This window comes from Sorghum bicolor, chromosome 7, assembly GCF_000003195.3.
Source record: "Sorghum bicolor cultivar BTx623 chromosome 7, Sorghum_bicolor_NCBIv3, whole genome shotgun sequence".
NCBI lineage: Eukaryota > Viridiplantae > Streptophyta > Magnoliopsida > Poales > Poaceae > Sorghum > Sorghum bicolor.
The window spans coordinates 218,540-350,603 of record NC_012876.2 but is presented as its reverse complement, the minus strand read 5'-3'; the positions used below and the strand labels follow the sequence as shown (position 1 = coordinate 350,603).

General features: G+C 41.4%; 12 protein-coding genes, 1 non-coding gene and 2 pseudogenes across 26 annotated transcripts; 7 read left to right on the top strand and 8 right to left on the bottom strand.

Annotated features, from left to right (window-relative positions):
- LOC8064327 (indole-2-monooxygenase) lies at positions 5,324 to 7,724 on the bottom strand. The gene is made up of 3 exons (XM_002443651.2): positions 7,096 to 7,724; positions 6,208 to 6,636; positions 5,324 to 6,103 (listed from the first exon to the last, which is right to left on the bottom strand). The coding sequence occupies exons 1-3, from the start codon at positions 7,648 to 7,650 to the stop codon at positions 5,477 to 5,479; spliced, it is 1,611 nt and encodes a 536-aa protein (XP_002443696.1). The 5' UTR covers positions 7,651 to 7,724; the 3' UTR covers positions 5,324 to 5,476.
- LOC8064325 (indole-2-monooxygenase) lies at positions 27,451 to 35,259 on the bottom strand. 3 transcript variants are annotated; one of them, XM_021465160.1, is made up of 3 exons: positions 34,255 to 35,259; positions 28,596 to 28,712; positions 27,451 to 28,418 (listed from the first exon to the last, which is right to left on the bottom strand). In XM_021465160.1, the coding sequence occupies exons 1-3, from the start codon at positions 35,125 to 35,127 to the stop codon at positions 27,720 to 27,722; spliced, it is 1,689 nt and encodes a 562-aa protein (XP_021320835.1). In that variant the 5' UTR covers positions 35,128 to 35,259; the 3' UTR covers positions 27,451 to 27,719. The 3 variants fall into 3 exon arrangements, with proteins under 3 accessions (XP_021320835.1, XP_002443694.1, XP_002443693.1); XM_002443649.2 differs by lacking the exon at positions 34,255 to 35,259 and adding an exon at positions 29,141 to 29,855 and having other exon boundaries at positions 28,596 to 29,030; XM_002443648.2 differs by lacking the exons at positions 27,451 to 28,418; positions 28,596 to 28,712 and adding an exon at positions 33,133 to 34,043 and having other exon boundaries at positions 34,117 to 35,259.
- LOC110436974 lies at positions 45,349 to 48,436 on the bottom strand (annotated as a pseudogene).
- LOC8068509 lies at positions 54,628 to 56,563 on the bottom strand (annotated as a pseudogene).
- LOC8068508 (transmembrane protein 18) lies at positions 62,375 to 65,320 on the top strand. Its single transcript, XM_002444820.2, has 4 exons — positions 62,375 to 62,652; positions 63,994 to 64,099; positions 64,591 to 64,739; positions 64,820 to 65,320. The coding sequence occupies exons 1-4, from the start codon at positions 62,464 to 62,466 to the stop codon at positions 64,913 to 64,915; spliced, it is 540 nt and encodes a 179-aa protein (XP_002444865.1). The 5' UTR covers positions 62,375 to 62,463; the 3' UTR covers positions 64,916 to 65,320.
- LOC8067923 (NAC domain-containing protein 76) lies at positions 71,342 to 73,206 on the top strand. Its single transcript, XM_002444819.2, has 2 exons — positions 71,342 to 71,978; positions 72,096 to 73,206. The coding sequence occupies exons 1-2, from the start codon at positions 71,798 to 71,800 to the stop codon at positions 72,920 to 72,922; spliced, it is 1,008 nt and encodes a 335-aa protein (XP_002444864.1). The 5' UTR covers positions 71,342 to 71,797; the 3' UTR covers positions 72,923 to 73,206.
- LOC8067063 (BTB/POZ domain-containing protein At1g21780) lies at positions 75,460 to 78,033 on the top strand. Its single transcript, XM_002444818.2, has 4 exons — positions 75,460 to 75,704; positions 75,800 to 75,945; positions 76,860 to 76,975; positions 77,173 to 78,033. The coding sequence occupies exons 1-4, from the start codon at positions 75,562 to 75,564 to the stop codon at positions 77,776 to 77,778; spliced, it is 1,011 nt and encodes a 336-aa protein (XP_002444863.1). The 5' UTR covers positions 75,460 to 75,561; the 3' UTR covers positions 77,779 to 78,033.
- LOC8064321 (PI-PLC X domain-containing protein At5g67130) lies at positions 78,967 to 83,856 on the top strand. Its single transcript, XM_002444817.2, has 6 exons — positions 78,967 to 79,632; positions 82,300 to 82,398; positions 82,505 to 82,805; positions 82,901 to 83,124; positions 83,234 to 83,320; positions 83,418 to 83,856. The coding sequence occupies exons 1-6, from the start codon at positions 79,246 to 79,248 to the stop codon at positions 83,610 to 83,612; spliced, it is 1,293 nt and encodes a 430-aa protein (XP_002444862.1). The 5' UTR covers positions 78,967 to 79,245; the 3' UTR covers positions 83,613 to 83,856.
- Positions 92,976 to 96,680, bottom strand: LOC8067062 (wall-associated receptor kinase 2). Its single transcript, XM_021464666.1, has 4 exons — positions 95,714 to 96,680; positions 94,994 to 95,518; positions 94,733 to 94,834; positions 92,976 to 94,662 (listed from the first exon to the last, which is right to left on the bottom strand). Exons 1-4 carry the CDS (start codon positions 96,624 to 96,626, stop codon positions 93,425 to 93,427), a joined length of 2,778 nt encoding a protein of 925 aa, XP_021320341.1. The 5' UTR covers positions 96,627 to 96,680; the 3' UTR covers positions 92,976 to 93,424.
- On the top strand, positions 100,355 to 104,792 carry LOC8067061 (protein S-acyltransferase 8). Of its 2 annotated transcripts, none has more exons than XM_021464642.1 (6): positions 100,355 to 100,607; positions 100,719 to 101,111; positions 102,082 to 102,267; positions 102,839 to 103,120; positions 103,431 to 103,664; positions 103,925 to 104,792. In XM_021464642.1, the coding sequence occupies exons 2-6, from the start codon at positions 101,055 to 101,057 to the stop codon at positions 104,393 to 104,395; spliced, it is 1,230 nt and encodes a 409-aa protein (XP_021320317.1). In that variant the 5' UTR covers positions 100,355 to 100,607; positions 100,719 to 101,054; the 3' UTR covers positions 104,396 to 104,792. The 2 variants fall into 2 exon arrangements, with proteins under 2 accessions (XP_021320317.1, XP_002444861.1); XM_002444816.2 differs by having other exon boundaries at positions 100,355 to 100,641.
- LOC110436924 (tubby-like F-box protein 12) lies at positions 104,820 to 109,514 on the bottom strand. Of its 3 annotated transcripts, none has more exons than XM_021464640.1 (5): positions 109,087 to 109,514; positions 107,836 to 108,267; positions 106,680 to 106,767; positions 105,984 to 106,116; positions 104,820 to 105,883 (listed from the first exon to the last, which is right to left on the bottom strand). In XM_021464640.1, exons 2-5 carry the CDS (start codon positions 108,190 to 108,192, stop codon positions 105,115 to 105,117), a joined length of 1,347 nt encoding a protein of 448 aa, XP_021320315.1. In that variant the 5' UTR covers positions 108,193 to 108,267; positions 109,087 to 109,514; the 3' UTR covers positions 104,820 to 105,114. The 3 variants fall into 3 exon arrangements, with proteins under 3 accessions (XP_021320315.1, XP_021320314.1, XP_021320316.1); XM_021464639.1 differs by having other exon boundaries at positions 107,836 to 108,264; XM_021464641.1 differs by lacking the exons at positions 107,836 to 108,267; positions 109,087 to 109,514 and adding an exon at positions 107,128 to 107,826.
- Positions 118,492 to 124,799, top strand: LOC8064320 (serine/threonine-protein kinase STY8). 4 transcript variants are annotated; one of them, XM_021464674.1, is made up of 14 exons: positions 118,497 to 119,064; positions 119,248 to 119,393; positions 119,660 to 119,678; positions 119,760 to 119,870; positions 120,104 to 120,154; positions 120,348 to 120,484; positions 120,809 to 120,916; positions 120,995 to 121,068; positions 121,969 to 122,144; positions 122,678 to 122,773; positions 123,367 to 123,447; positions 123,538 to 123,588; positions 123,838 to 123,978; positions 124,121 to 124,799. In XM_021464674.1, the coding sequence occupies exons 1-14, from the start codon at positions 118,723 to 118,725 to the stop codon at positions 124,178 to 124,180; spliced, it is 1,593 nt and encodes a 530-aa protein (XP_021320349.1). In that variant the 5' UTR covers positions 118,497 to 118,722; the 3' UTR covers positions 124,181 to 124,799. The 4 variants fall into 4 exon arrangements, with proteins under 4 accessions (XP_021320351.1, XP_021320350.1, XP_021320349.1 ...); XM_021464673.1 differs by having other exon boundaries at positions 118,501 to 119,064; positions 119,606 to 119,678; XM_021464675.1 differs by lacking the exons at positions 123,838 to 123,978; positions 124,121 to 124,799 and having other exon boundaries at positions 118,493 to 119,064; positions 119,606 to 119,678; positions 123,526 to 123,588.
- Positions 124,473 to 124,558, top strand: TRNAY-GUA. Its single transcript is given in 2 exon segments — positions 124,473 to 124,509; positions 124,523 to 124,558. It is a non-coding gene; the product is annotated as a tRNA-Tyr (tRNA).
- On the bottom strand, positions 125,402 to 127,865 carry LOC110436932 (glycine-rich RNA-binding protein RZ1A-like). Of its 6 annotated transcripts, none has more exons than XR_002454867.1 (5): positions 127,634 to 127,865; positions 127,236 to 127,411; positions 126,383 to 126,951; positions 125,943 to 126,213; positions 125,402 to 125,857 (listed from the first exon to the last, which is right to left on the bottom strand). XR_002454867.1 is itself a non-coding variant. In XM_021464677.1 (3 exons), the coding sequence occupies exons 2-3, from the start codon at positions 127,344 to 127,346 to the stop codon at positions 126,406 to 126,408; spliced, it is 657 nt and encodes a 218-aa protein (XP_021320352.1). In that variant the 5' UTR covers positions 127,347 to 127,411; positions 127,634 to 127,863; the 3' UTR covers positions 125,402 to 126,405. The 6 variants fall into 6 exon arrangements, 1 of the variants encoding a protein (XP_021320352.1); XR_002454865.1 differs by having other exon boundaries at positions 125,943 to 126,222; positions 127,634 to 127,864; XR_002454866.1 differs by having other exon boundaries at positions 125,943 to 126,951; positions 127,236 to 127,424.
- On the bottom strand, positions 130,410 to 131,985 carry LOC8067060 (nuclear speckle RNA-binding protein B). Its single transcript, XM_002443643.2, has one exon. It carries the CDS (start codon positions 131,751 to 131,753, stop codon positions 130,806 to 130,808), a length of 948 nt encoding a protein of 315 aa, XP_002443688.1. The 5' UTR covers positions 131,754 to 131,985; the 3' UTR covers positions 130,410 to 130,805.

Here is a 132,064-nt window from a genome sequence, read left to right as displayed (position 1 = left end):
ATACCCTGTTAATGGTGGAGCTCGTCGATTTTGACGCCTAGAGCCACCGTCTAAGTGCCTTATGTTCCGCACTGGGTTAAAATACTAACCATACTGGTCCTAAAAAGACAGATAACAAACTAGCTTGTAAATACAAATATTTAGATGGTACATATATCTTAATTCCATGCTTGAATACACAAGAAAATTTTTTAGATTTGAGAACTTAGATTAAAAAATTAGAATAGAACTTAGATTCGAGAACGGGGAAGAATTACCAAGGGTTATTCAACTGATCCTCTTGTAATCGGTGAGTCATAGTCCAACAGAACACATAGCAGTACTCTAGCAGATATGTGGGCTGTGGCCTGCGCCTGCCTGTTGCGTGTTGCTGGTGCTAACGGCTTGCACCAAGATGCTGGCCGCAGGGCACCATCTAGTGTACGTGGTCGTGGGGCGGCCGCGCCCAGGCGGACACCGCCGTGCCGAGCTACACGAGCAGTGGCGCCGAGGCCGAGAGGATTGGCATGTGGAGGACCTATGCCCGGCGACGGGACTGCGGGAGGACGACAGCCGAAGGACGGCCGCTGGCGCTTGGGTTAGCAGCGACTCAGAACATGGAGTCGGCCTCTCATCTCTCGACTGGTTGGGGTGTATACATTTGGGCCAATGTCTAGTATCAGGCCAGAAAATTACATACAACTATATATATAAGGGTTTTTTGGGCCAGGGCCATGGCCCTAGTTGCCCTAGGCCCAAATCCGCCCCTGTACCCCGTGTTCATACAAGTTAGAATAACTTGCGTCTAAATCAATACAGAGTAAGAGTCCTAAATCACAAGTTAGAGAAAGATTTTGTTTTTTTTTTGGTATTCGGTTCTCCCTCAGTTCCAAATTATAAGTCGCTTTCAATTTTTTTGCACGTCTATTTCTGTTATTCATCTAGATAAATAATATGTCTGAATACATAATAAAATCTATGAACCAAAAAGTCAAAGCAACTTATAATTTGGAAAACCATGTATCAAAAAGTTAGTTTTCAAACTGATCATGCAACTTAAATTTTGGTTACACCTTTCTGTTGGCTATGACGAGAGCTTGAAAATAAGACCTGAAGCATGTTTGGATAACTTTTCTCAAAAGATAATTTTATTTAATAACCTAAAACATTTCCTTATCAACATAGACCGGCCTCTTTTCATTGATATAGCATTGTTTGAACATTTTTTCTAATTAAGCTGGAATTATTTTTGATTAAGCAATTTTCGTTATAACCTGGATCATTTTTATTAATTGTAAAAGGGTGATGATGAGATTGTTCCAACTTAAACAAATACCTAGAACATTGAAAGTCTATAATACCTAGAAAAATATTTTTGTATCTAGGACAATTTCTAATAGTAGGAACAACAAAGTTAACGGAACAAATTTAAAACATTCATAGGGAAGTATGAAAATATAAGAGAGATTAAACTACCACAAAAATAAACTGATTTGTGCGAGTATAGTCACTCGAGTGCTCAGCAGCGATTTTTTTTTTCCAAAAAAAGGAAAGTCATTAGTGCGAGCACAAACCAAGAAAAATGAAGGAAAAAAACTGCGTTTGTCAGCCTACTACTCAATCCATTCCAAATTGTAAGTCATTTGACTTTTTAATATTAAGTTTGACCACTCGTCTTATTCAAAGTTTTATACAAAATATCACTTTTTTTGTTTAGTATTGATTTATTAATAAAAGTTCTTCAAGAATGACTTAAATTTGATTATATTTGCACAAATTTTTTAAATAAGACGAGTGGTCAAACTTAGGGTAAAAAAAGTTAAACGACTTACAATTTGGGATAGAGGAAGTACAAACGAAGCCGGGCCTGGCTAGTTTAGTCTCCGACCTGAAAGCACGTCATAGGTGAGGGAATCTCGACAACAGCAACAGAGAAACTCTTCAGAACACCGTTCTATTCCATTTTTGTATTTGGGGATCCTAATTTCCTTAATTTCGAAGGCGATTAGAGATGATGGGAGACAACATGATGCATATGACCCATAGAATATATAGACACATTTATCGTCTTCCATCGCTTTACTCCCATCGCCTCTCATCACTTCCAATGTTCTGACTCATTGACCATAGACACACCAATCACTTCTCATCACATCTTCAACCATTATAAAAATACTTCCTCCGTCTAAAAAAATCAATTTCTATGTCAAAGTTTTTAAACTTTGACCAAATTTCTAGGAAAATATGCTACGATTTATGGTATCAAATTAGTATCATTAGATTTATCATAAAATATATTTTTATAAGGTGTGCATTTTATATCATAGATGTTATTACTTTTTCTATAAAGTTAGTCAAACTTAAAAAGGTTTGACTGACACGGATTCTAGGAATTGATTCTTTCGTGGACGAAGAGAGTATTCAATATTTTAATGGTTTCTAAAAAAATATATTGTAATCATATTGCTCCTATTTATTCTTATACATTCTCTATCAAATAGCCACATCACGGTATACAAAAATTTATTTATAGTTAATCTTAACCACATACAAAAAATATTACATGGTTAAGAAATAGAGTTCCGTCTGTGGGTTGTATGACCTATCAACAAATATCCACATTCATTTGCTATCCAAATGTTGATATTTCGATCGGACTAACTAGGCTCAAAAGATTCGTCTCACAAATAACAAGTAAACTATATAATTAGTTTTTATTTTTGTCTATATTTAGTGCTCCATGCATGTATCGAAGATTCGATGTGACAAAAAATCTAAAAAAATTTGCAAATTTTTTGGAACTAAACAAGACCTTGATCCATCCTGATGCCATCACACAACATAAGACCTCACCATTCAGCGCCTAGCCTACCGTACGTGGTTTTATTGATCTCCACCAGCAGCCATGGAGCGACGACTGACCTTCATTGCTGCTTGCTCTATACTCCATTCGTCTCAAAAAACCGATATTTTTCACTTTAATTAATCATATTTAACTGTTTATCTTATTTAAAAAAGTTTATAAATTCTAAAATAGATAAATCATCATTAAAATATTTTTAATGATTAAATAAGTTATATAAAAATAGATGATATTTATATAAAAAACTGTAATAAGATAGATGGTCGTCATTTTTGAGACGGAAGGAGTATGCCTCTATCGCAGGCCTGCGACCACCATGCGTACGTGTGTCCATCCAAATTAAAAGCCTTGCGCCTCAGGCCTTCTTCAATGGCTTAACCGACCCCCCTCCAACCGTCGCAGTGCGCGGTCAATCTATCTGGGTGCACGCGTCTTGGACGTCTCTGCGTTTTCCCCTCGCTGGCTGAATAGTCTATCTCTTCGCCTTAGTCGACGCTGCTGTCTTTATTTCTGGTCAGAGGTCCTCGTTGTATCAAAGTCTCCCTTTGGGAACCTTCTTGTACTATGACTGCTTTAATATATATGATATGTTATTGTTAAAAAAAAATCCTCAAACCTCAGAATAAGGCAATTAATGGAGCAGACAGACCAACAAGGCCCGGGGAAGACGTGTGTGTTGCTCCATTCCTTCGCGTCTACCAGTCAACTGGGGTGCCAAATAGCATTATATTTGCTACCAAGGCCTTAGCGTCGATCGGGCTATCTTCACAAACATTCTCCTAATATCTTTAATATCTTTAAGTAGCTACGAACTGCTAGAAAGGTGTATATGGAGAGCTTTCTCCTATAGAGAGCAATATGGATACTACAAGTTAATTCGATTTATTTCGTTGAATACGGAATCGACCGTGCTACTGGAATCTGGCTCTTTGCCAAGTGTTAGAAGGTTTGTCGAGTATTTTTTTTCCATCACTCGGTAATGAAGCTCTTTGTCAAGTGCCAAAAAAAACATTCGGCAAAAAAAACTTGGTAAAGAGGCTTCTTTGCCGAGTGTCAAAAAAAAACACTTGGCAAAGACCTTTCCGAGTGTTTTTACCCTCGGCAAAGAAATTTCAAATAAAATTTTGAAGCCAAACGAATTCAAATCAAAAGATTTTCAACTACAAAGTTGTATAACCTCTCAAGATTTGTAACCTTTATTTTGCTCATTTCTTCATTTGACAAAGTGAAAATAGATTTGTTCACAAATGACACTCGGCAAAGATAGCTTTGTCGACAGCTTCTTTGCCGAGTGCCACAGGCACTCGGCAAATCCAGGGAATCAGTAGTGCCGGCTGGGATGGTAGGTTTTATAGCAAGAAGCAATGGTGGTAGGTGGAATCAACAATAGAGAATCAATGATAGTTAGGTAGATCCAAAGAAGAACAAAAATAGATAGTGATATTCTAACTACCACTCTCAGCTCATAGCCTTTGCCGAGTGCAATATGGGTTTTTCCGAGTGCCACAGGCACTCGACAAAGCCAAGGAATCGGCCGGTAGTGTTGAGTCGTTAGTGTTATATCATTGTGGGGGCGTGGTTTTACCCAGCAGTGATAGGTACTATCATTACAGGGTTATTAGCTTCCCGCTAATTTTCTAGATGCTCATCTTACAATCCGGCCATGATTAGTAGTCATTATCGTCTCAAGCACCGGTAGTGATTGCACGTTCTAGCGTAGTGTGTATATGTATGTACCAGCCATGGCTGAAGTCGTATCACCTGATTTGGAGGTCCTTTGATTGTATTTTTACTTATCGTACCAAATCTTTTAAGTTGTTTCTCTGTGCTGATTTTGAAAGTTTTTGAAAGAAGTCCTGATGTTTTGATCTCTCCAAGATAGAGAAACTTAGTCCTAAATGCTTTCAAAGGTTCAGGCCAAATCTTTTAAGTTGTTTCTTTGTGCTCATTTTGAAAGTTTTTGAAAGAAGTCCTGATGTTTTGATCTCTCCAAGATAGAGAAACTTAGTCCTAAATGCTTTCAAAGGTTCAGGCCAAATCTTTTAAGTTGTTTCTCTGTGCTCATTTTGAAAGTTTTTGAAAGAAGTCCTGATGTTTTGATCTCTCCAAGATAGAGAAACTTAGTCCTAAATGCTTTCAAAGGTTCAGGCCAGAGGTTCCACGTTTACATAGGAAAAATGGCTGAACTTAGTCCGGTAGTGATGATATGGTCTTTAATTAATTTGGTGCTTTTGATTGTTCTCTCGCGTTTTGCTTTCATGCCTGTTTTTTATTTAGTTTCTTTCCTAGGTTAGTTAAGACTACTTGTAACTATGTGATCTTGGTTATTGTGTTAAAATAGAGGCCCCTGGGTCACTTGGGACAAATGCCTTACTTCTTCCGTGTGAAGAATTTTTGGTTCCCATATTCACCGCTCTGACTATTCTAGAACTAATTTGTTGGTTAATTGTGCGTCACAAATATGATAACCGTTTGATGCATGGTGAAAGGTTGCAATGCATTCTTTCTTTATTTAGTATATATGCGTGCTTGACAAGAAGTCCAAAGCCCACAAGTATGATGCATAATAATAGGTAGTGCACATGTGATGAGTCCTTGATCTATTGCGTACATAAATAACTCTATAGACATCCATTAATCTTGTGCAGCTATAGGGACAAGAAGGAGTTTCTCCGTACGATGCACCGTCACCCCAAATGATTCAGTCATATCGATGCCAGTCTCTGCTAACTCCATAGGTAACTCCCAATTAAAGTGGTAGATAAGATTTGCCAGCATGACTTCGATAGAAGAACTTGCAAAATTTATACCCGGGCATATCCTTCGCCCTGCCCCAAATGGCAAGTATTGAAAATCGTTTCCCTTATTGTCCATAGCTGCGGCGCTACCACCTTCCATGAACCGCTCAGGCATGAACTCATCTGCTTTCTCCCAATAGCTAGGATCTCTTGCAAGAGCCCAGCTATTAACAATGGCACGTGTTCCTGAAGGTATCGTGTATCCTTCTATGTTGCAATCAGCCATGGAGAGATGGGGCACCATGAGTGGTGCCGGCATATGGAGTCGGAGTGTCTCTTTGATGACTGCCTTTAGGTAGGCTAAACTGTTAAGCTCGTCTTCGGTAACTATCTCTTTTCCCTTGGCTATAGTGCTTCTCACCTCGGCTTGTAGCTTGTTCATGAGGCGGGGGTTTCGCATGAGCTGAGCCATCGCGTATTCCAGCACTATGAATGATGTATCTGTGCCAGCTTCAAACATGACCTACAAACATAAATATAACAGAATCAGTAGCATAAATGTTGTACATATATAACATATATATGTAGGTGGTAGTTGTGGGTGAGGTCAGGTCCCTCATTACATACCACCAGCTGTGCCTTAATATGATCTCTGGTGAGGTTATATTCTTGTTGAAGGGAGAGCAAGACATCGATGAAGTCACTCTCCTCCCCATCACGTTCTGACGCTGGCCTGCTTGCATGGTCATCGATGAGCGTATTGAGCAAATCGTCCCACATCTTGTTCACTTTTTGTGCCTTTGCACAAACCATCCTCTTGATGATGTCCAGCTTCACCAGCACCGGGAAGTAGTCCTCTACGTTGAAACCCCCTATGAGTGACGAGTTCGCCTCGACGAGCTCCCGGAAAAGTTTGTTCCGGCCTTCCTCTCTGAAGAACTTGCCAGACACAGCGTGACACACGATGTCGTTTGCGAAGGCGTTGAGCAGTTCGCTCAGGTCGATAGCAGTGCCTGCGGTGGCGGCCTCACGGATCTTAGCGACCACCAACCTCACCTGTTGTGAATTATTTAATTTCAGGCAATCATGCATCATCATCGTCCTGAACAATATATAAGGTAATATATATATATATATATATATATATCTCAGTGATTGCTGAAGTTGACGCATGGTTATTAAGGGCCTGTTTGGTACAGCTCACAACAGCTTCATGAGCTATTGTGAGCTGTTTTTTTTGCCAAACACTTATTTCCAAAACAGCTTCATGGGTGAAGCTGTTTTTCTCCTCCTCTCACAAAGACATAAGTTGGATGAAGCTAGAAAAAAGTAGCTTATTGTAGCTCCTCCCTCATTTCTCTCTCTCAACTATGCATGAAGTAGTTGGTGAAGCTATTTTGCCAAACACTTTTTCCAAAACAGCTCAGCTCCGTCTAGAAAGTCACTCATGAAGCTATTTTCTAAAAAAACAGCTTTACTAGTGAAGTTGAGCCGTGCAAAACAAGCTCTAATTACCTCATGCTCGCGTGCATGGCGGTAGGACCGGACCTTCTTGTTGGTGAGGAGGTGCGTGGTGACGATCTTCTTGACCTGGCGCCAGTGCTCGCCGTAGGGCGAAAAGGCGACGTCCGTGGAGCCGTAGAAGAGGATGTCGGTGACCGGGGAGTAGGCCCTGGACGCGAAGATGTGGTCCTGCGTGCGGAGCACGGCCTGCGCGGCGCTCGGCGAGGAGACGATCAGCGTAGGGACGGCGCCGAGGTGGAGGAGCATGAGGCCATCACGGCCATGCTTGGTAGAGAGGTCGCGGAGAGAGATGTGCGGTAGGGGGCCGACGAGGTGCAGGTGGCCGACGATGGGGAGCCTGCTTGGAGGCGAAGGCAGCTTGCTCAGCAGCTGTTCTCTGGCCGTCGATGGCGTCGTCGTCGTCGTTCCAAAGAGGCGGCGCAGGAGGAGGACGAGCAGAGGACAGACGAGCAGGATAGAGACCACTAGGGCCACCTGTGGAGGAGACTTGGAATTCGCCGGCACCAGCTCCTCAATCTGATCGTAGTGGCCTTGAGCGTCAGCCATATCACAATACGCTTCCCCTGGCTGGCTAGCTAGCTACCTTGCTACTGAATTGAACGATGTCGTAGCTGGGTTTCTTTGCCCCGGTGGTGGCCTTTTATATAGCCAGAAAACCTGGTGGTGATTGCACCAAGAATAAGGCATCTTTTTGGACTGTAGTTTATTCAGAAAAGGTTGCAGATAGACATAGAGGACCACGACCATGAAATGCTACTCCTCTCCGTCTCTAGACAGACTTAGCGCGGTCTTAAAATTATCAGGAACACATGATACAATGAATGGAACCACTTTTATATAGAAGTGTGCTCGTGCATGCATCGCCTGTTTTCAACCTTGAATGATTTATGGACAAGTTCGTGCTGCCTCACAAAAATATGTCCCTTAGAGCATCTCCAAGAGACTGTAAAAAAAACTCCAAACACCAGGTTTTATTTAGAGGCCTCTAAACAATAATTCTCTCTAAAAAACTAGTGCACCGTACCACAGCACAGCATATTTGGATGCATATCTCCGTGTCTGAATAATGGACATAGATTTTCTTTTTTCCTTTGCATCTCTCGTCGGCCATCATTTGTCAGGCTGCCAGGGATGCATGGCCGGCAGCCGGTCAGAGATTGAGGGCTCGGTTTGGCCTGCTGGTACGTGCGATAGGCGGTGGATCGAGGAACAAAGGCGGCATCAGAGATAGGACTTGCGGGAAAGGAAGAGCAGCGCGTGGCAAGGCAAGGGATCGGAAGAACAGCGTGGCAAGGGAGGAGCGACCCGGCCTGGATATGGCAAGTGAGACCTTTGTTTCTTTGGAAAGTGACAAAAGATCGATGATACTAGCTACTAGCAGCTACCCATACGCGCGCAACATCATATCACCGCAACCTTAATTAGCTATATATCCGGTCCAATTATATATGAGACAATTTGTACACGTTATATATATATATATATATATATGAGTTTAGATATTCAAATCCTATACTGTATCTATATCCGAATACTGAAATTACATATTTATGATATTGACATCCAATCGTATCTTTTTTGGCACGGCTGACAATACCTGTATTCGAATCTGAATCCGACAAAAAAATACGAAAACAAATATAATATTAATGATATCCGTCAGTATTTGATCCGTTTTAGCTGTGACCACACCTCAATTCGACCGATTTGTGTGTAAATGGTCACCAAACAGCAAATACGCTGCTTCATCAGCATACATGCACGGCTTTCTTCATTGGATCATCATCTTCTTGGCGCGATGAGTGCAACCTTTGTGCTCAGGCACCCTCCCAAAGTCAAGCTATTCTTCTGGTTGGCATTGCATTGCCATCTGCGGATGGCTAACCGGAGGCGGTGCCATGGACTACATGAGTCCGATGAGTGCAACCTTTGTGCTCAGGCCAGACTTGCGGTCACATGTGTGCTCGCTAGGAAGCTTTTGGCACATGTTGCGCATGCCTCTCGAGCTTCATTCCTTGGCGCTGACGGGGGGTGATTGTGATCTCGCTGACAAAGAGAAACTTTTTTCTGGTAGTGGTACTAGAAGGGCGCGAGCACACCAACATGGCTTTCTCTTGTTTCTCTGGCTTATTGGGTGAAGTAGTTCGCAACAAAACCCTACTAAACAAGGAGAAATGCTATGTTACAAATATAAACAGCATGACGTGGCCTCCTCTGCATATATCATGGTTAACTTGTTATTACTAGTAAATATGCTCATGTTGCCACAGAGCATACAACTTATTATATGTTCACCTAGACGACTTACGGCTTAGAGGTTTATGCGACGATTATTCATCTAATATAATACATCTTGGAATTGAACTTCGTACCGTGGCTAGAAATATATACATTGTTTAAACCATGTTCTTGTACTCTCGTGATGGAATTGGATCGTGATGCCTTTCGATTGGAGGCGTGTGGGGATAGCAAAAGTGAGATGAGGATGGGAGAGAGTGACGTGCGGTGGCAACGGGTTTAGGTCATGAACTAGACAACAAACTAATTACATTAGGATTCTTATCTCTAATTTGTCATGTATTACTATTTTTAATAAAACTGGACATGACTCTTATGCTTGAGTGAGTGGAGGGGATGACAAACTCGGAAGAGAGTGAATGCCGGAAATTTTGAAAAAGAAAATTTTTGCTCTTTGTATTAGAGATCAGATATAAATATGATATAATATCTAGGGACTCTTGTGGCTTCTTTCATAGTGACTTTTGAGCTAGCATTAATAGTATATTTTAATAAAAGAGAGTAAAAAAGCTATCTCTTGGCCAAGAACTATAATCTCATTCTCACACTCTCCAAAATCACGTGAAGTTGTCATGTGGAGCTATTTATATTAATTATGAATTATGTGCTAAAAGTTAATATTATTCCGGTAACTATCTCACACTGTTTAGCATGTCCTAATACTACCTTATAGTAATAAGATAATATAATCGATTAATAAGCAGGCAAGACGATACGATACATATGAAAAAGGGCAGGATACCTAAGAAAAAAAAAACAAGAGCTAGCTAGCGACGAAATCCGAGGTAGATTAGATCCCCATATAATCTGGGAGCTAGGATAACTTCTTCTTGCTACTAGTTTAAAACGACATCAACTAAAAATTAGACAAGCACGCAGTGGTAGGTAGCAAAGAAACAGAGTGAGGCCCCTGAAGAAGATCCTGAATTCAAAATCGAAAGATACCATCTCAGTCGAATCATATTGCTGCCGTGTGTCTATCTAGAGGCGGAGCATATATATATATATATATATATATATATATATATATCATATCATATCATATCATATCATATCATATCATATCATGAATTAACAATGCATATTACGAGGCATCATATCATTCGCTCTGCCAAAACAATGATATTGACATTCACTAAGTAATAGTTAGTGTTACTTTCAAGTTTACCTAAACGCCAGTGTTCTTGACTTATACTAGATAGAAATCATGCATCGGCGGCCGATCGATTGTTTCGCAAATAAAACTAAAAAAAAAAAGAGTACGGTCGACCGATCAATATAAATATATAATGCATATGGACTATATTACGCATCAGCTAGCGCATGATATGGCACACTTGGAAGTTGATGGGGACGAGCCAAGTGACAACGACCACAAAGCAACAACATTGCAATTGCAATCAGACGTGAACGTTGTTGGCAGCCGGTTGTCCGGTTCGATAATGTACACTTAATTATGTACGTTGAAGCAGCCGGGTATCTATATCTATATACGGTGTGTGTGTATATATATATATATATATATATATATATATATATATATATATATATATATATATATATGACACGTTTTATTTACACGTACGAGTAACTACTCCGAGTCTTTATTATACGCATCCGAGGGCTCGAGCCATCCCGCAGACGTAGCTAACGGGTGGCGTCGGGGGTGCGGCCCATTACCGAACTAACGGGTTCGAAGCACGAGTATGAGGATCGCTGGCATGTATCCAACAAGATCTACGCGATGTATACAGGATGTACGCGAATATTATTATTATTTAATAAATGATTAGGGGAGCTCCTAGCCGGATAAGTATTACGAAAAAAAAGTTCAATTGTTCACAAACGTTCTTTTCTGCAAAGTATGAACGCATACTTTAATAAGAAAATTGACTATACTCGAGTATGAACATATACTTTAATAAGAAAAATTGAGTATACTTTAATAGAGTATGGACGCATACTTGTATTTCGAGTATGTCCATATACTCAGAGGATTACTTTAGTGTTTATCTTATAGAGTATGTATTTTCACCGATTTTTTTTCGAGGACAAACATTGGTACATTTGTAGGAAACTTTTTTTAGCAGAGTAAAAAAAGTTCCCCATAAACGTACCAATTTTTGTCTCGAAAAAAATATCAATAAAAATACATACTCTATAAGATAAATACTAAAGTAATTCTCTGAGTATATAGACATACTCTACAAGTATGCGTCCATACTCTATTAAAGTATACTCAATTTTTCTTATTAAATAGTATGCGTTCATACTCGAGTATACTCAATTTTTTTTATTAAAGTATGCGTTCATACTTTACTTGCAGAAAAGAACGTCTGTGAACAATTGAACGTTTTTTTTAATACTTATCTGGCTAGGCGCTCCCCTAATCATTTATTAAATAATAATAATATTCGTGTACATCCTGTACACATGCATGTGCCGGCTAGTTCGCGTAGATCTTGGATACATGCGAGCGATCCGCATACTCGTGCTTCAAACCCGTTAGCTCGGAAATGGGCCGCACGCCCCGACGCCACCCGTTAGCTATGTGCTGCGGGATATACGAGAGGGAAGAATTCACGCGTGTAGCTACGTCGGAGAAGATACTCGTGCGTGTAGAAAGGAATTTTCCTATAGAGGCGCTCCCCTAATCATTTATTAAATAATAATAATATTCGTGTACATCCTGTACACATGCATGTGCCGGCTAGTTCGCGTAGATCTTGGATACATGCGAGCGATCCGCATACTCGTGCTTCAAACCCGTTAGCTCGGAAATGGGCCGCACGCCCCGACGCCACCCGTTAGCTATGTGCTGCGGGATATACACGAGAGGGAAGAATTCACGCGTGTAGCTACGTCGGAGTAGATACTCGTGCGTGTAGAAAGGAATTTTCATATATATATATATATATATATATATATATATATATATATATATATATATATATATATATATATATATATATATATATATATACTAGTTAAGTGCCCGTGAGTTGCAACGGGAATACTAAATACCACAATAACATATATATGAGAGTGTTTTATAATGTTGATACCAACCATATTACATAAATCTTTAAGAAAGATAGATAACTAAAATATAACTCTAAATTTGATTGCGAAACTAAAACATCAATAACACGTGAGTAAGTCATAGCTACTTGTCTCTAATTTCTTTCTGACTTCCTCTATTATTATCTAAAATTCAGATGTATACAATACGTCAATATCTAAGGACATAAATATAAGAATATAACAGCTCTGCAAAACAGAAGACAAATACATTATCATGAAGTGAGAACCTCTTTGTAGAAAATATTTTTCGTGTATTTATCATTTATTTTTGTCTTCCTTTTCGTATTCTTCTTATCAATGGGTGGGATGGCAAGGATCTTAATGTTCGATCTAGCAGTGGCTCTAAATAGCGCAACATACAACTGATCATGTGAGAATACTGGTTCAGGCAAATACACACCAGCATTAGGGATAGTTTGCCCTTGCGCCTTGTTAATTGTCATGGCAAAGGTGAGTCTAATAGAAAACTGCTTCCTCTTAAACTTGTAGGAATTTTCGCTTTGATTATTATTGTATATTATTTTTTTATAATGGAGGTGAGTTTATTTGGCCTAACAGAAAGAGATAATAAAAAGAATTAGAACCGCATTAATTCTGAGGTGAGATAAGACGGCCATGGTCGAAGTAAGGCCATGTTTAGTTTCCCACCCAAAATTCCACACATCCCATCGAATCTTTGGACACATGCATGGAACATTAAATATACATAAAAAAATAAACTAATTACACATTTTGGTTGAAAATCGCGAGACGAATCTTTTAAGCCTAATTACTTCATGATTAGCCTTAAGTGCTACAGTAACCCACATGTGCTAATGACAGATTAATTATGCTTAATAGATTTGTCTTGCAGTTTCCTAACGAGCTATGTAATTTGTTTTTTTATTAGTTTATAAAAACTCCTTCCGACATTCTTCCAACACAATCATGTGACATCAAAAAAATTTTATGTCCAATCTAAACAGGGCCTAAAAAATTCCACCAATCCTGCCTCTCTACAAATCTCATCAAAATCTCCCATCTACTCGAGTGCTCTCCCTGCTATGCTCTCTAGGCGTTGCCGCGTTGGGCTTGCCGCCCCCGTCACTTCCCCAGTGACACTGCTATGCTTCCCTCCCTGCTCCGTGTTGTGCTCCTCGTCCTCTTCCAGCAATGCCATCCATGAGAGACAAGGCCTAGGCCTTGTTTAGGTCTTATTTAGTTCACCCAAAAACTAAATTTTTTTCAAGATTTCCTATCACATTGAATCTACGGCACATATATGGAGCACTAAATATAGATAAAAATAAAAACTAATTGTATGTTTATCTGTAAATCGTGAGTCGAATCTTTTAAACCTTATTATTTCATGATTGGACAATATTTACCCTGAAAACCAAAAACTTTTCAGAAATGCTACATATGTTAACGTGGTATTTTGGTTTTCAGGTAAACGTGTTACAGTATCGAAATCCAAAAACTTTTTGGATCTAAACAAGTTAGTTCACCCTGAAAACCAAAAACTTTTCAAAATTATCCGTCACATCAAATCTAACGCCACATACATCTAGCATTAAATATAGATAAAAGCAAAAACTAATTGCACAGTTTACGTGTAAATCACGAGATGAATCTTTTGAGCGCAGTTAGTCCATGATTAGATAATATTTTCAAATAAAAATGAAAATATTAAAGTAACGAAATAAAAAAAATCAGAACTTAACAAGGCCTTGCACGCTTTTGTATTCTAATCATATTTTTATTGCACTCCCTATATACAGTATCCACTCCACTACCTAGTCCCTAGGCCTAGCCTAGGCACATGCTGACCGGCATGCATAGCCTGCATGACTTGCCGCTGTCCATGGCTGGCATGCGCAGACCTGCCTTGTTTACTTCGTAATAATTTTTAAGATTTTTTGTCGCATCGAATTTTTGGTCCCATACATGGAGTATTTAAATATAGAAGAAAATAAAAACTAATTGTACAGTTAATCTGTAATTTGTGAAATGAAAGAAATAACTAATTACACAATGTACTTGTAATTTATGAGACAAAATTTTTAAATTTACTTAGTTCATGTTTGAACAATATTTTTTAAATACATTTCTCGGTGCTTAGGCTGCTCTTTCAAAGTATTGCAGGCGTGGGCATGTTTGACTGCTCTCCATCTCTCTCCCTATTCTAGTGGTCGCAAGGAGCCTGGCAGCCTTGGAGTGAGAGCCTATGGGAAATACGGCCCAAGAGTTTAAGCGACGCATGGTGCAGCGCAGCGCATGGTGCAGGCGAGCGAATTGACCGGGTCGACGATTTATTTTGAGGCTTTTTAGTAGTAGGATATATATATATATATAGAGAGAGAGAGAGGGGGTAATTCCTTTTTACATCGACGTGTAGCTACTCCGATGGTTAGTACACGCACGCGAAGTTCAGCCAGTCCCATGCGCGTCGTCGTATGTAACGGGCCGATGACGGAGTTGTGAAGTCAGTCCTCATCTCGGAAGCGGGTCAAAACAAACTAACCCGTTAATATCCATCCTATATAAGAGATTTTACCGTCATTTATGGCGTCTAGAGGCAATAGGATATTCGGCGACGGTGGCGGCGGCACGATATTTTGATTCATCTGGTTTGTTGAGACCGTCCCAATCTTTCCTGTTCGTGATCAATATGTTTATCCTAAAATCTAATCTTCTCGTATATAGTAGATCGATCTAGATACTATTGATTCCATTGATCTTGTTGCTAGATCCTCTTATCTTGATACGTTTCTCGATCTCCTTGTGCCTGGTGACCATGGCCGGCCGCCTCCTACCATGCAGATCTGCACACGCATGTTGTCTATCCAAAAGCGCTCACGTCGTCGTGCTGCCCGCCGGGCGTTGGCCGGCGGTCCTCCCGACCAACAAAATATAAGTACAAACCTGATCTCCATCCACTAATCCTTCTTCTTGTTGTCGATTTGTTAATTTCAATTTAATATCTTTGCAGATTGCAGATCAGACAGACTCGCGAGGTGATAGATGCAGATTTCGTTTTTGACCTTGCATGCTGCTGGTACGTGAGTTCATCTTCTAGCGTTCTCACCAATGTCATGGCGTGTAGAGCTGTCACGACAAAGCGTTTCCCGAAGGCAAGTTACCAGAAGAATATACCATACCTCTTCATTTATCAGAACAATATACCGGATCATTTTGGAACGTAGTTTCTTATAAATGAAACTCACTCGTTTATACGTGATTTAGAAGAGAAACTATATATGATTACAAAAAAATATATAGTTTCTTATTTCCGTTTGGAAAAAATATAAACTTTGATCGAATGTTGGATGCACTTTTCAAATTTACAAGTATGTATGCATACTCTTGCTTAACATGTATGTACTCACAATATGATATGTATATATTCATACTCCTCATACTCCTAATAAACACATACGCCACATGAACAGGTTATCACATCAAGTATGTACTCATATCAGTCTTAACATGTATGTACTCATACACACCCATGCCCATAAACAGGGTTGTCATGTTGGTTCTCTACCCACACGTATGTATCCATACTCACAATAAACACTAAAATAATCTCTGAGTATATGGACATACTCCCAAGTATAAGTATACGGATATAATAAACACTAAATTACTCCTTGAGTATATAGATATACTCCTTGAGTATAGGATATACTCCCAAGTACAAGTATACAAATATATATTCATTTTTTATTAAAGTATGCATCCATACTTTAATCACACAAAATAATCTCTGAGTATATGGACATACTCCCAAGTATAAGTATACGGATATAATAAACACTAAATTACTCCTTGAGTATATAGATATACTCCTTGAGTATAGGATATACTCCCAAGTACAAGTATACAAATATATATTCATTTTTTTATTAAAGTATGCATCCATACTTTAATCACACAAGCATATAAGTTTATACAGAATTTAATACCCACTTTTATTTGAAATATGCTAACAAACTCACACCACAAAACATGGACGTGTATGGTAACATTCAAACGGCATTGAAATTAGCGAACAGAGTAGCAGTACTTAACCGATTTTGTATCCAAACCTGTTCTCTCCACTAACGGGCCGCATCCCTAATGTCCTCCGTTAATAAATATATACGGCCAGGTGCACCTCCCATGATTAATAATCATTATCCATCGTATGTACTCTTAAAAAAATACACGTACATAACACACCCGTAACAGGCCATTGAGATGCTATCGATCTGAACCCGTTAGTGTACAGCAAACGCGCCGCACCCCACCCTCCACGTTTTCGTTCCGTTTCCTTCCCCGACGTTTCCCGTGAGTGTCTTTGCATGCGTGTAATTACTCGTACGTGTAAAAAAGATTCAGTATATATATATATACTGAATCTGACGGCCATGTGTCTGGTGTTTGCTGTGTGCAACGCACGACAAAATCCAGGTATACTGTGATTGGCGTTTACTGTGTGTGTGGACTGAGCACACGACAAACCCGGTCTTTGTCGTGTGTTGCTAACAGCAAACAGACGGACACATGGCAAAGGCCGGCTCTCCGATAGTGTGTCCTAGTTTTTAATTCAACGGTCATATATATTTATAAAAATAGTATAGAAGAATTTTATTATTATATGAAACTTTTTCTACTTCTATAAAACTTTTATAATCTCTCTCTTCATAAATACCGTGCTATGTCGGTATAGACTTTTTGTAAATGTTGAGCAAGGCCTTGTTTAGTTCACTCTGAAAACCGAAAAGTTTTCAAGATTTCCCGTCACATCAAATCTTATGGCACATGCATGAAACATTAAATATAAACGAAAACAAAAACTAATTACACAGTTTAGCTGTAAATCACGAGACGAATCTTTTGATCCTAGTTAGTCTATGATAGGATAATATTTGTCACAAACAAACGAAATGGTACAGTACCGAAAACTTTTCACTTTTCGGAACTAAACAAGACCCAAGTCACATCGATTAGTTTCCTAGCCACATTCATTGTCCCCCATCTGTCTTCCTTCACACGCCTCTGCACCCAAGGAAATGGAAATGGCTGCATGCAGCATCCAGCTCTGAACGCGCAACCACCTTGGCGATTACGCATTAGAAGTTGTCATTTTAATGGCATTAATGTCCTTCCAATTCCTCTCCAATATTCCCAAAATATACAACTCGATCGTCCGCAGTTTGGAGTGCCTCACCTGGTCGATCGTTCCCCTGCTGTTGTTGTTGCGATGGTGCTTCCTACTTACTACACCTACTGCTATCAAGCTGCCGCCTTTACAGGTTCTTTGAGAGGGATGCCGCAATGGTATTCAATTGCTAGCTATTTGATTTTAAGAAAAATGTTATTGGCTCTTAATAACAATTTGCAAATAGCTAGCTTAGGAAGTCACTAGCTATTAAGAAGACACTAGCTATTGTGGAGAGTATTGTGAGAGAGTTATTTCTAGAAAATCGTGCTAGATTAGCTATTTATGAGTCGCTAGCTATTTGATCTCTCTCCTCGATAGCCAATGAGAGTGCTTGTAATACCCGATTTTAAGGATAAAATCAGATACGCACCATATGTGAGTTTTAGAAGTCAAATCTCACATATAGCTACAAATAAAGGGTAATATCAAAAGACAATGCATAAATATATAACATACTTAATATAAAAGATATAACCTTTGATAGCAAACAATGGATAGACAGCTCCGAACTTCGGGTATTAACTTCTCTCTACAGGATCCAACTGACTGGTTGATCACAAGCCTAAAACATCTCCTGAAGTGTGGGGGAAATAGCAAGAGTGAGTCCATGTCGAACTCAACAAGTATAGCAACTAGATTGTATAGCTCCCACAATATCATGATCAATATGACATAAATAATGTAGAGCATTAAATAATAAATAATGAAAATATATAACACACAAGAATCATCATCGTCAATGCAAGAATTCCCAAGGCCGCTCTTGACCGTGAGCACGGTTAGTATACCAGTTTTTAACACTCTGCAGAGGTTGCACATCTTTACCCATGAGTCATGATTTACCCTTTCGCCCGAGGTGATCAGCTTCTTGACCCACTTCCAAGGAAGGTCGGCAGGGATCACTATGAAGCCTTTCAAAAGTTCGTCTACCATGTTAGGGCCGCAAGGTTTCCTTTGCCCGTAGATATAGATACCCCCTTCTAAATGGCACAATGACGCGCAGCCTATACACATAAGGACAGGGGCTCGCACTATACGCAAAACGGTTCAGCTCCTCCGCCCTTTCGGGTAACCTCTAACAAGCTAGAAAAGGTCTTCATACTGAGCTAAAGCCAGAGCCATTATAGCCCTCATGGTTGCACTGTTGTCCCGGTTATCACTTACAGATAAATCATCAAGTGGCTAAAAGTCATTTTTATTATTTATTACTTAACATTAATCTAGTCACAGGATCATGGTCACAGAATTAAAATCCAAATGCTATACTTGCCTTGATCCAAATGCTCTTGCTTATCCTTTTGGTCCTGCTGGTCTCACTTGTTGCCAAAACTTTGATCTTGATCACCGAAACTGCTCTCCGTCTAAACTCGATCATCGATCACACAAACAATCGGAGAAAGCATACACGAAGCAAACAAAGCTATAATTAGAACAATACACCAATCATATAAAAACAGTGAGAAAAGTTTATAAAAATGATTCTACGCATCGCTACGATCTCACAGACGAAAAGATCACGAAAATCGAAGCTAAAACGGAGAAGATATGAATTTTCTAGGATTTTATATAGAGAAATAATTAATTAATGAGGGTCACGAAAATAAAAGTTTCAAACTGAGTATATAGTTTTTCTAACACGTAGAGCTCATTACTACGAATCCAACGCAATTTGAATGGGTCAAAACGGAATTAAAATGAATATTTTATGGCCAAAAGAAAACCAGTAAATACTAGAAAGCGTATTTTCTTTTAAGCCGAGAAGAATACGTTTTCCGAATTGAAAAGCGTAAACCAGATAATACGCCAAGGGACGGCGGGTTCTAATCTAAAGTTTTTCGGGGTCTCTTTAGCAAATGTGCGAGGCGAAGGGGTATGTTGAGATCTCGGCCGTTGATCGCGAAACAGATGGCGCAGATTAGATCTGAGAGGGTAAAAAAGGATACCCCGGCCGGAACATTGTTCCCGGCACGGCGGCTCCATGGCCGGAGGGGCTCGAAGCTTGCCGGAGGTAGGGAAAATAGCATAGGGAGCTCGGTTTTCGAAGGGAAGAACACCGGGAGCAAGAGGGAAACGAGACGAACTCACCTGGGGGCTTATTACGCGCAGAGGGAGCTCGTAGCGGACCGGCCACGAGGGATAGCGGATCGAGGTGTCTCTGCATGATTCGGTGAGCATTAGAACATCACAGAGAGGAATAAAAAGGGGATGGGGAGTGCAGGGAGGTTCGCAACCTCAAAACGAAGCTCGTCAACAACTCAATTTTGGCCGAACACCCGCGACTTGCAAGAGCCACGGCGGCGGCGAGCTTGGTTATCTGGTGAGATCCAAGTCGAGAGCTAGGGCTTCCCAGGCGTGTGTCTAAGAAAAAGAGAGGCGCGAGGAAGATTGCGAAGTTATATAGGGTGCTGGTGAACTGATTTGGCAAGCAAATCCCGAAGGAAACGGAATTGATTTGCCCCCGGTAGTGTCCTACGCGTTTACGGCGAGAGGAAGAAGAGAGCGCTGCACGGTGGGTCCCTAGCGTCAGCGAGAGAGGAGGGACGGGGCCCGGTTGTCAACCAAAAGAAAAGAGAGAGAGGAAAGCGCGCGCGTCTGGGCCGTTTGGCCTGGGCTGCGGGGAGGGGAGTGGGCCGCGTGCGCTGGCTTGGGCCGGAGAGGGGATGAGGGGATTTGGGCCATCAGGCAAGGAAGAGGGAGAGGAGGGGTTTTGTCTTTTTATTTTCTATTTCCTTTATTCCAAAGCCATTTTCAAAACCGTTTTAAAAATCATTTTGAATTATGTTTGAATTTTAATAAAACCACTCAGAAAAATAACTAAAAATGCATAAGCATGAGTGCACAAAAATATTGCTACACCCTATGATTAATTTTAATTGACGAAAAATATTATTTTTTTTATATTTTCATGAGCACAAAATTCAAAATTAAACCATTTTTCACCTATTTTAAAATGAACAAGTTTTTGAGTGTTACAATGCTACTTTTTTATTATTTTTATACATCATCTCGCTGCGGATGACCTCACGAGCATGACAATCGCCATCGGGCCTCCTCCTCAATTTCTCATCTTCTCCAACGGCTGGCAAAAAAGTAGCATTGAGCCATCCTAAAAAGTTGTATGCATTCATTTTCTAAAAAGATGTATGCATTCATAGCTACTTTTCTGAAGAGTTATGCCGTGATTTGAAACTGGTCATTGCTCCATCATAGCCAATATTCACTCTCCTTTGTTCAAGAGGTATCTATAATAGAACCAGCTTGGAGTATGAGATTGTATCATATCAAATAATATCTTTGGGCGTTTTTTAAGAAAACCACCTGTAGAAAATTGAATTTTTTAAGCTTTTCAAATGATCTCGTTTGGAAAAACTGCCAAAATAAAAGTTGTAGATCTCGAAAAGTTATGAAACTTTGTAGTTCATAATTTTTTCATTTGAGATCATTTTGTCATCCAAAACTTTGTTTGAATTTCTCAATTTTGAAATTCAAATTTTATAAATGACCTTGGATGGAGAAACTACAAATATAGAAGTTGTAGACCTTGAAAAGTTATCAAATTTTGTAGTTGACAACTTTTCCATTTGAATCCGTTTAGGACCTTAAATAATCAATGTATATGCTCGATTTAGGATAATATTTGGGAGCTAAACTCTAATATAGCAACTAAGTGATGGGTGTAGTGGTAGAGAAGGCTATAGGTGAGGGCAAGGTCTCAAATTCAAATCCCATCGGCCGCGTATTGCATGGTTTTATGCAAAAAATTGCGTGACTTGCGACTAGCCAATGGGTCTTTCCTCGGATTAAAATGTTTTTTTCTATTTTTAAAAGCTGATTTCGTATTTTCTAGAAAAATATTTTCACTGGCTGTTGGCTAAGAGAATTGTCTATGGAAATCTATTTTCTAATGGCAGTTGTCTTAACAAACCGTCTGTAAAAATAGATTTTTACATGCGGATTTCGCATTTTCTATAAAAATATTTCCACTGGCGGTTGGCTAAGAGAATTGTCTGTGGAAATCTATTTTATAATGGCGGTTGTCTTAGTAAACCGTCTGTAACAATATATTTCTACATGCGGTTCTCACTTAACCATTAGTGTGAAGATTTGTTTCTACTGCTAGTGCTTTTCAATCCCTGTTTGTTTGTATATTAGGGTCTTGTTCACCACTGCAGTGACCACTAAGACCAGTCTCAATGGAGGGTTTCATGTCCTAGTTTCCAACTCATCCTATTTTGAAAACAGTGTAGAAGGATTTCATCCCACGAAACTCTCTCCGCTCCAATTAAAATCTTATTATCTCTCTCTTCATTAATATGGTGTCATATCGATCAACATATTTACTGTCCATGAAACTCTGATGAAATCAAATTGAGAGGCTTAATAATGAATATATTTAGCACAAACAAACATAACTCATGACGGCCTTAGTTTACTGAGTCACTCATCACACATATGCATGTTTGCGAAGAACTGTGGTCTTTTCTCTGAATTCTAAATTTCTAATAGACATATATGCATAAATATGTACGGTTGTACGCACTCATCTCTATACCCTTTCCCGTACGCCCACAACTACCAAAGATCTTCAAAGTAAAGTGTTAGTACATCCCGAGAGTCAAGAGATATAAAGTCATATCGCCAACCATAAACACCTATGTTTAGTGAAGAACTGAAACCTAAGTAGATAAGTTCCACTAAAAGGAACCTAACTAGTTGAGGCTCAGTACTATGGGTCTTTTAGAGCTGAGCACTTCATAGAGTTCTGTAACAAAACACACGGAAAACGGAGAAGGAATTACAGATGTGATGCCGTCTGATATGAATCAATAGTTAGGCTAGTGTCAATGGGAGTTTCATTTGCATTAAATAGGTTGCCACATAGGCTGTTTTGATGACATGACAGTGTATTTAAGAAGAGAGAGAAGAAATGAGTTTCATCTAGATGAAACTCTCTTGGCACGATTACCAACTCTCTATGAGACTTGCAATTAAATGGTTATGAAACTATGAAATGAAACTCTCCATTGAGAGTGGGTGTTTCATTCAAGTTTCATTTTATTTCATATGACATGGCAGTCTTGGAAACAACGCCATGAAACTCTCCACTGAGACTGGCCTTAATAGTTTACTGTTTCTTCTTACCGCATGCTGCTGTTAAGCCATAGAGAAATAAAGACACTCATAATGCAAAACTCTATCACAGAGTCCAAGACAATTAATTACATATTATTTATAGTATTTTGCTGATGTGACAGCATATTTATTGAAGAAATATGTTGAAAAAATAAGACTCTAAGTCTCATTTAGACTCTAAGTCAATATTGTTCAAGGTAATAAATAACTTTAGACTCTATTATAGAGTCTGTATTGTGAGTACTCTAGGAGTCACATTAGAAAGGACCGCACGACGCTAAATAGCGCCTCTGACGGCCTATAAATCAGAGGCTTTACTTTGGGGTGCTCGCCCTACCAGCAGAGGACATACCTTTATGGAAATGGAAAACCTTCTATGATAACTAGAAAAGGCTCTTTTTGGTGGCGTGATGTTGAGAAACTCCTGCCTACTTTTAAAGGTATGGCCATGGCCACTGTTGGGAAATGGGTCCTCATATTTTTTCTGGCTTGATAATTGAAATGGTCTCTCTTTTAGTACAAGCTACCAGAGCTCTTCTCCTTTGTAAAAAATAAGGACACAACTGTTCAACAAGTTTGTCAGGCCACCAAGGCCTTGTTTAGTTCCAAAAAATTTCTCCTTTATATTGTTCGTGACTGATGAGCTGAGTGAATAGCTTGGAGACGGAGATGGGCTCGACGCGTGCCACCACCGCCGAGGACCACTGGATCATAATCCAGATCCAATCCGGTCAGTATGTAGGAGACCAGCTCCTCGTCTTCAATCTTTTTGCCTGGCGATGCCATGTCGTCAGCCAAACCCTTCATCTTCACGATGTACTCGCTGATAGAGGTAGATCCCTTGGAGGCAGTCGCCAACGCCATTCTTGTGGCGATGATGCGCACCCTTGATTGGGACGCGAACATGCCTTCTATGGTGGTCCAGACCGCCGATGCTGTTTCATGTGTGGAGACCTGGCTGAGGATCTCTTTGGAGAGCGAGGTCAGCAGGTAGCTCAGAACCTGTTGATCTTTGGCCATGTCATATTTAGGATTTGACACCGGTGGCTCCTTGTCGTCTTTAGTCTTGGGTGCCAGAAACTCTAGTGGGGGTTTTGCCCTCGGCTGGATGAACTTCGCAGCCTAGGTGCCCTTGATTGCCGAGATGACTTGAGACTTCCATGACTAGAAGTTGTTGCGGGTGAGTTTCTTGGTCACTGGGATGAACCCAGGTCGAGAAAGGTAGCAGCGGGCACCGCGGAGGATGATGGGAGCGGCATACTTGAGTTCCCTGACGAAAGAGGCTCTAGATACCATGTAAAATCGATGGGAACGAGATACCTCTTCAGGGGTACTCGACTGCCTGTTATATATGGCAGGGAAGAGCCCCCAGCTTGGCGCACATACAGAGTAAGGTTGTTACAACAAACTCTAGATGAGATGTACTCTATACACGGCATGGTGTACAATACACGTCTAGGTACATTCATGTACCAGATACGTTGATAACTAATACATCATCTAACATTGAGATCTTTCGAAAAAATATCTGCATCTTGATATTTTTCTTGTTGCCCCATGATTTCCTAAAGCTCTCACAATGTAATACCCAATTTTAAGGACAAAACCAGATATGCACCATATGTGAGTTTTAGAAACCAAATCTCACATATAGCTACAAATAAGGGGTAATATCAAAAGACAATGCAAAAATATATATAACGTACTTAGTATAAAAGAGACAACCTTTGATAGCAACAGCGGATAAATAACTCCAACTTCGGGTATTAACTTCACTCTACAGGATCCAACTGACTGGTTGATCACAAGCCTAAACTTCTCCTGGAGGGTGGGGTAAATAGCAAGAGTGAGTCCATGTCGAACTCCACAAGTATATATAGCAACTAGATTGTATAGCTCCCACAATCTCATGATCAATGTGACATAAATAATGTAGAGCATTAAATAATAAATAATGAGCATATCTAACACACAAGAATCATCATCGTCGTAGCAAGAATCCCCAAGGCCGCTCCTGACCGTGAGTTCGGCTAGTATACTAGTTTTTAACCCTCTGCAGAGGTTGCACATCTTTACCCATGAGTCATGATTTACCCTTTCGCCCGAGGTAGCTAATCTCTTAACCCCCTTCCTAGGGAGGTCGGCAGGGATGACTATGAAGTCTTTCAAAGGTTCGTCTAACAAGTTAGGGCCGCTTGGTTTCATTAGTCAGTCCATGTGATTCACCCGCAGGAATCCACGGTCTGCTATTCCCCAATTGCGCCACAACAGGTAACCGCTAACGAGCTAGAAAAGTTACTCATACTTAACTAAAGCCAGAGCCATTATAGCCCTCATGGTTGCACTGTTGTCCCGGTTATCACTTACAGATAAATCATCAAGTGGCTAAAAGTCATTTTTGTCATTTATTACTTAACATTAATCTAGTCACAAGATCATGGTCACAGAAATAAAATCCAAATGCTATACTTGCCTCGATCCAATAGCTCTTGCCGATATTGCTAGTTGTCCAAGGCTCTGATCTTGATCACTGAAGCACTCTTGATCACCACGAATTGCTCAACGACTAATTCCGATCATCGATCACAAACATACGACAACAAACATACACGAAGCAAACAAGGCTACAATTAGAACAGTACACCAATCATATGAAAATACTATGAAAAGTTTATAAAATGATTCTACGCATCGCTACGATTTCATAGACGTAAAGATCACGAAAATCGGAGTTGAAACGGAGAAGTTATGAATTTTCTAAGATTTTATATAGAAAAGTAATTAATTAATTAATTAAAGCCACAAAATTACAAAGTTTCAAACTGGTGAATTAAGTTTACTAACATGTAGAGCTCATTATTACGAATCCAACGCAATTTGAATGGGTCAAAACGGAATTTAAATGAATATTTTATGGCCAAAACAGTTTCAGTGGCAAACTTGTAATTATTGAAAACGTACTTTGAATCAACCCGAGGTGGATTACGCTTTCAAAGTCAGATTGCGTATTTTCTAAAACACGTTATGGAGCGCGGGTTCTAATACAGAAAAAGGCAGGGTCTCTTTAGAAAATTTTACCCCGAAGGGGTATCTTCTATTGTGGACCCTTGATCTCGATCTGGACGGTGCAAAATCGATCAAGGGAGAGAGGAGATGGCTGCTGCCGGCCGGAACAGTGCCCGGGCGGCGGCGCCATGGCCGGAGGGCCTTGCTCCTCGCCGGAGTTCACCGATACGGCGATTTAGGGCACGTTTTGAAGAACTAATTGCACAGGGAGCAAGAGGAGAGCTAGGGGAACTCACCCAGGGGTTTCCTTGCGGCAGAGAGAGCTCGGGGTCGGGTGAACCACGCGGATGGCGGACGGCGGGCCTCCTGCGCAGTTCGGCGAAGGTTAGCCGGGTACGTAGAGCACGAAAAATAGAAAGAGGAGTGTGGGCGACTTCGCAAGTTCGGTACGCGGCCCGGCATCAAGCTTACGGAGGCACAACCGTGGAGGAAACGTTGATCCGCGCTTGGTGTCAAACTGCAGGATGGCGGCGGCGCTTGCAAGTTAGGATAGGGCAGGATGGAGCTCGCGTCCATGCAAACAGGGAGGAAAGGAAGGCGGTGCGATTCCCGATCCCTTTTATAGAACCAAAATCCGCGAAAGATTTGAAGCGGATCTCGGTGTTTTGGGTCGGAGCAGGAGCAGAGTCCTGCTCGCCCCCGACGCCAGGTAGGAGATGAGGATATTGCTGACAGGTGGGGCCATGGTGTCAGCCAAAGAGGGAGCAAGGAAGGGAGGCGCGCCTGCTGCCTGCTCCTAGGCCGCACGCTGGGCCGAAACAAGGGGAGAGGGGAAGAGCCGTGCTGGGCCAAGGGGAGAAACAGGGCTGGGCCGAGAGGGGAAGGAAATGGGCCGGGGGAAAGAGGGGCGCTGGGCTGCGGCCTGGTTTCCAGGGAGTGGCTTCCTCCTTTCTTTTTTTTCTGTTATTTCCAAACCCTTTTCAAATCAGTTTGAAACAATTTTGAACTTTGGTCAAATTACTCATCACAATAAATATGAATTTCCAGCATGAATGCACAACCATATTTCTAATCCTATGATAAATTTTTAATTAAATAAAAATTATTATTTTCCTATGTTTCATGAGCACTAAAAATGTAAAAATTAAATTATTTTAACTCTATTTCCAAAAGAACAAAATTTAGGGTGTTACACACAATCACTGAAACACCCGATGGACGATACAACATTGTATGATCGCTATGCATTAGTAAGGTTGGCCAAAAGCGACAAGCACCCCGATGGATACATGTCTTCTCTCTCTCTCTCACACCTAAAGATACGATGACTGACCTATTTCTCTCCTTACCCATGGGGTCTCGTCTCATGTCTCTATCCAACCGAAGAAACAAAATTATAAACACAAATACGACCACGTTTTCCCTCCATATATATAGTTGCCATCGTGTCATTGTAGTGCACGAAGAGAAAAAAAGGTGAGGAAATAGAGACCAAGAAAAAAACAAATTTATGTGTATAAGAGCATCACCAAGAGATGGGTTCAGGTTGTTGTCGTTGTGTGGATTTGTGGTGTTGTAATATTGTTGTAACCTTATCTTTCGAAAAAAAATATTGTTGTAACCTTCTTCTTTATCAATGAACAATGCTCCGGAAAGCTCTTGCCGGCAGCTCCACAAAAACATTAGATGAAATCTCTACAACAAAGAGATTTTTTTTCCCTTCAAAATACCAGTGTACTTATTTTTATCAGATTCCAGATAGAGTTACCATTACACTACTATTACCATATACAATATACATTGAGTCCAAGCACCAAACCATCCATATATAGATTCTAGCTAGCTAGCTAGTTCACTTCATCTGTGTGCATTGTGCTCGTGCACTACAACGTCTGCAGTTCGATCTTTACTCCAAATCATTTGTGCGCGACGAGCTTGCATGGAGCAGTGACGACTGACGACCAGTTCCAGGTGCATCAGCACAAGGAAGGCTGGGAACAAGCATGAGCCTCTCCTTAAGATGCACCGTGATTCCAAACACCTCTGTCATGTCAACATCCTTCTCCTCCATGCCCATGGGGAGCTGCCAGTCAAAGCAGTACATGAGGTTTGCCAGCATGATCTCAACAGTAGCAATCCCAAAGTTGAGGCCAGGGCAGATCCTTCGTCCAGCTCCAAACGGCAGGAACTGGAAGTGGTTCCCTTTGAAGTCGACGCCGGCAGCAGCGCTGCCACCGTCGACGAACCTCTCCGGCATGAACTCCTCCGGCTTCTCCCATGACTCTGGGTCTCTGCCAAGCGCCCATGCGTTGACAATGACCCGAGTGCCAGAGGGGACATGGTAGCCATTGACGATGCAGTCCGCCATGGAGAGGTGAGGGACGAGCAGCGGGACAGGAGCGCGCAACCTCAGCGTCTCCTTCACGACAGCTCTCAGGTAGGGCATGCTGGCTAGGTCCTCTTCCTCCACCATTTTCTGCCCCTCTGGTGTGTGCTTCCGGACTTCTCCTTGTAGCTTGGCCATCTGCTGTGGGTTGCGCATCAGCTCAGCCATGGCGAACTCCAGGACCAAGGATGACGTGTCTGTGCCTGCAGCAAACATGTCCTGTATATGTATGTATATTTGTTAGTCATCGTATATATCATCAAGATGTATAAATCAAAGGAAACAAATGTACATAGATTGGGCATATATATATATATATATATATATATATATATATATATATATATATATATATATATATATATATATGGGTGGAGAGCTGGGTTAGTCACTCACCATCAGGATGGCTTTGACATGATTTCTAGTCATACCATACTCTTTCTGGACCGAGAGCAACAGATCAGTGAAGTCACCTCCGTCATGGCGACGCAGAGAGGAGTTTCTTCTCTCGTGGTCGCTCAGTATGGTTTCAAGCAGCTCGTCCCATCTCTTGTGCGTCTCCTGTGCCCTGTTGAGCAGAAACCTTCTGCTAAGGAAACCTAACGACCTCGCCAGCACTGGGAAGTAGTCTTCTAGGTTGAACCCTCCAAACAAAGAAGTGTTGGCCTCCACCAGCTCTCGGAAGAGCTTGTTCCGGCCTTCTGCTCGGAAGAACTTGCCCGACACGGCGCGGCTCACGATGTCGTTGGCGAACGTGTTCATCATCGTGCTCATGTCCACGGCCGTGCCCGCGGTCGCTGCCTCTCTTATCTTGTCCATCACCAAGCTCACCTATATATGCATATATATACAAATAGTATTTGTTGCATGGACGATCGATTTAATTTGCTTATGTATGTGTTGCATATATATATATACACATATAGCTAGTAGTCACTGACCTCTTCTTTGCGGGAACGGCAATATGAGTTCACCTTCTTGACGGTCAAGAGGTGCGTGGTGACAAGCTTTCTGGCCTGCCGCCAGTGCTCGCCGTAGGGGGAGAAGGCGATGTCAGAGGACCCGTACAGGAGGTCGTCGCTGACAGTGGACGTGGGCCGCGACGCAAACACGTGGTCGTGCGTGCGCATGATCGCCTCCGCAGCCGGCGGAGATGTCACGACGAGGGTGGGGACAGAGCCAAGGCGGAGGAGCATCAGGCCGCCGCCGGCATGCTTTGTGGCGAGGTCGCGGAGGGAGACGTGAGGGAGTTCTCCGACGAGGTGAAGGTGGCCGATGATTGGCAGCCCGGGAGGCGACGGCGGAAGCAGCTGCTTGTCGTCATCGCTGCCATGACGGCGGCTTGACCGCCGGGAGGTGTAGTAGTGCAGCAGGAGCAGGAGAGGAACGACGAGCAATAGTAGCCATTTTGCTAGAACGACGACTAAGGGAGAAGAGGAGGTCGGGTGCGAGAGTTGGTGTGCCAAATCCAGCAGGTGACACATGGTTGCTATACTAGCCAGGGTTGCTTGCAATGGTGTGTTTCTGCTGCCTTCGTGTTTGGAAAGTTGGCAAACCTTTGGCTTCTATATATAATAAAGAGTTTGTGGTTTTGTGGATCGTGGAAAGTTGGATGGCAAAATAGATACTACAAACAATGTCCGAAACCTCACAGCTATATATTTGCGTTGGTATTTGGAAACATAGCATGGATTGATTCTTGCTAGCTAGCTACTATAGCTCATATGGACTCTTTTGGATTTTCTCTGAGTCATCCATCCTTATCTCTCTCTCTCTCTCTCTCTCTCTCTCTCTCTCTCTCTCTCTCTCTCTCTCTCTTCATTTTTTACACGTAAATTCAAGATATATATGATGACTGACTTACTTCTCATCCAACCGTACAAACAAATTTATAAACGTAACGATAACTGGCTTAGTTTCACGTTCACCACATTTTCCCTCCATATATAGTACGTTGCCGTCGTGTCATTGCATGCAGTGCACGGACAGAGACAAAATTGTGAGGAAATTAGAGAGCCAGCAGGAGAAAACAAAATTTGTGTGTACAACAATTAATGACACACTGGGTATGGTGAAGAATGGGTTGTTGATTTGTTGGATTTGTACTACTAGATAAGTTAAAGATTAGTGGGTCCACTGCGAGATTCAATGTACCCAGAAATCAGCATGAGCTGCCCCTGCCCGTGGCGCAGGTGTAATTCCTAACTCATTGTCTACATTATACACGTGTGTTGGTAAATAAGAAGAGGAGTGAACGTAACAACGAGATAAATAATAATAAGAAAAGAATAATTAAATTAATCTATGTACAGATAACCTGCTAAGCTAGTGTTTGGTACTAGTTTCTCATTTCAACTATTTAATTTGGTCCAATTTACCCCTTACTAAGATTTATTACTTTTGTTTCCCATCTATAAGCAGTTGAGTTTTAACTAAAATTTTATAACTATCATAATTCATTTATAAAAATATATATACCGTAAATTTTACACCACTATTTTTTGATAGTTTATGATACATCTAATAATAAAATAAAACTAGATATATGGAACTGTATGAAGCACGATGATGAAAAATACATAATGAAAAATGTTTATCGTAAAATATGATGTCCACTGTCACCTCACAAATTTTGAAAACATTATTTGTAACAAGAAAAAAAACTTGTTAATGGGTAAGTGTTGGAGGAAATAAATCAAACCAAACATTAGTTTAGATGGTTATCCAGATATATACCAAACTTGGGGGATTAATTTAGACTTTTTCCAATAATAATATAGGTTTATCTGATTGACTTGCCTATGATCCTAACTAGGTATTCCGTTGGTCCCAAATTAAATTAATTTCAAGAGTTGTACTAAGTCAAACTATTTTAAGTTTGACCAAATTTATAGAAAAGAAAAACGACATTTATGATACCAAATTAGTATCATTAAATGTGTCATGAAATATATTTTGATAATGTACTTATATATTTGGTGTCGCAGATGTTATCGTTTCTTAAGTTGGTCAAACTTAAGATAATTTGACTTAGGGTCAGTACACTACAAAAATGATTTTTGCCAATGATATTTTCACCTCCAGTTCATAGTGGAACCATCCGGGGTGAAAAACATGAAGGTTTTCATCACGGGCTCCAACCACAAACCAAGAGTGAAAATATGTACATTTATAAAACATAGCTAAGTTTTCTCTCTCCTTCGATCAACCACACATCTCTCTAAGAACCACCACACACACACCTTTGCTCCATACCTCCACCCCATTTCTATCACTGCCCTCCTCTCCACCCCACTCCTCCGCCTTTGCTCCCCATCCCATCATGATTGATCATGTGCCCTTTGCCCTCCACCCCTCCCCTCCATCAACATGGCCACACTAGGTCTTGGATCGGCTAGTTCTAGAAGATGTCTACCTCCTCTCATCTACTTATAGAGGATCATACCTCGTTCACTGATTCTAGAGATCAAACGGTATAGAACCACTAAGCATCATGTAAGCTTCTAGGGGACTTTCATGATGTAAATTGGCTTCCATTGGATTTCCATTGGATCAACTTCCATTGGATTTCCTTTCAATGCCGCGTCGAAAACAATATATCCAAGTAGCTCTTTGATGGCACCCTAGATATGCACTTCTCCAAGTTGAGTTTTATTTCGACATTCAACAAGGACTCCGCTAGGCCATCGATCAATTAATTGGCAAACCTGCTTCTTATCCAACCCGGTTCGGAGGGTGTCTCTATATACCTTCCTTGCTTCCCACCTGTGTCTATTCTCTTCCCTTGCCCCACCATCGAGCAGTGGCCATGCATGGGGAGTGCATAGCCGAGGCACCCCTCCAAGCTCTAGCAGATGCAATGGCCTATAGCGGTGTTAACCCTCGAAGATCTAGCAGTGGTCGTTCATTGGAGGCGTCGCCCATCCAAGCTCCAAAGAATTTGGCGCATAGTTGCGAATGGTGTTGCATGCATGCATATAGCACTACAAGAAAACTCGGCTTTGCCGACTGCTAGTATCCTTTGCCACCTGCCAAAGGCCGGGCAGTCGGCAAACATACACTTTGCTAACCGCCCCACTGAGCAGTCGGCAAAAGGAGTCTTTGCCGACTGTCCTAATGTCCTGAGCTGTCGGCCACTCTAAGCAGTCGGCAAAGACGTCCTTTGCCGACTGCCTAGCAGGTGGCAAAGAAAAGCTGGTGGTAAAGGTGGTTGTCGTCCCCTTTGCTGACTGCCATGTTGACATGTGGCAAAGGCTTTGCCGACTGCTTTTCACTTGGCAGGCGGCAAAGGGTTCTTTGCCAACGAATTCTTTGCAACGTGTTCTTTACCGACTGCCACGTGGAAAGGAGTCGGCAAAGCCTTTGCTACCTGTTTTAGGGCCTTTGCCGACTGCCAAGCAAGCAGTCGGCAAAGAGGGACATTCTAGTAGTGTAGGGAAAATTGCTGCAGGTTTTATTTTTTGCTTACTTTTGTTCAGATTTGCTTGCTCTTTGTTATACATCACGTAGTTCTTCACACTTAACTAAAACTGAACCGAAAAAGCCAAAATCAAAATCCTTGATTCCGAGATATTTTAATAACTGAATGATATTTTCTAGCTAACTGAATTTACAGAAAACTAATTGAGCGACGTCCACCAAGGTTTGGCCTCTCTAAAGTAGTTTGACCGGTCAACCTCCAACAGGAGGTTCAATTTCTCTGCCATGGCAATATTTGGGGCACATACTATCGATAAAATGATTTGGGAAAAACAAACATGCTTTTGTGAGTTCAATCACTATCCGGATCAGCAGCGATTATTTTCTCCAAAAGAATGTCATGCATTAATGTGCTAGCTACAAACTAAGAAATAAAAGAAAAGAAAACTGCTTTTGTTTGCCAAAGGAAGCGGCCCAGGTTATTGGGCCGAAAGGACGTCAGAGGTGAGAAATCTATACACAACAGAGATTTTATTTCCCTTCAAATACCATTATCCTATTTATTTTTATCAAATTCCAGATTGAATTATTATTAGTACACGATTTATAACCATACAATATACATTGAGTCGAAACTCCAACCATCGTGTGTAGAGTGTGTACGTAGTTTTCTACTCCAAACCACCTGATCGATCTAGTATACAATATGACTCATCAGATACATATACAGTCAGAGGACTGTGTGTGTGTCCTCAGCAGCTTGCATGGAGTAGATGACTAGCTAGTTGCAGGTGCAGCAGCACCAGGAAGCTTGGGAACAAGCATGAGCTTTTCCTTTGGATGCACCGTGAGTCCAAACACTTCTGTCATGTCAACACCCTTCTCCTCCATGGCGCTGGGCAGCTGCCAGTCAAAGCAGTACATGAGGTTTGCTAACATGATCTCAACAGTAGCCATCCCAAAGTTGAGGCCAGGGCAAATCCTTCGTCCAGCTCCAAATGGCAGGAACTGGAAGTGGTTCCCTTTGAAGTCGACGCCGGCAGCGCTACCACCGTCCATGAACCTCTCCGGCATGAACTCCTCTGGCTTCTCCTGCCATGACTCTGGATCTCTGCCAAGAGCCCACGCGTTGACGATGACCCGGGTGCCGGAGGGAACGTAGTAGCCTTGGACGATGCAGTCTGCCATGGAGAGGCGAGGGAGGAGGAGCGGGACAGGCGGATGCAGCCTCAGCGTCTCCTTCACGACGGCTCTCAGGTAGGGCATGTTAGCTATGTCCTCTTCCTCCACCGTTTCTTGTCCCTCTGGTGTGTGCTTCCGAACTTCACCTTGTAGCTTGGCCTTCTGCTGTGGATTGCGCATCAGCTCGGCCATGGCCAGCTCTAGGACCAAGGATGACGTGTCTGTGCCCGCACTGAACATGTCCTGGGGGGATACGGATGAGTTATATATATATATATAGGATCGATTACGGTACGGTATGTACTGTACTACTCACCACCAAGATGGCCTTAACATGGTCTCTGGTCATACCATACCCTTTCTGAACCGAGAGCAACACATCGGTGAAGTCACCTTCTCCGTCGTCATGGTCATCATGGCGATGCCGATGCAGAGAGGAGTTTCTTCTCTCGTGGTCGCTCAGTATGGTTTCAAGCAGCTCGTCCCATCTCTTGTGCGTCTCCTGTGCCCTGTTGTGCAGAAACCTTCTGCTAAGGAAACCTAACGACCTCGCCAGTCCTGGGAAGTAGTCTTCTAGGTTGAACCCTCCAAACAGAGCAGAGTTGGCCTCCACCAGCTCCCGGAAGAGCTTGTTCCGGCCTTCTGCTCGGAAGAACTTGCCCGACACGGCGCGGCTCACGATGTCGTTGGCGAACGTGTTCATCATCGTGCTCATGTCCACGGCCGTGCCCGCCGCCGCCGCCGCCTCGTGTAGCTTGGCCAGCACCAGGCGCACCTCTTCTTTGCGGGCGCTGCGGTACGATTGCACTTTCTTGACGGTGAATAGGTGCGAGGTGACCAGCTTTCTGGCCTGCCGCCAGTGCTCGCCGTAGGGGGAGAAGGCGATGTCGGTGGAGCCGTACATGAGGTCGTCGGTGGCCGTGGACGCAGGACGCGACGCGAACACATGGTCGTGCGTACGCATGATTGCGTTTGCAGCCTGCGGGGTTGACACGATGAGAGTGGGGACGGCGCCGAGGTGGAGGAGCATGAGGCCGTCGCCGCCGGCGGCATGCTTGGCGGCGAGGTCACAGAGGGAGACGTGCGGGAGGTCGCCGATGAGGTGAAGGTGGCCGATGATGGGCAGCAGCCCTGGAGGCGACGGCGGAAGCTGCAGCTGCGGCTGCTTGTCGTCGCTGCAGTTGCTGCCATGACGGCGGCTTGACCGTCGACGGGAGGCGTAGTAGTAGTGCAGCCGGAGCAGGAGAGGAACGAGGAGCAATAAGAGCCATTGTACCTGAACTAATGGTGAAGAGAGTTGGTATGCCACTTCCTCCAGGCGACTCATGGTTGCTAATGCTAGCTACCCAAGTGATCGAGGTTCAGGTGTGGGGTGTGTGTGTGTTCTAGCTTCTGCCTTCCTGCTGTGCTATGAAAGATGTGGCTAGCCCTTTGTCTGCTTTATATAGAACTAGAGAACATGTACGTTTTGGCTACACATTATTCGGGAAAGTACGGTATATATATGTGGCTTGTGGATCGTTGTGGAAAGTTGGATGGCCAAATGAACGCTAAAATGTGTTCAAAACCTCGCACCCTCTGTCCCTAAAAGTTTCAGTTCTTAAAGTTGTTTTAAAAGTTTTAATTCTTAAAGTTGTTTTAACTTAAACTTTTAAAATTTTAACCAAATTTTTTTAAAAAACTAATATTTATAGTACCAAATTAGTATCATTTATCATAAAATATATTTTCATAAGATATATTTGTTTTATGTCCAAAACCTCACACTTTTTGCATGTTGTATCTTTATCTTCCCTCTTATACATGTGTGAGAGTCATCCTTGTCTCTCTCGCATCCCAGTATATATCCCACTTCCTTTTTTACACGTAAAGATGACTGGATTAGTTATCTCCTTGTCCTATTGAGGGTCCCATGTCTCTATCCAAATGTAGAAACTAATTTCCCATTATCTCCACGTTTCCCACACTTGCATGCACGGAGGGAAAAAAAGCGAGAAAACAGAAGAGCCAGGAAACTAAAAAACAAAGTTGTGTGTACGTACTAATAATAACATGGTAACTACATTATATTTGGTGATGAAAAAATATATGTGCATACATTTATTTATGAAAATATGTGGTGATGAATGAATTGTTCCCTGTGTCCCATATGAAAATACGTGGTGATGAATGAATTGTTCCCTGTGTCCCAGTATATAAGACGTAATATAACCACCTCTGGTTCAAAGACCAAGAACACATAATTCTCTTTCTCAGCACTAGTACTACTACATTAATGTTTGTGAGAGAGCACGCCTTATATTATGAGACATGAACAAAAAGTGGTTACGCCTTATATATATATATGACGGAGGGAGTAGAACTTATAAATTGGTGGGTGGACTGCAAGATTCAGCCCACTCGTATTCAGATTCAAATTCAGATTCAGCTATGATGAGCTATATATACCCCTGTAATTTCTAACTCATCTACATTATACTCCCGCAAATTTTAGCGTAGTCTAGATAACTGATAAACTAACGTTTAGTTTGACTTGTGAAATATAAGTCCATCCTCCGTCCTAAAATAATTGAAAAGTCAACTAATTTTGAGTTTAATTAGATTTATAAAACAACACCATCACCATTTTTATCTCTAAATCAATTTACTATGGAAATATATGGCATGAGTAATCTAATACTACTTATTTGATATTGTGAACATTAATATCTTTTTACAAGAGAAAAAGTGCATTCATTGATCACAGTTTCAAGCGCTCACTAATACAAAAAGGAATGTTGTCTCTCCAGATAGCACACAATGTATTGTGTGTCTTGCTAATTGAGCTAATTCGTGAGCTACTCTATTGCACTCTCCCAATTTTACTAAACCGTGCATCTGGAACCACATCCTCCTAGCATGTTTAATCGCCTTCACAATATGAGTATCTTGACCTATCCTCCGTAGATGTTTTAAGAGCCTCCACTAAGCATTGGCAATCTAACTCAACTATAGTTGGTTTTATTATCCATTCCATTGCTAGCTTGATGCCTCCAAAATAGGCTTCAACTTTTGCCTCTTCAAGTGTGGCATAGTTTTTACTTAGGGCTTGTCTCGTAGGGATTCAGCAGCTCCAGATTCACTATTTTCAACTTCATAGTTGCCAAATAGTGCAAATCCACCAAATCTAGGTTCACCAAAATGGTGGAGCTCCTCAGGGTCGGGGTGCTCCATGAATGACGGATCCGACAACCACCAACGCAGATCTGGTGACGAGGAGGCCAGCCGCACGCAGATCTAGTGACGGTGGCGTGCAGCATGACAGATGATGGAGGGGTCAAATCTGACTAGCAGGCTGAGAATAGGATCACCGGTGAGCACGAGAATATGCTTGCCAGTGGGCTCAGGGTTTTTTTTTTGTCGGTTAATTGAGGTGGGCGCTCTAAGTCATCCACCTCGGTTAATGGATTAACCGAGATGGTTGTTGGGTATTCTTAACATCATTACCAAAAGTAGACTAAGTTCTCTAAATCTAGTAACGGTGCCAAAAATGTCAAACCTATCTCTCACACCACTTAAGCCAAGTTGTCATCCCAGCATGACATGAGAGACGCGGTATTGAAATATGCCATTGCTCTTCTAAATAAATAATGAATGAGATCTGCAAGCGCACAGATTAATACCGATGTAGCATTTTAACCGGGAAGTATTCTAGGTATCGTTATTTATATTTTTACCACTGGGAAGGGATTAACAATCATCAATATTGATTACAGAATAGAATATGAGATTAAGTATCTATCATTGCATGTATAATTGAGAACATTTATCTAACTCTTCATACAGGGGTAAGTGTCACATAAAGGATATATGAAATAATGAATAGTGACAAGGATAATTTATCTGATCATAACTTAGCCACATAATAAATATGATAAGCACCTCAATTAGATACTCTAGAAAGTCATTAGCATGGTATTAGAACGAACTACAAGAATATTCCCTAAGTTATTCTTAACTATATAGTCTAGCATTATCATAGTTAGTGCAAGCATACTTAGCAATCATTGCGAGACAAGACTACGCCCATGCATAGTGATATTAGCAAGGTAAATGAGAAACATAGCAACCACTCCCCTGTAATAATATTGCTCTGCCAGCCCGATACACGAGAGGGGGACTATATAAGAATCAATGAAGCTGTCACTATCACGAACTACCCCACGATCTGGCATATTGGGTACAATCGCAGATAAATACGGTATAAGCACCACGCCTACACAATATCTATCATTTATCCATGGATCCGACGGATAAACGCTATACGATCCTAAGCATGTATATAAATCCAATCTAACTAAGCCAAGTACATAACTATGATAAACTAAGAATAATATAATCTTGAATATAAGCAAGTAGAGCAAAGTCATAAGCAATATATTGAAGTAGAACAAAGTCATATTCATAATATTGAAGAACAAAGATAATTAGAAAGTAATTAGAAGCACAATTAGAGAATTACCAAGAATCCTCTTGACAGATCCGGAAACCAATCGAAGATTGACTCCTTCTAGCTCTAATCCTATGTAGCTATGCTAATCTAGATATCTAATTGATGTGGTGGCTCTAATCTTGATCAGAGGCTTCTTCTCCCTTGAGGAATAATGAATTAGGGTTGAGAGGCTCTCTCCTCCAGGGGCCAGGGGGTCTGGTTTTATAGTCCCTTCAAGTGAATATGGGCCGTTGGATCAAACCGACATAGATTGTATGGTTTAGATTCATCCTTTAGGTCGGTGGAGATCTCCCACGAAGCAGAGTCCTGATTGGACTCAGGGAGGGGGCGGGCGCCCTGCCTCTGGCCCCGTTTCGCCTCCGCTTCGGTCTCGTGGCTTCTGGAGTCTTCTAGATGTAAGATAATTGCGCGGTACGTTAATATCTCTATGTAATCCTGACGTGTGGGCCTTTCTTCCGTATTTCCTGATAACCCCCTGCAGAAATAGACAAACACCAAAACTCGTGGAATTCTGTCAGATAAAACCCTAAGTCTAGATGTTGATTTCATTTGGATCCTTTTCTTTATTTATTTGATAATTAAATTTGATACTTAAGGACCGTCAACAATGGTTAGGGCAGCCACCTCGGTTAAGCCACCATAAACCATGACCTTCTCATCGAGACGGTTTCTAAAACCACATCGGTTAACCCAAAACGCCCACCTCGATTAAGTTTCCTATAGTAGTGGGGGGTGCTCCATGAATGGGTGTTTCGTACCTGCTCGTGAAGTTGGGTGGAAATTACCCACCGTTTGATACTAGTTACACACCCCTGGAAGCATAACGGTTTGATTCTATTGGCCTTTCTTGCCCATCCAACTTGGACTGACAGAAAATGCTGCACTCTTCGTCCCCCCATCAACGCCTTGGGAGGCCACGCCGCCCAGCTTCTCTCTATGTTCCTCCTCTCCGGTGAGCCGCCCATGGCCGAAGAAGATAGATCCAGTCCTCCTTGACCTCCTCCACCCCCTTCTTCTCCCATAGCCATGGGGAAAAAGTGCACCAAGGGTTGGCCTATCACATCAACTATTGGCTTCCACCAACGGCACTCCTCATCCCAGCAGCTCTCCTCCTCCCATCCTCGTGGGCCCCTAAGTTGATGGTGTTACCCCTCAGCTCATCGTTGCTCGTGCCCATGGGAGCATGGCCAGCCCCTAGGCAGCCGCGACTGGTGCCTAGGCCATTGTGGCTAGCGCCTAAGAGGGCATGGCCGGCCCCAGGCCGCCACTGGTGCCTAGGCCACCCTCCCTGGCTAGCAGGGTTCCTCGGTCAAAATCATCTTAATGGTGCTATGCTTGCCTCAATATATTATGACATGTACCAAGGTAAAAATTCACCAAGGACTTCATCTACTAGTGGTATGGGTTGGTTGCTAGAGACATTGCACCGTGTGGGGGAATGCCATACACAACGTCGTATATGTGAGCAATGAAATATTCAGTGACCTCCATGGTTTATTGGTGGAGAGGTATGGGCTAAAACCAAGAGTACCCATGAGATGGTTGCCATGTTTTTATTTACATGTGCTGGAAATGAGACAAGTCTCGAAAAGTTCAAAATTGGTTCAAGCATTTGGGTGAGACATGGTCTAGGAAATTTGATGAGGTCCTTAACTCTTTGATGGCCATGGCCATGGCAAAGGATTTCATTAGACCTAAGGACCCCAATTTTCCTACAGCTCATAGGAAGATAAGAGATGATAGATGAGCGTACCCACATTTGGATTGCACTGGTGCTCTAGATGGGACACATATTCTGAGTTTCTCTTCCACCCGATGAACAAGTGAGGTATTATGAGAAGTCATGGATAGCCACTCAAAATGTCTTAGTAGTTTGTGATTTTGACATGTGGTTCACATATGTATCCACGGGTCAACCGAGATGGTAGGATCTATGCACGACATTAGTATGCTATACAATGCAATCAATGTGGACGAAAAATTCATCCCACATCCTCCACAAGGTAATATAAATGAATAATTAGTCGTTTAGTAGCTTTTGTGTGATAGCAATTATTGACTTACATTGTTTTGACCATGTTTTCAGGCAAATACTATGTTGTTGATGTTGGATATCCTATCAGCCTGGCTGCCTAGCTCCTTACAAGAAGAGTGAAAGATATCATATGTTGGAGTGGCATAGAGGTACGGAACCTATAACACCTAAGGAAAATTCAGTCGCATTCACTCATCTATTTGAAATGTTATTGAAAGGTCTTTTGGAGTATTGAAAATGAAGTGGCAAATTCTATACAAGATGCCCAACTACCCGATGTGGAAGCAAAAAAATGGCGGTTGTTGCTTGTATGGTCCTTCACAATTTTATTCGTGAGCATGGTAGTGAAGACTCGGATTTTGCTCATTTCGAACGTGATCCTAATTTTATCCCAACAATACTGGAAACATATAACTGATATGCAGTTTGCAGTTATCAGTTCCACTTCAGATGCCAATGCTGCCACTATTGATGTATTTCGTGATCATGACTTGGCCACGGCTACTTGGAACTAGCATGCACTAGTATAGGAAAGGGCTTTAGCCTCGGGCCGTAAGGGCCTTTAGTCCCGGCTACGGAACTGGGGCTAAGGTTTCGGGACTAAATGTCCCACCTTTAGTCCTGGTTCCGCGGACCGAGATTAAAGGTCCACCTTTAGTCCCGGTTGGTAACAGCAACCGGGACTAAAAGGTGCGCAACGGTGTGCCACCTGGCCTCCACTTTTAGTCCCGGTTGTTGCTACCAACCGGGACTAAAGACTTCTTTCTTTTTTCCTTTTCTTTTCTTTTAGTTTTTCATTTAGGGTTTACAATTATGTTATTATTATTTTCGAATGCGTATTGTTTGCTATTAGTTTATGGAACACACATCTATAATTTATATAATTTAAAGCATTACATATAAATATACTATAAAACACTATATATATATATATATATATATATATTATATGTATCTATAGGCCCATAATATAATATTTACACATATGCATCACAGACAAAGTATTTGCAACACAATTTATCTCCGCCACTCAAGCATCGTACAAATGATCATCATGATTTGGTTTCATCGGCTCCTCAGGGTTGAAGTAGCACTTGCCGCCAGGATTCAGGACTTGGTCGTTAAGAAATCCTGCGATTGTCTCCTGAATTCCTTTTAGGCGGACCGCATCCAACCCCTGCTCCTTCAACCACATCTCCTTTAATAGATATTAAAGAAAAAAAGTTAGAGGTATGAATAGGATTTATTAAATAGCAACAAATAAATGAAAACCTTATTACATATACATGTTACATACTTTTAGGTGCTCAAGATTAGTTCTTTTGGCATAGACCGTCATAAACTTGCACACATAGTAGCCACATAAATTGTTGCCCGGTGTCTGCCGTAGAACCCACTGAAGTAAGATAGGCTTTGAAAGTGCTGCATTCAACTCTGGACGGTGTTTCTGCACGAACCCAGTCCAAACCCTAGCAATAAAACGATCATTATTAATTATGTATTACCGAGTTAAAAGAGCAGAATTTAATATATAGAGATCGGAGTTACCCTTGGATAATATCTACCATTTCTTGGTAATCGTCCTGTGGTTTTCTCAACGAGTCATAGATTACCAATTGACATTGCCAGAGATCAATGACAATTAGTATCCAATGAAAGCTGCATTTGTGTGCATGTAGGCAAAATTAGTATATATCTTCATACTGATCTAATTAATTAGTTAAATAGAATGTACACACGATAACGACACTTACTTAAAGTTGTAGGGAAAGAGTATATATCTTTTGTCTTTTTGGTTGATCAAGAACTCCGTAGATTTCTCTCCGTTTGAGTTCTCCATAAGACATACGGGGTCTTCTGGTCTTTGAATACAACAATTGGATGCACAAATCCAATCTCCTTGTCATTTCTAACTCTGAGGTTACCAACCGGGACTAAAGGCTGAGCTTTAATCCCGGTTGGGGATACCAACCGGGACTAAAGGTTCCTTCTGCCGATCTCTGACACCATAGCCGTTGGGCAGGAGACTTTTAGTCCTGCTTGTTCTCACCAACCGGGAGTAAAGATGTTTTTGTCCCGGACGCTGATTGAGCCGAGATTATTGTTCATTTTGGACAAGTGACCAAAGGCCTGCTCTGTAGTAGTGATGTAATGGAAGACCAGTCTTCATTTAATATTTAGTTATTTTATGTATGGACAATCGTTATTCATCATGGATTTCGTGATTCATGATGAATCCCAGATCTAGATTTACTTTTTGTAATAGTGAATCCCTTCGAAACAGTCCCACTTTAGGCTAATAATAGTTCTTTACCTGAGTGATCCGTTAATGGATCATCCACTAGAATCCTCCCCTGCTGTCGCAAGAAAGATGCATCAATACCTAGTTTTACCCATATATATGGTCGACACGGTGGTGCAGACCATTTCTTACATGCCTCGCTGATAGTTATAAATATAAATGTAGATTCATACTAACATAAAAAATATGATCAAAATTGGTACTCAATCTATCCTAAATTATAAAACGTTTGACTTTTTTGACATCAAATTTTATCACTCGTCTTATTCAAAAATTTATGTAAAATACTTCTTTTTGTTATGGTTTGGTTTATTAATAAAAGTTCTTCGAGAATGACTTAAATTTAATGATATTTGCATAAATTTTTTGAATAAGACGAGTGATCAAACTTGAGGTTGAAAAAGTCAACCGTGTTATAATTTGGAATGGAGAGAGTAGTATGTATATTATTTAATTTGTTGTTTATATGTTAGGAGTATATATATATATATATATATATATATATATATATATATATATATATACACACACGAAAATTTTTCAAAAAAATTAGAATTTTAAATATATTACTAAAATGTCACTACTATATTATATACAATAAGTATAACCATATACTCTACGTATGCATGCATGCTTAACATACATATCACTCTAGATGGTCTAGTATGATCATATACTTTATCTATATACATTTCGTCCGGTCATATACACCTTAAATCTAGAGATATATAGATGAGAGTAACTACACGTGCGTGTAAAAGAAACTTGTCCTACACGTACGTGTAGAAAGGAATTTCTTTTTATATATATATATATATATCGCATCATATCCGATCCGATCTCAATAATTTCCCGGCCGGCCTCAGATCGTACATATAGCTGCGACCACGCTAGTAACCTACTAGTTCATCATTTAGGCCCTGTTTAGTTCCCCACCTAAAATTTTTTCATCCATCCCATCGAATCTTTGGACACGAATATTAAATGTAGATAAAAAAATAAACTAATTACACAGTTTAGTTAAGAATCGCGAGACGAATCTTTTAAGCCTAGTTACTCCATGATTAGCCTTAAGTGCTACAGTAACCCACATATGCTAATGACAGATTAATTATGCTTAATAAATTTGTCTTGCTGTTTCCTGACGAGCTATGTAATTTGTTTTTTTATTAGTTTCTAAAAATCCCTCCCGACATCCTTCCGACACATCCGATGTGACATCTAAAAAATTTTCGTTCCCAATCTAAACAGGCCCTTAGCTGGCCGGCTCTAATTAAATTGACTAGAGAGATGTGTGACGATCGATGTGCATCCAGCATCCGTCTACTCTCGTGTCTCGTCGTTGTCAACACAAGCCCCCATGAGTATATATCTTTTAGTGTATGTGTGTTTAATGTGGTTTTGAGGATTTCGATCGTCATCGTCTACATATATCTAGTGTAAATAATAATAACAACAAAAAACCTGTCTAGATCGATCATTAATTCTCGCAATCTCTCTCGTGCAAGGATGACCACACAAGTACTGTACACCCTCCACCAGATCTTTCTGAGTTGTGCTTGAATGTTGCAAGCGTTACACACACATGCACTCTAAACCAGGGAATAAAGGAATTCGGACGTAAAACAGCAAACAAAAGATCGAAAACCGTCCACTTCATATCTCCTCAAGATCGGACACGTACACCGCCCGGCCTTCTTGTTTGTCTTCATATATAGTCCACTTCAGCATTTGTGATCATCAGCAGAGTTGCCGGTCGCTGCGAAGATAACAACAGCTGAAGAGCAGACTCAAGCAGCAGGTTTGCACCATCCACCACCTTTTCCATGATCCTATCTTTGAAGAGCCCTGCCCAAAAGATAAGAAAAGCATGATGCTTTTATGTAATCACCTCAGTACCTCACAAGGATGTTTACTAGTATTTTTTTATCGAAACAGACTATTTTGGCATTTCTAAATTGACCAACAGTAGCAACAGCTAAGAGAACATGCATCCATTTATAATTTGGCAACCACTTGGTCTTCCATTTCTGAATGGATTTTGGTATCTCATTAGCCCGGTCACATTAGCTATAAAGCATCCCAACCATTTTGCATAGTTTGTTTGGCAAATGAGGGAGTTTGACAAGTCCAAAATTAAATAAATATGACAAAGGTGAAAAGAGAGAATCTTCAATGGTTTGACATTAATCACTTGGCAAAAAAAAATCTGGCGGCGGGAGGAGAAAGTAGTCACGCGACCAGACGTGGGGGCGACGGATTTCGCGCGAGGGATGGGATGCCAAGCGCGGAGGGGCTTGACATATATGCGAGTCTTTCCACTCTATTTGCTAAGTTAACAAAATTGCAAAGCTTAATTGCCAAACCGTTGGTAGTGAGGGGAAAGGATCACTGAATTTTAACTGAATCCTAGCTATTCCCTGATGTCTTCTCTCTGAATCCTCTTCTTCCACTGAATCCTAGCTATTCCCTGATGAGAGAGAAGACATCAGAGAATAGCTAGGATTCAGTTAAAATTCAGTGATCCTTTCCCCTCTCTACCCCAGGCCTGACATTCATACCACGCCATATATACAAAGCCACCAGGCCAAAGCCGCATTCGGCTCAACAGACTCCCAATGCGCCCAGCCGCTCTTCGCCACTTGCATTGCCGGACGAGTAACAGTAGCACGTCTCCTGCTGCTGACACGCATGAACGACTACAGTCTTGGTGCCGTGATCACCCTGGAATTGTAGGGACAAGGAAGAGCTTCTCCTTTCGGCGCAATTGCATCCCGAACACCTCTGACATATCAACCCCTATTCCTACTCCATTCTGAAGCTTCCAATCGAAATGGTAAATCAAATTTGCTAGCATAATCTCAATAGTCGCAATCCCAAAATTTATCCCTGGGCAAATCCTTCTTACAGCTCCAAATGGCAGAAACGCAAAGTCTGTGCCCTTCATATCAGGGGCTACTGCTTCAGAACCAGAACCTTCCCGCTCGAGAAACCTCTCGGGCATGAACTCCTCAGCCTTATCCCATGACACCGGGTCTCTGCCAAGAGCCCAAGCGTTGACGAAGATGCGTGTTCCGGAAGGGATGTAGCAGCCATTGATGATGCAGTCTATGGTGGAGACTGGAGACGCGTGGGATAAGGAGTGGCGCTGGTGGGTGCAGCCAGTGACGAATCTAGGATTTTGTCTTTGGGTATGCTCCGAAAAAAATTTCGTATACAATTTGGTAAATCTATTTTAGCAATTCAGTAATAATTGTAAAATTAACAACATGATTTGGTATATATGCACTAAGTAACACGATAAGGCTCCATTTCATGGGTTATGTTCAAACCATCCACTAAATATAGTCTAAATAATTCAAAAGCCATACCGATAATTGAAATATAAGCATAAATGAGAACCAGAGACTTACAATGCTATTTTTGACTATTTTATTCGACGTTTTTGAAAGAACATAAATGTGCCAATTATATCATCTTCATCAACTTCAAAGAAAACATCCCTCTCAATGAAAGTGATTAGACAACTGCCTTTAGGTATGGCATTTTGATGAGGTCCTCCTCCATCACCACAACCATGTCTTGTTTTTTTCCTGCAGATGGCGTCGCCGTCCTTATCTCTGTTTGTAGTCTAGCCCTACGTGTCGGTTCAGCATGAGTTCAGCCATGGCGTAGTCCAGTACCACATAGGATGATTCTATCCCCGCGCTTGAAATGTTTTCTGTCAACAAGAAAAGAGATCAATCAACAAACGGCTGCCTATCGTTGTAGCCTAGATGAATTACTACTAAATTTAAAACTTTTAATTATTTACAACGTTCTTGTGTCAATCAAGATGTTTTTGCTAGTTTTTGTATAGTAAGTAACTAGTAGATGGCCACGTAGGCAGCAGGCAGGCACGCGTATGTACCATTATTAAGAGCGCCTTGATGTTATACCTGGTGAGACCATATTCCTCCTCTGCAGTGAGCAAAACATGTATCAAGTCTTCAGTAGTGCTCCGAGTCTGATCTTGCTGTGCCTGTTGCCCTGTTGGTGTTCGTGGATGAGCTCGTCGAACAGCTGGTCCCACCTCCTGTGGACCCTCTCGGCCTGTGCACAGATGAGCTCCTGAGCAGCTCCTATCCTCGTCAACCTCGGGAAGTAGTCCTCCAAGTTGAACCCCCCAAGCAGGGAGACGTACGTTCATGTTGGCCAGCTCCATCAGCAGACTAAAGCCTTGTTTAGATTCATTTTTTTTTTATTTTGACATTGTAGCACTTCGTTTGTATTTGACAAACATTATCCGATCATAGACTAAATAAGTTTAAAAGATCCGTCTCGTGATTTATAGGTAAACTGTGTAATTAAAAAAATTTATCTATATTTAATACTTTATGCATATGCCGTAAGATTCGATGTGATAGAGAATCTTATAAATGTTTGAGTTTTTGAGTGCATCTAAACAATGCCTAAGCTAGCTATTTCGCCCTCCCGCACGGTGCGACTCTCCCAGAACCGCGCGGCACATCATATCATTGGCGTATGCGCACACCACCTTGCTTGCCGTGCCACCGTCCGCGCTCGCATAGATCTTGTCTAGGACGACGCACACCTCACACGGATCTTGTCAGCGCCGTAAAACAGGATGTCGGCCACCGGTGACCACGGCCTTGATGAGAGGACGTGGTCGTGCGTGCGCATGATGGCCTCCGCTCGAACCGGCGGTGTCCACCGAGTTCTCGATCTTGGAGCTGGCTTAAAGCCGGTCCGGCTCACTGCCGCGAGCCTGTGCTCAAACAACATATAAGACCTTGGGTCCAACTCAACCGAAAAGAATAGCCTAATAGATGAGGACTCCCCTCACCTTATATGTTGTTCTCTTCCACTATCCATACATGATGTGGGACTAAACCCTAACAATCTCCCCCTTAGTCACACATCAGGGTGGTTCTTGCCACCTCTGACCTTTCTGATATTTATTTATTTTTATCGGGTTTATCATTTTTGAACTCGGCTCCGATACCAATTGTTAGAACCGGTGGTGTCCACCGAGTTCTCGATCTTGGAGCTAGCTTGAAGTCAGCTCGGCTCGCTACCGCGAGCCTGCGCTCCATATATTCCAGGTCCACCGGAGCTGACAACATATAAGACCTTCGGTCCAACTCAAACCAAAAGAATAGCCTAATAGGTGAGGACTCCCCCCACCTTATATGTTGTTCTCCCCCACTAACACTACACGATGTGGGACTAAACCCGAACAAATCTCTCCCTTAGTCACACATCAGGATGGTTCTTGCCAGCTGTGACCTTTTTGAGATTTGTTTATTTTTATTGGGTTTATCCTTTTGTACTCGGCTACAATACCAATTGTTAGAACCGACGGTGTCCACTGAGTTCTCGATCTTGGAGCTGGCTTGAAGCCGGCCCGGCTCGCTACCGCGAGCCTATGCTCCACATATCCCACGTCTACCAAGGGGGACAACATATAAGGCCTTGGGTCCAACTTAACCCAAAATACTAGCCTAATAGGTGAGGACTCTCCCACCTTATATATTGTGCTCCTCCACTATCGCTACACGATGTGGGACTAAACCCCAACAATCTCTCCTTTAGTCACACATCAAGGTGGTTCTTGCCACCTGTGACCTTTCTAATATTTGTTTATTTTTATCGGGTTTACCCTTTTTGACCTCGGCTTCGATACCAGTTGTTAGAACCAGCGGTATCCACCGAGTTCTCGATCTTGGAGCTAGCTTGAGGCTAGCCCGGCTCGCTACCATGAGCCTGCGCTCCACATATCTCAGGTCCACCAGAGCTGACAACATATAAGGCCTTGGATCCAACTCAATCCAAAAGACTAGCTTAATAAGTGAGGACTTCCCCCACTTTATTTTATATGTTGTGCTCCCCCACCATCACTACACAATGTGGGACTAAACTCCAACGGCTCCGCATCGTGCTGAAACGACACCACCAGTGTCGGCGCGGAGCCCAGGCACAGGAGCAGCAGGCCGTCACGGCCGTGCTTGGCGACAAGGTCGTGGAAAAGGAGACATGTGGGAGGGAGCCCACCAGGTAGGAGGCGAACGCAGGAGCTTCTTATTGATGGGTCTTCTCCCAATAGACGACGTTGATTGATGCCACGAGTAAGAGAAGGTAGTGCGCTTCTACTGCTGCTCCACCAACCATTTCACTCTCTAGATCTGGCTGGGTACAGTATTTTTGGCAAGCGGTGATTTCGAGTGATGATCAGCTTTCCATATAGCTGGCGTCGATCATTATTTATGCGCCAACTGAAGAAGTTGTATTACTCCATCTCAAATTATATAAGACAATTCCAACAAGAATCTTGAAAAGTCAAAACATTTTAAATTTGATCAAATTTATATAATAAGATAATAACATTGATGATACTAACTATATATATCATTAGGTCTTGAATTCAAATCTTCACAGTCTAGTTTTGTTGCCAAAACCAGGGCTAAAGCTAACTTCTCTACTAGCTAGTGTCCACCGGTCCACCCTACGCGACGTCATCCATGCCCCCACAGAGAGCTTGCAGCTTGCCTCGCTGGCCACACGACCACGTGCCTGACCCCGGCCACCGTCTCACACTTGGATGTCATGCCCAGTTCGTCTAGTTGCCACACCTATCGGACACATCTGACGTTTCATTTGTCATTGAGGGTGATACGTTCCCTGGTCACTTGTGTGCAGTGAAACTGTGGGATAACGTGTCGCTACAAACTTCAATTGTAACAAGCAGGCTAAGTCTCATGTGGGCTATGTGGCTTTACTAGATATATTTATTGGGCCTCATGTGCTCTTGAAATGCTTTGCTCTTGGGCGTGACCCTCTTATTAGGCCAGAGAGAGACAAGCGACCCCGTACATGTCGGCACAATATTATTGCTGTACCAGCCTAATAAGAGAGAGACAAGCACCCCCCGTGCATGTTGGCATAGTGTTGTTGTACCGGCCTAATAAGAGGTCATCTATGCCCTCCCTATGGCCCATGTAAGTAAGGTAATTAGATTTGTATTTTGTACTAGTGTATATACAGTACATCCAATTTGTTTCACACATTTCCTTTTAGTTTAGCCAGATTTCCTTATATAAATATGCAGTCCTAGTTTTAATTGTGTTTGCACCACTATATTTCTTGTACAGTGACATCTAAGAAATAAGATCTACATTGATATTTTTAGTTTTTTTAGAATTACACAGTACAACGTAGGCGTCCAAACACGTACGCACACTCATCTTTATGAACATAGGTATGCTAACCCTACCCATATGATCACTTCCGAAGGACTAAACTAGCAGATCTCGAGATTCACAAAATAACCACAGCCGTCTCGTTGCCGCCGATAGGTCTTAGAAAAAATATTGAAAAATATGAGTACCCATACCAAGTTAAGGATTTTAACCTGGATGGACAGGTTCTATTACAAGGAACCGAACCAATTGGTCTATAATTAGTTCACTAGTATTCTCTACGCTGGTGGTGGAACAGGCGGTTTCAATTAAAGAACGCCTGTAAAAATAAATTGGCAGGCCCAACTCAAAAACCACCTGTAAAAATCAATTTTCACAAGTGGTTTTCTAACAAAACCGCCTATAGAAATCATGTATTTCTTAGGACAACCGCATGTAAAAATCATATTTCTACAGACGGTTTCTTAAGAAATCCGCCTGTAGAAATAATTTGAAATTAAATTTTTTGAGTTTTTCAAACGACCTCGTTTGAAAAAACATCAAAATAAAAGTTGTGGACCTCGAAAAGTTATGAAACTTTGTAGTTGATAATTTTTTCATTTGAAATCATCTTGTCGTCGAAAACTATGTTTGAATTTCTCAAATTTGAAATTCAAATTTTGTAAATGACCTCGGATGAAGAAACTACCAATATAAAAGTTGTAGATCTTGAAAAGTTATGAAATTTTGTAGTTGACAACTTTTCCATTGGAATCCGTTTAGGGCCTCAAATAATCAGTATATGCTCGGTTTAGGATAATATGTGGGGAACTAAACTCTAATATAAACACAACTGAGTGATAGGTGGAGTGGTAGAGGAGTATACGCACAAGGGCGAGGTCTTAGGTTTGAATCCCATTGGCTGCGAAGCGCGTGATTTTACGTGAGAAAAACGCGACTTTGTAATTAAAATATTTTTTTCTATTTTTAAAAGTTGATTTTGTATTTTCTATAAAAAGATTTCTATAGGCGGGTGGCATAATTGAACCGCCTGTATAAAATCCATTTCTACAGGCGGTTCAGTTATGTGAACTGCATGAGCGCAGGCGGTTCGTCAATCCGCCTGTAGAAAGGGGTTGCGAACCGCCTATATAGTAACTTTGTGTACTAGTGGTTCGCACATTAATATTCTTCAGTCGTGTCTTGATGGGCATGGGGAATCAATCTCATGTGCGCAGCTGGTTGGGGTGAGCAGCGAATCTGCATTGAGATGTATGTTTGTACACTTTTAAATACAAACCTAGTAGTGAAAAGAGTGAGAGCATATGCTCTTAAGGGCACATTTAACTTTATCATGCCAAGGAAAACTTTTTTCTATAAAAAAAATGGGCCGGGGTGGCATGGCCTGGTATAGGCGTGGATGGGGTGGTCTCAGCCCCCAACTATGAGTGCCGCCCGCGCCCGCCACGTCGCTCGCTCGTTGGCAAGAGCCAAGAGGGACGACGTGATTGATCAGGCGGTGATCTCAGCGTGATTGGCGATCGAGGTGGCCGCCGGAGATATAGAGGACGAGGTGCCCCCTGCTGCGCGGCGGACGTTGCCCCGCCGCACGTGTAACTTAACTTAGGTCTTGTTTAGATGCGAAATTTTTTTGGATTTCGCTACTATAGCATTTTCGTTTGTTTGTGGTAAATATTGTCCAATCATAGACTAACTAGGGTCAAAAGATTCGTCTCATGATTTATAGGCAAACTGTGTAATTAGTTTTTGTTTTCGTCTATATTTAGTGCTTCATGCATGTGCCGCAAAATTTGATGTGACGGGGAATCTTGAAAACTTTTTGGATTTCAGTGGAAACTAAACAAGGCCTTATTGATATCTCTATATGCGTCTAGCTAGTCCAGGTTGCCCACGAGGTACGTGCCAAGTTAATTCCTGGTCGTGGTGGTTGTTGTTGGACTTTTAATAAGTAGCACTAGGGATGAAAACGGATCGGATACGGACGGATATCACTGATATTATATTTGTTTTTATATTTTTGGTCGGATTCGGATTCGAATACGGATAATGTCAACCATGTCGGATAAGATATGATTGGATGTCGACATCATAAATATACGATTTAAGTATTCGGATACGGATACGGTATCGGATGTTGAATATTCGGACTCGGATACGGACATATCTGAACCCCTCTAAACGAATTCGGTCTCGAATACGGCCGGAAAATATCCGTACCGTTTTCATCCCTAATTAGCACACAAAATCCTCAACGGCTAGCTGTGGAAACCATTTTGGCTACGTTATTACTCGATCGTGATGGAAAGACCCATTTTCTTAACGTAGTACGTGTTCATATCACGTACGCATATAGAAAAAAGAGTAATGCTACAAAGTTAACGTCGTCATGAATAGATTAATTTAAGAACGAAGGTAGTCTGGATAGGTGCAGTGGTGGAACCAGAATTTTCTTTAGCTGTGCGGTACTACCTAAACCAAAAAGGTGCACACAAAAAAAACATATGGTCATATATACTTCAGAAAGGGTACCAGACAATCAATCATTAATCACCCACAAACATAATGTTGTCACTACTATAGGTAAATGCAATTGTTTAAAATCTAACATCAAATAATGTTAAAACGTGTTATTAGTCTTTACTCTTTAGCACTAGTAGAGGTGAAAACGGTACGGATATTTTTCGACCATATTTGAGATCAAATCTATTTAGAGGGGTTAAATCTATCTCTATCCGAGTCTGGATATTCAACATCTGATACGAATACTCAAATCATATATTTATAATATTGATATCTAATTATATTCTATCCGGCATAGCTGATACTATCCGTATTCAAATTCCAATCTAACCAAAAATATGAAAACAAATACAATATCATTGATCCGTTTAATTTCCATCCATAATTAAGCACACTAGCCCATTTGGTGTTTGCTGTTACTGTTAGCTGGTAGAGTGGCACTGGCACGTCGTTACTGCATCGCCGCATACATTGTAGAGATTACCTCCGTTCTTAAATCTATATGACGGCGTTAACCTTTTTACTTAAACTTTGACTAACAATGCATTTTGGGTTTAGTTTGTAGATTTATTTATTATTCGCATAAATATTTGGGGAAAGACGAATAGTTAATTGAATGGAAAAAATTAATATATAGTAGGGTCATATATATATATTTAAGAACGTAGTAGTATATATATATATATTTGAAATGCACTTTCGCAATATGTGTGTAATGAGAGTTGAGATCCTTCTGATTGCATTTAGATCTGGTGAGTTTTGAATGTGCGATCTGTTGTTGACTTGTGGTTTCCGGGTGGCAGCAGGGTGTACTTACTTGGACTCGAGATTACGCAACGTCTGTTCAAGGTCAAATGAGATGACAATATATTCCTATATCTAGGAAGTTCGTACACTGCACGTATTACTTTTGTCAAGCTGGACCTGCCCAAATAAGAAAGCCCGCGCCATGATTTATTATTATTAGTAAAAAAAGGTCTTGATTGGTCACCACGTACAACAAGTGTACTGTGGCTCTGGTACACATCACGATCCACGGTGCGGAACCAACACATATTTTTCAAATAATGAGCGGATTTGATTGGCCAGCATGCATGGCGCTTCTCGGTGGTGGTTTGGTGTTCGACTTTTTAGCCCATATATACAAATCCTTGACACATGGCCCGTGATGGAAAGAGATGCCGTGCCGCGCGCCATTCTCTCTGTTCATGTCATGCAGAATAATATACTACCGGATTCATGATTATTCTACGCGTTGCTACGAGAATTTAGAAAGTTTTATCTTGTGAAGAATAGCAATGCAAATTCATGATTATTAAAAGTTATTGAAGAATATTTTTGGGTAAGAATGATGAAAGACACTATATAGCCAATAGATATATAGTTGGCAATTTTTATTATTGATATCAGCTCATGCATATACATTTTGTTGTCAAAATTGACTTGGAAATAAGAAATTGTGTACGTGCAGTGCTATTATAATAATTTTCATGATCATCATGTTCTGAAAAAAGTGCTCACGGTAGGAAGGATCAAATGAAACCTCACTAACAACTGAATAGCCTTATGAGATCTTTTGGCTGCATATATATATAAGACTATGCTCCAAGATTTATTCATACCGTAAGTTTTAGAAATCTTGCATTGCAACATAGACATATTAGGGGAAATGCCAACTGAAACTTTCGAACACCATATTGCTATATTTATTTGAAAGTGGATGTTGTTAGAGCCGATATTGTAGATATACGCAAACATCGAAGAGTGAGAGATAAAACAATTATGTATCTAAATAAGTCAAAGCGGCGACTTATAATTTGGAATGGAGGAAGCATATTATTTATCGAAGTGTGTATGACATTAGTATGTATGAAAAGAATACACTTTAAGGAACACTGTAACAATGAATTGTTAGAGAGACATCCATGGGTGTTGCCATATTTAAAGTTTCAGCATCGATACTTGAAGTTGGATAGTATCAATGATCACTCGATGTAGCTACTAGTAACAGTAAATTGTGAGGAAGTGGGAATAGATTTTGCAAATTATTGCATGCATCTTCCACCAGCAGTGTTATCCTAAACACTGGGCCTCCAATCCAAAAAAAGGTCAGCATCATTTTTTTTCTTGGTCATGCAAAAGGTTTGCACATCTTTATATTAAGGTAGAAAATAATTGTTCAATACAATAGGCCTTTACGGCGCCCTAGGTGGTCAATAAGATTTATTTATATGGACGCTTAGACCTTCCCTAGTGTTATTTTGTGCTTGCGGATCTCATGTTTGAACAAATGCAATGGATAATGTACTATTTTGAACAAGCGAACAAGGCACACGCCCTTCACAGACACAAATTCCACCCAAGAAATAAATTGGGAAACGATATAGATAGATTCAGTAGTAACTAGCTAGGATATAGTAGCCACGTAGGGAGGCGAAATTCCTTGGCACGGATTGACTGACGATCTGCACGAACAGCACTGGACGACGTTCCACCAAATTGATGGATCGGATCGGAGGAGGAGCTCCGTCCGATCCGATCCCTACCAGGCATGCATTCATTCATTTTGCAGCAGCAGGAAGAGGAGGGATGCTCTGCTCATTCCTGAAGAAGTCATGAGGATCCACCTTGCTCTTCACGGCCGCCAGTCTCTTGAAATTGCCATTGAAATACTTCTCCCCCCAAACCCTAGCCTTGGCATAGCTGGTGACGTTACTACCCTCCTCAAGCTCGTTGGTCCCTAGGTCGAGGTCCCTGTAGTTGACGTACACAGCTCTCGGGTTCTTGGACACATATGGCGTCAGATCCTCGTACACTCCCCTCACCCAGCTCATCCTCTTCTCCAACTCCGCCGTCCCGTTCTCGTACCAGACCGAGTAGAACTGGAGCTGGTAGAGGTAGTTCCGGTGCGGGAACGGCGTCGCCGACGGCGAGATGCTGCCCATCCGGCCGCCGTAGGGGTCGAGCATGAGCAGCGCCGCCTCGGGCTTCTCCAGCCAGTTGGACCATATGCTCTCCCACGCGTGCCTTGGCATGGCCTCCTGCACGTGGTCCGACTTCACCTTGAGGTAGTAGTACGGATTGCTGCTCCTGTTCAGGAGCACCTCCGCCGGCAGGTCCGCCGTGCCGTAGAAGAAGAAGACGGCGGATTTCACCCAGCTCATCTCCTGGCAGTCCCGTTCCGCCATTCCTAGGTCCGGGAAGTGGCCTCGCATGGTGTCCACGAGGCTGCCGCACCGGCCGAGGAACAGGGCCACGAAGTTGGCTTGCTGGTTCTGCACCAGCACGCGGAGGTAGAGGTCCCTGGGGAGCGCCGGCGCGATCGCTTGCCATTTGGTTATGAGGTCGACGGCGGACTCGTTCCTCAGGCGGCGGATGCTGAACACGGTGACGGTCTCCGTCACGGGCACCAGCCGCACCTTCCAGGACACGACGACGCCGAAGCTCTCGCCGCCGCCGCCTCGGATGGCCCAGAACAGGTCCTTCCCCATGGTGCTCCTGTTCAGCAGCCTGCCCTCGGCGTCCACCACCACGGCGTCAACGACGTTGTCGGCGGAGAGGCCGTACTTGCGCGACAGCGAGCCGAACCCGCCGCCGCTCAGTTGGCCGCCGACGCCCACGGTGGGGCAGTTGCCAGCGGGGAACCCGAACGTGGAGTTGGCGGCGGCGGCGGCGTAGTAGAGCTCGCCGAGCGTGGCGCCTGACTCGACCCACGCCTCGGCTCTCGAGGCGTCGACGTGGATCGCGCGGAGCGCAGCGAGGTCGAGCACAGCGAAATGCCGGCGGTGGGGGTCGACATCGATAGAGGCGTAGGAGAGGCCCTCGTAGTCATGGCCGCCGCTGCGCGTGCGGATGTGGACGCTATGGCGGCGGCCACAGACTACGGTGGTCTGGACATGGGCGGGCTCGGTGGCGGCAACGATCGCGAGCGGCCGGCTGACGATGGTGGTGGTGTCTGGGCCTGGCGTGACGTCGTAGTCGTAGTAGCGGAGGTTCCGGACAGACGACACAAGGACCGAAGAGAAGTTGTTGTTTGCTGGGGTGTAGATGCATGATGGAAGGCGGAACGTCCGCGGAGAGGCAGCTGAGGAATGCATCCACATCAGAACTGGAAGCTGAAGAAGACGATGTTCTTGCGCTGGATATGAGGAAGCAAACAAGGGTTACAAGAAGGTGCACCATTGTTGGTGTTCTTGCTGCCATGATTGACGTGGTAACTGTGTTGGAGGCTCGGAGCCAAGGAGATGTATTTATAGGCAACAGTGTCGTGTTCAACTTCATTTGCGGCCGGCTCTCTTCTCGTTTTCAAATCAAACATATATAAAGCACGTTTTCTTTCTTTTTTTATTAACTTATTATGATGATTAGCGCAAGTCACTTGATTAAATGGCTGTCTACCGAGGATTTGAATTAATAAATGATAGGTTACCTGGATGATTAACGAGATTTGACAGGAAATTAATTCTATGATGATTAGCGCAAGTCACATGATAAATGGCTGTTTACCTATAAGGCCAGTCTCAATGGCCCGTTTCAATGCAATGTTTCCAAAACAAATCTGCTGACAGAGCATCAATGAAACGAACAATGAAACAACCTCCACAATGTATGAGTTTCACCTTGATGTTTCCTAGGCTGAGCAAAGCATTTAATTACTGCAATATGATTGGATCACATGCAAGATGGTGAAACGATTTAGTCCTCAATGGGGATTTCATCATGTTTCACCGCGTGAGAAACAACGCCAGCTGAGTTTCACCATGGTGAAACTACTTCCTTCTCTCTCCTCTTCGTTTCATGCAAAAAGTGCAGTTTTGCTGACATAGCGCTCTAATAAATGTGCATGACATCCTGGTGAAACCCCCACTGAGGCTGGCCTAATTTGGATTAAATGATAGGTTACCTGATGAATAATGAGATTTGATGGGAAATTACTGGTAAAAGCATCTTTATTATGATACTCCCTCTTTGTTTTTATTTACATGTCGATCGTATTAGGTTTATCTCAAGTCAAACTCTCAACTTTGATCAATCAAGTTTATAGAAATAATATATAATAACAATTATACTACCAAATATATATATGTATGCACTATCAAAATATATTCTACCGTGGAGATTCAACGTATGAGATAAACACGATATTCTAGATGATGTTATTTTTTATATAAACTTGGTTAATTTGGACAAATTTGACTTAGGACAACCGAACACGGTATGTCTAGATACATAGCAAAATATCTAGATACATAGCAAAATATGTACGTATTTGGTTTTACGCTATATCTAGATACATAGCAAAATATATGCAGTAGAAAGCCAAAATGACCTGTAGTAATTTGAAACAGAGAAAGTATAAAACTATATAGTTAGAAATACAATCAGCCACTCGAGATATATACTTAGCTTTTACATATCAATGTAAAAGCTATTAAGACTGTTGGCCAATGGCCACTAGAAAAAAAAAACAATCAAGAAAGATATGTCTCGGAGTCGGAATGTCGATATATGGGGATCAAACATTCATCTTTTTCTGCATTCATGCAAAGAGGTTTACGTCTGTTAGGCAAGTTGTAGCTAGATATCGAGAGTTTGAGTTGGACACTATATCTTACATTGAAACGTAATCTCATGAGCTAATTAACGAGCTATCAACAAGAAGAAGTACCCCGGGCTCGGTGCATGACTTTGAATCGGAAACGACTTCTTGGCTATAAACGTAATCGAACGTGCATGTTATTGGTCAATTATGAGTAATTGCTGCTAGCAAGACTAGGCCTTGTTTAATATGCACCCAAAAACCCAAAACTTTACAAAATTCCCCATCACATCAAATATTGCGGCATATGTATGGAATATTAAATATAGATAAAAAGATAACTAATTACACAGTTTACCTATAAATCACGTTACAAATCTTTTAAGTCTAGTTACTCCATGATTGGATAATATTTGTCAAATAAAAACGAAAGTGCTACAATATCAAAATCCAAAAAAAATTTGGATCTAAACAAGCCCTAACAATTTCTTTGGGCACACGTACGGAATGAGCTCATGGCACACACGGAAATTAAAGACCATGTGGACCCATTCCAGGTCCTAGGGTTCTCATACTGTATATAGTTAGTCAAGAATATCCTTTGTTGCACCATGTGCTGTGCCCATACCTTCTCTAAAGATTTATATATGCTTGTAAGTTGAAAAAGGCCATCGCAAGGAGTTAACGATCGACTAGAGGATCGGATAAGCTTTGCACTCAAGCAAGTTGATTGTACAATAGTACTATATGCAACAAGATACTCGTGGCGATTGTTCTAACTTTCAGCACACGGAGGGAGCTTAAAAGTCAACCTGCCGTTTTGTACAAGAAAATTTAACCTGGCGACTGTTCATTGAGACAAGATTTTGTGACTGTAATTACGTGGCCTCATTCCAGCTGTTGGCGTTCCCCAGTATATATAAAAAAGAAAAAACCCTCGTATTGAAAGCCATGTTTTTGTCTCGATTATTCTGGTACCGTATGTACCATCTCTCATACTTTTCCATGACATCTCGTGTGGAGGCCATACGGATTGATAAGCCAAAAGTCAAATAATTTAAACCAACACAAGGTCTCATCCAAGACTTGTAAGGGATATTAACACTTTAGGATCAATCGAAAGGATTAGACTTGATTTTTTTCTTTAAAAAAACAGTTAGAATTGATAATTATATACTAGAACATTATATATATTCTTATTATATAGGGCAAGAATCTGGGTCCTATATATATGGCCGGTGTAGTTCAGTTGTGAGATACTCATATTGTGTTTGGAGCTGTTCTTAAACAACTTTTCTCAACGCCATCATGTAAGATTGTTTTGTGTGAGGTACATCTGCATTGTTCTTATACAAGGGCGGGCCCAGGCCTAGGGCCAGTAGGGCCATGGCCCTAGTCGCAGCCCATAATTTTTAGGAGTGAGTTTCAAGTTTTTGCCCAACAATGAAGCCCAACAAAAAGAACTAGGGCAGATTACGGTTGCCAGTGAAGGACGCTTCGTGAGTCATGCTGGTTGCCTCATGTTTCGACTTCCCAACGGAGCCAGTGAAGGACGCCGCCGCTCCTGCTTCCCGGCTCCTGCAGTCCCACCCTCCCATTCCAAACGACGTCGGCGCTCCTGCTCCCGTCCCAGTGGCGCCGTCACTTTAGCCTCCTGCCTCGGTGCTTCCTGCTCCACTCCATGGAGGCAGCGGCGCGGCCCTGCGGCTTGCCGATGCCCCGCGGCCGCCGTTGCCGTCGCCCTCGCAGGCAGGCAGTCAGGCGGATCAGCAACAGGTCAAGCCTCACCTCTCGCCCCTTGGCTGCTGCGCCGGCCAGAGCTCCTGTGTCTGTGTGGCCGTGTGATTTGTGAAGGTATTTCTTCAATTCTATATACCTCTTCGCTGCTTCTTCTATTTATTTCTTTGATTTCAATTGCTAATTTTTAACTTTTGATTCTAATTAGATGAAGAGGACAAGGACTATCGCATCATATTTCTCTCGAGTTGTTGAACAAGAACAACAAACCATGTATCCTCCGGTGCCATCTCAAGGTACAAAACGAGAGTCACTATTTCTGTTCTTATTAAGTCTTATATCTTGTCCAAACTAGGAGTTGTTATTAAAGACATGGAAGTGGAAGATGCAAATGCAATAAATCATCACTAGACAATAGGTATTTATTTTTCAATGTACTATTAATTATCGTATTATATTAATTATATAGTTCAAGAATTTCTTTGGATTTGTAAACTTTATTTGAGAATATTTGTTTTCTATGACATACGTGTGTGTATGTATATATAGTTCTATAGAATATATTATAGGTTGTAGCTTTTGGATTTGGGCTGCTAGGATTTGGCCCTAGTCTTGGCCAAATCCTGGGTCCGCCACTGTTCTTATATATATGGCACAAGCTCCTATCGTCGTTGCTCGTAATATCATTTCTAAATCTTTTTTTTTGAACACCGGAGGATGAAAGATCCCCATCAGAATCATTTACCATTGATTCTGGCTAGGCCGGTGATGGTGGGTGCTGGGCACCTTAGCATGCCTAAGGGGCCTAAAGGAAAATAGGGTGCAATAGAGGGGGTTGAGCTAATAATTTTTTAATCCTAGCTAGAGTTACACATAATAGGGGTATTAGATTCTAACATAGATTCTCAACTCTTTGTATGATCATCGATCCAACTCCCTCTGTTGTAATAAAATATATCTAATTGCCTTCATCCCTAATCTAAACAATTAATAATAATATAGACAATTAACCCCATACTAACTAACTTAAACATGCTAACTAAAATTTCTGACTAACTTACGAACCAAACATAGAGTCATCACAGTTGTTACCTAGCCTCCTTGTGGGGCCCGAGCTCAAGAGCTCCTGGCCCTGCTTGCCCATCTGCTACACCTTCTACGGTGAGAGTATCTTTATGCAGGACACCGTACTCACGAATTCCCTTCAGGTTTGCAATGGGTAGGCAACAATGCAAGGAGGAGTGTGGATGGAAAACCTCATGAAATTGATCAGCATGTATCACCAAGATAGATAGTCATGAGAACATACTTCCAAGGGTCATCGCTCATGGGAAGGACATCCTCCACAGGTGGACGAATATAAGCTGCCAACCTGATCTCAAAGGGTCTTCCAACTAGCCCTCAAGGCCAAATAGGCACCCTAGTTTCCTACAGAGCTCATGATAGCTACTAAACCTAGTGATATCAAGCGACCTTCCATAGGTTCCAGATTTGTAAACTTGTTATTCAAGTGGAAGAAAATGTGTAGATTAGTGCCAGTGGTTGTAATAATAAATAAGAGAGAGGGAGAGAGGACTTTTGAGGGACTAGATTCTTATATCAAATGTTTATAGGTAAACTATTATTTCTAATAAAATGCTCTAAAATGTTAATTACGTGATTATCCATTATATTCTATCAATATAATGATTAATACTAGTACGCATTAGTAGTGCATAATTTTTCATACTTGTGAGTAAATAATCAAATATTTTGGCAATCACATGTGTTGTTCATAAATAAAGCTTGATTTATAGAGGAAACATGGTTTAATTCCCAATAAAAAATTACTCACCTTCACAAAGGTCACTAGTGGTCTGTTCACTTGGTTAGAATTATATGAACCACCAACTCAAGAAGGCAACCACCAACTTGCTCTAGAGGCCAATTTGGCTAGGGGGAGGCCGATGGCGTCGGTTCCAGCATTAGGGTTGCCCAATCGAGTGAGAGAGAGGAAGAACGAAGTAAGGGAGAGAGCGAGGAAGGGAGCTAAGCATGTCTGTGCATCTTGCCCTTGTCCCACTCGGTGGGCAGGCATGGCGCTGTCGCTCGGAGTCAATTGTGCGATAAATGCTTCCACATTAATAGTCAACGCACTACTGACTAGCCACGGTGGCAGCCCTGCTATGCTAAGCTGGGTGCCACACTTGCCATGTCATGGAATTAGGCGCGGTCAAATCGGTTAGATTGCAAAATAAAAAGGCAATGGTGTTTATGTTTAAACTTAGTCATTTTTTATGCTAAATAAGGAAACCATGTTATTTTCCGATGCTAAATAGAGATTTAGGCCTTGTTCAGATGTTGTAGTATTAATAAACTATACTTTTAGAACCACTGATGTGTAAAACCTGGTTCGGAATAAATAGGTTTGGAGTGAAGTTTCTAAAACTGCAAAAAGACTGCAACTTTAAAATATTATGGTATTCAAAATCATAAAGTTTGTTGCACCTAAACACTTCATGATACTTTAAAACAAAAGTATTTTAAAAAATTAGTATTTTTCTGAACTTTAAAAACACTTTGTATCCAAACATGTAGATCTTTTTTTTTTTGCAAATTACATTACATGGTATAAAAGAGACAGCAAAGGTCAAAGGTGAGAGAGGACATTTTTGCGAGGGAAAATGCCGGGCCCGCCCATGTTTAAACGGGCCTCAGTTGTGGAAGCCCATTTCCATAAAGCCCAATGAAGAAAGGAGATCCGTCCGATTGCAATGACCTGCGGGCCCCAGAAAAGCAGGTCAGTCTCTTTCTGAGCAGATCGATCCCGAGATCTAGAGCGAGCGAGCGAGCGAGGGAGATGGGCGACGACGCTGCGGCGGCTGGGTCGTCGGTGCTCGGCCGCGCGGTGGAGGAGGTGCGCTCGGCTCTCAACGAACACGCCGACGTGGTTGCCGACCTCTTCGGTCGCGTCTCCTCCGAACTGCGCACCGGCTTCGCCCCCGCCGTCGACTCTTTCATCGGCTTCTTCCACGCCGTCGACTGGAAGGTATACACACGCACGCTCGGGCTCGGCGCTGGACATCCATCCAATCAACCCTGCATGCCATGCTCCTCCTCCTCCTCCCCACATCCGTCATGATTGGTGGAATGGAATCGAATGGAATCTCTGTATTGTGCTTATGCGTGCGTGGTCAATAGGTCATTAGATGCCGTCACACTGTTGGATTTGACTCCATGTCTGAAACTTGTTTGCTTGAGGTGAACTGGTTAAGGGAGTTCGCGAAGGAAAAAATTTCGCGACACTGTAGGACTGGCTCAAAAGATTTGTCTCGTCAATTTCGACCAAACTGTGCAATTAGTTTTTATTTTCGTCTATATTTAATACTCCATGCATGTGTCTAAAGATTTGATGTGATTGAGAATCTTGAAAAATTTTGGGTTTTTGGGTGGAAGTAAACAAGGCCTAAGTGACGATGAATCAAATCAGCAAAGCGAATTATGGACCATGCCATTCCTTCCTTGTCTTAAAAGTAGCAATCCATAAAGGAGTAATCCTATCCTATGTCCTTTGTTTGGCTTCCTTCTCATAGAATAATTCTGTATGCACCAACACTAATTTTGGGGAGCACATCCCTCTTTCAATTCTTGGATTATTAAGGTAGCATGTTTGCTACTGATCCTTCAACCTACCCTCGGGGCTGCCATAAACTTTGATGCACTGATAATCACATGAAGAGTAGCCCTTCTCCTTGAAATTGTCGTATAGTGGAGGCTATATCTTGTTGATGGTACTTATTGTTATTGTTATATATAACATATGTGTAAAGTTGTAAGGTTGCTGCAGAGAGGTGTGCTCACTTGCCTGAAATCTCAGCGTGACCAGAGCTAGGAAAATATATCATGCAGTTCTGCCTAGAATTTCAGCGTGAATCCACAACAGAGCCTTGAGCTTGGCTTCCTAATTTTACCTATCCACTGAACTGAACAAGTGTCTGTGTTAGTGGTTATGTCTTGGAGTTGAATCAAGCAAGTGTCGTGGAGGTGTCGACCGTGTATCGGCTGTTTATTTTTAGTGCATTAATATTCAACATTCCAGCAATATGTCTCAGTATTGCACACACTGTTGGACACCAACACAACAACTGGCTGACATGTTAGTGTATCATAGGCCATACGCCTCAATTCCTAAGATAATGGGGGAAAAAACAAAAACAAAAGGTTCATCCAGTGGTGAGCAAGCCATAAAAGACACCAAATGTAGTGTGACACAGTCTATGTTTGTCAGCTTGTGAAAATTCAATACTAGTACTTTGGTATTGCCATTGTTGTTTTCTTAAACAAATTTCTTTGTCTTACCAACTTCACCTATTGGCTTTTGTGTTTACAGGAGCCTTGGCTAATCAGCATACTAACTTTCCATGCCATTCTGCTACTGGTTACCATCATCTCGAGGAGGAATGTCAATTTCCAGCTCATCTTGTCAGCTCTAACATGTGGGTATCATTTTTTATTATTGCCTTCTCCTTTTGACACTTAAGAATCCTCGTACCATTTATAATTTACAGAATGTGGAAGTCATTTATCACATATGGTTATCCTTTACTCTTCTTGTACTTTTACGACAAACCAGTTTGGAACATCATGATATAGCAACATTGAGTACTTTTCTTTCTGTAATGGCTAGTAAATTGGAATTTCGTACACATGATGCATTGCAGCTTTTCTTAAAATTGGCAAAGTAAGCTTAAACCTGTCAAAATTGAACATTTTCTTTGGATGCGTTAATCTTGTAGAGTTAACCTTCCTTGCCATACAGTGGAACTTCCTTCGCACTTGAAGGAATGATTATCATGGTTCATTTAACTAATGGAATGTGTGTGGAAGACCTGTGTTGGCTTTCCTCCATTCACATTTATGCACTACTTCACTTTTAATATGATCATGTGTACCTTTTATAACCTATATTCTGCTTGATTTGGTGCAGTCTCTGGTGTATTCCTTGCTGAGAGATTAAATACATTCTTGGGGCAAAACTGGAAGAGCTTCTCCACCCAAAATTATTTTGATCCCCAAGGCCTCTTCATTTCAGTCATCTGGTCTGGCCCCCTCCTATTGATAACAATCCTTATTTTGGTAATCACATTTCTCTGATCCTTTTTCTTTCTGTCTCCATCAGTTTCGTTACCACTAACTGTTTATTTTAATGTCCGTAGGTGAACACTCTTGTGACACTCTGCATGCTAATTGTAAGGTGGAAAAGGGCAGAGCTCAGGCATCGTGCTCGGCAGGCTCGTAACAAGCAGGACTGATCTTGACCTGCATCTATGTAATTTGGTGGCTAGTAGGAAAGTCGGCTTTCTTGTGGCAATTGGTCTAACCGAGAATCATGTTCCTGGAACGCGGTGTTCATTTAGGTAGCAGAATATAACAATCAGAGTTGGTCAGATTTTGCTCTTGTGGACCTTTTGGTGCACAGATGACCATTCATTACCCTATAATATGTAATATTATCACGTCACATGATTTCTTTGAGCGAGGACACTAGGCCTGTGATATTGATGTTGCTCATTTGTTCGATGCTAAGCCTTGGAACTGCTTGATAATTATTTTTTTTCTAGTTGTGTCGGGTTGGTTACAGCAACTTTTGATTGTTGATTACCTGAAGAATACTTCAGAACTGCTGAATTTTATCCATCTTTACACCCGTTGTAATCTGAAATCGTCCCTCAAATTTCTCTGCATCTGGTGTTGATATAAGCTATTTTCTGATGTTTCTGGCCATTTCAAAGTTCATTCTGGTTGTACTATGAACTGAATGATGCATGCCATTCGCTTCAATTAGGAAAGGGATGCTTCATTGCTTCTTGTTTGTCAGCCAATAAATGATTTAGCAGCTTGTGCGACGAACCTGAAGCTGACAAGCCCAGGCCCATTCGACCTGTTTCAAGGTTGACGGCAGCACGCAACAAATATGATACCCAAGATGCTAAGGTCAAGTTTTATTTCTCCTTGCTTGCATGCCGGTTTTATATTGAAATTACTTGCTGCCAAGATTTGTATATGGACTTGGAGCTTGCACTGTTGTTGATCACAATGTTTCTTACACTTCTTACAAGTTTATATTCTGAACTTCATTATATTGTAGTTACAGTTCAGGTTTATTGGCATGTATATAGAGGTTGCGCCATTGCTTTTTACACATGACAAGTGATGTACAATTTCTTTTACACCACTTACAAGAGTTGGAGGTACGTATATACACACTTGCAATGCAACTGCTTGTGGTGCTTGCTAGTGGATCAATTGCACTTGAAAACTGTTCCACGCATATTGTTGTTCGTAGGTTTCTTTCCTTGAGCTTTATTTTTACTTACTATTGCATACTGTATCTTTCTTTTTCTTGTAATTCCGTGCAAAGCTTTTTGCTGGTTTTTATTAGAGAAGAAATTTAAAACGCACGTTGTTATTCAGTAGTGGACATCTGGGTTCTATAACGCGTGGTTGTAGCAGAATTCTTTTCCACTGACGATATAATAAAAAAAAGTCAGTCTTTTTAAAAAAAGGATTATATCCGAGAGTGAGGGGATGAACCGGGCACATCAGTGTGTATATGCATGCAGCAACAAACTAAACCTTGGAACAGAAGCAAAACTGAAACAACCGGAGCTGATTGGTTAGACAGTGTTAGTGGGTCTATCCTGTCTGATGATGATTAATGATTAAGATTAGTATCTCTTTGACAACGAACACTTTGTTTAATTAGTAGTAGTTGTTAATTATTGGCTGGTAGGACCAAAAGCTCTTTCCAAATCCGGATGAACTTGATACATCACGGACTCTCTGGGACTAGAGCTACGTCATATAATTCCTTGTCAAGCTAGCTTTTCTGTGAACTGCTACGGCTTGCCACATTTTTCTTGAAACTAATGCCTTATTTAGTTCGCAAAAATTTTTGGGTTTTGGCTACTGTAGCACTTTCGTTTTTATTTGACAAACATTGTCCAATCATGGAGTAACTAGGCTCAAAAGAATCATCTCACAAATTACAGGTAAACTGTGCAATTAGTTTTTATTTTTGTCTATATTTAATGCTCCATGCATGCGACCAAAGATTCGATGTGACGGGGAATCTTAAAATTTTTTGCGAACTGACCACCGGGCACCTAAAATCAAGGGTTTGGATTATTCTCTGGCTGGACAAGGTTGCCTGAAGAACCAACCAAACTACCTCTAAATGTGGTGCTTTCTTATGGCAGATAACCTAATTAGGCTAATAACATACTCCCTCCGACTGAAAAAAAGATACAATTTTAATCATAGTACCAACTCAAAGCATCTTTAGTTTGACTAAGTTTATATATATAGAAAAATATCAATGTTTATGATACCACAAAGTATCATTAGATTCTTCATCCAATATGTTTCAATAATAAGCTTATTTGGTGTCATAAATATTTATATTTTTTTATAAATTTAGTCAAACTTTATATGGTTTGATTAAGCAGAGAGGAAGAATTACATCTTTTTTCAGACAGGATATGCAGACCCTTCAATTGCATTGGTTTACCTTATCCTGGTGGATGGATCAATTGAGTAGAAGCATTGCATTCACCAGTCTGGACAGTGACAGCCACAACCATAAACTGACCACCAAAAAGAACATATATTATACTGCCGTCCGAAACGAACATACTCCCTCCTTCGTCCAGAAAACATGCAATTCTAGCACAGTGTCATGGTTTATTATCTCAAATTTGATTAGTTATAGATAAAAAATATCAATATTTATGATATCAAATAAATATCATAAAATTAACTATGGAATGTATTTTCTTATAGATATGAATAGTATTCACTAGAAATTTGGTCAAACGTAAATTACTTTTGTTGGTACACAACCTATAGTTGCATATTTTCTTGGACAGAGGGAGCACGAGAATATCAACACGGGACAATGATGGATATAAGGATATCTAGTCAACTATGCTTCCCAAGGATGATCCTCCTCGATTCTGATCATCATCATGAGTGTTGCTCTCATCTTAAAAAGAAGGTAATTCTAGGTATAGATTAGGCTAAACTTTCTTAAGTTTAATAAATTCACAGTAACTATTATTAACATTTATGACTTCAAATATGCATGTATATGATGCAAATCTATAACTCTTATAAAACTAAACCTCACTAGATGAATTCTCTCTTCATGCAAGGTGTCCACATCATTCTCCACTACGTGACCCACTAAATATTCTATCTCTTCATGCAAGGTGTCCACATCATTCCTCACTAAGTCCATGTCATTCCATATTAATTACAAAAAATGACCAATCAGGTGAAATACTTTAAATCTTTAATCTATTAACATACAAGTCATGTACTACACTATTTGTTTCATCACTAATTAATTTCTCTATAATGTAACCAAATATTTGTTTTTGTTCTATTATCTTTTACTAGATCTAATACAATAAAATACATGCAAGTCAAATTCATATGTATACATACATAATAGACTGAATACCATATAGTAATGCTATGTATATAATGATTTATTTTTAAGAAAATTCCGCAGCAACGCGCGGGGAATTCATATTTCATAACAATGAATCTAATTATAATTATATAGTATCATAAATAATATTAACATTAATTTTGTATATGCTCAAAATTGAGATAGAAAAGTACCTTTTTTTAGACGAAGGGAGTGTACATGTTGCTCAATATACAGTACTTATATCTACAGGTAGTGGTGGTCCCACTACTGACAATTGATTGAAATGCATGCATGGCATCATCCGGCCATTTGCTAACAAGGTGCCTGATTGGTGCAGTGAAGTGTGGGGTCCACACGCATAAACATCATACGCTTTTCCCTGTCAGACAGAGAGTTGGAAATCTAACAAACAGGATCATGTCGATGAGGAGATCCCAGGAATTGTGTGAAGAAGGTGACATAACGTCTGTTCCAAGCATTCACAGCCTTGCATCACAATATAACGGCGCAATTTGTCTATTTTACATATGTGTGCACGCGTGTAACAACTTGAGTGTCCATGAGCAATGTACTTCCTCCATCGTGAAATAAAGTGCATTGGACTTCTAAAATTTATATTAAAACACAATGCATTCTATATAATAACTATGTTTTGATTTGACAAAATTTATTAAAAAAGAAGTCATGATTTGAGAAGAAATTCTATAATTAGAATAATCTATAGATAGATACGTCATTTGAGTATTTCCTAAAGTTGTTTAAAAATTTTTAGAACACACACAGAAGAGGGAGTATGCGGCAAGGATTAATTCTGCACACAAAATTATTAAATTAAACCCCATTTCCTATACCAACATCTACAAATAAGCTATTGCACAACAACTTCTTTCATAATAATATAATAATCATGAACCCTTCATGCATGAATAATGTGCCCGTCCTAATAGTTTATGTATTTAGTTTTTTATTGTGCGTGTGTGATTGTGTCAAGAGTACCGACTTATTGTAACTTGAAGTTTCTTATAAAACACAAAAAACTTAATTATTATTTGATGTTTCTAACAGAACATACATGCTTTCAGTGGTAGGCGACGTCCCCGTTGACAGCGAAATACTTATGATGACTTTATGAATCTCGAGATTTGCCGACTCAAACAATTGAACTTCACCATTGTGTGTAGCTCTCATCCACACTATCAACATTCATATTTGGAACACCTATTCTAGAGTCCATATGAGGGAAATACGACTCTGGAAAGATCCACACTCGTTGAAATTGGTCAAACCAATTTTCAAAACCCACCATGATAGTTTTGAAAGTTTAAACTGAGTTACGAGTTGTATTTTACACGGGATTTGTAAGAGAACTTCTAACGAGCCACACGCTATAAATACAAAAACTCACCATGGAGTTGTTCGATTCGATTACTTACTCTCTCTATCCGAAATATATATGGTTCAAGTTTAGTTTTATATAAATCAAACTTATTTAATTTTTCCCACAAAAAAGATAATCTAATTTTAACTTATACCATCATTAATTTGCACCATCAAGTTTTTTTGACAATAACATTTGCATCGAATTAGTATATGTATTTGGACTTATATATGTTATGTATTTGTAGAAAAAGAACCTCTAAGATTTTGACTTAGATAAAACTAAAGAAGTGAACTACGATTTATAACGGAGTAATGCAACAATTAAGGGATGATCAGCAACAGGCCAATAATAAAACTCAGTACTTTTGCAGCTGGTCATATCAGGTGAGGTCCCTTTTTATTTGGCATGAATATAGTTAGTGGGGTGGTGGTGGTCGCTTCAGGACTACTTAATTAGTTAGTATTAACCGACCAAAAATATTAAAATAAGCTACCTTTTCGATCTCTCTTGGTATCGCTCTCAAATTTCTGTCTCCCTACTTTAATGTATCTCTCTCTAGAATCTTACATACGCGCATGCATATGCACTTTCCGTGGCTTAATTGTAGCTTACACATCTATATGTATCTCTGTCTTAATTAAAATCACCAGGCACTCAAAACAAAGAAGTAGCTTTTCACCCATCTATAAATAGCCCCCTATATACCATCTTCTTACTACATGTGTTCTATATCTCATCTGCATATCATCAGAAGCCACACACTAGTTGTAGCTCTGATCCTTATTGGCCCCGGCCCTTCTCTAGTTACTACCTCTTGAATCGGCTGGTGAGTACATACCCATAATCAAAACATCATTGATCATCATGCACATATAAATTTATCGTATGTTTGTGTGTTTGAGTATGGTGCTAGTTGTTTGAATAGAGTCTCTCTCTCATTAGAAAATTATTGCAGCATATATATCATGCTTTAAAGTAAAATCAAGTGTATAAATTTCCACTCATACTTAATTGACTGAGTCATTGAAAAAAAAATATTGTTGCAAAGCTTTTTCCATCCTTTTACAAAAGGAAATTTGGCAGGTCACTGAATGTTGACATATACGTAGGGCATATACTCCTGTCTTTGAGGGCAAATTCAAATTTACTTGCTAGTTGTAGTCAATAACATTGCCGAAAGTGTCATATCCTGTTTCTCCTCTTCTTCTTTGTTGCAATAACACCTAGCTAGCTAGTACCTCAGCCGACACAGGTCTCCCCACAACTCCTTTCTTCCTGTTCTTTGAATATAGATTGTGTTCTTTTTTTTTTTAGAAATCATAGATTGTGTTCTTCGTATGTATTATAGAGAAGAAGTCTCTCATAATGATACATCTTATCGAGTATACGCAGCATATACTATATATGTATTATAAAGAAGCGCCTCTCATAATATATATGAAATGTATATATGTGACCAACGGTACGTAGCTAGGTAGCTGCATGCAAGTAGGTGTGTGTGAGATCGAGAAGGTAGCTATAGAAAGGTATTATTGAACGAGCTAGCTAGGAGGGTATATGTGTAGTGTGCTAGCTAGTACCGGTGTGCATGATGTACAATAGCTGGTGGAGGGAGGGAAGATGTGTGTGAGAGAGAAAGAGAAAGAGATGTATGAGAGGAGGAAGGGCAGGCCGGCAGGCAGCAGAGGCCTGAAGTGCACTCCAAGCTAAGGAATATATATCCGATGGATCGATCGGAGCCAGCAGCGTACACTCTACCTTCCAGTCCCAAAAAGTTCCATTTTCACACACGCACCACTACCATACTATATGGCAGCATGCATGTATTTAGTTTATAACTCCCAGATTATTATATATGTAGCTAGAGAAATTAAATGATAGATATTACGTACCAAATGCAATGCAACATTGTACGTATATATACATGACGATCCATCCCTACATATTATGCATGGTATGCAAGTAATAAGTACCCACATGTACAGTACGGGTACAAGTATGGTGCAACTACTGATTTGTTAGGTCCACCATAAGCAACAAGCTTAGCTTGCTGCTGGTTCCACTTCCACTTCCACCATATATGCATGCATGCATTCATGTTTCATTCCCCTGCTGGTAGCAACCTGCTTGCTATTTGTAGGACCGGCCTGCTCGATCCACTCTTATTAGCTTGTATATGTTTCTCTCTCTCTCTCTCTCTCTCTCTCTCTCTCTCTGCTCCAGCTGCATGCCTCTATCGATCTGAAAGTGAGACCACCGATCCATCCGTGGAGTGATATATCGAGCAATTGCAGGAAGCTAGCTATAGAGATCGAAATGGATGATCATCATCATCAGCAGCAGCAGGCACCATGCGTGCCTCCAGGTTTCAGGTTCCACCCGACGGAGGAGGAGCTTGTGGGGTACTACCTCGCCAGGAAGGTGGCCTCCCAGAAGATCGACCTCGACATCATCCGGGAGGTCGATCTCTACAGGATCGAGCCATGGGATCTCCAAGGTATATATATATGGATGCTCATGCTCTGATCATCATGCATGCATGCTAGCTCTTTGATTTATTAATAGCTACCAATGGCAATGGATGGATGCATGATACCCATCGTCGTTGACGCAGAGAGGTGCGGCTACTACGGCGGCTCCTACGGCCAGGACCAGGAGGAGCCGACGGAGTACTACTTCTTCAGCTACAAGGACCGCAAGTACCCGAGCGGCACGCGCACCAACCGCGCCACCGCCGCTGGCTTCTGGAAGGCCACCGGCAGGGACAAGCCGGTGCTCTCCTCCACCACCACCTCCCGGTCCTCCGCCGCCGCCGGAGGCATCAGCGTCGTCATCGGCATGCGGAAGACGCTCGTCTTCTACCGCGGCCGCGCGCCCAACGGCCGCAAGACGGACTGGATCATCCACGAGTACCGGCTGCAGAGCAACGAGCACGCGCCCGCGCAGGAGGAAGGATGGGTCGTCTGCCGCGCCTTCCAGAAGCCCATGCCCAACCAGCAGCACATCAGGCACGCCGCCTGCTACTACCCTTCGCCGCCGGGCAGCTACCTCGGCGCCGCCATGCCCGCTGCCACCTACTACTACGACGGACCCGTCCCTGCGCCGCGGCTACTGATGAACAGCGGCGGCGGCGCTGTGGCTGCGGCTGCACCTCCGGCGGCAGCGCATGACCACGGCGGCGGCTTGGCGGCTGAGTCCAAGCTGCAGGTGCAGCTCCTCGCCGACATGCCGCCGCTCCACAGCCCCTCCTCCGTCGACGGCGGCGTCGTGCAGCATCATAGCTACAACGATCAGATCGCCGCCGCCGCCGTCGCTGCAGAGTCGACGACGGTGGATTGGAACCTGCTGAGCAGCCTGCTGCCGCCCGCGCAGCTCAATTTCCATCACACACCGCCGCCGGAATCTCCGTCTTCTTGCTCCAAGAACAACAATGATGCATGACAAGACAACATCTGATATCATCTATCCCTCGTCAGCACGACTGATCGATGATGTACTACTGTATTATTATTAACCACTATACACACACTAGCTAGTAATAGCGTATATTTGTAGGGGTGTATTAATTCACGTACAGCTGAGATCTGGAACTGATTGCTTATTTGATCAAAGCTAGCTAGCACTTAATTAGTTTTGCTATGCATTATTCTGATGATCGATTTTTATTTCTAAAATTTGTACTCACAATACACAAATATGAACTATATATTTGATTGATGGTTTAATTCCCCTCTTGTTATTATTGATTGACTTGTTCTATCTGCACAAGAAAGTAATCATTTTCGGCCTGTACAGGTACACGTGTGGGGAAATCATGTCATTTAATAATTCCTTTTCGTGCATGAGCTTTTCATAAGTTTTTTTTTTCACCCATACATGCATGCATATACGATTAACTTAAAACAATGCGGCATTTATTTATTAAAAAAACATACTACCTGTGGAAAATTTGGTACAGGATGATATGGTTGCTACAAATTGCGAGACGATCCATGACACAAAGTTTGCTTCGCAGCTACAAATTAAATCTAGTCGATCCAAGTCTTCACTATTAATCAACAAATTGAAGCCGATAGCAACTTCCACCTTGCACTGCAATGATAACGCGGTTGTTCATGTAATGATCGACTTCGATCTTCTGTGATCCACGTACATACTTGTTTCATTAAGTAACTCAATTTATCCATTTTTTTGCATAATATTATTTAGTGATGTCTCAATCAGAAAAGGGCTGGCGGTGCACTAAATTTTGATGGAACATCTCTATTCCTTTGCATCTTCTCTTAATCAAATATATGTGGGCGATTGATCATGCGATGTAGATTAGTTAGTTAGATTCCTTATGAAACCATTCTAGCTACCTATATTAACCTTTGTAGGGATACTCATATTTTATGGATTTATTGAAAAGAAGGGAATAGTACATGTACACTACACGCAGGTTTATTAAAATGTCATTGATGCTGGGAAAATAGAACCGTAGGACAAATATATGTGTTCAATTAATTGTTGTAGTTATTAATTTTCTATAATATATAGTTAAAGTTTTATTTAACGTACTCTAATTCTTTTTTGATAGGTTACAATATGGCAATACTTAGTATTGCCCATGAATATAATCAAAGTTGACAGGCCAAAAGAAAAGGAAAGAAGAAAAGTAAGGGTATGTTTGGTAGAGCTCCTTCTAATTCTGATTCTCTATGGAAGCTAATTTTCGGAGAGAAAAGTGATTTTATAGCTGAAAGTGATTTTCTTTGATTCTTTAGTATAAATTCTTAAAATCATGATGGCGAATAACATCACATAATTAGAAGAAGCTACTTTTTTCAGCTCTCAGCCGCTTAGTTCATTTGAAGAATCACTTCACGAAATCAAATCACATATCTCTAAGAAATTATTAGGCAGAGCTTCTGCTAGATCCAATAGAGAATCAGCTCTGGAAGCTCTGCCAAACAAGGTCTAAGAACACCAATGTTATGAATGTAGAACAGGTGTAAAGTTAGCAACTATTTGTAGTATGTATTGAGTTACAACTTGTAGGATTTTACAGATATTATATCATTATGAGTTTATTATAACTTTGTATGTTATATGTTAACGTCAGAACGGTAAAAATACACCAGATTACACCTGAATGAATGATTAATTTACAGAGTAGCCTTTTCAGTTCCAAAGCATGCTAGTCCCAAGACTATGGGCCGCTAGGAGAGCTGCTGCTACATTACCTATCTCAGGCTTGGTTTCATGGGCCCTGCTGGGCTGGCAGTAAATGGAAAATTTTCGTTTCTCTGCTAGGAAAAATATTTTAGACACATGACTGTTTAAATGTGTTAAAATTTAATAGGGCCTTGTTTAGTTCCAAAATATTTTGCAAAATCGATATTGTAGCTTTTTCGTTTGTATTTGACAAATATTGTCCAATCATGGACTAACTAGGCTCAAAAGATTCGTCTTGTCAATTCCGACTAAACTGTGCAATTAATTTTTATTTTTGTCTATATTTAATACTTCATGCATGTGTTTAAAGATTCGATGTGACGGAGAATCTGAAAAGTTTTGCAAAATATTTTGGGAACTAAACAAGGCCTGGGTAGTATAACTCTTCTATTTTATTTAAAAATTAGTATTTAATTATAGATTAATTAGACTTAAAAAATTTATTTTATAAATTATTTTTTAGCTATATTTTTAATTTTTATGATATGATAGAGGTTGAAGTTTATCGATACAAACCGAACCGTGACTTACCGAGGCCCTTGATTCGCCATAAAGCCTTCTATGGAGTGAAAAAAAATTGGTGGAAACAGCATCTATTACCTCGGCGTGCATACATATCGTCATTGTTTGCTACGTGTATGACAAGTTAAAAATGATTTAGGTGAACAAACTTAGAGCACCGTAATATAATAATTTTGCACAAATCATGTGACGTGGAGGGGCGAGGATAAGGGGGTAGGCGACAAAAAGAAAGGTTTTTCATTTGTGAAGGGAATACTCTTCGCCTCGGTCGTCAATCCCCTTCCTCTGCAGAGTCCCCCACTCCCCTTGGGTTGTGGGGCTGCTGTTGCTCGGCGTCGGCGATGAACGGCGGCGGGTCCGGAGGGGCGAGCGGGCCGGACTCCCGCGTGGAGACCATCTCCCGCCTGGCGCAGTGGCGCATCGACACCTTCGGCCCCTGCTCCTACCGCCGCTCCGACCCCTTCAAGCTCGGCATCTGGAACTGGTCTGCTCTGCTTCCTGTTCCTCCCAATCCCTCCTTCCCTCCCCACCATCCCAATTCCTGCTGCTCCTGCAACTCCATCAATCCCCTGTTGCTAGGTACCTGTCGGTGGAGAAGAGCCGCTCCATCTTCGTGCGCCTCTTCCCGGAGCCCGGCCGGGTGGCCAAGGAGCAGCCCCCTCTCGCGCGCTTCCTGCTCCGCGTCTCCTGGGCCGGCCCGCCGCGACGCACCTGCGTCTCCCCTGGTACTGGGTACCTACTTCTAAGCATTCCATCCAGATTCTTAAAGATTCAACCTTTCTTTGCACTGCACTGCACCAATAATTTGCCTGGTGCTTCTTGACTGTCACTAGTAGATTATATGACATACTACATGTCTTTGTGATACATAGTGAGTACTGTAGTGCCCAATTTTTAGGCTGATTAGATGGCCATTCCCATGATGCTTGTGAGTTGTTTCTGTATTTTTTTGGGGGGGATATTATTTTCCCCCTGTACGAGGTTAGTTATAGTACTATCATTCAGCTATGAGCCTATGACTAGTTATAAACTGTCCTTATTCCAATTCTTTTCATAGTATTCCTCACAGAAAGGCTTGGGGAAAGTTTCTTGATCCACCATCTGCCGACTGAATCTCAATTGATGATATAATCTGTAAAAAACCACAAGAAACACAAGAATTAGGAATAGCGGAAAATGCAGTCTGATGCAGCTGCTGATTTTAGTTTTACTTTACAGGAAAGCATTCCAAACCCCAACACAGTTGCTTGCCAGTCAGGAAAGTAATTTCAAGCTCTCTAATTCAGTAAACAGCATTGTTTGCTGCTGCTTTATGAAGGGTACAAAATGTGTAATGCAAATGTGAAGTGGTTAACGACTGGACATGAGGCAGCTGTTTATCTTACTCAGGAAAGATCATGGCAGTAGTTTCTCTATGTTTGTTGCTATTTCATTCTTGATAAATACAAATGGAGTTCAAATAGGATCATAATTCATAGGTCATACATACCTGGATACCAAATCCGACATTAGGAGCTTGATGGATTTTACTGTACTTTGTCTGTCATTCTCTTTATTTATATTCCCTTGTTGCTGTGATGTGATGACTTCACTTGTCTCTTCTGATAAATGTGATTGTTTCGTCCTTTTCCTGTGGCAGTGCACGAACATCTTCTGCGTACCAGTGATGACTTTGTCTGGCAAGTTGATGCAATGTCCCATGGGCGTTTTACGATTGATGTTGAGTTTCTGGACCTGAGGATAGCCAATAACAATGCAAGTATCTGGCCTCATCTTTTTTTTTAAAAAGAAAAAATATATATATATATATTCACATCACTTGGTAAAAGCTTCCATGACCTGGGAGATTCCTGCAACATTTTGTAGGCTCCTTCCTGTATTCAGAAACTTGAATTACTTAGGAGATTCTAATGATATGCTAACGCTGTCCAATATTATGCTAATTATTATAGGCTACTGAATCATTGTCGGTATGGCCAACCGAAGGCATGGTGCAGAAGATTGCGAGCAAGAGCACCCTCGGGTGTCTCTCCCGCATGCTGACGGATTCCATCCACACAGACGTGACCATCAACACGACGGACGGCGTCCTGAAGGCCCACAAGGCGGTGCTGGCGGCGTGCTCCCCCGTGTTCGAAAGCATGTTCATGCACGACCTGAGGGAGAAGGAGTCGTCCACAATCAACATCAGCGACATGTGCCTGGAGTCGTGCTCGGCGCTGCTGGGCTTCATCTATGGGACGATCGAGCAGGGGCAGTTCTGGAAGCACCGGCTGCCACTGCTGGCGGCGGCCAACAAGTACGGGATTGGCGACATCAAGGACTGCTGCGAGGAGAGCCTGCTGGAGGATATTACCTCGGCGAACGTCCTTGAGCGGCTCCACGTGGCGTGGCTGTACCAGCTGGAGCGGCTCAAGAAAGGGTGCCTCACCTACCTGTTTGTGTTTGGGAAGATTTATGATGTGAGGGACGAGATGCACAGCTTCTTCCACCACGCGGACCGCGAGCTCATGCTCGAGATGTTCCAGGAGGTCCTCAGCGTGTGGAAGCCCATGTGAATGAGTTGAATTATGATGATGGTGTGTCTCTGGCTTTCTGTGGGTATGGATGGGAGAAACCATCAGTATTGCTGAGTTGTTCGTGCTGCCTGCCAATAGGATTGAAGCATTCCTGCCCCTGTGAGATGCGTTTCATGATGTTAAAACTTGTTCGGTTGCAATGTGTAGAGAGGATGCTGGTTATGTAAGAGTATGGTGTACATATTTGAAACGAAAAGGTTCTCAGAATTCGAATGGAAGTTAAATTATGCATCATGAGCCAGGCAGCCAAACAGGGAGTCCTGATGTGAGCAAGCAACACATCAGGATGCTTGCAGTATGTAATTTTTGACTGTGGCTTCCTTCCGTGATTGACTCATACTCCCTCACATAAAAAGTGTCATTGCTTATCTAGAAGTCAAACACTTCTAATTTGACTAAATATATAATTAATATATGATATTTATGATACATAATTAATATTATTAGATAGTTCATTGAATATATTCTTATAATAAAGTTATTTCGAGGTATAAATGTCGTTAATATTTCTACAAATCTAATTAAACTTAAGGAAGTTTGATTAACATGAACGCATAGTGCCTCTTTTTATGGGATGAAGGATGATTAGTACCGTGGATGTATGGAAGCCGCCAGTTTGGGCATGCAACTCCTAGTCTAGAATTGTTTGTTCTAGATGACGGTTACCTGAGAAATGTTGTCGCTAGATGTTGAATCGGTAGCCTATACTGTACCGTATGTATATTGAATTTGTCGTGGGTCACGGACAGCGGGCGTTTGCTGATGCTGACAGGCAGGAAGACAAGACAGAGAACGCAGAATTGCGACTTGAATTGGCAATGCTTTGGGAGTTTTGTTTTGATACAACTCCATCTAGACAGACAGACAGATAGATAGATAGATTTGGCATCGGTGGTGCGTCTTCTCTCGATCAGCAGGCAGGCAGGCCATTGCAGCATAGTATATGGATCGTCAGCGCTAACAGCTGACAGAGAACAAGCATTGCGACGTGCTCCGCATCCGCGTTGTGTTCAGTTGCTTGCTTGGTCAGACAGACTGTTTTTTTTTTTTTTTTTGGTTGTTGAAAAGTACAGCTGCTCTCATATATATACCTGTTGCCGCGTACATACGTAGTTGATTGAAAAGTAAACACGGTTTAGGAGGATATTTTTTTTTGATTTAATTTAATTAGCGCACGATTCCGATTCTGAATTGGAGGAGAGCCTCTAATCTGCCCGAATTTGCATCGCAGTGCATTGCACGTCCTTTTCAGTTCAAACACCACAGCAGGATCTGCCGTTGCAAATCTACAACAAATAGCAGAGACGCAGGGGCCCCTGAAAGAGTCGTGTGTCCTCACCAAAGCAACCAGCAACCACCACGAGCGCGTCCTCGCTGCCGCTGCCGTTGCCGTCGTCCACTGACTGCCAACTCAACTCGTCGCCTCGCGGGTCGCCCATCCCATCAATGGCGCTGGCGCGTCAGCGGCCCCGGCCCCGGCCCCGGCTGCTGCTCTTCTTCTCGGCGGCCCTGGTCTTCTTCTTGCTGTTTGCGGCGCACCAGGCAGCGGCGGCGCAGGTGGGCGACGCGTGCTCCTCCTCCTCCTCCTCCGGCGGCGGCTGCGGCTCCGGCCTGCACTGCAGCGCCTGCGGCGGCTCTTCCGGCGGGGACAGCAGCATCTGCACGCGCGCCAGCCCCGTGGACCCGGCCACCCACGGCACGGGCCTCCCCTTCAACAACTACTCGTGGCTCACCACCCACAACTCCTTCGCACTCGCCGGCGCAGAATCCGCCACCGGCAACCCACTCATCACCGAGACCAACCAGGAGGACAACGTCACCGCGCAGCTCAAGGTAACATCTTCATTCCCATTTCTTCCCTAGTCGCTACTACTACTCCCCTGTTGAGGTAGTGAGGTCAGGCCAGGTAACCGCATCCGCCTTCCCCTCCGACGCCGGCGCCGGCGCCGGCGCCAATGGAAGTGGGTGGGTGGTTGCTGCTTTGCTGGCCCCCCACCTCCCCATCCCACGTGTCCACCTTCCGCCGCTGTCAGTGGGCCCACCTTAGCGTCTGCTTTACTACTACTGTCAAATACAGGTCTTGTTTAGTTCTTCAAAAATTTTGCAAAATTTTTCAGCCGTCACATCGAATCTTTAGACGTATGCATGGAGTATTAAATATAGACGAAAATAAAAAGTAATTGCACAACTTGATCGAAATTAACAAGACAAATCTTTTGAGTCTAGTTAGTCTATTATTAGACAATATTTGTCAAATACAAACGAAAGTGCTACAGTGTCGATTTCTCAAAATTTTTTGGAACTAAACAAGGCCACAGTATATTGGAGAGACACAGACACGCCGGCATGCCTGCCATTATCTCATCATCACTGAATTCATCCGGACTAATTTTATCCCAATCAAATCTCAGCATCATCCTTTGATTTGTTCCCCTGTAGTTGCGTTTAGTTTGTGCTGTTCATGTCTGTTTGTCTGTCTGTCTGCTTACTCAAACTCAACCACATGATGCTGATAAAAAAAAAAAAAGAAAAACTCAACCACATGATGATCCCAAATCTCATCACCACAGCACCTTCGCCTCCTTGGTACAGTAACTAATTATGTGATGTCAATATTGGCACACTACATAATCATCGCCTTTTATTATATTTATTACTACCTACAAGACATCTCCTGCAAAATCTAGTGAAATTTTACACACCAAATAAAGAAAGCCTGCACCTTTCTCTCGCAGATCAGAATTCAGGCTTTTCCTAACAGTCAAGGAAAAACTGCAACTTTCTGCTCTGCTTCCGGCTGCTACTATGAATAGTTGGACAAAAATTATGTGTGTGAGCTGCACCTGCTCCTGGAAGGAATACGACATGCACATCACTACTCCATCCTAAAGCCAAAAGCTGCAAAGAATACTTACACGTACGCACGCACATTGGTTTCACAGCGCCTTTTTCTTTAATTTGTCTTTCGGAGGAATATTACCACGAAAAGTCCACATCTCACAAAGTAATTCCATGCTGGCTTTGGTTCAATTCAGTACAGTGGAAGTGGAACAGTACATGCTCTCAAGCCCCTTTTCCACTGCAAGAATCATGTCAGCTGTCTTCCCCCTTTAATTTGCCCACGGACTACTTGTGCCACCAACCCAGACCTAAATTTTCACTCTGACAAAACATGACCATCTAATACAGATGAATAGAATGTACAACGATGTGCATGTGGCCAACTTTTCTACCAGTTGCAAAGTTACAAACTGATTAGCATCTTTTATTTATCCGCATTCATACATAATGTAGCTCTGCCCATGGCACTATTAATTATTTTAGGAATGAATCATGTGCCCTATACAGGCTAGTACTTATTCCTTTTTAAGAAACTCTTTGGCCATTGATGCGAGGGCATTGGCAATAATAGGTCTCAGTAGGCAATAGCTAATCTCACCACATAAGCTCAACAAGCTGCTTGTCTTTTCTTGCCACCTCACAGAGATTCTTGACTTCGTGTTGGTATGCCTGCTTCTGGATCTGGCTTTATTTGGTCCGTAAATTACAAATTTTAATACCTGCTCAATGTCTTTTACAAATTTTAGTCATGCTCAAGCCCCAAGGACTTTGTTGACTTTATACTTCTGTCACATGCTGATGTGCCTAAATGCCCTAAGCTACCAATGGCACTACTGCTTCTTTCCCTTAACATCTTCAGGATAACTTTATGTAACTTAGGACATGGTTTGTCTGTTGCCTGTACCTAACTCATGAAACCAGGGTGGCACTCGCTGTATTCAATAGAGAAAGTGAGGCTACTTATAAGTTGTTGGTTTGATTATTGCTTCAAGTTGTTAAGCAGACCTCACAAAGATCTCGTCCAGTTCAGGCATTATGCTGTGTAGGTGTTGTTTGCTTCCTTCTTAAGAAAATGAAGGGACCATACTTATCTCATTTGTCATGTCATACTGCTCCTTCTAGTTTCAAATGGTCATCTGGAACATGAGTTCTTGCGTGGCTCAACTTGATTAGGTCTTGAAGACTTGGGAGTTGGAACAGCTCTAATCTTTTCTAGCTAGTTCTGCCATTCACGTTTCAGAACTAGTCTGTCATTAAGATATAATGAAGTAATCACATAAGAACTAAGGTCCTTGCCAATATTCTTTGTGACCCTCTTATATCTCATATACAACTTCCTATGTTCCTCAACTGGAAGGAACAAAGAAGGCAATCTTAAGCCAAAGCTGTTCAGCTTAGTAGGCTGTTACCCATGTCCCCTGTTTCTAAGAGTATATTTCGTAACTTTCTAGATTGTACTGAGGAACACACTTTACCTCAAACTAGATTCCAGTGGTGGAATTGCTAGAAGAAAATGTTCAGTTAGTGGTCAACAGATGAGTTTTGTTGCTCCCCACTACTAACCCTTATCATTTAGTGCTGATCTGCCAGAGTTCTGCCTAACAATTTGTTATTATTTATAAAATGCTAAACGCGGGACTTGTACTTGATTATGTGCAGAATGGTGTTAGGGGCTTGATGCTCGACACTTACGACTTTGACAATGATGTCTGGCTGTGCCACTCATTTCAAGGAAAATGCTACAACTTCACTGCCTTTGTAAGATTATCAGCTAAACATTCTTCTCTCTCTTCTGTCCTGAAAAAGAAAATAAGTACACTTGTGTAAGTGTAATCTTGAGTTGATTTTCTTTCTTTTCTCTCAGCAACCTGCCATCAATGTCTTCAAAGAGATCCAGACGTTCCTTGATGCAAACCCATCAGAAGTAGTTACAATTTTTCTTGAAGACTACACCGCAACAGGGTCCTTGCCGAAAGTATTCAATGCTTCTGGCCTTATGAAGTATTGGTTTCCGGTGTCGAAAATGCCAAAGAGCGGTGGCAACTGGCCTTTGCTCAAGGACATGATCAGCCAGAACCAGCGCCTGCTTGTCTTCACATCAAAGAAATCCAAGGAAGCAAGCGAGGGGATCGCATATGAGTGGAACTACGTTGTGGAAAACCAATGTAGGTTTCAGTACATGCCCTGTTTCAATGGCCTGCAGAGTTTTACTTTTCTTCCCTTGACTCTTTTGTTGACCAGATTTGCTTTACACACACAGATGGAAATGATGGTATGGTAGCAGGCAAATGCCCCAACCGCGCAGAGTCTCCAGCCATGGATTCCAAAAGCCAGTCGCTTGTTCTGATGAATTTCTTCACGACTAGCCCGAGTCAGACTGGTGTATGCGGAAATAATTCAGCGCCACTCGTTAGCATGCTCAAAACGTGCCATGATGCTTCAGGCAATCGGTGGCCCAACTACATTGCTGTTGATTTCTACATGGTATGTGAATATCTATTGAACCCCTTTACCTGGGCCATTTCACCATTTGAAGGATCATGTAATTGCTTTGTTATGAAGTCTCTGACCCTCTTGAATCTTAATCATGCAGAGGAGTGACGGTGGAGGAGCTCCCTTAGCTACAGATATTGCAAATGGTCATATGGTATGCGGATGTGACAACATCGCGTATTGCAAGGTAAGCGCTCTTTAAATTAGTGGCATTTCTTTCTTTGGGCAGCAACATGATGCATGCTGTCCATATGTTAACTCTCTGACCTATCTATGATGTGCAGGCGAATTCGACCTTTGGGACCTGTGTGATACCACCGCCGCCGCCGCCGTCGCCACCCAAGGCAGCCACCCCAGGCAGCAGAGGCTCAACAGCAGGGGGCGATGCTAGCGCGGGAATGGCCCGGTCTCATCATCTGCCCTCGCAATGGAGCTTCTTCTTGGGACTGCCTTCTCTGCTTCTTTTGTTGCTCTCGTGAGAGAACTGGAGATTGGTTTTTCTGCTTTTGTGACATGCTGTTCCGATGGATCGGAGCTCGGAGGTAGTTCCGTTTGGTCCGTAACATCATCATGCATGTGATCTGAGCTGAGCTGTATATTTGTGTTTACTGAGCAACGTAGTCAGATACAGAAATCAGTTAAATTCATCATTCATTTCTTTGATTCTGTTGTTATCTTGATGTTTTAAGTTCCTTCGAAAAAATAAGGGTGGTGGTCCTTGAACTTGGATGAAAGAAAACATGGCAGAAACGTAGGGCCCCTGTTGGCAGAAACAGGGATGCATCCCATACCCTCAGTGACGTGCAAGCCGGCAATCTATAGAAGACAAATTTTGCTTTGGGACACCGAAGACAAAATGTACTTGGTCAGTCTATACCATGAACACCAAAATTTGGTAGATACCATTATGAAATCAAAATTACTTGTTATAGCACGCCGCAATGGCTATTTTCTTAATTTTCTCAAATTTAAGGAGAAAGAAGGTCATATTCTACCTCCTTGTTGGTGTTTGGGTTGAAGGTCACACCTCTGGGCGTGGCTGAGGGTGAGGGTGTGGCCTTTGATTTCTCAACAATAACAAATAAATACAACATGGGGCTCGTGTCAAGCTTTCATCACTATCGTAGAGTGTTTTTTGAGTCCTATTTATAGGAGTTGGATAATCTCTAACCCGATTTTACATGAATATCTTCTGCCGGTGTCGAAGGGGGCAATTTGGTACATTCAAAGGAATATTCCATCCACTATGGAATGTGCTCAAGAATATGCACCAAGCCACCAACCCGTTTTTGGCGAGATTCATAGTGTTACGACGCTTCTCACGCCTTGATATCACCACTCGAAACCTTCAGCAGCGTGGGAACTTCGAGGTCTTAGTCACTGCAAGGCTCCTGCCTTGCGTGATTCGGACGCAACCCACATAAAACATTGAAACACAAAGAAATGCGAGGGTACAGAATGGTGTGCAAAGGACAGTTCCCTCTAACACTCATGATGTTGTCTGTCCGACCGACCAGTTGCACGTGCACTAGGCCGATGGTGGTGGCACTGTGAATCACTATAAGCACGGTTTAGCAGCCCACCATCGTCACTGCAGCCATTAAATATATGTCGAATATGTACACATCTTGGTTAATATATGACTTAAAGTTGTATTAGACACTAGAATGGAGTTGATTGTCGAACTCTGTACCCTAAGGGACCATAAATATGTGGCAACCTCTATTTATAACCGAATGAGATGACTTGGTGACTAGTTTAGGTGGAGGTAAGGCTGGAGGAGCATTGTACGTAGCTGCTATTCTATGGAGAGGAGGGCCCGAAGTTATTATGTCCCAAGAATATAATCACATCTTAATGGAGACGGGGTTCTTGATCTTCCGTGCATGTCTAATGGCAAATAATCGTGCACTTTAACCACAATAGTCACTAGTGTATTCTTGGACACAACAAGCACAACCTCGACATCCTTTGCCATATATAGTTCGCTCCCCGTGTCGAGAAAAATTGGCTATTTGCCATTTTAAAGAGTGGGCTTCACAACTTTGTCATTCCAAACAATGACTTCACAAAATTGCCAGCCAGAATATGTGTACCTTGATTTCATATAATCCCTAACAGCTCTTATTTAATGTTTTCTTTTAATCTTTGCTATGCAAAATGACGAGACTGTTGGGTATTTTAAACGCAAACAGAAAAATCCGCAAGCGCACGGATACCGATGTAGCTTTCACCCGGGAGTATTCCAGAGTATCGATTTTCCACAGAGAACGTGAGTGTACTAATTAAGATCCAAGATCGCCCAGAGATAACTATATAAGTATTTTTGGTGGGAAGAGAGGAAGTTTCCTGAGAGTTCTCTAGTTGATCTAAGAATCAAGAATTACTTCAAGATTATCTATATCGGGACATCAGAGCACTAACCACAGAAAGAGATGAGAAGGGGGCTAGGAAGGTCTCACTACGGTCCTACAAACACCGATCCGAACGTGGTGGAATACGTCGACCGTTAGGGCTGTCACTACCCTAGGGCTACCACAACAATCCGTAGGATTGGGTGCCATTCCAGGTAATCACAAGACTAAACACCACGTCTAATCTATTAATTACTACTCTAGCGTTATAAAGACTAGAGCACTTGATGCAAGCGGGAATCCAATAAATAACTTGAATGTAAATAAAAGTAATTAGAGAACTCAGGAGTTATGAATTGAAGAACCTGGAGAACGATGAAGAACGAACCAGATGCTGCAAAAGTATAATGTTGAGGAAGATCCGACAGACCCGGCTCCTCCTCCGCTCTCCTCTTCTCTCTCTCTATTTTCTAGATTACAACTAGAACTAACTAGAACTAGAACTAGAGGAACTAGAACTAGAACTAGATGAACTAGAACTAGATCTATATGAACTAGAGGTAGAACTAGAAGAACTAGAGGGATCCGCTCTACTTGGATGAAGAATTGAAACCCTAACTTTGATTCTGTAGAAGAGGTATGATCTCCATGGGCCAGGGGGCCTTGCTTATATAGTCTTTTCAGATGAATCTGGGCCGTCGGATCAAACCGACATTGATCGTGTGGTTTTCCTTGAAGTATTAGGTCGGTGGAGCATGATCCCCGAACTTCACCCTGATTGGTCCAGGGGGGAGGGCGGGCGCCCTCAGGACTAGGGCGGGCGCCCTGACCCTGAGGCCTCTCGTCTTCCGCTTCGGTCCCGTGGCTTCTGGAGTCTTCTAGATGATAGAAAATTGCGCGACACGTTAATATCTCTATGTAAACCCGACGTGTGGGCCTTTCTTTCATATTTCCTGATAACCCCCTGCAGAAATAGACAAACACCAAAACTCGTGGAATTATGTCAGATAAAACCCTAAGTCTAGGTGTTGGTTGCATTTGGATCCTTTTCTATGATTAGTTGATGGTTAATTGTGAGCATTAAGGACCGTCAACAAGCTCCCCCAAGCTTAACCTTTGCTCGTCCCTGAGCAAAGATGGACTCAAGAGTTTCTACAGTGGTTTCATAACTTAAAGATACACATGCGTTTAAACAAGATCTCATCTCTGGTTAGAGTAAACTGTTAAGACTTAAAACTTACTCATTTACCTTTCACCATGGGACTTGTAACGTCACTTCTGTCTTGAGTAGTTAAAAGATAGAACGGTCTAGTCAAGCACCATGTCTCTTATTCTTGATCAGCTATAGCTCTGGAGTTTTTGCAGATTTTCAAATAAAACTCAGAGATTCCTTGTATGACTCTCTCTAGTCTCTCTTTTGTGATATTTCTGGATCCTTACCAAGGCATTAATGGTGTATGCCTTCTCTCAAAGTATGTGGTATTTTTGGTATGAGGCATAGTGACATTGCCTTCTCTCTCACCCTACTCTAATAAGGCTTTTAATATCTAGAGCTCATAGGTGGGAGACAGCTAATACATACTTACAAGACATTTATTGCATAGTCAAACTATGGATCCAAAAGAATAAGTCAATAAGTCAAATCAAGATGTGCATGTGTGGCGAATGAATGGTGTATGGTAATGATGGTGATAATGATGGTGAAAGTCTAATTCTACTTTTGCTCTTTTGAGGGGATACATACCTTTCTTGCTCTTTTGAAACTTTTTGAGGAGAATGAGATGCTCTATATTTTCTTTTTCTTTTCTCTCAGGTGGGTAACTTGTACCCCTAATTCTACTATCGGACACTTGTCCATTTTTACCTCTCGTCTCACTTTTTCTTTTCTTTCGAGGTTCCGGGCACTTGCCCCTTTTTATTTCCTCGTATCTCTTTTTTTCTTTTTTTTCTTCTTTTTTTAGAGAGCACTCATCTCATGAAATAATATAGCAAGTGGTAGTAACAAGATAACTTGAGCATTTATTTCACAGGGGAAAACAGAAATGTTTTTGGCTATTCTCTCCCGGATTAGGAGTAGAATATTTTTGGGTGGTTCTGGAGATGGAAATGGATATATGTGGATGGTACTTCCGGAGTAGAAGTAGCATGTGTGAGTGAACGTGCAAGTGAATCTTGATTTAACCACATGACAAGCTCCTAAGGGTCTACACAGCTTGACCACACTCAATGCTCATAAGCAGTAAAAAGTAAATGAGTGGCTCAAAGTCTAGCAAGCATGTATATATATGGCTGTGGTAGGAATTTAAACTCTCATTATACAGGAACTCATCATGTGTTATTTTAAAAATTTTCAAAGATAAAATTCTCCAGAATTCTAGCATCTCTAGGAACAGATAAACACCAGCTCAACCTTCCCATATCATATCCGTTAACGACTTAGACTTTAGATCAAGTACTCTCCCCACAAGTTCAGGTTTAGAGCAAATCTTAATTAATACCAGTCATGCCTAAACTTGAGAGAGATTTCAATCTTAAGAACTAGTCATGGCAGAGCAACTATTCATCATTTGCATGTGAGAGCTTATCATGAGGATTCATAGCAAACTTTATTTATTTATTTATTTAGCAAACTAAGCAAAGATATATCTGTAAGCACAAAATCGTTATTTGGGTTTATATGATTATGCATCTTTTTATTATTAGAGTAAAGTATAAACGTGAGTAGAATACTTAGCTGGATAAATGGGGGTGCTCTCCCCCAAGCTGGATTTTGACGTAATTTCTTCTGATGTAGCTAGCACGTGGCGGAGGTGTATTTGAATGTCGGCAGCACTCTGATAGCGATTAGGATGTCCTCCGTCTGCTAGTCTTCTTTGATCCTTGAATTCTGTGGAGCTCAAATAGACAACAAAGCTTTGTGGAACTAGTTAAGTGTTAGCATAAATACCTAGCCTTTATCATGTTGAGCCTCCTCAATAAATGTTACTCTCTTTAGTAGGATCATAAATTTATTTTTATATTTTTATTTTTATAGGACAGCAATATATTTATTTTATTTTTATGCCACCACAGTGAATGTACTTATGGGTTTTATGCCATGAGCATACTCACATGGGGCTTACTATTTTTAACATTTTTATTTTCTTTTTAAGATGATATGAACCTGATTAACTAAGCAAACTATTTTAAACAATTGAAAGGGAAAAAAAGATAACTACCAAGTTTACCTCTTGGCAAGGCGTTCGGCGTTTTCAAGTCCTCCGAACGGGACTCTCAGTTGTCCTGGGATTCGCTGGATGGCGTAGTCGGTGGTTCCGACAGTGCCTCCTCTTCATGTATAACTATCTTCTCTCTCCACACCTGACTCGGTGCTACGGTCTCCTCAGGACAGTTCTGTTCAAGTTGTTTGTCTTCAGACATTACTACTTCTCCTTCGTAGTCTACCTATCCGTCCTTGATGATTTTGCCTTCTCTGGTTACGGTTGCGTCGTCTTCTTCTTGTCCTGACCTGCTTAGAGTCTTCAACTATATAGTTAGGGTCAGTAAAATAGCGGCGTACCTTCTCAGAGGGGAAATGCATGTGGACTTCTCCAGTTCCAATGTAGATGATTGCTTTAACGGTGCTGAGGAACGGTCTTCCAAGGATGTTGGGTGGATCGTACTCGTCTTCTCCCATGTCAATAACCTTAAAATCATCTGGAGTTGAATGTATGTTGGTTGTAGGGGCATGGTTCCATGCAGGAGTTGATAAGTGACTGCAGCCATTATCTTGACGTCAGATTCAGTGTCGTAGAGTGTCTTCTAAAAAGAGTATCCTTTGATTGTGCACTCGATGCTTGGAACACCAGGGTCGTCCTTCTTGATCAAGAAAGGCGACTTGAGTTGACGATCTTGACCTCCTTGAGCTGCAGTGACCATCTTAGCTGACCTGGTCCATATTTGCTTGTTCCTGTTCCTCCTGTTGGTCCTTTCTTGGTTCATGTCAGGATTGCTCTAAGATTTGTGTAGTCTTGTTCTTGAAGGAAAACGTCTCCGTCCTTCCCTTGATGTAGAAACTGATCTTGACAGTACTAGCGTAGATGACAGCTCCCGAGGTGTTCAGGAATGGTCTCCCTAGGATGATGGGTGCCCTCTCATCAGTATCAGTCTCTATCACCACGAAGTCTGCTGGAGCATACAAGGTACCAACTCAGACATAGAGGTTCTTCAATATTCCCTTTGGGAAACTTAGCGTACGATCTGCAAGCTGCAAACACATGGCTGTTTCTAATAAAGGATGTGTAAAGAATTTTTTATAGAGTACCCTGGGCATAATGTTGATGCTGGAGCCAAAGTCGCAGAGTGCTTCTGGGAAGTCCACCATGCCGATGGAGATCGGGATGACGGGGCGTCCTGGATCGCCTCTCTTGATCGGCAGAAGGTCAGTAATTACTTCCACAACGGGGTTACTCCAGTAGTTACGTCCTCAAGCATCACAGGGCAGTGATTGCCTGAGTGTCCAGTATCTCCAGTGTGTTTGTGCTCGTAGATCTAGGTTCTTCACTTGGTGGAGTCTGGGAGTTGAAAAACTCCTTCATATTTTGCTTGAAGTGTACCTGCTCATAGAGACAAGGCAGAGATCAAGTGCATGGGCCCTGCTGGTGGAAAACACCAACAGAACCAAAAGTGTATTTGTTCTCTCTAACCTTAAGCATAGTGAGCAAGACAAAGTTGATGGATAATAAGATCATGAGTGTAGCATTTAAAACATTTGTCAGATCAGATCACTCAACCTAATGGAAAGATAATCTATCTATACTTATGTGTTTTCTCTTTTTTTTATATATATATCTTCCAAAGACTGAGTGTGCAACACTTTAGCTCATATGATTAGGAGTGTGGGATCACAAAGGTGGAAGGACTAAATATATTGAATCGATTGGGTTGGTTAATCTAGAGTTGTAAATCTTACATGTTTGTCTCTTTTACTCATGTGAATGCCAAAAATAAGGAGAAGCTTATAGAAGTGATAGTCAAGTACCTTAAGATGTTACCTTACTTGAAGAGTGATGGTACAGTATCACCTTGTGAAAGCTTTCCTTTCTTATCGGTTGTGCATCGTGTTTGTAGCACCCTCCATGGATCATCTCTTGTGAGCTATGCCTTCCTTGTGTAAATTGTTAACCTTCATGTGTCTCTATCTTTGTCTCCAATGTGAATTTATCTCAGGACTTCCCAGGTCGATATTGAAAGTTTTCCTGCAGGTGTTAGTCCAACAAAATATCCAATATCTACTATAGCATACTATTGGCTCAAAAATCAACCTAGACACCATGTCTAATTTGATTTAGGAGGGAATTTTAACCTAAGCATCATGCTTAATTTAAAATCCTTTGGAAGTAAGATCATCATTCCTAAACTAAGCACCATGCTTAATTAAGAGATAAATGAAACTACTCCAACCTAGACATATACTAAAGCAAATAAAGGTAGCGTGATGGCTTTTATAGAGATCTACTCAAGTGGAGATGAAGTAGTGTGATTACTATTTAACAAATTGAGCATGTCTCAAAGGTAGGGACAACCAACATAGCAACATGGCAAATGATGTTTTTATATAAAGTACTCTCCCAAGCTTGAATTTTGCAAAATTCAAGTTTGGATGAATTTAATTCAATGTTGTATGATGATAGGTTGTACATACCTTGTGCTTGTCATTCATCCGATCTTCTTGCTCCAATCCTGGAAAGGTTAGTGACAAGAATACCCGAAGGAATATTTTTACAATTATCCTGATATGCTCAACACACAAGGTAATGTTGCAAATAATTAAAAGCTCATGTTACGATCTAATCAGTGCTTGTTTTAGGACACTAAGCTTGTCCTTGGGAAACCATCAATTTATATCGGCGAAGTGGTTTCCCCTCCAACGCTGACCTATTTCAAGATCAACTCAACGAGATCTGGAAAATTTATTATAGACGTATGCATCGACAACCACCCTTTTAAAGTTTTTATAAATAGGAAGGAAGTGGGGGTTGGAGATCTCGAATGTGGTGATGTTGGAGAGACCAATGGATTGTGAAGATGTTGCATATGAGCATGGAGTAAATGAAGTGGCTATGAAATAAATTCCATGCTCATTAATGCTTAGAGTGAAATCCATGTGGTATGGTGAAAGTGATAAGGTGAGTGTGGTAAAAAAGGAAAAGAAAAAGGATACATGGACGACTTGGTTCGAAACTAGCACGGCTACCGTTCCCCGGCAACGGCGCCAGAAAGCTTGTTGGGTATTTTAAACGCAAACAGAAAAATCCGCAAGCGCACGGATACCGATGTAGCTTTCACCTGGGAGTATTCCAGAGTATCGATTTTCCACAGAGAACGTGAGTGTACTAATTAAGATCCAAGATCGCCCAGGGATAACTATATAAGTATTTTTGGTGGGAAGAGAGGAAGTTTCCTGAGAGTTCTCTAGTTGATCTAAGAATCAAGAATTACTTCAAGATTATCTATATCGGGACATCAGAGCACTAACCACAGAAAGAGATGAGAAGGGGGCTAGGAAGGTCTGACTACGGTCCTACAAACACCGATCCGAACGTGGTGGAATACGTCGACCGTTAGGGCTGTCACTACCCTAGGGCTACCACAACAATCCGTAGGATTGGGTGCAATTCCAGGTAATCGCAAGACTAAACACCACGTCTAATCTATTAATTACTACTCTAGCATTATAAAGACTAGAGCACTTGATGCAAGCGGGAATCCAATAAATAACTTGAATGTAAATAAAAGTAATTAGAGAACTCAGGAGTTATGAATTGAAGAACCTAGAGAACGATGAAGAACGAACCAGATGCTGCAAAAGTATAATGTTGAGGAAGATCCGACAGACCCGGCTCCTCCTCCGCTCTCCTCTTCTCTCTCTCTATTTTCTAGATTACAACTAGAACTAACTAGAACTAGAACTAGAGGAACTAGAACTAGAACTAGAACTAGATGAACTAGAACTAGATCTAGATGAACTAGAGGTAGAACTAGAAGAACTAGAGGGATCCTCTCTACTTGGATGAAGAATTGAAACCCTAACTTTGATTCTGTAGAAGAGGTATGATCTCCATGGGCCAGGGGGCCTTGCTTATATAGTCTTTTCAGATGAATCTGGGCCGTTGGATCAAACCGACATTGATCGTGTGGTTTTCCTTGAAGTATTAGGTCGGTGGAGCATGATCCCCGAACTTCACCCTGATTGGTCCAGGGGGGAGGGCGGGCGCCCTCAGGACTAGGGCGGGCGCCCTGACCCTGAGGCCTCTCGTCTTCCGCTTCGGTCCCGTGGCTTCTGGAGTCTTCTAGATGATAGAAAATTGCGCGGCACGTTAATATCTCTATGTAAACCCGACGTGTGGGCCTTTCTTTCATATTTCCTGATAACCCCCTGCAGAAATAGACAAACACCAAAACTCGTGGAATTATGTCAGATAAAACCCTAAGTCTAGGTGTTGGTTGCATTTGGATCCTTTTCTATGATTAGTTGATGGTTAATTGTGAGCATTAAGGACCGTCAACAGAGACGGCCCTTATGTTTAATTCACGATGAAAAGGCTGACCCTTAACTATGCTCATGTAACGTTGCATTGGCGAAATTTCACCACAAAGGCTGGCAGGTCCCTTAGCATGTTGAGAAACAGCAGCCAAACCAGTACTTGTCAAAATTGACCTTCTGGATACCACCTAAAGGCTATTGTAACGGCTTATCTATTGAGGCTGTTGGAGGATTTCATTATATAGAGAATGGGTACAAAGCCAATTAGGCTTGGTATACTCTCAATTCATGACTGAGTTACACATTCCTAGGACTCCAAGTCCTAATTGGATACACATCATAGAGATTACCAAATACTATTACATTGTATATTTATATAGCCAATATCTAAGCAAGCTCTCTGTTAGTTTAGTTAGCGTGACCTAAACGAAGACTTAATTTCTTGCTCCAAACTATAGAACCTAGTGGTCCCTTGAGTTGTTATGTGAGTAGCATTGACAAGATCAATGTGCTCCTCTAAGTTCTTAGCTTCTAGGCATAACAAAGCCTCAATATCTCCATCTTGTTCAGTTAAACAATGTTTTTTTCTCAGCCTATTTGTTCTTAGAAATTGTAACCTCATGTCTACTTCTTTCATAGTTGGTCGCTCTACACCTTTGACCCTTAAGCATGCTTCTGCGAGGGAGGCAATTTCATTCATATCTTCATGTTCTGCCTCTTCAACAACCTGTGGATCCATGATTTCCATAAGAGACCTTCCATGAAGTCCTTGAACAAAGTAATGGGATAAGCTTTGTTTTTTGCCTAAAGTATCGATGAAAATTGGCTTCTTTCTTGTCAAAAGTTCCACAAGGATGACTCCAAAACTATATACATCACTCTTTTCAGTTAGTTGACCGGTATGATAATATTCCGGATCCAAGTAGCCGAATGTTCCTTGAACAATTGTCATCACATGAGTCTCATCAAGTGAAAGGGACCTTGAAGCACCAAAGTCTGAAACCTTTGTGGTGAAGTTTTCATCCAATAGTATATTGGAAGACTTCACATCTCTATGAAAAATTGGTATTGCAGCAGCTGAATGTAGGTAAGCAAGTGCCCCAGCTGCTTCCATTGCAATCCTTATACGATCATCCCAAGATAGCAAGCACTTTGTTGTAACATCTGTGTGAAGAAGGTCATATAGAGTGCCATTTGATATGAACTCATAGACTAGCAAAGGCACCTCATCTTCTAGGCAACAACCAAAAAGTTTCACCACATTGCGGTGTATGATTTGAGACAAAATAGCTACCTCATTGATAAATTGGTCTATCTCTATTTTCTCCACTATTTTTGATTTCTTTATAGCCACCACTCGCTGGTCTGAAAGAATCCCTTTATAAACCATGCCATGTCCTCCGCAACCAACAACACGAGTAGCATCGAAGTTGTTGGTAGCCTCCTCTAACTCCTCCAAGGAAAATATCTTTGTTTTGTTTGTAGTGTTTTCGTTTGAGATTAGTTGCTCTAAGAGTAGACCTTGGTTTTTCTCGAAGTGTGCTCTTCGGATTCTCCTTTGGATACCCTTTTTCCACTTACGGGTAAGCACGATTGCTCCTAGTGCAACACTTATGGAGACAAAGCCACAAGTAACCCCAATGACAATTCCTGCACCCATTACATGTGGACATAACTATTTTGCTAATTCAAATTTCAATGATGGATAAAAAATGCTTACCTAGAACTATATTATGTAGCTTTGAATCTGTGCAACTGAAGCCTCCATCAAAATTGTGGCATATTCCACTACATTTATTTGGAATTTTGCACTCATCAATGTCTACACCAAAATTAATTGTTGTGTCATATGATGTTGTTACACAAGTAAAAGATTGAATTTATCTTTAACCAATGTGATGTGTGATCGTCTATACCTACTGGTGTTGCAAGTAGATACATTGGTTAAAGAGGGAAGTATGGTTTAAGAGAGAAGTATAACCTGTACAACCATTTTGTAGGTACGGATTCCCTTGGAAGCCATTGGAACACTTGCAATGATAACCATACTGTGTTTTCCCTCGTGTGACATTATGGCAGTAACTGTTGCGACTAACACATGCATATTTATTTCTATGCATAGCTTGTTCACAAGTCAAGTTCGCAACTACCCACTTTATTATTTCCTCTTCTTGTGAGAAATCAAAAATACCGTCCGTAACAGACTCTCCAGCAGTTGCCATAAAATTGTTAGGACCATGGTAGTTAGAGTAGATTATCCTTTCATATATGTTGCTGGAGGTTGTGTCATTCAGCATGTTGCTAACTGCCAGAAACCTTTGATCAAGTGATATACTAGTAACATGATATTGTGCGTACCCACGATCAAGAAGAGTGACATTACTTGGTGTGCAGTTGAGTCGAAAGTCATTGTTTGCAAAACAACCTTCTTCAATCCCAAAAGGGAACGGAATTGTCATGTTTCCACATGATGTCATACAGTTGTCTTTAGGCCTTGAATCATAAGCTGCTTCATGGCAAATAAACATGATGAGGAATAATGAAGAGTAATAAATTCAAATAAATTATGAAGGATATTTTAGCAGTAATGATAAATACATTTGAAACATTTGTTCACAATTTGTGACAAAATTTGCTTGTGTAATGACTTACGTATAGAAATTAAAAGAAGAAGAAGAAGATCAAGCAATGAGGTATGGACCTTGGATGCAGCCATCTACGAGGTAGGGGTTGCCTTGCAAGTAATTGGGACACTGGCATTGGTAGCCTCGTCCAGATGGTAGGTCTTGGCAGTTGCTTTCATCATTACAAGCATAAGTATCCTTGTTCACTCGGGCACGTTCACAATTTGGTTTGTCCGTGATTGCAATATCAATCCATGTATCTCCGACATTGCTTGTGTTCACGCTGCTGGTGCGAAGATCATCCGCAGCAAAAGTATACCAACCTGCTAGTAAAACCTTGATGCTGCGGTTGTCTAATTCTACTACTCTTGTCGTAGTAACGTTGCGGTGGACAAGCTTCAAGGTAAAGGTTGGCAGGTCTCTTAGCAAGTCTATGGAGCAGCAGCCAAGCCCAGTACAGGAGCCATCAAAATCCACCTTCTCCATGGTCGCTATGTCATCTGTGCAGACACTCATGCAAGATCCAATTAGATCTGTCATATTGTCACCGAACATGTAGGCGTCGACATTGCAGCCGACAACATACAAGTTGTTATCACCACTGATAAAAACACCCTCATCAGGGGTCTGCCAGGACACATTGTAGGTGTCCACACCTCGCCCCATGGTGGCATTGAAACCAAGAGGATTAGTTCTATAGTAACTATGAATATCACCAGAAATAATAAGAGGAGAAGTGATCCCGGTGGTGGTAGTGTTTCCCAACAAGAGCTTGGGTGGATGAGCCGTGTTGTCGCAGGTGAGCTCAAAACCATGTCGGAAGCAGCCTGGCCCAATGCCAAAGGGATAGGAGATATTCACATCCCCGCAGCTGGATGGGCAGCCATGAGCAACCAGGGAATCAGCGAAAGGGATGCCTGCCGCCGACGCCCACCACCGTGATCCGGAGATGAACATCAGCAGCAGCACAAGTCGTAGCACGCTTTCCATGATCTAGTTTGCTGGTAATGAACCTTGCTTGGAATATATGGAAATGTTGTGATGTGTTGCTAACTTGCTATGATCCTGTATGTAAACCTCAGCAACATATTTATAGAGCGAGAGAGAATATATAATATACAAATCCAAAGAGAGCTAAGCTAAGCTAAGCTAAGCTAGGCTGGCAATGACGCGCGCGCTTGACAGTAAGTAGTGAACCTCGCGTGAATTAATAATCTCTCCCACCTGCCACCACTACGCGTACGTCGTTGCCAATTGTTCGGAGCATACTAATATAATAGCGGTAAAGTTATTCAGTCATCAACAACCCGCCGAAAAGCAATTAGAACTTGTTTGGAAGCCTTTCACACTTGTAACTGTCGTGGCGACGACGACGACCGAACGACGACTACGGTTGAATCATGCTACTTCTTTCATTTCTAAACCTTTTGAGTGGACACCGTACCATCCATATGTATGAGATGACAATGCAATTAAGTTCGTAGAGATGTGATTTTATGAGTGAACACCATGCATATATGCGAGGTTAGATTTAGTTCTTACTCATTGCTTTGCATTGGTGGCGATTGGGAAGGTCAAGTGGAGGTGTACAAATTTACGAGAAATTATTATGAGAAGGCTGACACAACCTAGCTACATTTGCAATAAGAGGCCGGTGGCATGACGTAAGTAATACTCACCGTTACCAAAAAAGAGGCTAACAATTCCTATAGTTTTTAGGAGATATTTTTAGGTGTGGAATGAAAATAACCATAATGCTACTCAATATATAATAACATAATTAATGCTACCCAATAAGAGCCCGCTCGTGGAAAAAAAATAAAGACCATGGATATATTATGATTGTCTCTCTCTATAAATAAAAAGGGATATTACATGACAGAGTCAAAAACATGACAGAGGAAGTATTTTGATAAAATATTGATTCAGCAATGACCAGCTACCTAGTCCTTGGGTGTTGTTGCTAAAAAAAACACCTAGGCCTTGGGTGGTTTCCTGCCAAACATAGACTATACCTGTGGCTTTTCCATATATATAACATGTAGCTTTACATGTAGTGGAAGCCACACGGTGCAGAGCCGTGTTCCATATATATATATATATATATATAGCACCCACTGCTTGCCTAAAGAGAGGTAATAACTCTCTTCCTTTTACAAACGCATGTGCACGTTCTTTATCACTGAAAATTTAAGTAGATGAATACGCGTACTACCACTTTTTCTAGAATGTGTAGATCTCTGCTTTATTCTCCTAAGCGTGTAGACCTCGTGATATATAAGAAATCTAATCAAGAGTTGACATGACTAACGAGAATCGATGCTCACAAAAAAGTGATTTGGCGAGAGGTATTCGTGGGCTTTTGGTTGTAGCGGCATCTAGAGTTTGGGACCTAAAACTGGCATCTAGAGAGTTTGAGGCCTCGATATATATCATTTCAAGTTAGATTTGGGAACCTAAAAATGCATTTTAACAGTTTGGGATCTGGACGGTACCCTGACAAAAGTTTAGGGGATTGCTTATACAATTACTCGAAGAAAAATATATGTTACCATTCACCATAGTATTATGCATGTAACCAATCTTGGTTTATAGATTAATGTTGATTTATAGAAAAATGGCTATGTAGATGTTGGATTTATTGTGGGCTTGGCCCATTATAAATTTAATAAATCAATAAACTCTATGGTGTGTTAGTAGTAAATGGTTTTAATATCATATGGGATTTTCACTAGATGTTGACTTAACTTATACGGTTGGAAATTATTTATCTATATTGAGAAGCTGAGAAAAGGATAAGGGTGTGCCATGCGCGTGTGCACCGCCGCCACTGTGGGTGTGGCAGGCAGGAGGCGAGTGAGCGAGTTGCGAGATAATCTTCTCCGTCCCGTAACTGTGCACGCACGGAGTTGTGGGAGAGCAGGTGCCTCTGGAACCATTGTCACCTCAGAGTCCTGCTCGAGACGTGCGGACAATTAGGTTTTTGAGGAGCAATCACACAACTGCTCGTCGTCTTCTTTCCGACGGCGTCATCACCATGACTGGAGGAGAAGATGCTTCTGCAAACATTTCCGCTTCAAACTCTCTTGGCATGAGACCTTCTTCTGGGTATAATCTTATCCCTTATCTTCTTTCAAACATACCTTTTTGTGTACTTTCTGTTATGCATAATATGATATGGTCAAATCAATGCTCTGTTTATATTCATGTTGACATGTTCTCTTCTTGTTATGCTTTATATATCATGGTTATATGATTATAATGTTTTTTATCCTCACCTACATGCTATATGTTCTTTTTAGTATGATCCGTCTGCCATGCTTTTATATCTTTGATCATGTTTATGTCATTCAAATAAACATATGTGATGTCATGTTAAACTTGTTCTTTTTCTTTTATATTTTCATCATGATATTATTATTTTTCTGAATTAAAATATACTGAAAATTGCCTAAATATCTAAGACACGGTTTGGATCGCTGAGTGACATATTAGTTATTACTTCCTATGTGTTATGGAGATTTCTTCCATGTTAAAAAAATTATAAGTCGTTTTGATTTTTTTGATATATTTATTTTGTTATGTACGTAGATATCAAAATAGATATACTAAAAGTCAAAACTAATTTATAATTTGGAATGAAAGAGAGTATATATCTAGTTTGTTGCTTTTTTCTCTCTCTTTTACTTATTTATGATAGGATTTATGAGATGGCCGTGGGCCCTGTTTTGATTACATCTCGTGCAAAAAATGTAACCCAGTACTCGTTGAGTGAGGGATGGATCTGAATTGATACAAAGGTATACAAAACACACATTGAATTCCCCTGCACTGCAGTGCAATGCATGGTCCACTGACAGTAGCTAGCAGTACTGGAAACACAAAGACTGACAGATATATCAGCCACAATAACTTCAACTGTAATCATACGATGCAATTATTCTTCAAGAAAAAGAACAAAATGATGCCATGCCCCATTTGCAAATTCATAGCACATTACTTAAAGGCCCCACTGAAATTAGATAAGTTATTGATTGATAGTGTGCACAATCAGTTAGTCTAGTTGATTAGGTTGTTTTTATTGGAATTAATTCGTGTGGATGCTCATGTGTTTTTATTAGTAAAAATAAGCAATGTGCCTGTGGGCACTTTTTTTTAAGAGATGACGCTTTAGGACTCCTATATATTATTATCGGGTTTACTTGGATCCACAAGCTAAATTTTAGCCGAGTAAACTAAATTTAGCTGCTAAGGATTCAAACGGCCTAGTAAAAAGACCAACTAAATTTTAACTAAGTTTTAGCTATTTCAACTTAGCTAAATCCAGTCCAGCTAAAGTTTAGCTGAGTCTATTAGCTAGTGACGAGTATCTGTCTGAAAGGTCATGGCTGAAAATACTGTTTGCTAATTTATTATGAAAAAAACACTGCTGACAAACCGTAATACTTGAGCTAAAGTTTAGGTATGAGAACTTTTCTAGCTAAAATTTAACTTTGAAATTTTAGGTAGCTAACTTAGTTGAGCGGATCGGGTTGAGTCGCATCTGTTCTTTTTAAGAGATAAGAGAAAAGAGAGAAAAAATATTTTTATTCTTTTTTTTTTTGGATGCAACGGGGGAATACTCATGCGCGCGCGCGAGGCGAGAGAGAAAGAGAATGCATGCAGTAGGGGAGGGAGGAAAGGGGGGGACACGATTCATCCGGAGACAAGGGAGGAGGAAGAAACACGGTTTGGTTTCGTGTTGCCTCTGGCCTCTTCTGGGCTTCTGGCTGTGGCTTTGCCCTTGGCCTTGCCCTTGCCCTGCTGTCATCCAGTTGCCCTGCCCTGCCCTGCCCTGCCCTGCCCTGCCTCAAGAAACAGAAACAGAAACAGAGGAACGCGGGGAGGGAATCGAATACGATACCTTCTCTTCTTCGTTTCCTTGTTTCGTCTTCCGACGATTGCCATGCCATATTGGTCATTGCCGTGACCGTGAGTGACAGACAGCCTAAACTCGCTCAGCTAGGTCACCCACCGCTCTCTCTCTCTCTCTCCTCTCTCTCTCTCACTGATTCCATTCCCACCACTCTGCTTCCTCTCTAGGGAAGGGAAAGAAGTCCGCCACCAGCAAGGGTAAGGGCAAGGGCAAGAGCAACGCAGAGAGCCCTGTTTCGATTCGGGACGCACCATCCTGTTCCTGTTCCTGTTTTCCTGCTTCCAAGTTCCAATCCAAATCCAAATCCAATCCCCGGCGGATGTGTTGTGATATTCTTCTATTCTACTATACTACTTGTATCTGTTCCCCATAGATAGATAGAATAGAAGATACAAGAGCAGGACGAAATCTTATCCCTCGATCCAATAGCAAGGACTCAAAAACCGCCGGAACTGGAACAAGAGCGCTCGCTGCAACTGCTTGTTGGACAGACTCTCCCGGCCATGGCCACGCCCAAGCACAAGCAGCGCCGGGTCTACCAAGTCTGGAAAGGCAAAAACGTGAGTTTGCCATCCCTCCCTCTCTCTCTTCCCCCCTCCCTAGTACAGTACCGACACGAGCTTCTTTCTTGGGTTTCCATGCCACACATCGGTCCCCGGATTGCCTACTGTGCTAGTTTATCCTCGATTTGTTGCTTCGCTTGCATCCGTCGTCAGCCTAACATCACCGACCGTGTGACTGCCTGCCGCTCCAGAGAGGAGACAAGAGGGCTTATGTGGTGTGGTGGACTGGTGGATAAGATAAGATGATTAGCAGTTCAGCTCGACGGACGGCTATTGTTTAGTATCTCTTTGTTTATATGCTGGGATGGGATTGTCCGCCTTGTTAATTGTTGATCCATTCCGCTTTCTCATTTTTTTATCCCCTTATTATTACAGTGGTGTTGCAGACTCCAGTGAATGGATGAATAAACTACTATCCACGCTCGTTTTGATTTAGGCGCGCCTTGGCAGCCTATGTGAAACCATAACCTTCCCCTGTATTGTTTTGTTTTACCCCTAATAACATAATCCCACCACCTGCTAGTGGTAGGTATTCCATGATATGCTAGTATGGTAGGTCCAACACCTCACCATTCTGTGTTTTGCATCTTCTTACTTAGTGCTAGCTAATCCCAAATAATTAGAGGCTCAGGTTGCTCACAGGAAAATGCCCCCAAAATCCCTGCACATACATAGGATTTAGGTCCATAGGATTCAGCATTCATTTTCTTCAGAGTTCAGACTACTACTACGCGGTTTTTCCTTCACCATGGATTGGAAGGACCCATGATAGTTGTAAATGTAGTCTTTTGATGCCTCGACAAGCTAACATGTTACTAACAATGCTGACCTACTCAATCTTTAACAACTTGGTATGAGATTTTCAGTATGTTCTATTCTGCTGATGCTCGTCTAACTGTCTTCATTTGATTCACTAGCTTCTGTTATATACACTGTCAGATTTTCAGTATTTTGTTTCTTTGTTCAGATAATACTATGCGGTGGAAGGTTCATCTTCGGACCAGATGCCAAGGCCACCCTGATTTCTTTCGCTCTAATCGCCATCCCTGTCGCTGTCTTCTGCGTCTTTGTAGCCAGGAATCTCATACACATCTTCCCTGCATATAATGCGGGCTATGCAATTCTTGCTGTCACTATAGGCCTTACTGTTTATGTGAGTACCCATTCTTTCCCAGTACATTCAGTTGGAGAAATTTTCCTAATATGACTAAAATTAGCATGCCATGTTGCAACCTAACGGTGCTTTCTAGGAAAATCAGTTTTTGATGCTCATTTTGTTGTAATAAAATTCAGTTATCCCACACAGACAGGTGAATATGTTTTACAAGTTCTCTGTAGTTTTTACAAGGGTGGGGTATATTTGATATCCTTGTAGTCATGATGAAAGGAACCTCATCATGTGGTAATTTTTTTTCTTTTTGTTAGTACCAACTACCACCTAGGCAACTAGCACAGCTATATTTGTAACCTTAAGTACCTCTCATCAGCCATCCCACCACCAGACATACTTGGTTCATCTACATCTTTTTTTAGAAGAGTAACATATGAGTTTTATAATAATATCTGCTCCTGCATACTAAATATGTTCTATAAGTATCTATTCTCTAGATTTTATGTTCTCTTTGAGCAATGTGGAACTTGTTATGTCACTATTTATTTCCTACTTTTTTTATGTGTGTAGCACCAAAATCATAGTACCCTTCTCTGCAAAACCTGATTGTTAGGTACTGTTACTGCTCTTCCTTACCTCGTCTCAAGATCCAGGTATTGTACCACGAAATTCACACCCACCTGTGGAAGAGTTCTCGTATGATGCTTCAGCTCCACATGCTCTTCAGTTCCCTCGGGTAAAAGAGGTTATGGTCAATGGCATGCCTGTGAAAGTGAAATACTGTGAAACTTGCATGATATATCGGCCTCCTCGCTGCTCGCACTGCTCCAAATGTGATAACTGTGTTGAGCGCTTTGATCATCACTGCCCTTGGGTTGGGCAATGTATTGGAGAGGTCAGTTATGTTGATTTGTTTATTTTCTCACAGAACAAGTTATGGATTCTCTTCTAAAAAAAAGTTATGGATTCATTTTTAAATTTTACAGCCTGACAGCTGTTCCTATATATAAGGATGGGGATGGCCCTCCAAATGGATACCTGCGGTTCTTCTCTAGTATAATTTAATGAACTAAACAGATAATTCCTTCCCTCATTTTTTTTTCATTTAGTTACACTAGAGAAGAACCGCGGGTACCCGTTTCAAGCACTGTCCCCATCCTTACCTATATAAAAGCTAGGCTTATCTGCTTCATTTTCCTTTGCAGCGAAATTACTGGTACTTCTTCTGTTTTGTTTCTTCAGCGGCAGTGCTTTGTATCTATGTATGTGCAATGTGTGGATTGTACATCAGGTTTCTCATGAATAGGGGTCATTATTCGGTGGGGAAGGCCATTAAAGAATCTCCAGCTTCATTGGCAGTCATGGCATATTGTTTCATTTGCTTTTGGTTCGTCGGTGGTCTCACTGGGTTCCATTCTTACCTTATTGCAACAAACAAGGTTAGCCCTCCAAGCAAATCTCAAGGCATAATGCCTAAAGCTCTTTTACCAAATCAAAGGAATAGTGGATAGGATCAAGATATGTAACTGTAATCTACCATATTGAAATAAAATGAACACAGCAATACCACCAAAAATTTATCCTGATTTTTTAGTTGGATATCAAAAAAGTGGTGCATCAGTATGTAATATATAAGCTACTTGCTAAACAATTACTGTTCTATTTTACTGAACTAATTTTTTCCTTCCTTTGTCTAAAGACAACCTATGAGAATATCAAGTACAAGTACAGCAACCAACCAAACGTGTATGACCGTGGTTGTGTGCGCAACTGTCATGAGGTTTTGTGTACAAAAAGGAAGCCTTCTAAGATCAACCTGAGAGCTATTGTTCAAGAAGAACAAGAGGTAGCACGGCCACAGACCAGCCCTTCCAATGCACCAGAAGATGAAGCACCCCACCGTCCGCGAGCCAAGGTTGAGGATGATCTAGAAATGGGCCTTGACACCCTCAAGACTACAGGGCGCAGAACAGATGAACTCAGCAATGAAGAATTGGAGTCTGGAAGCAATGGTATTAAATATCGCACACCAGATTCAAAGACTGAGATACCTGTTACCAGAACTAAGACAGAGATCTTTAGTGAAGTTAGGGATCTGGACTTGTCGGTTAGTAATGCTGCACAACCTTCATCTGCTGAGCAAAAACAACACCCAGACGAACTTTGCTGATGGTATATGAATGTCCCTATTCTTGGAAAGGTTTGTCTTTCTGCATTTCCTTATTGCAGACACCAAGTTATTCAGCAGTGCTGTGAATGGTTGGATTTGAAGGCATACGTCCTCCTTTGCCATCTGCATTTTAGGATTTAGGCTGTTGCTTGATCGATCATAGGATTATGTGTGTTAAGATCCTCCAGTTTATGCGGTTTATGGAGGTCCCAAGAGATTCTAGGAATTGTTTGAGATTCTTCTGGTGTGTCAAGGCTGTTTGATTCAAAAATTGTACATAATTTTCATAGCAATATGATCACTGAAATGTAAAATGTGTCCTCTCGGAATGGGCTGTAGCTGGTCTTTTCTAGAACCATCCACATCATTTGGTAAATGCTCGATCTGAAACCCAAAAGAGTTGCAAATTCTCTGTGAAGCTACATATTGTTAGTTACATGATTTATTGATGGTAAAAGAAACATATTTAAAGGCTGAAAAGGTATTGAAACTTAATATCTGAACATTTTACGTTACCAAGTTACAGACATGAAAGTGTAATAAACAACTGCAGCTCATAACTACTGCCGATTCTTAGCTTTGAACCTTTGACAAGTCACACTAAAGCGAACAAAGGACTGAATAAACACGGCAATAAACTACTACAGCACGCACACTATAAATACTTATTGCACAGAGATACAATCTACATGCATCCCTGTTCTTTATGTATGTATAATCTATTCACAAGCCAGCTTGCTGTCGAAGCTGGTCAAACAGATGGTGAAGGCCTGGAATGCCGAGAGCGGGTATCGGTAGTCCATCGTGAACATGTCCTTGGCAACCTTACCAAACTGCAGGATCACTTTGTCATGATCCAGTACTGAAGATGAATTCGAAGGCTGGGCTTGCTGCTGAGCTTGCTGCGACGATTCAGAATCTAGTTGTGGTGCAGCTATCAACTGGAAGTTCTTCACAGAAGCCACGGTCACCCGACCACGGAAGTTGAGGCACCAACACTGCAGTTGCTCATGCCACCTTGGCTCCTTATTGCGGAGAGCCAAAGGCCTCTCCTTAGCCTGGCCACTGCCCTCATCTTGCTGAGCCAATCCACTTATCTCTGAGAAGCGCGAGGAGCTGAAGTCCAAGGAGCGGTCTGTAACCGAGAACCTTGAGCTGGAAGAGGTGTTTGCACTGCGAAAGGATTCTCCAAAGGAAGATGAGCCAGGGATGAAGAGCTGCTTGGGTTGGCCAGGCACCATGCCTTCAGGGTCCAGCGCTGAGGCTGGGATGGAATGCATCGTGCAATTCATACGCCTAGGCCCCCTTGTGCCAAGAAGGTTTAGCTCATAGTTCACCCGGGCAATGGGGTAGCTAGCAGTCGGTACTTTGGGGGAAACCCTCCTAGAGGAGATTCTGCGGCTCCCACGCTCACACGAGAGAAGGCTCCCAGCATTGTGTGGTGTTTGAGTGTCATACACGACGAATTTAGTGCCAAGAAAATTTGACCTGTTGACACAACAATGTCAGGCCCAAATAGAAAACACCGCCCATAACTCACAAATAATTTGAGGTTAGATAGAAAGTGTAGTCAAGTAAGATACTTCACCTCATTTTTCCAACATAGCCATTACTTGACCGTGATATATTTTTACGATCCACAGAAATGATGTACTCAGTATATGTCGTACGGCGATTCCTCTTAGCTGCTAGCAGAAATTTCCCATCCTCGCTGAGGACAGCTAAAACCCAAACCATCAAAGCATTAAGCAAAGTTATTTGTGATAACAGTTTATCCGATCTCACTAAGGGTATCAAAGAGTAAGTCTAATCCTTCTTTAATTTACTATCACCATCAATGTTAGATCACTGAGACAAAGCACTAATAGAACAAGAAACTGTATATTTGCATGGATCATGGCACACAACATTAAAAGTTTTTCTAGTATCAATTAAATCTTTTGCATTCCAAAAACTCCTCTTGTTACAAGGGGTAGTGGGAAACAAAATCTGGTACTGCTCTATTTCTAGGTCACTTTGTTCATATCTAATATTCCTGAATTTGAAAGGACTGAAACATACTCCAAAAGCCATAGGAAGCAACACATTTGGTTCTCAACCAAATCTGATTTGGAAAATCACTAGAGCAAAGGCATAGCTATGGAATTAACTTAAACATTTTTCCCTATTCATATAAAGCTGACAATACAATATACTTTGCAGTTTTATGACAAACTTCAAAATTTACATGGGATCGTTCAGAAGGATATTAATGAGAAAAACAGAGTGCATGCTTTATACTTACCAGGGCTAAGACATAGGTAAAGATAATAAGTTGACGTTGATTTGTCCCTTTTTATAAAACACTGGATCATTCCACTTCTTGGTCCCGGCTACACATGAAAAAACAAAGTTAGATGGGTGCAAACATTTGTTGGTGGACATATATATTATACTGCAGAAACTGATCTCTACTTCTCAATTGCAAGAGACAAAATTGCTACAAGTCAGTACTTGATGAACATTGTAACCATGGTTTTTGAGGTGTTGTGGCATCCCATGGTGTTGGGCGCACACCTAGCAACTAGCCGACTAAGATCTTCTGGTGTTGGGTTCGCACCTTGACATCTGAGTGATGCCTCAAAAAACAAGATTGCAACAACCATTTATTCCTATTTTCCACTTGACCAATAGACCCACAAAAAACCTAACTAGATTGCTATGAACTTAATTCATTTGGGGATAGGGATAACCATTGCCAAGAAGGTGGCTGGGCAAAGCTGGCGCGGAGGGAGACTAGAGTATTTGGGGGAATTGGATTGTTTGGGGCGAGGTGTTTCCCCTCTGCACCCTATGTTGAGGCTGGAAGTAGAATTGTATGATTATTGCTCGATTTCCAACTGTTCCTAGTACAAGGTATAAATACGCGCTCAGCCTCGAGTCAACTGAGATTGTAAAGACTCCTCAAATTGAGGACAGATTTTTGCTGCCACTAATCCCCGGCTGGACGAGGTCACCATGCAGCCCAAATTGAGGACAGCCTTTTGCTGCCACTAATCCCTCGGCTGGACGCGGTCACCATGCAGCCCCCGGCTGGACGCGGTCCCCATGTCACCCCCAGCTGCCCCACATGACAAGATTAAATGATTTCTCCTGGGCTAACCGCTTGGAGAATTGGGGCTTGGGTGAGGTGATTTTTCATTAAGAAAAAATGGGAAACTATGCATGGAGAAGTATGTACTGACAAGTATTTTGTAAACACATAAAGTGGTCAATAATATCAGGTATATGCAAACAGGAGTATATCGGTTCCTAATACTTTGGGCAGCACAATCGTTTATTTATTCCAACTGTTTGAGAGTATAAATAATTGAGTAACACAAGAATAGTAGCTGCAAAATCGATATTCAATAACAGCGGTCTGCAACTTTCCACCCCTGCTAACTGAATTGAATCGTTACCTGTTTAAGTGATACTGGAAAAGTGAGCTTCCCACAAAACTCCGGACTCAGCACTATATCCTTGCATATCTCTCTCCATGTTCCGCAGACTGCTGCACAGGCAACAACATTTTTTCGGGATGGCCAATTGCTCTCCCCTTCCTCAAGCCTTTTCATTACATCTCGAAGCAATTCAGGAGGAAGACCAACCCACCTGCTTTGATCAACTACTACAGGTCTGTCGCTCAGAGATCCAACAGATTTCCCTCTATGATGACCAGACAGACCAGGCAAACCGGAAATCCTGACCTCAAAGCTCCGTCTTGATAAGCTACCAAAGCTTTCGCTAACATCACGGACTATGCTGCGAAAGGACATGTCCAGTAGAAAAGGTACAATAACCAGAAATCCACGAATTCTCTTGTGGTGATCAAGATCTTCAAAGCAAGTCTGCTAGCAACAGAACAGAGTATGCAAATGACATAGCATTAGTAACTCCTGGCCTTATACAGTACGCTAGAAGAAACAAATCAAAAAGCACTGCCAACACGATATCGTGGCCGTGCCTTATCTTTTCTATCAGCCACAGCCTTCTTTGGTTTATAAACCATGTCAGCATCATGCTGAAAGAAAAGTATTCAACCAAACAGGAAGAATAGCATGGACTACAAACTAAGCAACCACTAAGGAAGACTATTAGAGGATTAGAGCATATCTAAGTCAAGCCCATCGTAGAGAATACAATTTCCACTTTAATAGTGAATAGTCTAACAGCATCTATAAAGTCAATAACCAGTTCTTGATTCACACTTAGCACAAGATGATGGCAACATGGGCAACCAACCCCATCCCCTCTGATGGGGAAAGGACGACGGAACACAACATTAATTTAAGGCCTAACTGATTCATTGCGCAGGATGCAAAATTTTGACCCCCTTTATTGCAGGCGCAGAGCAGAATTTGACATTATTTCAGCACATTCAAAGACTTCTACTTGGAATTAAGCATTAAAGACTTTCTTCCCAGTTGGAGAAATGGAAAAAGAAAAATAAAGGAAACAATTTTATTTATTTCCGCAGGAGTTAGCAAAGAACATATATATTGTTAGCATTAAGCAGCTCGAGCTGAGGTGTGACAAGGCAAGAAACGTAAGGCGAGAGGAAGGCACCGGAACCGAACTAGGAATTCCTGAGCGGGCAACTCCAATTACTAAAATCACATGAAAAATTCGCAACTCCAAATACGAATAAGAAGAAGGGACATGAATCTTACCTTATGGACACCGCGGTCGTCGACCTGCTTGGTAATTTTAAACCGAATCTGTGAAAAAGATCCGACTTTTCACACGCAGAGAAGATGCTGAGAGATGAGCAAAAGTTTTGCTCCTGGATTGAAAGCTCAGTGCTCCAATTCCCGTCGGATTTGTCGCCTTTCAGCCTTGGAAATCAAAGGAGCGAGCTTTTGAGCAACAGGAAGGATACAGGACGATCCCAAATCGCAGAGGAACGGGGGTAGCTTCGATCTGGTGCGGGGAAGAAGAGGAGGGGGAGATTGGACAGATCACAACACAAATGGGGTGAGGGAGAGGAGGGGAGCACAGGGATAGTAGGATATGAAAGGGGAAATGAGGAACGCGGGAGGAATTCAGGAACAGTGTTGTTGGGACTTCCCGAAACAGACACGTGATTAAGAATGAAAGATAGTACATCAGCATTCAGCACAATAGCAGTGATTTAGGACCTGTTTGATTGAGTGCAGTAAAATTTACCATCCGTCAAATCGAATGTTTGACATATATATGAAATATTAAATATAGATTATTTATAAAATTAAAAACACAGAAAATATTTTACGAGACCAATTATTTGAGCTTCATGATTAGACATTAATTGTCAAATAAAATGAAAATACTACAATTGTTAAACTTTAACAACCTCACCAAACACCCCATTATACGTCCGCAACGGTGGAGATAAGAGATAAAAAGCAAAGACTATTTTATATATTCTTAACTTTTATATACTATTAGATTTTATGTTCGTCTCATAGATTTTTTTACTACGTAAAATAAATCACCTATTTGTTTGTCGCTAATAACTACTCTTTCTCTTATTTTTTTCACTATCGATGTCATAATAACTAGCTAAATAGCTAGCTGTTGGGACACCTTGATACTAGACACAATAATATTTTGAACCTTCCTGCTTTTACTTGCTCCATCCAGTTACCAATGATGTTTACATAAATGCTTTTAAATGGCTGTATTATTAGGACATTTGGATTTTTTTTTCTTTGTTCCACTCTCTAAGTGGGTTTTCCAAATTATCATTTTCACTTTGGTTCCGGTAGAATGTTAATTGTTTTTTTTTTTTACAAATTACACGCTATAGACGTAGATGTTCAAAACATGGACGCACACTCACTCTACGAATCATAGGTAAACTCTATTCTTATAAGCACTTCAAAAAAAAACTATATCCTGTTTTTTAAGCTCTATTTTGGTATTATTTTTCAACTAAGGAACAATATTTTTCTTTCACCGTAAATTAACATCAACCAAATTTTAGCGAGAAGTCACCGATAGGAAGGCAAACGCGTTAAATTTTTGCGGCTGACATCATCAAAATTCAAGTCTTTTTATGGATTCGTAGCTAGGGATGAAAACGGATCGGATACGGACGGATATCACTGATATCATATTTGTTTTCATATTTTTGGTCGGATTCGGATTCGAATACGGATAATATCAACCATGTCGGATAAGATGTGATTGGATGTCGACATCACAAATATACGATTTAAGTATTCGGATACGGATACGGTATCGGATGTTGAATATTCGGACTCGAATACGGACAGATCTAAACTCCTCTAAACGAATTCGGTCTCGAATACGGTCAGAAAATATCCGTACCGTTTTCATCCCTGTTCGTAGCTTACATATCTAATTATTTGTATGGCCATTGTTTTCTTAACATTGCTAAACTATTTTTGTCCTGACTACAACTGCCATACATAGGTGTGACTTTGACTTGACTACTTGAGAGTGCATATCATGGTTCATGTTTGGGTTGATATTCTAAATAGGAGTAATTATTACAAGCTGTTGGAATTGATTTCATGGATCTCCTGTGTCAAAATGTCAATGGGGAACCGATCCCCGATTCCCCGCGGGGAATTCCCCTATTTGGTGATGGGTTTGGGGTAAAATCTCTCCCCACGGGGAGTTAAATGGGGCAAAATTTGTCCCCGTCGGGTTTCGCGGGGGCGGGTCTGGTGTGCCTCCCCCGTCCCCGATCCCCGTGGAGACCCGATAATAATAAACCTATGCTCGATGTTTGGATTCTTAGTTGCTATTTCTAGTTGATGAATCACTTGTGATGAATGTATGAACAATGTGATTGTTTCTGTGTTGTTATGAACTATGCCGTAGGCAATTATGGACAAATGGCTGTTATTTGCATGTGAATTATTGGATATTTGCTGCTGTTTATGTAAGTGATTTGCTGTTGTTTATATAATTGATGCGGGGACGGGGATCCCCGCGGGGATTTAATCCCCGAGCGGGGACAGGGATGAGGCAGAAGTTCTCCCCGTGACCCTTCACGGGGATGGGGATGGGGAAGAATTTGCCCCCGCGGAGACGGGTTTGGGGCAGTAACCTCCGACGGGGAATTCCCCGTTGACACGATGTGCCAAGAAAATGTACAAGAGACGTCTTTGCATCTCTTTTTTGAATGCTCTGCTGCTGTTACTCGGTGGTCCGGACTTGGCAGTGGACGGATCGGGACATGTTCCAGATGATAGTGCAACAGAAGTACCACCCATTGTGTCGTGGAAGATTATTTTCACAATTGAAATTAAACTTCACTTGTATTGCCTGCCGCCAGATACACCCTGTAATCATGAATTGGACTGCATCTTTGTAATTTTTGTTTCTTTTTCTGTTTGCCCCAAGGTCCCCTTAGTTTGTACCTAGGCCTTGTTTAGTTCCAAAATATTTTGCAAAATTTTTCAGATTCCCCGTCACATCGAATCTTTAGACACATGCATGAAGTATTAAATATAGACAAAAATAAAAACTAATTGCACAGTTTGGTCAAAATTGACGAGACGAATCTTTTGATCCTAGTTAGTCTGTGATTGGACAATATTTATCAAATACAAACGAAAGAGCTACAGTGTCGATTTTGCAAAATATTTTTAAACTAAACAAGGCCCTAGGTAAGCTCTGGTTAGCCTCCAGCTAACTGGTCCCCTGTTTCCCACTCTTTTGTTGGTTTAATAAAGTTCCAGTGTTTTCTCTACTGTTTTCGTCAAAAAAAAATCACAAATATTGATATTTTTTTAAAAGAAAACTTAAATCAGACCTAGGCCTTGTTTAGTTCTCGAAGAAAAAAATTTTACGACACTATAGCATTTTTGTTTGTTTGTGGTAATTATTGTCTAACCATAGACTAACTAGGCTCAAAAGATTCGTCTCGTCAATTCCAACCAAACTGTGTAATTAGTTTTTATTTTTGTCTATATTTAATATTCCATGTATGCGTGTAAAGATTCGATGTGACGGGGAATCTTGAAAAATATTGGGGTTTTGGGTGGAAGTAAACAAGGCCCTAGCTAAGATGATTGGACTTAGGAGAAAGTTAGAATGATAAGGGCTTTTTATGGATATACAATAAAGAAAAGGGACAACAATTAACAGTAGTGTTTGGAAGTACAGAGAAATAAATCAAGGAAGGCGTAATCCTTATGAATCCCTCCATAGGTATTATTCTGACCCTGCACCCTAGATCGTGTGTGCGTAAATTTCTTGTTTTAATTTTTTATAATTAACTCATTTCCATTCCCCAATTGTTTGCAACCTAAGTGTAATTTTTGTATACCATTACCATCCATCAAGACAAATCGTTTGGTGGAGCTTGCTCTGTCTCCTATGTGCACTGTAGCGATAAGCCATTTTTATCTCTCTTTTCAAAAATGGGCTAGAAACAAGGGCAAGCATCAGTACTATAGAAGGTATTAACAGATACGGCCGAAATATTTTCAGCGATAAGTTGCCCGTCCGCCATGGTCTCAGTTAATCATGAATAACAGAGGCAGGGCCACATCCACCTCTGTAAATAAATTTTTAAAAAAAGGAAAAATAAAAACAAAGGATATGGGCATCACCGAGTATTGTTTGCTGATTTATTATGAAAAAAAATATTATTAAATAATTGACAGATTTGACAGTTAATATCAAACGTTGTATGCCATGGAAGCTCAACATCTCTCACGACTGCAACAAGACGCTTGGATAGCCAACAACGACCAGTGTGAGCTACACCAAAGATACCCTAAGGCAAAGTGCTCGCTTGAGCTGCCAAAGCTAGCAAAGCAAAGAGCTACCACATGGCACAAGGAGATAGGACACGAGTCATCATTAAAATGTTGAATATTGTATGGGTTTAGACTGATATTTTATTTAACAAATCAATTAATTCTAGGCTCATATTAAATGTTGTGGTATTTAGTATCATATAGGATTTTGACTGATTATTAACTAAACTTAAATAGGCTACACACGTGTACACCTACAGAGAAGTTGAGAGAGGCTAAAGGCGTACCACATGTGCGTGCGCTAAAGTTACTGAGCCGATGTATTAAATGCGTGACACGTCGTGCACAAGCTCAAGCCGTGTGGTGCAAAATTCGCGTTCAAGGTCTTTGACATTACCTTCCCTCTCATCTCTCAATTTCCGCCATATTTTCCTCCCGTTAAGTTGTATCTGAGTACCCACATCCCATCAAACATCATTTTTTCCTCCTATCGAGTTGCATCCGAGTACTCCCCGTTCCATCCTCTGTGTATACGAGTTTTGGGAGAGCAGGCCTCTTGAACTGGCGTTCGTATCGAGACACCTGCTCGGGTGTGTGCGGACGATCAGGTTTTTCGAAAATGTCTTCTACTTTCTAGTGGACATTCAAGGGGTGGCACTATGTACATCTTCCTACACGAACTGTGGTCTGAGACTTTGAGCAACTCACCATGAGTGGGAATAGAGCCATCGATGCTTTTGAGCATGGATCCCTCCGCTGGGTACATCTCTACTCTTAAATTTGTTAAATTCAATCTTGTTTCCACTATGATTAGTTTGTTGTTCATGAACATATTTGCTGCTAATATGAATAATAGTAAAATCACACACGTGCATATTTATCATCACTCTTTTACTATTGTTTTTTTATCAACTTTAACATAAAAATGCCTAAATTTCTAACATTAAATGTCTATTAATCGAGCTTCCGACAAAAATAGTCGTTAACCCGTGGTTGCAAAGTATAATCCTCTTGCACCATCTTAATCTTTGCAATTATCCTCTATTCGTTTCGCTGAAATTTGACTTTTGCTGATACTGTTCACTGACTTACTGTGAGAGAAAAATACTGTACAATGGCTAATAAGTCGTGCGGATAAGTTCAAACATCATACACAATATTAATCCTATTATATGCCTAGATTTACATTTTGACATGGGTGCAATACAAAACATATCAGCATTCTAGCTAAATTTTGGTCATGGACAAATAATCCTGGTGCCACACAAGGGTGGGATTATACAACCAAAGGTCAATAGTCATCTATAAATGATCATATACCATGCTCTCCATATATTTATGTTATTAGAAACTCATCTATTTATAAGAGTGCATATTTGCAAATCTATGGTTGCAGTTGCAGAAGTTTATTGTAGTCATGGTACGGTCTCATGGACCTTGGCGCCTCCATCATCTCATTGTACTCCATAGGTGTTGTCAATTAGATATGATAGAAGCGCACGCATCACGTACACGTCCGTCCGTACGTGTACAACCAGCAACGCTAGTTAAGCAAATTAATACTACAATCTCTGCAACAAATTAACCACCATATTTCATTAAAAAGTAGTGCAGGCTGATGATTTGACCTGAATAATAATCCATTTCTAGCTTATTGCCTGCCTTATTATATAGTATAATACAATTCACATCACAGCGTCCGACGGCAACCACAAGGCACTAGCGCTTAGGCACATTAGTTGCTGTCTTTTGTTTCAGTAGAGCTAGCGCCGGGACGTCTAGATGCTAGGCCCCTCTCTGGACGCATACACCCACGAGCATCGGATACCTTTTGCACTCAAAGAGATCGCGCATCAGCGATTGCGTTCGGCAGCCCCCGACCATCTCACACCAGTGACTGACTGTATCTGGCCACACATATGACACATCTCGTGCCTTGAAATCCATCTCGGCTGCGTTCCCGCATCTAGCCTAGCCTCATAGTTGTTGCGCTCCATTCCCACCATCTCCGCCGTGTCCCCATCACCCACTGCGCCCCTGTCCCAAAAGATGTAACACTTTAACATTGAAAAATATCTAATGCAACAACGAAAAAAATATACTGTAATATTGGAAAAATATGCATTTCAACATCGAAAAATATCTATTACAACAATAATAAAATATGTACTGCAACGTTGAAAACATGTACTTCTACATTGAAAAATATTTACTATAACAATAAAAAAAATATGTACTGCAATATCGAAAAAAAGGTACTACAACATCTCAAGCAGTAGTGCTACAACAATGCAAAAACATATGTTACAACGACCGAAAAATCTTATTGCAACATTCGAAAATCATCTGTTCAAACATTTGAAAACACCTATTGCAACACGAGGAGATAATAGCAACCCAGAGCTTGCCAGAACCCCCTCAAATCCAGATCTAGAGAAGAATCATCTTTACTTCATCAAAGCCGCTGTAGTCTTCCTCGTCTCAGATGGAGCAGTGTCGAGCGTCGAGCACAGGGTAGCATGGAGGTCGTAGAGGGGCAAGGGACGGAGGGAGCCGGATCACGGGGGGCGTAGGGTAGCAAGTCGCGGGAGGGAGAGAGGGAGAGAGCGCGATGGACGGGCAAGGCGGGCGGAGCACGGTGTTCATCACGACGGGCGAGCGAGTGTTGCAGAAAATGGGAGCGCGAGCGTTACGGGAGTGCAACTCAAGGAAAGAATAAGGAAGAGAGAGACAGGTAAGTACCATGAGTTGGTTCCGTCCGTCACGGACAGTCGTCACATATCATTGCTGCTTTTGTTTTGCAGTAACATTTACACGATCATTCTTTCCTCAAACAAGCTAGTGTTCATTATTTGTGATTATTTTTTCTCAAACAAGTTTTCATTATTTCTGATATATGCATAGCATATAGGGACAGTTTTTGCAGTCACAAAGAGAACAAATGCGGTGCGTGTACTTTCAAAAAAAAAAATGAAAGCAAACTAAGGAGGGGAGAGATAACTGGCCAACTGCATCTGTTTTTAGTTTTCTTTAAAATTGACATGTAATCTTATTTACGATGGTCTTCTGAATTATTTGAGACTCAACTTCAAATACTGAGCTAGCATGAGTAGCTACAATATATGCTAAATGTTTGCATACTGGTCCTGAAATTAAACTGATCCAGTTGCATTCGATCGATGCGTATCTCTTGAAACTAGCTAGTGCTCCTTCCACTGACGCACACGTCATTATTCTAATTTTTTGTTTGTGCAAACGTACACTCACACAACAGCTTAATTTACACAAAACAACGCTGTCACTCAACTTTTGTTTTATTATACAAATAAAACAACAATCACACATGAGTCATCGTGCACGTCTATCGTACTCCGTCGTCCCTCGTCTCTATCGGATCTTTCCAACATTTTTACCGTCTTTATTTCGAGGTGGTGTAACTTTGATTGCCGGTTTACCTTTGCCTTAGGTTTCCTTTTTACATCACTGGAATTTGTGAATGCGTTGTTGTTATAAAATAAATAAAGCGTTTTGAATGATGACTCTGATAATGCATTTGTTAACTTGTCATGCCATATTTGATGTTTGTGGTTAAGTAATGATGTCTTCTTTTTTCAAAGAAGTACTTAGACCTCATGTGGTACAATTAGTAAGTTTAAGAGTACCAATAATGCATTTTCAAAGTACAACAACACCTGGATAATAACGTGGGACAAATTCAAGGATCGGTATTGAAATTTACATATCAGGCCCATGTGTCGGGGCCACATCATCACAGTTAGCAGGCGCACGGGAGGAATTCTGAAGATTTGAATATGATATGATACATTTTACAAATTTAGTGTAATAAAAATGTATTTTGAGAGTACTATAAGACATGAGAATGTAGAATAATCTCAAAAACTACTGACGTGAAAATTTCTCGTTTGCGCTTGTCTTATCAGCTGTACTTTTTCTATCAGCCACTCACAATAAATCAGTGAACAGTATTTTTAGCCATGATTTTTCAGACCAGCGAATGTGCTAAGGTGGTTAGGCTTCTTATGGCCAAACATACTCTCCTAGGTCTGACTCAAGATGTGTGCTCATATTAAGACCTTGTTTCTTTACTCTTAGGCATTTTGTTTGGTGCCATGAGCATCCTAGTGTCTGATTTTGAACATTCGGAACTGTTTGTTTTAATGAACTTAGCGTAGACACCTCGCTCTTAGAACATATCGAAAAGAGACCTAAATAGGCCCCTGATTTTTTAGTGCGAGAGAGAAAATAAAGACTTAATAGGGCTACAACTCAAATCCCTACCTTAGGAAGGTCCCCAAATCTCCCATCTCATTCATCTCCGAGGAGTATGCATGAAGCTCACTACTTTTTTTCCCGTGTTGACTCATGTCACATGTCTTTTTTTTTCATTCCCAACTCTCTCATGCACAATTGCCCTATTCCCTCCCTAATGCGCCTCCCTCAACTTGGCGTGGCTCCTCTCCCTTGTGTGTGCTCCTCGCTCTCATAACTCAGTTAAGTGGAATGATGGTGGATATAATCGAATAACGAGTGAGTTTCATATGCTAGAGTCTCCTAGGATGTATTTGAGGTTCCTGATTTGAAGACCATGGAGTAGACAAAAAAAAAAGACTCTCAAAAGTCAAAAAAGTAGGAGCCCTTAATTAAGGACTTCTAAGCCGCAAGTCAAAACTGAGTAGAAAAAATACTAAGCAGTACGAGAGATTGTTTAGTATTATCTTGTCCAACATCCGGGACCACGAAATACTAAATAATACTGAAACACGAATACTAAACAATACAAAATTCTGTTCAGTATAACAGTTTGGTGGGGTGTAGAATAGCACTTATATATATAAGTGCTATTATACTGAACAGAATTCAGTATTGTTCAGTACTCGTATTTCAGTATTGTTTAGTATTTCGTGGTTCTAGGTGTACGGCTGGAATGTTGTTTAGTACTGCTCAGTATTTTTTTCTATTCTACACCTAGGGTGTATAATAGCGCTACCGTATATGTGTGTGTGAAAAGGAATGACCAAAATTTACAATCTTTAGTTTAGGCCTTGTTTAGTTCGCAAAAATTTTCAAGATTCTCCGTCACATCGAATCTTTGATCACATGCATGCAGCATTAAATAAAGATAAAAATAAAAACTAATTACACAGTTTATCTGAAATTTGTGAGATGAATCTTTTGAGTCTAGTTACTCCTTGGTTGGACAATGTTTGTCAAATAAAAACGAAAGTGCTACAGTAGCCAAAAACCCAAAATTTTGCCAACTAAACAAGGCCTTAGTGTGTAGGCTAACTCAAAACATAATTTAATTGCAGGAAGTAATATTGAATTTAAATGTAAATATGTGTGTTGAATTAAGTTGGGTAGACTTGGCCCGGGTCAGCGTCTATTCTCCATGGCAATCGTCATCGTCGTCTTCTCCAATCCAATCGGCGCTCACTCCGCCGGCCGGCCGGCCGGAGCCCCTCTATAAATACTAGCCTAGGGTGGCCCGAACCGGCCGGCCGGCTCGACGCACGCATCCTCCGCCTGCCGCACCCGCCACCGCAACAAGAGGTTCGAAATACTCCGATGGCTCCGCCTGCACGGCCGCCGCGTGTTGGGGAGGACATGGAGGAGGGCACAGGCGAGAGCTCCCCACCTCCTCGGTCACCACGTGCGTTCAACCCCGACCTCCACGAGGTGCAGAGGAAGATCTGCGAGCGCCTCCGCCAGACGGCGCGGCATGACCGTACGCTCGCAGACCCCACCTTCAACGCCCGCTTCGCCCGCCACCTCGAGAGGTTGCCGCGGAGGTACCTCCTCGACCTCGACCTCGAAGACAAGGTGGACGATGTCCTGCTGCACTGGAGGATCCTCGACGAGTGCGCCGACCCCAACAAGCGACCCGTCTTTCACGCGCGGTTCCTAAAGGTCCACTCTTTTTTTTTCCGTCTGATGGAAATGAATGAAGTAAAAAAAAAAAAAAGACACAGAGAGAGAGTATTGATTAGGCAACGGGGTTATTGTTATTCCGAAGCGGCAAAGGAAAAAAGAAAAGAGGATGATTGATTGTGCTGTGGTGCTAATTCTCTGCTTGCCTTGATTGATGAGCAGTATAAGACAGTTCCCATGGAGGATGACGGCATTGGCCATAGTCAAGGTCAAGAGGAGCCGTATCAAAAGTTGTTGGAGGAGCTCAGTTTGGAAAGAAGAAAGACTGTGGACAGAAATGATTCCATGTCTATCTCCTCTAAGACTAGGTAGTGCTTGGTCCCTTTATCCGCTCCCACTGCCTATGCTGGCTTCTTCTTCTTCTAGCAATAATAATTGGATTCGCTCAGAAAGTGCTGCCTTCCTTCCTTTCTCTCATTCCTTTCCATATTTTCTTAGTACACAGGATTAGATAGAAATGATTGTGTTAATGTTTTCTTAGCACACAGGATTTCTTTCATTCCTACTCAATTTTGTGTAGGGACGAGTTAAAAACTGTCCTCCTTCATGAGATCATTTTCTCCTCCATCGACAGGCCCAAGCTCCTAAGCCGGGTAATGCCAAGTACCTTGTCAGTTCACATACCGCTCTTCTTGTTTGGTTCAAATTTCTCACGGCAAATGGTGGTTCAACAGCTAACTGCGTTGCTCTCTGAGGTTGGGCTGAATATCCAGGAAGCTCATGTTTACTCCACAAAGGATGGTTTTTGTTTGGACGTTTTTGTTGTTGATGGCTGGAAGACGGAGGTAAATTTTGAACGTTCATATATGCTTACTGCTGTGGACTTTTGTTATCATTTCTGTTCTGTATCTGAAATTTGACTATATGGGCACAAAATTATTTAAAGGATTGTGTCGATGTAAGTCAATGAATACCGACTTACATTTCTAATAGACAGAATGAACACATTCTCTTGTACTTATGCAACTACGCAAGGGTTGTCTGGAAGATGATGCTAATTCTGCAATTATTCATGCAGGAGACTGATGACCTGATCGCGGCGATTAAGGAGACATTAACACAAAAGAATGTACGACACACTACTATTTTGAACATACTTCCGTAATTCTAGTTTATGATTAAGTCATGAATAAGCCATCTTCACCCTTGTCTTGTGTCATTGGTCATAGCAAATGCGACGTTATGCACAAAACCATGAATTAGCCAGCATTTCATTGTTAACATTTTTCTAAAGAGTTAAATTATCTCCATGTAATATGCAGGCTTCACCATCTAATTCAACAAATTCTTCAACATCGGAGAGAATAGTTGACCTACAACAAAAGGTTGGAGATTGTGAAATTGACTTAAGCATGCTAACAAGGGAGGATAAGATAGCATCTGGATCGTCTGCAGATTTGTAAGCACTATTTTGATGCGTCAATGTTCCCAGTAATGTCATTACCTTAAAATTCACTTATTTGAATTTTGAAATGTAGTGCCCATTTTGCCACTTCAAACCTAACCTTCCTTTTGTGCCAGCCTATTCTCTCTATAAATATCTACAGATACTGCTTGCCATTTGCTGAAAATGAAATAAACAATTTTTAATCAGAGTAGATTGTCATTAAGCCATCTGACAACTTGTCATGTGCATTAACCTATGTTTTGCTTCCATAGACAATGTCATACAATAGTTTACTGTCCAATCTCCAATGCTTATCACTGATGTTGTCGTTCACAGATATCGAGGAACTTATAAAGGCCATGATGTTGCTATAAAGTGTCTCAGATCTGCAAATCTCAGCAATCCTTCACAAGTTGAGTTCCTGCAGGAAGTGCTTATTCTAAGGCAAGCTTTCACTGTACATAATAACTGAATAAATCAGTTCCATTTTGGTCCAACTAATTCTAGATATTTTCTCTCCAGGGGTGTTAACCATGAAAATATTCTGCAATTTTATGGGGCATGCACTAAGCATCCAAACTATTGCATTGTAACAGGTACGATCACCTGTTTTTTTTTTTGTTATTTGGCTGGGATTGGATTATTGACTCTTAACCATTGCTGCAAACTCATGGTGATATTATTCTTGTGTACACATGAGCCATGAATAAATGTTGATATCACCCCGCAACCTGCATACACACTTTGGTCCCTTAGCCTATTAGGGAACATAACAAAGAACAAATCATCGAGTCCCTTAGCCATTAACAGCCCATGGTCTATTTAGTTGGCGATGTAGCTACGTGGTGTCACTTCTTCCTCTCCCATCTACTTCTCTGTTCCTCTTCTTTGTCGAGATTGTTGCTGGTGTAGGCAGCAATGCAGTGTATATGGTTCCCTGGTGCACTGGAAACACCATGGTCAAACATGTCAACGAAAGAATAAGAGATGTTATGGGAAAAGTATTTGTCTATGATACCGATAGTCATAAAAGGTAGCAACAGAGGGGCTGCATCAGCATTACTAAGAATGGTGATGAGTGTATAACCTATCAATGATTCGATCTTTTTCTTTGGAATTGCCTGAATTAAGTAGTAGTGATCTGTGATATCCAACCACCTAGTAAATATCCCACTGCTCTCTTTCTAGGTCTAGATATTATTTCTATCCATTCACTAGTTGTAGTTGATTCCATCCAAGTGTCATTCATGTTTGTTTTCCTGTTCCAAGTGCAATATCATGAATGATGCTTATGCCTTAAACTCTTACTCAATGTTTGTGAGTCTTCTGTGATAAAGAACAAGTTTTGAGAGTGAGCTAAGCAATTTTGGTGTATCCCATTTGTCTATTCTGCATCTCTTATTCATTAATGTTGATATTTTTGTGTTCCGGTAGCTCAGCTGCAAATGCAGCTAGACCTCACCTTTCTCTTTTGTCATTGGTTTTGTTTCTTTCAGAATACATGCCTGGAGGGAATATATATGACTTTCTTCACAAGCAAAATAACTTCTTGGAACTCCATAAAATTCTAAGATTTGCTATCGATATCTCAAAAGGAATGGATTATCTGCACCAGAATAACATTATACACAGAGATTTGAAGTCTGCAAATCTTCTGCTAGGCTATGATCAAGTATGCAAACTTATTAAGTAATTTGAAGCTAATCATCAATTCATCATTAGTGCCCATTCTCTTCCTCCTTTCCAATTTTCTGTACAAAATCTGGAAAGTACATAAAGGGAAGCCAGTAATTCGCATAGTACTCAACTTGGTTTTGGGTAGGTACTCAGGCGGGGCTGCTGTTGTATAATATCTTTGCTTTAAATGCCTAAAAGTGATACAAATTAGAATCCACTTCTGGCAGACTAGCTATTGCATGATAAATAGCATGTTCAATGGATATCATTTTAATTTCCAAGAAATCTTTTGTAAGTTCCTCAATATATATACTATACAGAGAAATATGCACCAGCAACTGAATGAGCATCTAATTACATTTAGAAGAAACAAAACGATTCTTGTAATCTCTCATCTTCAGTCTCTCTATCTATAGATTACATAATTATAAGCTGTGTTGATGTCAGCTTGGTAAATGTTTGTTTTTTATTCCATTGCACTCATCTGACCTGCCAAGCTGTTAACTTGTAGATTTGCTTTTGGAATAGGTTGTAAAGATCGCAGACTTTGGTGTGGCGCGACTTGGAAGTCAGGAGGGGCAGATGACTGCTGAAACTGGAACATACCGATGGATGGCACCAGAGGTATGGTTGAGATCTTGTTTCTTTCCCTCTTGGATAAGTGCTTTGTCTTTCATTAGTATAGTATAGCGTTTTATTCTTTCCATTCTGACACTTCATTGTTCATCTAACAGAAACTCCTAACTGTTACCAAATGTGCCAAAAGTTCTATCCAATCTTTTAGTTTTAGTTAATATCTTATCTGCAAGGTCACCAAGTATTGATTCAAGAGTTGCATGTGAACTTCTTAATTTTCCTCGAGAGAATCCTCTTCATCTGTAAGGTTTGGTCTAGACGAATAGATGATTTAGCTTGACATTTTGTTAGACTCTTTGACTCTGTAGAAGGCTGTTTTAAACTCCTTGCCCAACCCTGGAAATTGGCTTAAATGACATGACTTCCTCATTTTACTTGTTGTATGGTTTAATATTCAGCAGATGTATCCCATCTTTTTCCCTGAAACAAGGCAAACAAATGAAGTTTATTATGTATCTCATGTCTCAGGTTCAGGAATTTCTGTTCCCAAAGACAACAAATCCTCCTGTCCCCCTTAAATAAAGTTTATACCTTGAACATTGTATTTGAATAGCGTGCTCACAAGAGTTGGTTGTCTTCAGATAATTAATCATAAGCCATATGACTACAAAGCGGATGTATTCAGCTTTGCCATTGTTCTTTGGGAGCTGGCAACTTCAAAGGTAGGGCTTGGTGTCAAATGCAGTTTGAGATTACGTCGTTCAAGCATTAGTATTCTGTTTACTAAAGATAACGTGAAGTCTGTACCATAGGTCCCATATGACAACATGACACCCTTGCAGGCTGCATTAGGAGTAAGGCAGGTACGGATTTCTGTCCCAAATACAGGCTAGACCCATTTTCTAGGTAGATGTCTTTATTGATGATGCTGGTTTTGTAAACATAGCGTGAATATATATACTACTGTGTATGGCAATGAAACCAACATCACCATGTAAAACACAGCAATCAGCATTCTGAAACTGGTTTCTGTAATCCATTGCATTTGTTGGGAGATTCTTGTTCAATTGAACTTCTTTGTTCCTTAATACACATTCATTACCTTCCTTTAGGGACTGCGCTTGGACATTCCAGCCAGCGTGCACCCAAGATTGACCAAACTGATTCGACAGTGTTGGGATGAAGATCCTGATCTGCGTCCGACTTTTGCAGAGATCATGATAGAACTCCAAGATATTCTACACTATATTCAGGTAGTATAATACCCGTGCAAAGTCTTATATGAGAGTGGAATGATGATAAGCAGATAAAGTTGGAGCTGTTGTGTTGAGAGCCACATGTCATGTTTTTTTTGTTTAAAACACAATAACGGTGAGCATATATTGTTTTTAACAGGCACCGAAGGGACCCAGTCGTCGTTCTAGAGCAAAGATGCAGAAGAAATCAGAGGGATGAAAAATACATATGCGTACCCAAGGCGAAGGGGTCCCAGTTCGTTTTTTTGGGTGGGGTGGGGGGTTATACACAACTTATAGTACAAGTGGTTTTAGCAATGGGAGCAGATATTTATGTGGTGCCGTGCTGGTGTACAGATGTGTCAGTATAGGCTGTTTGTGCTTGGGCATTTGCAGCTGATAAATCATCACGCTGGACTGTATTGTGCTTGGGCATTTGCGGCCGATAAATCATCATGGTCCACACGGGAACGTAGAGTATTTTAAGGATAGAGTAGTAGCCTGAGCACATACCGACCTTAGCTCAGTTGGTAGAGCGGAGGACTGTAGTAATTGCAGATCAATCCTTAGGTCGCTGGTTCGAATCCGGCAGGTCGGAAGTTATTTGAACAATTTTTATCCTTTTTGTTTCTATTGCTTTTTTTTTTGTTTCTTTTCCATCATGCAAACCACAAATGTGTCGCACACTGTATCATGTTCCTTTTTGTTTCTTTTGCTTTTTTATATTTCTTTTCCATCATGCAAACCACAAAATGTGTTGCACACTGTATCATATTGTTGTTCCTTATTGGGCCACTCATAATAATAATAATAATTAGTCCATGTTGTGTCTGTCAAAATCACTTGTAAAACTGTTTTTTGAATAGCTTTATAAGTGACTTTCTAAATGAAGTTGGGTTGCTTTGAAGAAAGTGTTTAACAAAGAGTTGCAATAAGGTACTTTTTTCAGTTTCATTCTAACTCATGTCTTTGTGAGAGAAGAAAAAAAACAACTTTACTTATGAAACTGTTTTAGAAATAAGTGTTTGATAAAAAGAACAGCTCATAAAGCTAAACAGACCCTCATTATTAAGCCATAAAATTATCCAATATTTTTTTGCAAAAAAAGAGTATACTATAACTCTTTTTTTCTGTCGGCTACTAATGTTTCTCTCTCCCAATAAATAATGACTTTGACCAGCGAACATGGTGCCCAACCATCATTATGTACGATAAACGCACCGAGACAATGCTGGGAGTTGGCAGCCGGCGAGGTGCATGACGTGGCGCTGAATAAAAAAACAGAAAAAGAAAGAAATGACACTAATTTATTTATTAGGTGTGCAGCAGGCTTCAAATACGATGACATCCATCCATTTCCATTTGGCAATTGTACTCGGTCCCAATGCAAACCACTCACAAATCACACACAACATAATAAGATGGGTCATGCTCTATGTAGTTAAGTGAACGAGCAGGAGCCAGGCCATATATTGATATTCATTCAGGGAACATCCCAAATAGCAAGGTTCAAACCTGTCAACAACAGTCTGTATTTTGCAGCCACTCTGTGCATACTATTATACTAGTAATATCAATTCCCTGTTCAGGAACCTCCAGCTACAAAGGTCATTTTTCACACAAAAAGCAGAAGAAGAAAAAGAAAAAGGATGCATCTGTGGTCACTCAAAAAAAAAATCAAGAATCTCCAGCAAGCTTTAGATATGTGAGGCTCCACACAGAACAGCTCCTGTTCCAGGTTCTCAATGTAGATGGGTCATGCTCGCTTAACAGAGCTGAACTAGAAAACATATCAACGCCGTCCAACAGTGTTACAGAGCACTCAGAATTATGGACAAATAGAGAGACATTATTTAAGCCATGCAGATCAATATACAGGAACAGGAAGGCCAAATGCCTGCGAAAAATTGATGTGAGAACCGTTGCTTATTAATTAGCAAAGTAAAATCGAACAATCCTGTGAACAAAGGTCAAGAATTTACCCTCTTTTTCCTTCTTACAATTCGTGAATGAACATGTTTTACAAGCAGATGGTACCCCAGCACGGCATACTGCTTTCTCCCTCGAGATCGCAATCAGCCTGGGCATGATTGTTCTCCGACATCCTTGGTTCCAATACCCCCAGTGAATCCGTACCGATTCAAACAAACAGGACCAAGGGCCAGTACCACAACATGATTTTTACCATCAGATCAACAAAGAAACATGGATCTCAGTCCCCAGATAATAATCAGATGGAAACTAGTCAATCCACTGAAGCTCCTGAGGAACCAGTAGTTACAAGCCAAATACAGACAACAAGATTGGTAAAAACAAGCACATCTGAAACTCTTATGAGAGTACACTACAGCAACGTTTGCTGCATTATGTGATGATGAAGCAAACATACAACTTACTTAAAATCATAAATTAGCTTTCATACCTGAGATCACAGCCTTGCAAACATCAATATTTGTATCCACCTCGGCTGGGGCGTTCATAAGGACCAGACTTGTCACGGTTGTATCGGTCACTGCCTCCACCATTGCGGCTTCCTCCATCACGGCTCCCAGAATAGCGATCACCACCACGATCAGGCCCATAGCGGCTACTACCATTGCTGCCACCATACTTGTCGTCCCTGCTACCATACCTATCCCCCCTGCCACCATCATCAGAAGGGCATTCCCTTGCAAAATGTCCAGGCTTGCCACATTTGAAGCAATCACCACCTCCACCGCCACGGCCTCCACCGAAATCACGACCATGGTCCCGACCGCGGCTATAGTCACCACGGTAGCGGTCACGATCACCACCACCACGACTATAGTCTCGATCTCCATCACGGTCCCTGCTGCCTGAACTCTGAGCCTGAGCTCTTTCAACAGTTATGTTCCTTCCATCCAGATCCATTCCGTTCATTGCCTCAATTGCTTCTTCCATAGACTTCTTATCATCAAAAGTCACGAAACCAAATCCACGTGATCGACCAGAAAACTTATCAAGAACCACCTGCAGATTGACATAACATCATAATAACTTAATAAGAATACTAATGGAACATGTTCAACCATAGAGCCAAAAATAGAGGGAGAAAATGGTAAATCACGCCATGTATATATGGCAAATACTTGCAGAATACACTGCAAATTGTCTGCTGTTCTTGGAGTAGAATAAACCAATACTACATAATAAAATACATTCACTCATTCGTCTACAATAATACAACTATGGCAGTATGCTTCGCTTTACAAATGCACACTCAACTCATCATATAAAAGAAACCAATTTGATACCTTTGCCTCAGTAAGATGGCCGAATTTCCTAAATGCATCCTTCAGATCTGCTTCAGTAGTAGACCACGAAAGACTTCCAACGAAGCAACGGAACTCGTCCACATCCGACATTTGGTAACCCTACGAAATTAACAGCTTCTGTTGACTTTGACCCAAGAAGTGCGAACTCTCGATTCCTGATAAACAAGGCTACAGATTTCAATCCATAGAGACGCGGGATCAAAATTCAAACTTTTCTCTATACGTACTAGTATCATGCATCAGCCAAACATATATATAGCAAAATAAAGACAGGGATCTGCTCCTGGAAACAGAGGAGGAAGCTCAGATCTAAAAACCTGACCAACCAAGACGCAGGTAAATTACAGCAAAGATGAGATTGGATTGGAACGTCTTACCTCAGTCCTCGGTGTTGGCGTCTTACCACAGGCTCCTTGTCTGTTGCTTTTCCTCTTCGTTTTGGATGGAATTGGCAGCCCGTGCCGTGAGGTGAGACCCTGAGACAGGGATGAGGCGGAATGGAATGGAAGGCTTGTCAATATTGCTAGCAATTATCGCCTAATTAATCACGGCTCCAGCCAATCGCAGCGCCCGTTTACTCTCGGATTACACGGCTTGATCGAGATTTTGCAATCCCGTTGCCACGTGTGCAGGAGTAGGCCGGATAAGGATGCTGACTCGGACTTCACTCTCTGCGCTATCGTTTAAGGAGGTGTTTGGTTTGGGTGTTATGTATTGTAGCAGTTTCGTCTTATTTGATAATCATTATTTAATCATAGATTATTTATGTTTAAATATTCAATATGACAAGCGATAAATTTTAATAAGTCAAACCAAATGGGGCTTATATTGCGTCAGTGGTTCGATTACTACCAAATGAGGCCTGTCGATTACTATTAACCTATTCACTCGATCTAATTTATTTCTCTTTCTTTTTTTTCCTCTCGAGGATCAATTTATTATTAGAGATGTTTGTAACCTATCAAGATAATGATTAAAAATCATATTTTAACAGTTTAAAGATATTTGCTATCTTCCTTTAAATTTTAACTTTAAAAGTCAACTTATATGAGATGCATTAAAGATTACATATGACCAATTGAAAGTTTGTGGGAGTAATAATCATGCTCAAATTTTTATTTAACGGTTGTTTGGACTCAGGCAAAGTCTCTATACTAAGTTTGACCAAACTGCAAAAAGTTAGAAATTTGTTTTGATTCGATTTAACTTCTAAAATATTTTAATTAGTCTATATTTTTCTTTTACATACAAGTTGACTTTTAAATTTATTTTTTGTAGAGGTGATAGCAAGCATACATGTGTTAACTTATGGATCCAAAACTTTGTCTTTTAAGGTATGTGCATCCAAAATCAACATTACCTTAACCATACATTTTTTATTGTTCATTATTTTTTTCCATGACTTCGTATCTATAGGATAAATTCATTATTAAGTGCTGTGACATATCAAAATAATTATTAAAATTCATAAATATAACTTATGATATTTGCTATTAATTCACAATTTATTATTAGGTTACATATGAAATAGTTTGGGAAGTAATTGAACTAAAGTTTTTGTTTACAACTTTTCAAACTCAGTCAATTCTTTGTGGTGGGGACTGGGAGGCTGGGGAGAGAGAGATGGGGAATGGTTGGGGTAATTTGAATCTTTTTAACATATAAAAATGATTTCGTCTACTATTTTTCTTTTTTCTAGACATTAGAGGGTTTGGTAGTCAATGCCATTAAACGGTTGCATCATGTATCTCTCTTTGGATGTAGAATTGGGTAAAACTGTTTAGGTTTAGGTCGATTGATATACTTTTGTTCTTTGAATCACATTTTGTAACAATGTAACACTTTCTTCGCTTAAGGCTCCACACACAAGCACAAAGTGCTATTAAGGGTTATCAAGAAATGTTGTGGAGAATACAATTTCTTGCATCCTTTTGAAGTACAAAGAGGGAGACATGAGCATTCTGTTGAGTCTAGAACTAAAATTCAAATGCACAAGAGCGTTTGACTAAGATCATAACTTCTATTTCTTGCACACATCTTCTACTAATAAGAAATATAAATAAAATAAAGATCAAGGAAAAATAATTTCTTACATTTTATTTTCCATTACAATAATGGAACTTTTAGATGTAATACTTCCTTATATATATATATATATATATATATATATATATATATCATTGTTAGTAATTAACGTAGTAGGGAAATGTCACTTCTAGTTCGTATATGCACATTTGTACATATAGGGAGTACTTGCTCATCCCTTCTAATGTTGATTATATTGTACCTTTTTTCGGTAGACAGACACTTCCATTATCTAACTTTTAATTTGCATGGGTTTCACACAAAAAATGTTGATATTGTAACATGTGTCACAAAAACATACATACTTGTGCTCATTCTCCCAAAACAACACATTTTAAGGCTTCATCCCTTTTAATGCTGACTATATTGTACCTTTTCTCGTAGATAGACTTCCATTATCTAACTTTTGAGTGAAATTCACAAACATGTTGCTATTGTAGTATGTATCACAAAACATACATATTTGTGCTCATTCTCCCAAGACAACACATTTTAGCTTTTGGCAAATGGATGTTTTTTGCTGATAAGCCATGGCATTGACTGATTTATTGTGAGAAAAAAACACTGCTAAATGGCTGAAAGATTCGACTGATAAGCTCAAGCGAACAGGCTACACTAATAAATAAGAAAATGCATTTAACAACTATCTAGTAGCATTGGTGATTTCCACTCTTTATATACATTTAAGTACACCGTTGCATGGGCTCTGAATAATACGAGAAGAAAAAAAAGGATGGTGCACCTCCTCCACCCACCTAAATTTTGTAATGTGTGATATGGCAAGGCTGTAGATAACTTTGGGTTGCTTTTTACAATATAACAACCACCATTTACATGCAAGATGCAGTTTTCAATGAACTAGAACCTGTGAGAGCAACTTTACACAATTACAAGTACTCGTGTGGTTTTAATTCACATAACTACAAGATCACGCGTGAAACTAAACCAAAGAAAATTTAAATTATTGAATCATTTCACATGTTGCTGAATTCATAAATGTTGTACATAGAGGGATATTTATGTCACCAAAAGCATATAATATCGTCATGAGAAATCATCTATCCCCTGTAGATCTTATTAATCTGATGGATCACCTCCAAAGTGGGTTATCTCATAAAAAAATCAATAATATATCTAATAAAGCAGTAGTAGCAATGGTTGAACAATTGACCTAGCTAGCTTATATATACTCCTATCACAGTTAATCACATACCGGCATGTATATGTAGCTAACCTATATATAGCTGGCTCTGTGTTGTTTATCAGTGGGAAAGGAAATGGTGAACCCAGTCGCCCGTCCCCACTGGCCGAGCAGTGGACTCGATCTCCTGCATTCTCAGCTATGCAAGATGTCATGTCATCCAAGAACGACCACGTACGGTACGACCAATTCAGCAACTCTCTTGTCATTTTCCTTGCACTGATGACAATTAAGCTTCGAGATCAATTCCTGCGGCAGCTGCGCTAGTGCTGCTGGTTGTTGAAGAGACCCCAATAGTACGCACCGGCAGATGGAGACGGAGTCACCGTCGACGGCGACGCTTCTTGTAACGGCGACGACGACATCGTCACACTTTGATGATTTGCACCGGCGATGCTCATGCTACCACCACCAGTGGTTTCGTTACCAGGAAATGCCGGGCTGATGAGCCCGCCGAAGAGACTTATGCCCGGGTACGGGTACGAGTTACCCCCGGCCGGAGCCGCCGGAGGTGAGAAGAAGCTCGGCGGGATCGCCGGGAGCGACTCTGGCGACAGGATGCTCGGAAACGGCGGCAGCAGGCCTCCTCCAAGTCGAACATCAGCCGCCGCCTGCTGCTGCTGCTGCTCAATGGCGAGGCGTGCCGCGGTTGAGAGCTGGTGGACCATCAGGTGATCGTGCTGTGCCGCCGGTCCGCCGGGCGCTTGCTGTTGCTGGTGCAGCTGGAACGGGAAGTGCGGTGCCGCTGGCGCCGGCTGGAGTAGTTGTGCTTGTGCCGAGGATGACGACGACGGCGCGTGCGCGTGGTGGCCGCCCAAAAACGGGAACGGGAGCGAAGACGACGTCAGCTGAATCTGATGATGCTGTGGTGGCTCTGTTGTCGTCAGGCCTGGTGGCGGCGCCGGCAGGGAAGAAGAGGCCGTGGCGCCGCGCGCGCCCGTGAGGCGCTGCACGACGGACATGAACTCTCCGGGTTCCGCGTGCACGACCTTGGGCGACACCGTGTAGATGATGACCGGCTGGCGCACCTGCTGGACGGGTCCTCCTCCTCCTCCCGGCTGCGGCGCCGGGGGCTTCCTGATCTTGTGCGAGTCCTTGCGGACCTTGAGCGGCGCCGGGCGCGGGCCCTGCAGCTCCCGGCGCTGCGACGACGACGGTGACGAGGACGACGTGGTCGTCGCGCTAGATGAGGGCTGGGGTTGCTGCTCCATATGACTTATTAGCTATACCTAGCTAGCTGCTGATGGATCGGAGTCGGAGCTCTCGAGGGATGGGGCGCGGGCTTGATATCGGCAGCTGATGGGATCGATCGATCAGCTAGCCTAGGGCTTAATTAATTTGGTTGCAAAATGGTCTATATATATGTATGATCAGCTCGGGCTGGCCTAGAGCAGCATATATATGGAAGGATCGAATTGGGACAATTCAAGTGCATGCAATGCAACGTCGTCTCTTTAATCTGGTGACCAGCAGGTAGAGCGAACGTATATATATACAGACAGACAGAGATGAAAGAGAAGTA

Coding starts and splice junctions, on each gene's coding strand:
- LOC8067923 (XM_002444819.2), top strand. CDS start 71,798: ATGGATGATCATCATCATCAGCAGCAGCAGGCACCATGCGTGCCTCCA. Junction 71,979..72,095: donor CGAGCCATGGGATCTCCAAG/GTATATATATAT, acceptor TCGTTGACGCAG/AGAGGTGCGGCTACTACGGC.
- LOC8064321 (XM_002444817.2), top strand. CDS start 79,246: ATGGCGCTGGCGCGTCAGCGGCCCCGGCCCCGGCCCCGGCTGCTGCTC. Junction 79,633..82,299: donor ACGTCACCGCGCAGCTCAAG/GTAACATCTTCA, acceptor GATTATGTGCAG/AATGGTGTTAGGGGCTTGAT. Junction 82,399..82,504: donor GCTACAACTTCACTGCCTTT/GTAAGATTATCA, acceptor CTTTTCTCTCAG/CAACCTGCCATCAATGTCTT.
- LOC8067063 (XM_002444818.2), top strand. CDS start 75,562: ATGAACGGCGGCGGGTCCGGAGGGGCGAGCGGGCCGGACTCCCGCGTG. Junction 75,705..75,799: donor AAGCTCGGCATCTGGAACTG/GTCTGCTCTGCT, acceptor CCCTGTTGCTAG/GTACCTGTCGGTGGAGAAGA. Junction 75,946..76,859: donor ACGCACCTGCGTCTCCCCTG/GTACTGGGTACC, acceptor TTCCTGTGGCAG/TGCACGAACATCTTCTGCGT.
- LOC8064327 (XM_002443651.2), bottom strand. CDS start 7,650: ATGGCTGACGCTCAAGGCCACTACGATCAGATTGAGGAGCTGGTGCCG. Junction 6,637..7,095: donor GCCATGCACGCGAGCATGAG/GTAATTAGAGCT, acceptor AATTCACAACAG/GTGAGGTTGGTGGTCGCTAA. Junction 6,104..6,207: donor ATATTAAGGCACAGCTGGTG/GTATGTAATGAG, acceptor TTATGTTTGTAG/GTCATGTTTGAAGCTGGCAC.
- LOC8067060 (XM_002443643.2), bottom strand. CDS start 131,753: ATGGAGCAGCAACCCCAGCCCTCATCTAGCGCGACGACCACGTCGTCC.
- LOC8064320 (XM_021464673.1), top strand. CDS start 118,723: ATGGCTCCGCCTGCACGGCCGCCGCGTGTTGGGGAGGACATGGAGGAG. Junction 121,069..121,968: donor AAACTATTGCATTGTAACAG/GTACGATCACCT, acceptor TGTTTCTTTCAG/AATACATGCCTGGAGGGAAT. Junction 123,589..123,837: donor CTGCATTAGGAGTAAGGCAG/GTACGGATTTCT, acceptor ACCTTCCTTTAG/GGACTGCGCTTGGACATTCC.
- LOC8068508 (XM_002444820.2), top strand. CDS start 62,464: ATGGGCGACGACGCTGCGGCGGCTGGGTCGTCGGTGCTCGGCCGCGCG. Junction 62,653..63,993: donor TCCACGCCGTCGACTGGAAG/GTATACACACGC, acceptor TTGTGTTTACAG/GAGCCTTGGCTAATCAGCAT. Junction 64,100..64,590: donor CATCTTGTCAGCTCTAACAT/GTGGGTATCATT, acceptor GATTTGGTGCAG/TCTCTGGTGTATTCCTTGCT.
- LOC8067061 (XM_021464642.1), top strand. CDS start 101,055: ATGGCCACGCCCAAGCACAAGCAGCGCCGGGTCTACCAAGTCTGGAAA. Junction 101,112..102,081: donor AAGTCTGGAAAGGCAAAAAC/GTGAGTTTGCCA, acceptor TTCTTTGTTCAG/ATAATACTATGCGGTGGAAG. Junction 103,121..103,430: donor TTGGGCAATGTATTGGAGAG/GTCAGTTATGTT, acceptor TTTCCTTTGCAG/CGAAATTACTGGTACTTCTT.
- LOC8064325 (XM_021465160.1), bottom strand. CDS start 35,127: ATGAGTCGCCTGGAGGAAGTGGCATACCAACTCTCTTCACCATTAGTT. Junction 28,713..34,254: donor TTGAAACCATACTGAGCGAC/CACGAGAGAAGA, acceptor ATACTGAGCGAC/CACGAGAGAAGAAACTCCTC. Junction 28,419..28,595: donor ATGTCAAAGCCATCCTGATG/GTGAGTGACTAA, acceptor ATACATATACAG/GACATGTTTGCTGCAGGCAC.
- LOC8067062 (XM_021464666.1), bottom strand. CDS start 96,626: ATGGAAAGCGTGCTACGACTTGTGCTGCTGCTGATGTTCATCTCCGGA. Junction 94,835..94,993: donor CCTACAAAATGGTTGTACAG/GTTATACTTCTC, acceptor ATTTTGGTGTAG/ACATTGATGAGTGCAAAATT. Junction 94,663..94,732: donor GCTACATAATATAGTTCTAG/GTAAGCATTTTT, acceptor TAATGGGTGCAG/GAATTGTCATTGGGGTTACT.
- LOC110436924 (XM_021464640.1), bottom strand. CDS start 108,192: ATGTCCTTTCGCAGCATAGTCCGTGATGTTAGCGAAAGCTTTGGTAGC. Junction 106,117..106,679: donor TTACCTATGTCTTAGCCCTG/GTAAGTATAAAG, acceptor TTTGGGTTTTAG/CTGTCCTCAGCGAGGATGGG. Junction 105,884..105,983: donor GGCTATGTTGGAAAAATGAG/GTGAAGTATCTT, acceptor TTGTGTCAACAG/GTCAAATTTTCTTGGCACTA.
- LOC110436932 (XM_021464677.1), bottom strand. CDS start 127,346: ATGTCGGATGTGGACGAGTTCCGTTGCTTCGTTGGAAGTCTTTCGTGG. Junction 126,952..127,235: donor GCCATCTTACTGAGGCAAAG/GTATCAAATTGG, acceptor GTCAATCTGCAG/GTGGTTCTTGATAAGTTTTC.